Source organism: Macaca thibetana, chromosome 11 (assembly GCF_024542745.1).
Source record: "Macaca thibetana thibetana isolate TM-01 chromosome 11, ASM2454274v1, whole genome shotgun sequence".
NCBI classification, from domain to species: domain Eukaryota; kingdom Metazoa; phylum Chordata; class Mammalia; order Primates; family Cercopithecidae; genus Macaca; species Macaca thibetana.
The window spans coordinates 6,221,752-6,362,561 of record NC_065588.1 but is presented as its reverse complement, the minus strand read 5'-3'; the positions used below and the strand labels follow the sequence as shown (position 1 = coordinate 6,362,561).

At 48.9% G+C, this 140,810-nt stretch overlaps 2 protein-coding genes across 4 annotated transcripts in view; one reads left to right on the top strand and one right to left on the bottom strand.

Moving 5' to 3' along the window:
- Positions 1–26,975: 26,975 nt before the first annotated feature.
- Positions 26,976–65,279, bottom strand: CD9 (CD9 molecule). 2 transcript variants are annotated; one of them, XM_050747514.1, is made up of 8 exons: positions 65,169–65,279; positions 39,713–39,821; positions 33,768–33,865; positions 33,003–33,077; positions 30,820–30,918; positions 30,581–30,670; positions 29,553–29,636; positions 26,976–27,471 (listed from the first exon to the last, which is right to left on the bottom strand). In XM_050747514.1, the coding sequence occupies exons 3-8, from the start codon at positions 33,831–33,833 to the stop codon at positions 27,406–27,408; spliced, it is 480 nt and encodes a 159-aa protein (XP_050603471.1). In that variant the 5' UTR covers positions 33,834–33,865; positions 39,713–39,821; positions 65,169–65,279; the 3' UTR covers positions 26,976–27,405. The 2 variants fall into 2 exon arrangements, with proteins under 2 accessions (XP_050603471.1, XP_050603470.1); XM_050747513.1 differs by lacking the exon at positions 65,169–65,279 and adding an exon at positions 64,678–64,940.
- Positions 65,280–125,606: 60,327 nt separating this feature from the next.
- VWF (von Willebrand factor) overlaps positions 125,607–140,810 on the top strand; it is a 186,831-nt gene continuing 171,627 nt past the window's right edge. The window contains exons 1-2 of one of the 2 annotated variants that reach the window (XM_050747383.1): positions 125,607–126,213; positions 139,344–139,398. In XM_050747383.1, the coding sequence (XP_050603340.1) occupies positions 126,181–126,213; positions 139,344–139,398 (88 nt within the window). In that variant the 5' untranslated portion in view covers positions 125,607–126,180. Of the gene's footprint in view, positions 126,214–137,853; positions 138,109–139,343; positions 139,399–140,810 lie in introns of those variants that run through there. The other variant, XM_050747385.1, reaches the window with a different exon arrangement.

Sequence of the window (140,810 nt, the reverse complement as noted above, 5' to 3'; positions counted from 1 at the left end):
TCACCCAGGCTGGAGTGGTGCAATGGCGTGATCTAGTCTCACTTCAACCTCTGTCTCCTGGGTTCAAGCGATTTTCCTGCCTCAGCATTCTGAGTAGCTGGGACTACAGGTGCCTGCCACCACACCCGGCTAATTTTTGTATTTTTTTTTTTTAGTGGAGACAGGTTTTCACCATGTTGGCCAGGCTGGTCTCAAACTCCTGACTTCAAGTGATCTGCCCGCCTCAGCCTCCCAAAGTGCTGGGATTACAGGCGTGAGGTACTGCACCCAGACTTAAATCTTATCATCCAAAATCACCTTCAGGGAAACATCCAGAATGTCAAAGTAAATATCTGGTTACTGTGGCCCAGGCAAGTTGACACATAAAAGTAATCATCATGGGGGCTTTCTGTTTAATCCCTAAGACCGGGAGTAGGTGCCAGATTCCCGTTTCCGATGAGGAAACTGAGGCTCCAAGGAGTGGAGAGGTATCTCAGGGCACGGAGCTGCGGTGGCATGCCGTCAGAAGGCAGGGCATGAGAGTGCTGTCTGCGTGTCACCTGGGTGACCAGAGAAGAGGTGTGTGAGGTCACTGACCACTGGCAGGTGTACGTATGACTGTGTATGGAAAGGGAATGATGGGCTGGGGTGTCCCCACCCTTCAAGATCTGAACAAGAGTGCTCAAATCTTCATCTCCCACATAGCAAGTCTAATGTCTTCCTAAGGTGCCTACATTGTCTGGGATATGCTGGAATGCATCTTCTTGGTCATTCTGGCCCCTGAGTTCCTGCCTCTGCCCAGAGAGCCATCTTAGCCCATTTGTCCACCCAGCAAACTTCTTCCTTTATTTCAAAATCCGCCCACTCCCCCCACCAATCACGTTGCACCTGTGTTTGTGGCAAGCTTTGCTGATGGTCTGGAGAGATGGAGGGAAATTACAGAGCAGCAATGACAGCTGCAAATGGGATAGTAGACAACGTGCTCTTATAAAACCAGCCTCTCTTGGCCATTTCTACAGCTCTGGTGCCCTGTTACTTGGTGCTCCACCCCTTTCTTCTTCCTTTCTCTGCCCTCTCTTATTGCTCCCCTCTTCCTCTCAGAAATGCAATCAAATTCCTCCCATTTTATTTTGCAGTGAAGTTCTACCTTCTCTCATCCCAAGTCCTTATCTTGGCTCCAGGCTCCCGCTGGGTGTCCTGGGGGTGGACAGATGTTTTATGAGAGTTCTTTACACCAAGAGGCGGGCCTCCTCCTCCCCAGGTGCCCTTTCTTTTTTTTTTTTTTTTTTTTTTTGAGACGGAGTCTCGCTCTGTCGCCCAGGCTGGAGTGCAGTGGCCGGATTTCAGCTCACTGCAAGCTCCGCCTCCCGGGTTCACGCCATTCTCCTGCCTCAGCCTCCGGAGTAGCTGGGACTACAGGTGCGCGCCACCTCGCCCGGCTAGTTTTTTGTATTTTTTAGTAGAGACAGGGTTTCACCGGGTTAGCCAGGATGGTCTCGATTTCCTGACCTTGTGATCCGCCCGTCTCGGCCTCCCAAAGTGCTGGGATTACAGGCTTGAGCCACCGCGCCCGGCCTCCCAGGTGCCCTTTTGAGGGTGGAGTCTGGTTCCTTCTCCCACAGGAGTGGGAATGGGGCAGTGTCTGAAGCCAACTGCAGCATCGCCCTTCCCAGGACTGACCAGGTGAGGCCATCTCCATCTGTCTGGCCCGAGGCAGGTGCCTGTGTTGTGGGGACAGATCTCCAGTCACCTCAATGGCAGACTCCAGGCTCTGATGCCAAATAGCCCTGCGATTCATCCTGCTCTGTGACTTGTCCACAGGGAGCAGTGCCCTGGCCAGAGGCAGGAGGGTCTGGTCTGGAAATTGTACTTGACGCTGGTGTGTGTCAGTCTCTGAGCTCAGGTGCACTCAGACACCCATCCTGGAGTCCACGGCGTGGCCCTCCACTCGGGATGCTTTGGGTTCTTGGGTTCTCAGCCCCTCCTATGCCTCTTAGGTATCTGTTCTCTCTTCCCTCTAAGGGCCATTCAAGGCTGGAAATCAGGTGCCCTGGAGTTTGGATTTCCAGGTTCCAGAAACCTTTGGGCTCCCGAGAGTTTCATGGTATGAGAGGCTGGTCCTGTGGGCTTTGAAGGCAAACAGACAGGGTTTAAATCCTGACTCCACTCATTACTGTGGGATTTGGGTAAGTTACTTAACCTCTCTGAGACTTAGTTTCTTCATTTGTGAAAATGGAGATCATAACACCGTCCTCATGAGGGCTGCTGAGGGACAAACACTGAAGCACTTTGCATAACTCTACCTGTTGGGGTCAGAGTGCGGGGAGCAGAGGGGCCGGCCCTGCCCTCCATAACCTTTGGCCTCCAAGGGAAGTGGGGCCTCCCCTGGTGCCCCCACCGTTCTCAGCCTGGCCTCCACAAGGGCTTGAAAGCCCCTCTGGATGCCACTGGGAGATGTGACCTGTGGCTTTAGCCAAGATCACTAATGGAGGCAGTGGGGACTGTATCATCGCGTAAATAGTTGTAGGCTGACAACCTGAGTCTCAGGTCCAGAAAGCCTATTCATGGAAGTGGAGCTGCTCCAGTTCCCTGAATGATATCATTAAAAGACTCAGGCTGGGTATGGGCAGGTGCCCCCTCTGTTGCTCTCTGCCTCTCTCCACTCTCCCTGTGAGCTGGCAAGCTGCACCCAGTGGTGGGAACGTTTGTTTGGGTAAATGCTTCAGGTCTTTCAGCCAGAGAGTTTGGATAAAAGAGGGAGGAAGGGAAAAAAACCCAGCTCAGTGCATTCATTCCATAATCTGTAACGAGCGTCCTCCATGTGCTAGGTAGTGGCAGTTTTGGACTTGGGTCCCTGTCCCCACTTCCCCACTCCAGCAAGCTCTCCCACCGTCCACTCCGTGTGTGGACCTGACCCCCATGGAGCTCTGAGATTCACACCCAAGCCTCTGTTCCAGGAGACAGCTCACTTCTGCTGGCTGGTGTAGGACCACACAGGATAGAGTTGCCAGATGGGGTTGATGTGCTGGCTGTGTGAGACTCAAATTGTTTATATAGATGGGGCGCAGAAAAGCAACAGGCATAGATTTCTCACAGCCCTGGAGATTGGAAGTCTGAGATCAGGGCACCAGCATGGCTGGTTCCAGTGAGAGCTGTCTTCCAGGTCGCACACAGCAGACTCTCATGTGTCCTCACATGGCAGAAAGAGGGTGAGAGAGCTCTCTGGGGTCCCTTTTGTAAAGGCGCCAGTCCCATTCATGAAAGCTTCACCCTCGTGACCTAATTACTTCCCAAAGGCCCCACCTCCTAATACAATCACACTGGGGGCGAAGACTCCAAAATATGAATTTTGGGGGAATACAAACATTTGGTCCATTGCAATTATCAAGCCATTTGGTAGAGGAGGCTCATTTGGATACAGTAATCGGCTCTTTTGTATGTGGCTAGTAGAAGTGTAAATAGGTACAATCATTTTGGAAAAGAACTGGCATTTTTTAGATGACATTACAAGATGTCATACAACCCAGTGATCCCTCTCCTAGGTATCTACCTAACAGAAATGCTTGCAGGCGGCACCAGGAGACATGTATGACAATGTTCTTAACAGTGTGGTTTATTATTGCAAAGAGCTGGACAGCTTGAGAGCTCATTGACAGAACAGTGGTTATATTTTCTTCACACAGTGAAATATTACACAGCATTGAACATAAATGAATCTCAGAGTCATGCTTGTAAAAATAGAAGTCAGGCTGGGCACAGTGGCTTATGCCTGTAATCCCAGCACTTTAGGAGGCCAAGGCAGGCAGATCATGAGGTCAGGGGTTCAGGACCAGCCTGGCCAACATTGTGAAACCCCATCTCTACAAAAATACAAAAATTAGCCGGGCGTAGTGGCATGTGCCTGTAGTCCCAGCTACTCGGGAGACTGAGGCAGGAGAATTGCTTGAACCCGGGATGTGGAGGTTGCAGTGAGCTGAGATCATGCCACTGCACTCCAGCCTGGGCGATAAGAGTGAAAGTTTATCTCAAAAAAAAAAAAAAAGATTAAGATTAATCTCCATCCTCACTGAACTTGACCCCACCCATAGCATTTGACCTGGGTCCTCACTCCCGCGTTTGAGAAACCCTTTCTTGCGTCTCTGGAGCTTTCATTCCTAATTCTCTGCTCACCCCAACGACTACTCTCTACTGGTCTCCTTTGACCTCGTTCTCCTGTTTCACGTGTTCACTAGGTCTTTCATCCAGTCTCATGGCTTTACTATCAAGCATATGCTAGTATCTTCCATTTTATAGCTCCTTCACTGAAGCCTCTGCCTGAACTTCATATATTGAACTTCCGATTCCATATTTCTCTACTTGGATAGCTAACTTGATATGGCTGAAATTCAACTTCTGATTCCCTCACCCCCAAACTTCCTCTTGAAGTCTCCCCGTATCTGAAAAAGGCAACTCCCTACTTTCTGCTGCTCAGGCCCAAAACCTTGAAGTAATCCTTAAGTCTGTCCCATCAGTAAGTCCCACTGGCTTCATCTTCAAAATTTCATCCAGATCGTACCACTTCCTCCTCCTTCTCCCCTGCTAGCTTGGTCCAAGCCACTATCATATCATCTCTCATCCAGATTAATCCAACAGTATCTTAACTGGTATCCTCCTCTATGACCCTACAATGCATTCTCCAGACAGAGAGCTTTTTAAGACATAAACCAGATCAAGACACGGCCGTGCAGTGAATGACTGCCACCTCGTTCAGAGCAAAACCTGAAGTTTCTTGGAATGGCCTATGAGACCATCTTGTCTGTTGCTTCCCTTCTGCTCTCCTCTCGATTATTCTCTGTCATATATATACACACACACACACACACACACATATACACATACACACATATATACACATATACATATGTCTGTGTGCTGTGTGTATGTCTATATATATATATATATATTTTTTTTTTTTTTTTTTTTTTCTGAGATAGCATCTCACTCTGTCACCCAGGCTAGAGTGCAGTGGCATGATCATGGCTCACTGTAGCCTCGTCTTCCTGGGCTCAAGCAGTCCTCCCACTTTAGTGTCCTGAGTACCTGGGACTACAGGTGAGAACCACCACATCCAAGTAATTTTAAATTTTTTGTAGAGACGGGGATCTCACTATGTTGCCCAGGATGGTCTTGAACTCCTGGCCTCAAGTCATCCTCCTGCTTCAGCCTCCCAAAATGCTGGGAATACAGATATGAGCAGTGTGTCTGGCCTACTCTTCCTCCTGCTCACTCTGTTTCAGCCTATTTGGTCTCTGTGCTGTGCCTGGGACCTGCAGGCACCCTCCAGCCTCAGGGTTTTACATTGGCTGTTATGAGCACACCTCATTTTATTGCGTTTTGCTTTTTTGTACTTTGCAGATACTGCTTTTTTTTTTTTTTTTTTTTTTTTTTTCCTGAGATGGAGTCTCGCTCTGTCGCCCAGACTAGAGTGCAGTGGTGTGATCTTGGTTCACTGCAAGCTCCGCCTCCCAGGTCCACGCCATTCTCCTGCCTCAGCCTCCTGAGTAGCTGGGACTACAGGCGCCCGCCACCTCGCCCGGCTAGTTTTTTGTATTTTTAGTAGAGACAGGGTTTCACTGTGTTAGCCAGGATGGTCTCGATCTCCTGACCTCGTGATCCGCCCGTCTCGGCCTCCCAAAGTGCTGGGATTACAGGCTTGAGCCACCGCGCCCGGCCTTCTTTTCTTTTTCTTTCTTTCTTCTTTTTTTTTTTTTTTTTACAAATTGAAGGTTTGTGACAATCTTGTGTCTAGCAAGTCTACTGGCACAATTTTTCCAACAGCCTGTGCTCACTTCATGTCTCTGTCACATTTTGGTAATTCTTGCCGTATTTCAGGCTTTTTCGTTATTAATATATCTGTGACGGTGGCCCGTGACCGGTGATCTTTGATGTGACTAATGGTTTTAGGGCACCACGAATGGTGCCCAGATAAGATGGTGAACTTAATACATGTGCGTGTTCTGACTGCCCCACTGACCTGGCCCTCCATTTCCTGTCTCTCTTCCTCTCCTCTGGCCTCCCTATCCCCTGAAACACAACAACATTGAAATGAGCCCATTAATAACCCTACAGTGGCCTCTAAGTGTTCAAGTGAAAGGAAGAGTCACACGTTTCACACTTTAAATCAAAAGCTAGAAATGATTAAGCTTAGCAAAGAAGGCTGAAAGCTAGACCTCTGTGCCAAAAAGCCAATTAGTGTATTAAAAATAAAAGTTCTTGAGGGAAATTAAAATGTGCTACTCCAGTAAATACACAGATGATAAGGAAGCAACACAGCCTGTTGCTGATAAGGAGAAAGTTTGAGTGGTCTGGATAGAAGATCAAATCAGCTACATTTCCTTAAACCAAAGCCTAATCCCTAACAAGGCTCCAACTCTCTTCAATTCAATTCAGTGAGGCTGAGTGAGGTAAGGAAACTGCAGAAAAGTTGGCAGCTAGCGGAGGTTGGTTCATGATGTTTAAGGAAATAAGCCATCTCCGTAACCTAAAAATACAATGTAAAGTAGCAAGTACTGATGTAGAAGCTGCAAGTTATCCAGAAGATCTTGCTAAGATAACTGATGAGGTGGCAACACTAAACAACAGGTTTTAAATGTAAACAAAACAGGCATCTACTGGGAGAAGATGCCATCTAGGACTTTTGTGGCTGGAGAGAGGTCAACACCTGGCTTCAAAACTTCAAAGGAAAGGATGACTCTCTTGTTAAGGGCTAAGGCAGCTGAAACCAGGCCGGGCGCGGTGGCTCACACCTGTAATCCCAGCACTTTGGGAGGCTGAGACAGGCGGATCATGAGGTCAGGAGATCGAGACCATCCTGGCTAACATGGTGAAACCCCATCTCTACTAAAAAAAAAATACAAAAAACTAGCCGGGCGAGGTGGCGGACGCCTGTAGTCCCAGCTACTCGGGAGGCTGAGGCAGGAGAATGGCGTAAACCTGGGAGGCGGAGCTTGCCGCTGCACTCCAGCCTGGGTGACAGAGCGAGACTCCGTCTCAAAAAAAAAAAAAAAAAAAAGTTGAAACCAATGCTCATTGACAATTCCTAAAACTGCAGGGCCCTTAAGAATTGTGCTAACTCATGGCCGGGCGCGGTGGCTCAAGCCTGTAATCCCAGCACTTTAGGATGGCTGAGACGGGCGGATTCACGAGGTCAGGAGATCTAGACCATCCTGGCTAACACGTCTGTGAAACCCCGTCTTAGAAAAAAAAAAAATACAAAAAAACTAGCGGGCGAGGTGGCGGGCGCCTGTAGTCCCAGCCCTTGGGAGGCTGAGGCAGGAGAATGGCGTAAAGGGGAGGCTGCTTGCAGTGAGCTGAGACGGCCACTGCACTCCAGCTTGGGTGACAGAGGAGATTTCCGTCTCAAAAAAAAAAAAAAAAAAAAATAAAAAAGAATTGTGCTAACTCTACTCTGCTGTGCACTATAAATGGAACAATGAATCCTGGATAACAGCATGTCTGTTAACCATTCTAATATGGTTTACTGAACATTTTAAGCCGTATGCTGAGACCTACTGCTTAGAAAAAAATATTTATTTCAAAATATTACTGCTCAGGGACAGGCACTTGGTCACCCAAGAGATGTGATGAAAACATATAAGGAGATTAATGCTATTTCCATGCCTGCTAACACATTGATTCTGCAGCCCATGGATCAAGGAGTAATTTGGACTTTCAAGTCTTATTATTTAAGAAATACATCGGCCGGGCGCGGTGGCTCAAGCCTGTAATCCCAGCACTTTGGGAGGCCGAGACGGGCGGATCACGAGGTCAGGAGATCAAGACCATCCTGGCTAACATGGTGAAACCCCGTCTCTACTAAAAAATACAAAAATCTAGCCAGGCGAGGTGGCGGGCGCCTGTAGTCCCAGCTACACGGGAGGCTGAGGCAGGAGAATGGTGTAAACCCGGGAGGCAGAGCTTGCAGTGAGCCGAGATCCGGCCACTGCACTCCAGCCTGGGCGACAGAGCGAGACTCTGTCTCACAAAAAAAAAAAAAAAAAAAAAAAAAAAAAAAAAAAAAAAAAAAGGAATACATCTTACAAAGCTATAGCTGCCATAGATAGTGATTTCTGTGATGAATCTGGGCAAAGTAAACTGAAAACCTTCTGGAAAGGATTCACCATCCTAGATGCCATTAAGGACATTCATGATTCATGGGGGGAGGCCAAAATAGCAACACTAATAGGAGTTTGGAAGAAGTTGACTCCAACCCTCATAGATGTCTTCGAGAGGTTCAAGACTTCAGTGGAGGAAGTACCTGCAGATGTGTTGGAAATAGCAAGAGAACTAGAATTAGAAGTGAAGCCTGAATATGTGACTGAACTGCTGCAATGTCATGAGAAGACTTTAATGTTAATATTAAACCATTCAAAGTAAGGCAGAACACAATTACTTTTGCACTAACCTAATAGATGAGGAGTTACTTCTTACGGATGAGCAAAGAAAGTGGTTTCTTCGGCCGGGTGCGGTGGTCAAGCCTGTAATCCCAGCACTTTGGGAGGCCGAGACAGGCGGATCACGAGGTCAGGAGATCGAGACCATCCTGGCTAACACGGTGAAACCCCGTCTCTACTAAAAAATACAAAAAACTAGCCGGGCGAGGTGGCGGGCGCCTGTAGTCCCAGCTACTCGGGAGGCTGAGGCAGGAGAATGGCGGGAACCCGGGAGGCGGAGCTTGTAGTGAGCTGAGATCCGGCCACTGCACTCCAGCCTGGGCGGCAGAGCGAGACTCTGTCTCAAAAAAAAAAAAAAAAAAAAAAAGAAAGTGGTTTCTTGAGATGGAATCTACTTCTGGTGAAGATGCTATGAACATTGTTAAAATGACAACAAAGATTTACACATATTACACAAACTTCGTTGATAAAACAGTGGCAGGGTTTGAAAGGACTCCAATTTTGAAAGAAGTTCTACTATGGGTAAAATGCTATCAAACACTATCGCAGGCTACAGAGAAATATTTTACGAAAGGAAGAGTCAATCAGTGCAGAAAACTTCATGTTGCCTTATTTGAAGAAATTGCCACAGCCACCCCAAACTTCAGCAACCATCATTCCGGTCAGTCAGCAGCCATCCATTAAGACAGAAAGATATGACTTGCTGAGGGCTCAGATGATTGTTAGCATAATTTTTTTTTTAGCAATAAAGCGTTTTTAAATTAAGGTATGCACATATTTTTTAGACATAATGCTATTGCACATTTAATAGACTACAGTGTAGTATAAACATAACTTTCTTTTTTTTTTTTTTTTTTTTTTTTTTTTTTGTGACGGAGTCTCGCTCTGTCGCCCAGGCTGGAGTGCAGTGGCCGGATTTCTGCTCACTGCAAGCGCCACCTCCCGGGTTCCCACCATTCTCCTGCCTCAGCCTCCGGAGTAGCTGGGACTACAGGCGCCCGCCACCACGCCCGGCTAGTTTTTTGTATTTCTTAGTAGAGACGGGGTTTCACCGTGTTAGCCAGGATGGTCTGGATCTCCTGACCTCGTGATCCACCCGTCTCGGCCTCCCAAAGTGCTGGGATTACAGGCTTGAGCCACCGTGCCCGGCCAAACATAACTTTCATATGCACTGGGAAACCAAAAATTTGTGTGACTCGCTTTATTGCAATATTTGTTTTAATGCAGTGATCTGGAACCGAACCTGCAGTGTTCTCTGAGGTATGTCTGTACAGTGAAATAGTTTAAACGTTCTTGTTTATTTTTCTTTTTTTCTTCTTTTTTTTGAGACAGAGTTTTGCTCTTGTTGAACAGGCTGGGTGCAATGGCGCGATCTTGGCTCACCACAACCTCCACCTCCTGGGTTTAAGTGATTCTCCTGCCTCAGCCTCCTGAGTAGCTGGGATTACAGGCATGCGCCACCACGCCTGGCTAATTTTGTGTTTTTAGTAGAGACAGAGTTTCTCCATGTTGGTCAGGCTGGTCTCAAACTCCCAACCTCAGGTGATCCTCCCGCCTCAGCCTCCCAAAGTGCTGGGATTACAGGCGTGAGCCACTGCGCCTGATCCTTGTTTATTTTCTTAATGTCTGTTTCCTCCCAATAAAAACACATTCACAGGCCAGTCTTTTGTTCACTCCTATATCTTCAGTACCTTAGAACAGTGCTTGCCACAGAGTGGGCCCTCAGTAACTATTTTTTATGTTTGTTTTTTTGAGACAGAGTTTCGCTCTGTTACCCAGCCCGGAGTGCAATAGCGTGATCTCCACTCACTGCAACCTCCACCTCCCGGGTTCAAGCGATTCTCCTGCCCCAGCCTCCCTGGTAGCTGAGATTATAGGCGCCCACCACGACACCCAGCTAATTTTTTTGCATTTTTAGCAGAGACGGGGTTTCGCTATGTTTTCCAGGCTGGTCTTGAACTCCTGACCTCAGGTGATCCGCCCACCTTGGTCTCCCAAAGTGCTGGGATTACAGGCATGAGCCACCACACCCGGCCAGTAACTATTTATTAAACAAATCAAGTAATGGATTTTTATTATTATTATTTATTTATTTTTTTGAGATGAAGTCTCGCTCTTGTCCCCCAGGCTGGAGTGCGATGGCGCAATCTTGGCTCACTGCAACCTCCGCCTCCCGGGTTCAAGCGGTTCTCCTGCCCCAGCCTCCTGAATAGCTGGGATTATAGGCACCTGCCACCAAGCTCGGCTAATTTTTGTATTTTTAGTAGAGACAGGGTTTCACCATGTTGACCAGGCTGGTCTCGAACTCCTGATCTCAGGTGATCCACCCGCCTTGGCCTCCCAAAGTGCTAGGATTATAGACGTGAGCCACCGCGCCCAGCCGAAGTAATAGATTATTATGCCATATGTAATCTAAATCAGATAAAGGGGAAGTGATATGAGGAGGATGTGAGACAAGGAGAAGGTGGTAAGGTCAGTGGATCAGAGGTTTTGGGTAGGGCTGGAGTGAGTCTGAATGATAGAAAGGGATTGGAGACTATGATGCTTGGGTTGACCTAATGGAGGGTGTCTTTGTTCTACTTTATTAGCTACTTCATCTCAGCCTTCATTGCTGGTTTCTCCTCAACATTTAAAAATATTTAAAAAGTTTAAATTTAGAGATGGGGTCTCAAACTCAAGGGTTTAAGTGGCCCTCCTGCCTCAGCCTCCTGAGGGTCTGGGACTACAAGTGCACCCTTGTAGTGTACACCACTGCACCTGGCTCCCCTCAACATCTTGATCTCTAAAACTAGAGTGAAGTAATTAAAAAAAAAAAAAAGTCTGGGGCAGTGTTTTTCAAATTGAGATACACAGCCCATTAGTGGATCATAAAATTAAGTTAGTGGGTTGCAACCAGCATCTATAAAAATGAAATAGAATAGAATAGAATAGAAAAGAGCAGAGCACACTGCATGCAGCAAGGATATGTATCATATCATAGAACTTTCATTTCAGTTTTATATGTGTAGATGTGGGTGTTTTTTTGTTTTTGTTTGTTTGTTTCTTTTGAAATGGAATCTTGATCGTCGTTCAGGCTGGAGTGCAGTGGCGCGATCTCGGCTCACTGCAACCTCCGCCTCCCAGGTTCAAGCGATCCTCCTGCCTCAGCCTCCCGAGTAGCTGCGACTACAGGCGCCCGCCACCACACCCGGCTAATTTTTTGTATTTTTAGTAGAGACGGGATTTCACTGTGTTAGCCAGGATGGTCTCGATCTCCTGACCTCATGATCTGCCCGCCTCAGCCTCCTAAAGTGCTGGGATTACAGGCGTGAGCCACTGTGCCCGGCCAGATGTGGGTATTTCTATATGGTGCCAGTGTGTACTGAGTCACACATATGGTTGGGTCACGGACAATATAGTTTGAAAGCCCCTGGCCACCAGAGTGAGTTAAGAGGTCAAAAAACCAAGAGGCCAGGGTATTGGAAAGATTTTATCGTAAATTCTGAAATGACCAAGACTTTCTAGGCGTAGTGCTCAAATACAGAAATTTTACCGGGGTTGAAAATCTTCAATAAATGTCCCAGTGAGTCTGTAGATGGTTGCAACGGCCGGTACTTACTCCCTTTTCCAAGATCTCTAATTCTAACCCTTTCCTGCCTGTTCCTGGACTTCAGCCTGCTGCCGGCTCTTTCCTCACTAGCACACCCCAAACTGCCATAGTAGCCTGAGCAACCTGCCTCCAACACTCTAGGTCTAGCCCCAGTGCCGAGTTTCCTCATTCATACCTCCTGCTGTCTCCAAGGGAACCTCGTGATCACAGCAGCATAATGACCAGGTCGGTCATCATTTACCGGGCCCCTCCATATGCTCTGGTAGGAATTGCCCCTTATTTTAATTTATTTATTTTTTTGAGATAGAGTTTCGCTCTTGTCACCCAAGCTAGAGTGCAATGGCACAATCTTGGCTCGCTGCAACCTCTGCCTCACAGGTTCAAGTGATTCTCCTGCCTCAGCCTCCCAAGTAGCTGGGATTACAGGTGCCTACCACCATGCCTGGCTAATTTTGTATTTTTAATAGAGTCGAGGTTTCACAATGGGATCAGGCTGGTCTCAAACTCCTGACCTCAAGTGATCCACCTGCCTTGGCCTCCCAGTGCTAGGATTACAGGCGTGAGCCACTGCCCTTCATTTTATAGAGGAGAGCCAGGATTTTAGAGGTTAAGTGACTTGTCCAAGGTCACTCAGTAAGTGGCAGAGCCAGGGTTTGAGCTCAAGTCTGTCTCCCTCCCTATAAGGCCTTTGCAATGCATGCCACAGCCTCCCTCACCAGCTATCTGAGTCACTCTTGACCATTCTCACAGCATGAAATTCAGATTTCATGCTTCAATAACAGCTACGAATCACTCCATTTCATGAATAGTGGGGTCTCTCACGGAGTTGAAAACGTTAAAATTATTATTTTTTTCTTCCCCCAAGACGGAGTCTTGCTCTGACACCCAGGCTGGAGTGTAGTGGAGCGATCTCGGCTCACTGCAACCTCCACCTCCTGGGTTCAAGCAATTCTCCTGCCTCAGCCTCTCGAATTAGCGGGGATTATGCCCGGCTAATTTTTGTATTTTCATAGTAGAGACGGGGTTTCACCATGTTGGCCAGGCTGGTCACGATCTGCCTGCCTCGGCCTCCCAAAGTGTTGGGATTACAGGCATGAGCCACTGTGCCCAGCCTGAAAACGTTAAAACTCTTGAATGGCTACTGTCCACACTGCATGTCAACCCTGCCCCCAGAGCTGTGCTGGGGACATAGAGAGAAAGTGAAGACCTAAAGACCCAGCTCCTGGCCTCAGGAGATTACAGCCAGAGGACTGGAGACCTTAGAGATCAGATAGGTTATCTGCATTTCACAAATGCCAACACTGAGTCCTGCGTCACAATGCAGGAAAGAGCAGACGTCTTGGAGCACGAAGTAAGAATCAGCTCGTTGCAATTATTTATTGACTCCTGGGTCATTCCCCATCATTTCTTGAAGGTTTTAGTGCCTGGTAAAATACCGCTCACTTTCCAACCCTCCCCCTATAAAATCTTCAAAATACAAATCTCCTGGAGGCCCAGCAGTCTATACCTTTCACAGGTTGAGATGATAAAAGGACAATGTGGGGCCGGGCGCAGTGGCTCAAGCCTGTAATCCCAGCACTTTGGAAGGCCGAGACGGGCGGATCACGAGGTCAGGAGATCGAGACCATCCTGGCTAACACGGTGAAACCCCATCTCTACTAAAAAAAAATACAAAAAACTAGCCGGGCGTCGTGGCGGGCGCCTGTAGTCCCAGCTACTCGGGAGGCTGAGGCAGGAGAATGGCGTAAACCTGGGAGGCGGAGCTTGCAGTGAGCTGAGATCCGGCCACTGCACCCCAGCCTGGGCGGCAGAGCAAGACTCCGTCTCAAAAAAAAAAAAAAAAAGGACAATGTGGGAGACAGATGAGTCTGGTTCACAGTGTTAGGGCCACTAAGTTGCTATGTCCCACTCGACTCCGGGTGTCTGGAGGCCACGTGCTCCAGGTGAGGCAGGACCCTCCCAACCCTGGGCGTGGGGGAACGAGTGCTGCTTCGCCTGACCTGCTGTGGTAATTCCTTCCACACTACTTGTCTTGGTTTAACAATGGGCATGTGATCATATCTGGCCAATGGGAGGTAAGGAGATGTCTTCTGCGGGAATTCTGGGGATGTTTTTCATATTCTTTTCTTTTTTTTGAGAGAGCGTCTCACTCTGCTGCCCGGGCTGGAGTGCAGTGGTATGATCTTAACTCACTGCAACCTCTGCCTCCCAGGTTCAAGCCATTCTCCTGCCTCAGCCTCCCAAATAGCTGGGATTATAGGCATGTGCCACCATGCCTGGCTAATTTTTGTATTTTTAGTAGAGACAGGGTTTCACCATGTTGGCCAGGCTGGTCTTGAACACCTGACCTCAGGTGATCTGCCTCAGCCTCCCAAAGTGCTGGAATTACAGGTGTGAACCACCGCGCCTGGCTCATGTTCTTAAAAAAGAGACACACTGAAGGAACATTTTCTCTTCCAGCCTTAGACATAGATACCGTGATGACATGAAGCCTTGAGTTGTGGTAGCCACCTTGTGTCTTTGAAGGGATAAACACAAGGGCAAAGGCCAATGTGCTAAGGATGATTAACCATGGAACTTCCCCTCCTCTGACCTTCCTGCATGTGATAGAAGTTCCTTATTGCTTAAAAATGTTTGGGCTGGGTGCAGTGGCTCATGCCAGTAATCCCAGCACTTTGGAAGGCCAAGGTGGGTGGATCACTTGAGCCCAAGAGTTCAAGATGAGCCTGGGCAACACGGTGAAACTCCACCTCTACAAAAAAATACCCACACACAAGAAAACTACCCGGACGTGGTGGCACACGCCTGTAGTCCCAACTACTCAGGAGGGTGAAGTGGGAGGATCACTTGAGCCTGGGAGGAGGAGGCTGCAGTGAGCTGTGATTTTGCCACTGCACTCCAGCCTGGGTGACAGAGCCAGACCCTGTCTCAAAAAAAAAGAAGTCTGACTTTGGGCTTCTGATGCTTGTAATCCAAAGCATCCTCATGTAACGTGCAGCATCAGATGGCCATAGAAGGCCAAGCAAAGTAGCAATGGGTTGCAATGAGGGGTGCAATGCCAGCTGCTGGAGCAGATAAGCCCAGGAGTCCTAGTGTTTAATACAAGATATCCTGGCTGGGCACAGTGGCTCATGCCTGTAGTCACAGCACTTTGGGTGGGCAGATCACGAGGTCAGGAGATTGAGACCATTCTGGCTAACACAGTGAAACCTCATCTCTATTAAAAATACAAAAAATCAGCTGGGCGTGGTGGCGGGCGCCTGTAGTACCAGCTACTCAGGAGACTGAGGCAGGAGAATTGCTTGAACCCAGGAGGCGGAGGTTGCAGTGAGCAGAGATCGCACCACTGTACTCCAGCCTGGGTGACAGGGCGAGACCTCATCTCAAAAAAAAAAGAGCTGATTCAAAGGAAATCCACTTGGGGTAGGGTCTGCATTTGGTGTGAAGGGGTCTATAAATTTGGGTAGAAAGAGACCCAAATACAGGGGCCTTGGGTGTCTGAGTCAATCTACCCTTGTCACGTGTTCCCCAGAGTTAACTTGGAACCATTGTGCAAGACGGGCTCTATCTAGGTCACCACCTGTAAAGCATTAGGGATGAGGATAAATACCACGATGTTCAATGGCATGGGTAAAAGAAGACCTTCTGTTTATTTCTGAGGAGGTGGAGTAAGAGGAGGGAAAATTTACAGGTCCAGCAAGGGTCAGCAAGACAGTTGGCATGTTCCAGAGAAGGGACCCTGGCATTTATTTGCAGGGCGAATATGCAAGTAGCCTTATTAAGGGAAGGGCCCACAGACTGCTTGGGGCCAGGCAGTCTGGATTTGAGTGCTAACTGGTGACAGCTGCCAGCACAAGCCCAGGCGCTGGAGACTCCAGGACCAGGAAATGCTGCAGTTCCCTGTTAAGCTACCCGTTGTGGGAAGCTGAGCTTGGGGTGGCTCCTCCCACTCCCGGAGAAGGGGAATCCCGGATCCCAATGAGCTCTTTGTGCCTGCAACCCAGAGTGAGCTCCCAGAATCACTTTCGGACAACCGGGCTCCCGGCACACTGGAACCTGAGGATTTTGTAATCTTTTGGTGAGGTGGAGTTCAACACACTTACGTTTCAGTCAGTAGGATTCCATAGGAAAAATGCCATGTATTGTGTGTTTCCTATGTGCCAAGCACGCTGTATTTGCACCCAGTAGGTGGAACAAGCAGGGTTGGTGGGTTGCAATCTTGAAGCACCTTTCTTTTGTCTCTCGTTATTCCTAAATTGTGGTCAATGGGGGTAGTTGTTCCCTGGCTCAAGACAGACGCGTGACCAGTCCCAGACTTTCCTGATCCCTTTTAGGGTGAAGTCCCACAGTGACTTCAAACTGCAAAACACAGTCTTAATTCTAGAATGATGATGCTCGATTGTAGGTAACTGTCAAAGATTCCGATTATATTCAAGTTATGACAACTTTCCCTCTGCTGGGAGGAGCCAGGCTGTGGGGAAGAGGGGGTGGCCAGCTTTTCCTTTCTTGCTTGCTCACCTCGGGAAAGTTTTTTTTTTTTTTTTTTGAGACGGAGTCTCACTCTGTCGCCCAGGCTGGAGAGCAGTGGCCGGATCTCAGCTCACTGCAAGCTCCGCCTCCCGGGTTCACGCCATTCTCCTGCCTCAGCCTCCGGAGTGGCTGGGACCACAGGCGCCCACTACGTCGCCCGGCTAGTTTTTTGTATTTTTTAGTAGAGACGGGGTTTCACCGGGTTAGCCAGGATGGTCTCGATCTCCTGACCTCATGATCCGCCCGTCTCGGCCTTCCAAAGTGCTGGGATTACAGGCTTGAGCCACTGCGCCCGGCCTGGGAAAATTTTTTAAGAGTCGACTCTCCACAGCCCCCAGAGTCACCAGCAACAGCTGGGACATAACCCCTCCTCCGGTCTGAGCCCCAACTCTGCAGAGCCCCTCCTCTGGGCTTCTAGGATCAGAAAATCCCATCTCTTCCTTCTGTCCCGCTGCCCTAGGGCTGGCAGCTGTCTTCCCTGGCTATGAGTTCTGCCTTACTTCTTCGTTTTCTTAGTGATTTTTTCAATACTGGCTTAACCAGTTTCCTACATTAAATTCTCTCTGATGAAATACCTGTTTTGGATTCTGTTTTCTTGGCTTACACTGTGTTTATACACTGGTTATTCAACAATTTCCAGCCTACTACAATTGAAAGGAGATATAAATTATACTAGATATAATAGCTAACTCTTATTGTAGAGAAAATGATGAAACATTTGCTTGTGTCAACCAGAGCTGAAAGCATACTTCTTCTCTTGGGAGAGAGATCTGAAATAACTGAAGTGCTGTTACCTTCTTTCTCTGTACTTGCTTTAAACCCAGAGAGTGGTCAAGATGTCATTCATGACCAAATGACTATTACACCTTCCAACACTTTGGTATCTGCAGGAGGATCTGGGAACATGGGAGGTGATGGGGGGCTCCATGCTGGTCCAGAAGGAAACGAAGCGGGGGAGATGAAGGGCAGCATGATATAAAATGGTGGTGGCCACTGAATTTGGGTCTCGGTTTTTCTAGGTCTGGCTGGGGCAGGGTGCATGGCAGAAGAGTTAGAAGTTCCCTTGAGTCTCTTTCAACATCAGGGCATTGTGATGGAGAAGTATCCATGCCAATGAGGGCTCCTGGAGAAGCTAGAGATAAGGTGTTGCTGATTCCAGCACCAATGGGGACTAGAACTCCTATGTGCTTTCCATCTCCAAGAGCTTAGAGAAATGTGGGTCTCCAAGCAAATACTCAGGAAACCAGCACTCTTGTTTCCAAGAGATTCAGGGGATTCCTAACTTTAATTTGCTGAATACCATCTTTGCATTTAATCTTCATTCTCCTGCTCATTTGCTTCATCACTGATAACTCTTTTAAGAAAAGATTAAGAAAAGTGGATCAGGGTCGGGTGCAGTGGCTTATGTCTGTAATCCCAGCACTTTGGGCTGAGGTGGGTGGATCACTTGAGGTCAGGAGTTCGAGACCAGCCTGGCCAAATTGGCAAAACCCTGTCTCTACCAAAAATACAAAAAATTAGCTGGGTGTGGTGGCGCACACCTCTAATCTCAGCTATGCAGGAGACTGAGGCAGGAGAATTGCTTGAACCCGGGAGGCAGAGGTTGGGGTGAGCCAAGATTGTGCCACTGTGCTCCAGGGTGATAGAACGAGACTCTGTCTCAAAAAAAAAAAAAAAAAAAAAAAAAAAGTTGGGATTACAGATGTGAGCCGCTGCGCCTGACTCTAATGCTTCTTAACCTTAACTGACTTTCTTTTATGTGCTCCGCATTTTTGGTCAGAAGCTTCAGAAATGTCATCAGTTTTAGTGCAGTCTTAAACAAAGCTGTGACTTTATCATAAACCTTAATCAAAGTTGTATCATCTCGGCCGGGCACGGTGGCTCACGCCTGTAATCCCTGCACTTTGGGAGGCCGAGACGGGCGGATCACGAGGTCAGGAGATCGAGACCATCCTGGCTAACATGGCGAAACCCTGTCTCTACTAAAAATACAAAAAATTAGCCGGGCGTAGTGGCACATGCCTGTAATCCCAACTACTTGGGAGGCTGAGGCAGGAGAATCCCTTGAACCCGGGAGGTGGAGGTTGCAGTGAGCCAAGATTGTGCCATTGCACTCCAGCCTAGAGGACAGAGCAAGACTCCGTCTCAAAAAAAAAAAAAAAAAAAAAAAAAAAAAAAAAAAAGGCCAGTGCAGTGGCTCATGCCTGTAATCCTAGCACTATGGGAGGCTGAGGCAGGAGAATCATTTGAACCCAGGAGGCGGAGGTTGCAGTGAGCTGAGATCACGCCACTGCACTCCAGCCTGGGCGACAGAGCAAGACTCCGTTTCGGGCGTGGGGGGAAGCTAATCCTGCCTGCATTTCCACAGTGGAAGCAGATGGTTTGGGGAAATCTAATTTAAAAGGAAAGAAATCAAATTAGCTCTCCAGGGGTCTGATGGCCAAGGCTTGAGCGAAGACAATTACATTAGATGCTCTGGCCTCACCAAGGCAGCCCGAAGACTGAAGGTGGGTAGGGTGGAAGCCGCCCCGGGCCCCCTTATCCTTGGGTGGGTTCAAATCATGGCTGAATGGGACAGGAGAGAGCTCAGATTGGTGGAATGAAGTCCTTCGACTCTAATGATGCCTGGCTTGGGACCCGTGAACCTGCAGCTGATTCTGCCACTTGACTTTCTACGGGTCTGGCTCACAGACCCTCTTCATAACCTCTGTTTCTCAAAGAGCCTCACACACAGTCTTACCTCTTTTGGAGTGTGGTCAATTTAAGGAGAATGATTAAGAAAAACACCTCTCATCAGGTGCTGTTTGACAAGAATGTTAGGACTATTTACTCTGAGACACCAAAGCCCCTTAGGGTATAGAAACTACCGTGTGGGGGCCGGCGCAGTGGCTCACGCCTGTAATCCCAGCACTTTGGGAGGCTGAGGCGGGCAGGTCATCTGAGGTCAGGAGTTCAAGACCAGCCTCACCAACATGGAGAAACCCCGTCTCTACCAAAAATACTGTCAGGCCTCTGAGTCCAAGCCAAGCCGTCACATCCCCTGTGACTTGCAGGTATACGCCCAGATGGCCTGAAGTAACTGAAGAATCACAAAAGAAGTGCAAATGCCCTGCCCCGCCTTAACTGATAACATTCCATTACAAAAGAAGTGAAAATGGCCGGTCCTTGCCTTAAGCGATGACATTATCTTGTGAAATTCTTTTTCCTGGCTCATCCTGGCTCAAAAAGCTCCCCCACTGAGCACCTTGTGACCCCACCCCCCGCTCCTGCCCGCCAGAGAACAACCCCCCTTTGACTGTAATTTTCCTTTACCTACCCAAATCCTATAAAACGGCCCCACCCTTATCTCCCTTCGCTGACTCCTTTTTCGGACTCAGCCCACCTGCACGCAGGTGAAATAAACAGCCATGTTGCTCACACAAAGCCTGTTTGGTGGTCTCTTCACACAGATGCGCATGACAAATACAAAATTAGCTGGGCGTGGTGACAGGTGCCTATAATCCCAGCTACTCCAGAGGCTGAGGCAGGAGAATTGCTTGAACCCAGGAAGCGGAGGTTGCAGTGAGCCGAGGTCATGCCATTGCACTCCAGCCTGGGCAACAAGAGCGAAACTCTGTCTCAAAAAACACACACACACACACACACACACACACTGTTTCATGCCATTGCACTCCAGCCTGGGCAACAAGAGCGAAACTCTGTCTCAAAACACACACACACACACACACACACACACACACACACACACACTTCATGCCATTGCACTCCAGCCTGGGCAACAAGAGCGAAACTCTGTCTCAAAAACACACACACACACACACACACACACACTGTTTCATGCCATTGCACTCCAGCCTGGGCAACAAGAGCGAAACTCTGTCTCAAAACACACACACACACACACACACACACACACACACACACACACACACACACACACACTACCTTGTGAGGTCAGTGAGGATAGCCGTCCCAGGCAGTCCTTGAGCCAGTCAGCTTGAACCAGAAAGGTGTCCCAGGGCATTCCTTCTGCCTACATTTTTGTGCTTGGAAGGTCATGGAGCATCAAGAACATCAATGCCGTTCCCTGGCCACAGGCAATTCGACCAGGGATTGGTAGTGTTCCGGCAAGGGGTGCCAACAAGGCTGCGTCTTACTGGAAGGGAACAAACTACCTGCTTAGATCCTTCCTGCTAAAGGAGCTTGCCTGTGAGATGCAGAGAGAAGCAGAGGTGCTGGGGCAGATGCCAGATGCAGGTCTGCTATGAGCTACTGTCTCAGGCCTCTGCAGAGTCCAGCTTAGAAAATGCAGAAGTGGTAGCATGGCTGTTGAGATGATGAATATCCTTCCAGCAACCTCATTTAAGGGTTTAAATGCTCTCTTCCTTGTATCTTAAAGAGCCCAACCATGGTGCAAAAAAAAAAAAAAAAAAAAAAAAAGCAATTTCAGAGATAAAATATTATTTTGAAATATTTTGGGGTTGCCCATAAAAATGTTCACTCTTCCTATTACTTAACTTTTACTAGCAGCGCCCACCCCATAAATGGATACAGAGGAGGAGAGAGCTGCTTCCCTGGGGATTTGCTTGCAGACCCACATTTTTATAAGCTCCTAGAGATGGAGGGCATCAAGTTCCAGTGGATGCAGGACATCTCTGTAGCTTCTCCTGGAGCCCCCTCTTATGTCCTGGGGCTCTCCACTCATGGGGAGCCCTTTTTCTGCTGGACAGCCCTGGTTTAAAGGGGATTCCTTTATGTTCAGCCAAAATCTTACCCGAGAGTTTCTGCCCATCAGTTGAAACTATGGGACAACATACGTTCTGGTTCATCTTATGGCCCTTAAGATATTTGAAAACAAAGACGGTTGTGTTGTTGGATGATCCCTCCCCCAGGCTACAATCCCCTGGTGCTTCACTGTCCTCTTGAGTGACAAGGTTTTTAGGCAGGCCCCCACCCCCCCCAAAAAAGTTCTGTCCTCTCCAGGTCTCTGTAGATGGTCACCTTTCTTCTTGAGGAATGGCCCCAGAATATAGCACCATATTCCTCTAGGGCCTGTCACATCTGTGGCTCAATTGTCTCCACCTGGACACCTCTCTGGATGCATCCTCTCTTCACAGTTTTGGCTTCTATTAAGTTTGTGGTAAGCTCAATTTCCACATCTTTTTTCAAATGAATTTTTTTCTTCATCCTGCGTTTATGTAATGGGTTCTTCTACTCAAAAGATGTTCCAGGATGTTCCTGTCAAGTTTCCTCCTATGATATTAATCCTGGAAGGCAGCCCTGTGTGAAATATGCAATGAAACTGAGAGAGAGTCCTGGATTCAAGCCTGTATCCAGCCTATTACCTATATGATATTGGGGCAAATATTTAACTTCTCTCAACCGTGTGTTTTCTCCAAATGTAAAATGGAATACAATATCTTTAACTCACTTGTCATTTTCCAAACTTCACGATAGACTGAAAAGAAACCTAAATGCTCATATTTTCTGTCTCCCTTAGAGCTATGAGTAGCCACGTGACAGATTTCTAGTCAGTGATGTACAAATGTGAGTTGACTTCCAGTTTGCCAGGGGAAGCTTTTGCATTTTAGATAGAAGAGATCACTGTGGCTAGCAGTTGTTTTTCCCCTACCTCTAGCTGTGAATGTAGAAATGGCTGGAGCTGCAGCAGCTACCTTATGACGGTGGGGTACAAGCCAAGAGAATCACAGAGATGCCATCTTCCACAGAGCGGAGCTGCTAAATCAACACTTCTAATTCCCTCCAGACTTAACATATGAGAAAAACCCTGTTATCTAACCAGTCAAATATATGCTTGCCCAGCTAACTTAAAGTGCTGTGGTAAGGACCAAGGGCTGCTAAACATATTGTATGGATGGCTTGATTTTGTTTACTTATTCCTGTTGAGATATATCCTTTGGGTGTCATATTCTATTATTCCAGTCTCGGAGATCTCTTTGAACTATACTTCTGTTACTCAAATTACTGGGTATTTCTCAGAGCCTTGTGAAATATACATATAACAATACAGTATTTAGTAAAAGTCTTTTATTTTTTCTTTTCGAGACTGAGTCTGTCTGTCACCAGGCTAAAGTGCCGTGGTGTGATCTCGGCTCACTGCAACCTCCACCTCCCTGGTTTTAAGCAATTCTCCTGCCTCAGCCTCCTGAGTAGCTGGGATTACGGACACGCGCCACCACGCTCAGCTAATTTTTGTATTTTTAGCAGAGATGGGGTTTCACCATGTTGGCCAGGATGATCTCCATCTCCTGACTTCATGATCCACCCACCTCAGCCTCCCAAAGTGTTGGGATTACAGGTGTGAGCCTGTTTTTTTTTTTTTCTTTTTTTCTTTTCTTTTTTTTTTTTTTTTGAGATGGAGTCTCACTCTGTTGCCCATGCTGGAGTGCAGTGGTGGTGCGATCTTGGCCCCCTGCAACCTTCACCTCCCGGGTACAAGCGATTCTCCTGCTTCAGCCTCCCGAGTAGCTGGGATTACAGGTGCCCGCCACCATGCCTGGCTAATTTTTTGTACTTTTAGTAGAGATGGTGCTTCACTATGTTGGCCAGGCTGGTCTTGAACTCCTGACCTCAAGTGATCCACCCACCTCAGCCTCGCAAAGTGCTGAGATTACAGGTGTGATCCTGCACCTGGCTGTATTTAGTAGTATTCCAAGTTATCATTTAAAACGTTGACCAGGAAGGAACATGGCAGGGCTGCACAGGTAGAGACCTCTCCCCCTTGTATGATTGTGTTCACCGAACCATGGATATGCCTAATTGTGCTGGAATTCCACCTACACTGCTCCATCTTGTGCCCAAGAAGCTTATGAGATATCCTGGTCTACCTGTCAGTGAAAAGATTCCCTGTACACCTGGAGGACTCTAGGAAATGACAGCATCATGGAATGAGCCCTGGATCCATGTGGAGTCTTGGTCCCACCCTTGGCCACTCAACTCCATCCAGAGGACATAGGTTTGGAGAGTAGGGCCTTGGGAGGACAGGGGGTTTATGGATATTAAAGCACTTTCAGTCCTTGAGGACATGGGTAATGTCCTTTTACTAAATCCAGCTGCTTTGATTCAAATTTGTTGCCCCTGGGCTGCTTTTTACAGTTGAGCCAAGAGGCCAACACCTCCATACAACTGCTTCTCTTATGCTCAAGGAGATTCTTTCTGGACCCAAAGCAGTTGTTACCTTTGGCAGTGTCTGTTGCCTTTTTGTGACCTAAACTTCCAAAAGGCCTTTGTTCCAAGGCCCTTCAGGAGCCGAGAGCAGCAGGCCGTCCTGGTTTTCCCTTAACTGCAGAGCTACACCTGGCCCTGTCCGCCAAGAGTCAGGGGAGGCTCGTTTAGGCCTGATTGAGGGTGTGGACAGCCCGCTCCTTTTGGGATGTCTGCCAGCTTGCAATGATCCCTTGTCTTCTGGCGCCAGGCCCGGTAATAGGTCACAGAGGGAGTCTTTACTCCACACACCCCTCCCTGCCCGCTGCTAGCTGAAGGGACAGAGGTATACATTTGACTCAAACTGGGTCAAATTTTTCTCTCCTAAAACTTCAAGTGGGGCTAATGGAGGTTGTCTCTGTGTAAGCTGGGGAGCTGGGGGGGCAGCCCTTTCCCAACCCCATGAGGACTGAGTAGCAAAGTTGGTCTCCTCGGAGAACAAAATGTAGCAGCACAGAAATGGAGAGCTGTAGGAGTTCCTAGTCCATGTTTCCAGAATCTTCCTAAGGCTCAACCGCGCCCGGCTGGTGTTCCGGAATTTAACGAGCCGAGGTCTATTCCATACTAACCCACCCTTCAGCAAAGCAGCAGCGTGGAAAGTGCGTGTAGCCTCTGAGACCTGCTTTCTCTAGAAGAAGCTGGCGACTACACGCAGGGCTGATGTTAGAACTCCTCAGGGGTCTCCTCCACTCCTACATAAAATGAATGGCTGGCCAGGCGTGATGGCTCATGCCTGTAATCCCAGCACTTTGGGAGGCTGAGGCGGGTGGATCATGAGGTCAGGAGTTCGAGACCAGCCTGGCCAACATGGCAAAACCCGTCTCTACTAAAAATAGGAAAGTTAGCTGGGCGTAGTGGTGAGTGCCTGTAGTCCCGGCTACTCGGGAAGCTGAGGCATGAGAATGGCTTGAACCTGGGAGGCAGAGGTTGCAGTGACCCGAGATCGTGCCACTGCACTCCAGCCTCGGCAACAAAGCAAGACTACATCTCCCAAAAATAATAAAATAAAATAAAACGAATGGTTGACCTGTTATTTCCACAACCGGAACAGTAGTCAGCCCTCAGATTAACAAGGGTCCTAGGGCCACAGAGCAGCAAGGACACTCAACAATGCCAACCCAGTTATTTTTGTGTGTGTAGTAAAATATATGTAATAATCAATTTACCACTTTGACCCTTTTTTTGTTCCTTTTTTGAGACAGTGTTTCGCTCTGTTGCTTCAGCTGGAGTGCAGTGGTGAGATCATGGTTCACTGCAGGCTTGACCTCCCAGGCTCAGGTGATCTGCCCAACTCAGCATCCCAAGTAGCTGGGACCACAGGTGTGCACCACCATGCCCAGCCAGTTGTTTTTGTTTTGTTTTGTTTTGTTTTTTAAAGAGATCGGGTCTTACTATTTTGCCCAGGTTGGTCTTGAACTGGGCTCAAATAATCCTCCCACCTAAACCTCCCAAAGTGCTGGGATTACAGGTGTGAGCCGCCGTGCTCAGCCCATATTAACAATTTTTAAGCATACAATGTAGTGGCACTAAGTATATTCACAAAGTTTTGCAACAATCACCACCATCTATTTCTAGAACTTCTTCATTATCCCAAACAGAAACTCTGTACTCATTATACCATAACTCCCTATTTTCCCTTCTCTCTAGCCTCTGGTTACTTTTAATCTATTTTCTTTATAAATTTACCAATTCTAGGTACCTCCTATCAAGGGAATTGTAGAATATTTGTTCTTTTGTGTCTAGCTTATTTCAATGAGCATAGCGCACTCAAGGTTCATCCGTGTTGCAGCATTTAAGGTGGAATTCTATTCTATCATATGGCTATGCCATGTATCGTTTGTCCATTTATCTGTTGATGGACATTTGAGTTGGCACCTTTTGGCTATTGTGCATAACACTGCTATCAACTTTGGTGTTCTGATGTTTGAATGTAATGGCATTCAGGGACATTTTGATCCATCTTTCCTGTTTTTCTTTTTGTAGTGTTAAGGAGGAACCCAAATGGAATTAAGGAATGGAAAATAAAAATTGGTTTCTTATGCCTCTGCACTTCACCTTTCTCCTGTTCATTCCACTCTGCCATTATTGCCTGCTTGCCTCCGAATGGCCCACGACAGTGCAGTCTGAGCACGGACCACACCTCCCATGCAGCGGTGGCTTTGTGATCTGTCCACCTGGGTAAGCTGAACCACACTTCCCAGAATTCTCTTCCTGTGTGTTTCCGGTTAAGAGTAGAGCACAGAGGAGAAACTTGTGGAAGGTTTGAAGGTGGGAAGTGAAGCAGCGGTCATTTCACAGCTCATACGAATTGTGACTTCTCTGCTGGCTCACCTCAGCAGAGGCAGGTACTAACACAGGGCCGGGTGCGGTGGCTCATACCTGTAATCCCAGCACTTTGAGAGGCCAAGGCGGGTGGATAGCTTGAGACCAGCAGTTCAAGACCAGGCTGGGCAACATGGCAAAACCCTTCTCTACAAAAAATACAAACATTAACCGGGTGTGATGGCTCATGCCTGTAGTCCCAGCTACTTGGGAGGCTACAGGGAGCTGAGATTGGGCCATGACATTCCAGCCTGGGCAACAGAGCGAGACCCTGTCTCAAAAAAAAAAAGAACTGACACAGACGGATGTGTCTGCCTTCAAGGGCTCCCGCTCGGGCCTGTCCTCCCTTACGTTACGTCCGTCTGTCCTTCCCAGTTGTCTGCAGAGCCTGCTTAAGCAGCCCCAGTGCCAGTGACTGTGTAAGGTCAAATTCCCACAACAAATCTCTTCAAACAAGTACCTCTTAGTGGTTCTGCTTCTCTGATGAAACCCTGATGGGGACACACTCATTTATGCATTCAACCAACAAATATTCACTGATAAAAAAATACTGAGCACTACTATGCACCAGAAACTGGGGGCTAGGCAGTGAATAAAACAAAGTTCTGCCACCATGGTGTGACGTGTACTGTCATGTCCCCAAGATATACGTGTCACACTGCTGAATGAGCGTCTGGGCACCAGCTGCTGGTGCTGACTCCTCTGTTAACACCTGTGTGACTCTGGATCAGAATCCCTTAATCTTTCCACATCTAGATGTCTTCATTAGTAAACAAACTGGGGTGAGCAACTTCCCAAACTACTTCTCATATAAATGCAGGTAGAGTTAATAGCAGTTGAAAGACATTTGCAAACCAAATAGCTCTCAAAATAATTAAAGGAAACCAAAACCAGTCCAGGACATTGTCATAATTTTTTATTATGTATCAAATTGTCTTCAATATAAGTTACAACTTGATTAAAGTCGATAGACATTTGTATCTATTTAAAGACAAAAAAATTCTTTATGTACAATATCTTGTCTAGAGTCTAGCAAATATAGTACCTTTCATTGCAGGATTTCTGCTTAATATAACAAGCAAAAACAAACAACTGAAAAAATATAAACCAAAGCAAACCAAACCCCCCGCTCAACTACAAATGTCATTATTGAATGAAGCATTAAAAGACAAACATAAAATAACTTTAGCTTTTATCTAGAAGTGCAGAATGAATACTAAAATTAGTGGCAAAAAAAAAACAAAATCAAAAACAAAAACCAAACAACAAACAAACAAATCCCAACAATCTTCATGGGTAAACTTTCCTGCTCAGGGATGTAAGCTGACTCTAGACCATCTCGCGGTTCCTGCGGATAGCACAGCACAGGATCATACTGAAGATCATGCCAAATATCTGGGAGATAGGAAGAAACATGAGGATCAGGGTGGTTTGATGTGAAGGCAGGCTGAGGGAAAGGGAGAGACACGGGTCACCCAGTCCAAGACAAATGACAAGGAGAATGGCATCCAGGAGGCCAAACGAGTCAGAAGGTACCGAAGCAGGAGAGATGCAGGCCAGATAACGAGAAGGACGCGGGACGTGAGGAATCTGGGGGGTTGGCAGTCAGGTGCACAAGCAGCTTCCTTGGGAACTTTCAGGGTGGGACAAGGAAGCTGAGAGCCAAATTAAATGCTCAAATTCCAGGTTTTCCTACAGTTCATACAGGTTAGTATTTTTGCGCTTGTCTTTGTGTGTATTTAATATTCTTTTTTTTTTTTGAGACGGAGTCTTGTTCTGTTGCTTAGGCTAGAATGCAGTGATGCGATCTGCCTGCCTCGGCTTCCCAAAGTGTTAATATTTTATTTTATTATTATTATTATTATTTTATTTATTTATTTTTTTGAGATGGAGTCTCGCTCTGTCGCCCAGGCTGGAGTGCAGTGGTGCAATCTCCACTCACTGCAAGCTCCGCCTCCCGGGTTCACGCCATTCTCCTGCCTCAGCCTCCCGTGTAGCTGGGACTGCAGGCGCCCACCACCGCGCCCGGCTAATTTTTGTATTTTTAGTAGAGACGGGGTTTCACCGTGTTATCCAGGATGGTCTCGATCTCCTGACCTCGTGATCCGCCCGTCTCGGCCTCCCAAAGTGCTGGGATTACAGGCGTGAGCCACTGCGCCCGGCCTTATTTTTATTTTTTATTTTTGAGACGGAGTCTCGCTTTGTCCCCCAGGCTGGAGTGCAGTGGCGCGATCTCGGCTCACTGCAAGCTCGCCCTCCCGGGTTTACGCCATTCTCCTGCCTCAGCCTACCGAGTAGCTGGGACTACAGGCGCCTGCCATCACGCCCAGCTAATTTTTTGTATTTTTAGTAGAGACAGGGTTTCACCATGTTAGCCAGGATGGTCTCAATCTCCTGACCTTGTGATCTGCCCGCCTGGGCCTCCCAAAGTGCTGGGATTACAGGCATGAGCCACCGCGTCCGGCCTAATATTCTATTTTAAAAGGTATTGTGATATCTTGGCTGGGTACAGTGGCTCACGCCTGTAATCCCAGCACTTTGGGAGGCCAAGGTGGGCAGATTACCTGAAATCAGGAGGTCAAGACCAGCCTGACCAACATGGTGAAACCCCATCTTTACTAAAAATAATTAGCTGGGTGTGGTCGCACAGGTCTGTAGTCCCAGGTACTCAGGAGGCTGAGGCTGGGGCTGGATAATTGCTTGAACCTGGGAGGTGGAGGATGCAGTGAGTCGAGATCGCACCATTGCATTCCAGCCGGGGTGACAAGAGTGAAACTTCGTCTCAAAAAAAGAAAAAAAGAAAAGAAAGAAAGTATTATTGTATCTTTTGCTGCAAGGTACTTCATGCCTTTCTTAGATGCCGGAGAAAGGAGGCGATTCTCTCTTTGCGGGCAGTCTGGCAAGGGGGCAGAAGCGGGCGGGGGTGGGGGAAGACTCAGGGAGCCAAGGCCATCCCAGCGAGGACCATGTTCCGTCTGGGGCTTTCCCTCACGGGGAGAGAGGACATGACCCCAAGGAACCTGGTTGGCCGTTGTTGGTTTCTAGGGGCTGATTAGCAGGAGACCTCCTTCTGGCTGCCCATTTTCAGAGGCTCTTCAGGAAATAATTCCCATGCCGGTAGCCTCTAGTGAACTCCTTTCTTAGGGAGAAGAACAGCAGGTGCGTGAGGAGACATGCTCTGAGGACTAGCAGCGCCAGCACTGCTGCCCATGTGCCCTGAACCTTAATGGCTAAGAGAGTCGACTCTGAAGAAACCCAGGGGAAACCTCAGATACTCCACTCAGGAGGTGAGAGGCTTTGATCAGAACGGCAGCCTCTCTGTCTCTCCATTCCCTAGTGGTAAAATGGAAATACTAAGGGCACGAGGACAAAGTGAGCTGACAAATGCACAGACTGCGGCAGTATCTGGGCAGAGCATGGGCTGAATCAGTGTGAATTCCTCAGTCCCCCTCCTGGGACGACGTCCCGCCACTCACCATGACCACGGCAATGCCGATGCCCACTGCGCCGATGATGTGGAATTTATTGTCGAAGACCTCTTTGATGGCATCAGGACAGGACTTGGGGAGACAAACCAAGACCTGGGTCACACACAATCCTTGCTCCCGGGGCACCTCCTTCCTCCCATGGCACCCGTCTCACCCGGGAGAACTGGTGGGCAGAGGGTGGGCTGGGGACAGGGGTGTTCAGGGATAAGAGAAGTTCTGGCTGGTGGATGGAAAGGGGAGCAAAGGGATGGCTATGCTAATGGATGCTAAACATTTGGGCAGGACATCAGGGAAGGAGGAGGGAGGGACAGGCCCTGCTTGGGGGCCTATTTCTGATACGGTTGTAAGGTCACTTTTTACTACTCTGGAGCTGGACATTAACTCCAGCTTACAGACAGGAGGCACTGACAAAGTCAGAGCGGGAGTCCAAGACTCAGAAGCACGCCTGCCCTCGACAGCTTCCAGGCTGGCAGCAGTGGGCGGTGCCAGAGCACTTGTCGTTCCCCTGGTCTGGCCTTTGTTTTATTTTATTTTTTATTTTTTATTTTTTTTTTTTGAGACGGAGTCTCGCTCTGTAGCCCAGGCTGGAGTGCAGTGGCCGGATCTCAGCTCACTGCAAGCTCCGCCTCCCGGGTTCACGCCATTCTCCGGCCTCAGCCTCCCGAGTAGCTGGGACTATAGGCGCCCGCCACCTTGCCCAGCTAGTTTTTGTATTTCTTAGTAGAGACGGGGTTTCACCGTGTTAGCCAGGATGGTCTCGATCTCCTGACCTCGTGATCCGCCCATCTCGGCCTCCCAAAGTGCTGGGATTACAGGCTTGAGCCACCGCCTTTTGTTTTATTGCCCTTCAGTAAACAGAGGGCCCAAAGTAGGGGAGAAAGAGATGGGTGCCCTGGGACCCTTTCACAGGCAGACCGGGTCTTTCTGAAGCAGCACTTGGCTGCTGTCACTTTTATGCTTGCAGGGTTTGCCCACAGTAATGGTGCAGGGGCACCAGGATCTTGCTCTGAGTTTACCTTTATGGTCAAGGTTTCGAGGACATCCTTCTTGGGGCAGATGTCTGAGATAAACTGTTCCACGCCCCCAGCCAAACCACAGCAGTCCAACTACAGCGAGAAGGCAGGGATGGGGATGAGAGAAACACATTTTAAAAAGATGATTAGAATGTTTGCACTGGTCTGGTACAGTCAGCACCGCTGTGTGCAGACACGGTCCGGAGTGAGCGCAGGAGGGTGTCTCTGCCAAGGCCACATACCGCATAGTGGATGGCTTTCAGCGTTTCCCGCTGGGGCTCATCCTTGGTTTTCAGCTTGTTGTAGGTGTCCTTGTAAAACTCCTGAACTTCCTTAATCACCTACGATGGGCAGACAAGAGAGGGGCAGAGGCAGCATTTTCACACCTTTCTCCACGAACAAATGTTACGTGTTCCATCTTGTTCTCTCTCTTTAAGCTCTCAGCCACGTGCTTGGACATCACTGGGCAGATGGCAGCTGCTAGCACTGCCTTCTCTCGGGGCCTTTGGGCACTTCCCATCTCCTCCCACGTCCTCCAGAAACCCGCTCTGGCTGTTTCTCCCTGTGTCTTATACTTTGGTCAGTTCTTCAGCTCTGCTTTGCTCCTAAATTGAATCTCTATGCTCTAAAGGATAATAATATTTTAAAAACTACTACTCCTGACTTGACTATTTCCTCAGGCTTCCATCTTCTTTTTCTCTTCACTTAGGTATGAGTTTTGGCAAATTACTAAACCTCTCTGTACGGAGTTTCCACATTTGTCTCTATAGCTCATAAGTTATTGTGAGAATTTAAATGAGATATTGCACGTTAAGCCCTTTGCCACTATGTCCAGTACAGAGTAAATCTGGAGGACGTGTCAGCTATTGTATTATAATATAGGGGATATATTATTATGTGCCTGCATCTGGTACATCCCAATTTGATGCGTATCTGTCCCTTTGATGCTCACCCACATCCAGTTAACAGACCAACAGCCAGCATTTTTCCTTCAGCATCTTTCTGACATTTTTCACAATGATTCATTCCTATTTCTATGGCTGTAGCTGTTATTGCTTGGATACTTTTTTTTTTTTTGAGACGGAGTCTCGCTCTGTTGCCCAGGCTGGAGTGCAGTAGCCGGATCTCAGCTCACTGCAAGCTCCACCTCCCGGGTCTACGCCATTCTCCTGCCTCAGCCTCCTGAGTAGCTGGGACTACAGGTGCCCGCCACCTCACCCGGCTAGTTTTTTGTATTTTTTTAGTAGAGACGGGGTTTCACCGTGTTCGCCAGGATGGTCTCGATCTCCTGACTTCGTGATCCGCCCGTCTCGGCCTCCCAAAGTGCTGGGATTACAGGCTTGAGCCACCGCGCCTGGCCTACTTTTATTTTTTAATAAAAATATTAAAAAGTATTAAATACTTTTTTAATAAAAATATTTTTTAATAAAAATATTAAAAAATATTAATAAAAATACTAGACCCTTGGCTGGTCTAAAAGTAGTGAGTTATCTCAATGGATTGCTCACGTCAGTTACAGATGGAAGTCCTTGTTCTATTTTTCCCTGCTTCCCACTACCGTACTTGACTAGTCTCAAGAACAAAACAAAACAATAGGGTTCCTGCCTCCAGCATCTCTCTTCCTTCCCCCTTCCTGCTGAACATGACAAGGTAGCCCTTCCAAAAACACTACTCTGATATGGCCCATCCTGGTCCAAAAGTCTGCAGGGCTCCCCACGTAAGCCCAAGCCCAGCCATGCTCAACCTCTTTGACTGGAAGTCCCCTGCCTCCACTAACTTTCCTCCTGAACACATCTCTCATTCAAGGTTTCACGGCTCCCTTGTCTATGAAGTCAAAAGAGATTCCCTTCCCCACCCCACCTTTTCAAATCCCATAGTACTTTGGATATAAATCACCTCTATGACCCTTGTCGATTTCATGTCTTTTTCCCATACTAGATGGCCAAGTGTCCGGAAGTGGGGCCCATAGTTCAAACATCTGTGGACCTTGCACAGGCTTGGGGGCAGCACTTGGCTCATGGGGGCAGCACTTGAACGTGTTATTTATAGATCAGAGGAGGAGGCAAGGGTGTCCAGCCCACAGAAAGCCTGTATTTTCTGAGTAATCTTTCTAAAAGTTGGGGGAGAGGGCTGCTGAGGTGTGAGACGGACAGACACACACACACGCACAGGCCCAACGGGTAGTTCCTGAACATCTACTATAAGCCAACACCATGACTGACACAATCTCGCACAGGACAGTAAGCGTGCTGACATTCCCTGCCCTGAGGAGGGCATGTTCGCTGGCACACAGGCACGCGATGAGATAAGGGGCCTGGTCAACAGCTGAAAGCGGAACAAAGTGCCCAGCCAGGACTTGCCCCCTGCTTCACTGTCCCCCATCCCCCAACTCCCAAACCCAAGAGATCTCATGGGAAAAACCTACCTCATCCTTGTGGGAATATCCCCAGATGGCCGCAGCTATTTCAATGGCGAATATCACCAGGAGGAAGCCAAAGAACTGGAAGGCAGCGAGGGGACGGGGTGAGAACAGTCCCAGCCAACCAGCCAGGAAAATCAAAGGGTATTTTGGGACAAGGAAGGACAACTCCCTGGGGAACAGGCATCTGGTGGCACAAATGAATAGCCTAGAAGGGGCAGGGAAGAAGTTCACAGAACAGGCAGTTAACCAAGCCCAGGACAGAGGCCACAGTGAGGCAAGGTGCCCGGACATGAGGAAAGAGCTGAGCACAGCCGAGCCCAGAACTAGCATTTACAAGGCGTTAGTTAAGAGTCAGTGAGCAGGAAACTACCATTGCTCACAAAAGACGCAGAGATTTGGGGAAGTAAAGGGAGTGAATCCACTCCATGGAGTTTGGAAAAGATCAAAACAGATTTTGAAACAAGAAGAACAAGAAGAAGAAGGCAAAGGTACCTGTGGATTCAGGGAAAAAAAGCAAACGTGGTCCTCGAGAAAAAGGGGAAACAAAGTCCTTTTAGTTGCCTAGGGGAAGCGATAAGACAGGCTCCAGAAAGGAAGAGGGGCTATGCTTCACACTGGGGAGGGGCCCAGGCTGAGGACAGCTCATGCCCTTTGGGTACCTTCTCGACCCCATCCCCCTCCATCTGTTCTGTGGGTCTGGGTCTGGGCCTGCTGAGGTTTTGGCGGTGGGAGTCAGGGTGGCCGCGGGGATGCGGAGGGGAGACTCACCAGTCCCAGCATGCACTGGGACTCCTGCACAGCCCCACAGCAGCCCAGGAAGCCCACCAGCATCATGAGGGCGCCGGCTCCGATCAGAATGTAGACTCCTACGGGAGGACAGAGGAAGCACACACGTGTGGAGACATCAGTTCAGAGGCTCAGGCATCTTCGGCAATTTGTTTCCCTCTGCCTAACTCCTGCCTCCCCGACTCCTTATTCCCCTCCTCTCAGGGAAGAAGTTCCCTTTCCTTAAAATACAGCCTCCTCTTCCACCACTGCCCCTAGGTCTCCTTCCCACCAGCCTCTCTTCCACGACTCTACTTCATCAAGCCTATGCGCCTACCTTACCCTCAGCCCTTCTGGAAGGTGCCCATTAGCCCTCAATCCAGGACAGAGAATATCCATGGGCATCCCCACATTGGGAATGCAAGCTGCTGCAGTCTCTCAGCTCTTTCCAGCAAGATGAGTCCACTCAAGCTCGTTAGCATACACCCTCCACACTTTGGCTAACTTCTGGGACCCTGCCTTACAGAGGATGCTGTCAGAGCAGATTTCCAGCAGGAAGGGGCCGTGCACACCTAGGCACCCCCCTACCCTACCCAGGGGTGGGGGGAACCAACTCTGCCTGTTCCCAGAAGGCGGGCCTCCCTGCCCTGTTGCTGGGTGGTGGTGAGGCACACACAGTTAGGAACGCCCCAAGGCACCTCTTGGCAAAGGTCCAATACCTGACTCTAGTGCAAAGGACACAGATCTGGGTGTCAGAAGACCCTTCTTTGGCCCTAACAGTGATGCTGATTGCTGTGTGACCTGGGGTAAGACATTTTCCCTCTCTGGGCCTCAATTTCCTTACGAGTAAAATTAAAGAGGTATGTTGCTGGAAATTTCAAAAGATCTCTATAGCATGCTAACGGGATCTTAACAGTCGCAACTCAGTTATTCCAGGTTCAGGGTGAAGAGGCTCCTCCTTGCTAAGGAGAGGATGAGTGACACCATCCCTAAGCCCTTGATTTGAGTGGCTGATGGGAAGGAGGTGAGAGAAGGGCAGCGACTTCTATAACTTTTGCCCAAACCCAGAACAATGCAAACCCCTGGGACAGAAATACAGTGGAGCAGCACTGGCCCCATTCGCTCCACAGCCCACCAAACGCATGAATGCCCAGAGGGGCTACCCCGCAGTTCTATTCTTGGGAAGCCACAGCTGTCCTGCAGGGACTACTCCCTTAATCAGCAGCCCAGCCCTACACGGGCCCCCTGGGAAAACCAGCAGAGAAGCCTCTGCCGCCCTGTCTTGCAGGCATGTTCTGTTTAGCCTTGGGAGAGGCTACTGTCACGTGTCGAGAGCACCAGCTCTGTGACTCTGGGGAAGCCACTTCACCTCTCTGTGCAATAGTTTTTTAGTCTGTAAAACAGGAGTAGCAATAATGCCCACTTCCAGGATTGCCGTGAGGATTAAGTGATATAATCCACATGTGCACAACGAATGCTAGCTGTTGTTAATTATACCATGAGTAACAGTCGTTCATAACCACCGTGGCGAATGTGAACCTGCTGCTGTCTCCCTGCGGTCCTGTCATTGGGACCAGAGACATCCTTGAAGTAGGGGCTGAAAACGCACGCGCGAGAGAAAGTCTGTGATGTTTCCCCACGATGCACAGCAGGACACTCGATGAGACCCCTCGGCAGGTGACACACTGACTTCACTGTCCCACATCTGCACCCGAGCAGGGCTGAGGCTTTGCAGGCAACAAACCACGTAGTCTGCCCACAGCTGAGGCTCACGGGCAGCACAGAGCAGAATGCACACAGAGAGCGTTTGTTCCTCCCCCTTCTCCCCCACATCCGTCGTGAGGTCAAGTCACGTGGGGTCACTGGTTACTGGCAAACCCCACGGTGCAAGAATATGGGTATTGTTCTTGTGCATGCCTGGCCCAGACTGGGCACGGGGACAAATGTAGCTTGTCCTCAAGTCAGGTCGCATCTTCCTGGGCAGTCAAACGCTGTGAGGCCACAGGCTGGGCTTGGGGAGGCCGTGCAGCCCCACGCATGGGGCACTGGGTAAGAGGGCAGCCTCCTTTGGTTCTCTCACATGGGGACAGAGAAAAGGCCCCAGTTTCTCCCCATCTCATGGGGGCAAGTCAAGGAAGGATGAGGTCACTCCTTTGAGCTCCATAGCAGGGGCTGAATAAACAGGAGGTATTAAGAGATCAAAAGGATTTACAAGCACATGAAATACAGTAGAGTGGGAACCAGCAGGCAGACATGTTTTCTCTAAGTCCAGATCCCAGTGCATGAACCTGGTGGTCCTGGCAGAGGCCAAGGGAGTTGGATTAGCTGCAATGAGCTACTAAAGGGAAAAGTATTTCCCACGCAAAGAGAGAGACCATTCTCCTAATGCGGCTTGTGGTTAATATTAAATATTCATGCTAGTGCTCAGCAGAGGAAGATTTTAAGATCAAGGGTTTTGTGGGCTTTAAATCTTGCGTGGATGGCCACAGATCTGCAGTGCCTAGCTTTAGCCCTCTCTAGTCAGGGGAAAAGGGAAGCGATTCCCTGGCAGCTGTGTTTGGGGACTCAGCAGCAGCCAGCAAGCTCTAGGGCAGCTCATCTGGAAGCAGGCCCCATGGAAGTCACGGAACCACTGCAGGGCTTGGGCTGCTTTTTCACAAGGGCTGTTAAGTGCTTCCCTTTGGAAAGGCTACTCATCGCTTACACCCCAAGCTTGTGAGCCAGGGCCGCTGATGACAAATGACAAAGTGCTCCTCCTTATACAACAAGTGAATGTCAGCTTGCTGTCTGACTCATGGAAAAACTTATCCATCACAGAGCCTTCTCTAGGGTTACGGTATGAATTTGCTTAAGGGTTGTTTATTCCGCTTTTTTCAGGCTGACATTACAGGCCTAGGGGAAAAAAAAAAAAAAGGCTGGTGTAGCAGCAGTAGCATAAGCCAGGGTGTCCTTTACACAAGAAATGGAACAGTGTTTTTCACTGTTCATCAGGGCTTCTCAGCTTAGGCCAGGGAGAGGACACAGCAGGCGCCAGTCCCCACACCAGCTCTGTCTTGCAAACAGCATTCACCACGCCCATTTGTGTGAAGGAGAACAAAATCCGGTAGGGCGTCTGGCCTGGAATAAAAGTTTATTATATCCAAATAACTCCATCAGGTGTTCAAAGAAACCCCACCTCTGCCCCCACTGGTTCCGTCTTTGTTCCCCACCCTCCCGAGTTCACAGGAATAAGTGCCACAATGGAATTCCATTTGCCACACACTATACTTCTTTGCCTCAGAGGGGAGTGGGTGTGTAAGCCGTGCTGGTTTCAGGAGGGAGAAAAATGAAGCCCAGAGCAACAAAATAAACTGCCCCAGGTCACAAGCCAGGATGGGGACACCAGCTCACTGAGGCCAAGTGTCGCTCACTGAGGCCAAGTGTCGCATGTCCTGAAAATCACCAGGCACCTCGTGATGGATAGGGGGCTGGCTGAGGAAGTGGGGGGCATTCGCGGCCTCTGGCTGGAGCCCTCCTAGAAGCCCTCATTCAGCAGCCATGGTTCTGGAGGGACACCAGGGAGCTGGGAAAGGCTGCTGGCCTAGGACCAAGAAAACGAAGTTCCCCAACATGCTTGCAGCCTGGGATTAGGGATCTTGCTGACGGGCTGCATCTCCAGGCCTGGACTGGAGAGAAGGCCCATATAAGGCCGTCAGCCGTTCTGGACTCACCACGGACTGTCTGCATGTTGGGAAGATTTTCACTTGCTTTTCTGCCTGGTGATATACTTTTTCTCTACTTGGTAAGCAGTGGCCCCACTGGAGAAAAGACACCCCTGGGCTGTTCGGGTTTCCTGAAAAGTCAGCCGCACGGTCAGGCTGGCCTGTGGGTTGCTCTGCAGATAGCTGGTGGCCCAGTGCAAGGGGTGGTCACCCCATGACTCTCCCTTGGAAAAGCAGCCAGGGTGTGGCTGGCACTCCAAGCTCATCTGCTAGGAGAAGGACTCTTCCTCCCAGTTCCATCCTCTTACCCATGAGATTCTTACCTCCCACATCTGAAAATATAAAGAATCAGCCATAGACGCTTTGGGTAACAGAAAAGAAAAAGTGGTTTGTTAGAAGCAGCCAGGACAAGGGAGGGCCGAGTCTCTCTTTGGAGACACAGGCACCGGCCACAGGGCTTTTGCTTAGGAAAGCGGGCCTGACTGTGCCTGCTCCTGCCGGCAGACCTGCTCCCCCAACGCAGGGCTCTCTTCTGGAACACGGTGGAACATGGTGTGGAGCGTGGAGAGTCTTCCCCAGCTCCCGCACCCGGCTCCTCCCTCCCGCTCTGCATTCTAAGCCTGTCGCAGACTCGCAAAAAATGTTCTGTTGCTAAAACAAGTCAGGGCGCTATAGAAACCTTTTCCCTAAAACCTCTGTGTGTATGTGTAGTTTCTTTTTAAACATACGTTGTGCTTTCTCTCACTTTCTTTCCGACAATAGAGAGACACACCCCAAAAAACTCCAGCTAACAATAAAAGGCAGTAAACCCAGCAAAACTATCCACAGGGCTCAAATGTTATGCAACCAATGAGCTGTTTTTAAAGACTCTCCCTACCCGGTTCAAGAGGTGGGAAAGGGAAGGTCTACACGGCTGGCCAGCCTGGCTTCTCCCCGAGGGACTGGGAGATAACTGTTTTCTCCCTCCTTTGTAAAAATAACTTTTTTGGTGGGTAGGAAGGAAGTGACCAAACTTACACTTTGAGCCTGACAACATGTCAGTGTCATCCTAAAAATAGGAGGTTTCCTTTGTTTCTCACAAATGAAAAGTTTCCTACCTCCAAGCCAGGCAGAATACAGCCACAGAGTCTGAATTCATGCAGACGCAGGCAACTGCGCTTGGCAAGCACCAGGATCCCCCTCCTCTGAAGGGAGCTGTGACGTGGTGATACAGCAACGAGAGGGACGGAATGGTGCTAGCAAGGCTGCCTGAGTGTAGGAAAAAAACCCTGCCAAGTCTGTTCATGTTCAGAGGATCCCAGGCAGGTTTAAACTGGAAGCCTTTCTCCCAAAGCAAAAGTCGTTTCAGAAACAAACAAATAAAACTAAACACCACAGCATTTACCCCAGTACCAGGGGGTCCAAAGGGCTGGGCAGAGTCCATTCTAGTCCCTCCTGTTGTTGCTGTGTTTTCCAGGAGGCTGATGTTTTTCTGAGTCTCAGAGTCCCTATCTGAACAGTGAAGAGGAAACCCATCTATATCTTCCTCCAGCACTGCAGATCCCCAGGACAAGGAATTGGATTAAGGAAATTATGCAGGATAAGAAGACATAATTAGGATAGAGCATCAGAGATGAGAACGGAGGTTTGTAAACCCTCAAGAATGGGTTCAACTGGCCGGGAGTGGTGGTGCACGCCTGTAATCCCAGCACTTTGGGAGGCCAAGGTGGGTGGATCACGAGGTCAGGAGTTCGAGACCAGCCTGACCAACATGGTGAAACCCTGTCTCTACTAAAAATACAAATAAAAATACAAAATTAGCCAGGTGTGGTGGCATGCACCTGTAATCCCAGCTACCCAGGAGGCTGAGGCAGGAGAATCGCTGGAACCTGGGATGCAGAGGCTGCAGTGAGCTGAGATCATGCCACTGCACTCCAGCCTGGGTGACACAGCAAGACTCTATCTCAAAAAAAGAAAAAAAGAAAAAAAAAGAATGGGTGCAACTTTGGCAGACGCAATATCACATCAGAAAACCATCAACATGCCCAAGTTGGCCATCAGGAAAAGAAACCACATCAGTTAAATGCAAATTCACAGGCACAATGACACACACAAAAACTGCACAACTTGAAAGGGACACGACTGGCCAGTGTGGCCAGAGCAAAAGTCCTTCCCAAGCCCAAGTCCCTGGGTCAACTGGGGCCTCCAAGTTGGAGGAACTCCGTTGGCGCCAGAGTCTGAATTCACCGAGCCTTCCCCGTCCCTCACCTGTGTAGAAGCTGGAATTATTATTATTAGTTTCTTGCTCGAAGATGCTCTTGGTCTGAGAGTCGAATCGCAGCCATAGTCCAATGGCAAGGACAGCAATCCCGGCAAGCTGCAAGACACACAGGACGCCAGCATTAATTCTGGCTGCCGGCAAAACGCAGTCCCCGCGCGCTGAAGGGTGAGACTTGCAAGGACTCTGTGACCCTCTGCCCCTCATAGACGCCTGGTAGCTGCAGATGCCATTACGGGGTGTGTTTGATTAATTCAGGTACTAAAAATACCAGCAAGGGAGGAATAAACAGTCACCTACCTGCCGCCCATTGGCCGCAGGGGTATTTTATAGGCAACAGAACACTATACAGCAGTGAAAACGAATAACTCCAGCTACACACAACACTGTGAGTGCATCTCACAATGCTAAACCAAAGAAGCCAGAGCCACAGGAACACACACAATACGATTCCATGTAGTGAAAAACCGCTATGCTGTTTAGGGATGCACGCAGAGCGAGATGCTTACATGTGGCTATAAATGATAAAGGAAAAGCATTGTCGTCAGGCGAGCGGTGATGTTTAGGTGGAGGAGGAAATTACGCTCAGGGAGGTGCCACGTGGCCGGGGGTGTCCTATTCTAACGGTTGACTTGGGTAATGGTTACGCAGTTACAGACACACATGCACCAGGGACGGCAGCTGCAACGTCCCTGGAGACCTGCTGCTCAGTAAATGACATGTCAGGGCCTCCCCTCGCTGGCACTGCTGAACTAGATGCTGGGCAGGAGGCCTCCTGCCAAGTCCACTCAGCGCCAGCTGAGCTCCCTCGTCGTCGCCCGTACCAGGGCTTGCCGGGGGAGTGACTCACAGGCCTCCAGTGTGCTAGCCGGCTGGACGTAGGAGTGGGTGGGCTCAGGTTTCGCTGGCCCACTCTCCTCCACAGAGGCACTCTTAGGCCAGAGCCTGCTCATCAGGGACCTTGGTTCTCAGCTATAGGAGCTGGTGATAGCCCACGGTGTGGATAGGCCTCTCTTTCCTTCCTTCTTTTCTCCTCTCCTTTCCCTCACGATATGGCAGTGAGTGCGGGCGTGCTGGGTAGACAGCGGAGGTGGAAACACTGGGAAGGGCCACCCAGACCTCCGCCTGCAGCAGTCACAACCTCACCTACCCCCAGGCACATAAGCAGATTTGCTTCTGCCAGGGAGGTGTGCTTCCACCACGAGGGGCTGCAGAGTCTGGCTTCATATTCTATTGCTTCCGTGTTCCCATCTGTAAAGCAGGGACTGTAAGATGCGGCCCTTCCCTGCCTTTTAAGTATGGCTAAAGAATAAAGGAGTTAATATCAGAAGTGCATCTGAAGAGGAAGGTACCAAATGGGCTCCGGGAGAACAACCTCACTTTACCAGCGCGAAGCCCCACCAGCCCTGCACTCCCCAGCCTGTGGACTGTCGCTCAGCATCTTCTCAGCCTCTCAGCCCCACCTTAGGGCAGGCAGCTCCAAACACTGGTAAGGACCGTACAACGCCACGTGCCCCGCGGCTGGACAAGGCAGAGGATAAAAACGCACACAGGCACAGGAACTTTAGTGTTAAAATGAACTTGAGAGCTCTGAGTTCACACATGGGTCCGGTTTTCCTTCTTAATAAAAGACAGGCCAGTGAGGGAGGGTCTCCTGGCCTAATCCAAAGGCAGCAAGCAGATCACTGCTTGGCTGGGGAGAAGCGTGAGTCTCCACTGTCCTGGACCAAACAGGGTACTCGCATTCAGACTGTGGGCTCCCCGACCGCCAGGAGCACTGCAGTCAGCTTAGGTGGGGAGGCGGGCCCTGCTGGGAGCATTCTGGGCTAGAAGAGTTATGTGGCTTGAATCTACATACACAAGGGACTACACACACACACACTGGGTGGGTCTTGACTCTGTAGGTGGCAAGTCCTGGCCTGGGTCCCCGAGTCCCTGAGCGTTAAAAGTACAAAGGTGATACCTTCCCTCCTTCCATCCCAACCCCATGGAGGCCCAGTCAGAGCCCTGGGAATGGAAGACCGAGGCTGCTGGCCACCTTCTGGACATGAAAGTGTTAACCTGAAAACTGTAGGCTGGAGCTCAATTTTGGTCCACGGAGCTCAATTTTGGTCCACATTTAGCCACAACCTGTTTCTCATCCTGGTCCTCCCCTCTCGCCCTGGTCTTGTGATGCTCTTGCCGCACAGGGAGATAGTGAGACGGTGCTCATTACTGTCCTTTTTGCTCTAGGCTTGTGCTTATCAAGCAATTATCTCCAAGTCATCTTACCTTCCCTGATGAGTGAAGTTATGACCCCACCCCTTATCTGCTGGGAAAACTCCTAAGTGAGTTGCAGAAAAGAATGAAAACAATCCCAGGCCTGCCAAGGAACTACGCTGTAAGATGAGGTACAGCTACGCTCTGCACAGCAGCCTCTCACGGGCAGGAGCTGCGTCTCTCTGGGAATGTTCCATGCTCGGATGATGACAGGGTACCCCAGTGGAAGCTCCAGGGGTAAGGCCCCTTCCATCTTATAGAAAGCCCCAATGTCAAGGACCCTGAGTCAATAGGTTAAGTTGAGTCATTGACCTGGTCTCTGCACAGGTGGTAAGAAGGATGCTGGGCTGGAGAACTGGAACCAGGAGTGAAAAGGAAGCTCTCAGGTCTTATCTTGGCCAAGGGCCAGGCCAAGCCGGGAGTCGGGAGTCCCCTGCATTCGGACCCTACCTTAAACCTTACATCACGTTGCTTGGTTGTCAAAGCTACAACATTTCACTACAACCAGGAAGGAAGAGCAGCTGGCTCTGGAAAAAGGGGAAAAGCTGTCATAGGTCTCGGTCTCATAGGCTTAACAACTCACAGTAAGAGAGGAGAAAGGTTCAAGTAACCCAGAGAAAAGGGAGGGCCAGGGGCATGACTGCGAGCACTTGGCTCACGAAAATCAGGAGTGAACCCTGCTGCCTTTTCTGATAGAATGACTGAGTTAACTGGCTGGAGGGGATGCTGTGTGAACCATTAGCTGCCCCATTTTCTGTAACGCTGTTGGAGAAATTGCTCCAGTTGGCTGAGTCACAATGGCTTGGGGTCACAGGGTCACAAAACTTGTATAATCAGTGCCACCCAATAATGGCTTTCACGGTTGTCAGGCAGCGCTAAGGCGCTCTAAAGTACTTTCCAGGAGACCTCACTTTCTGGTGTGGCATAGAGGGGCTCCCCTCCCCCCATCTGGCTTTCACCCCAGCTGCTTTAGTTTTTGAGACAGGGTCTTGCTCTGTCACCCAGGCTGGAGTATAGTGGTGCAATCATAACTCACTGTAGCCTTGGACTCCTGGGCTCAAGCCATCCTCCCACCTCAGCCTCCTGAGTAGCTGGGATTACAGGTGCATGCCCCTAATCCTGGCTAATATTTTAAACCTATTTTTTTTTTTTTTGTAGAGCCAGGGGTCTCACTATGTTTCTCAGGCTGGTCTCAAATTCCTGGCCTCAAGCAATCCTCCTGCCTCAGCCTCCCAAAGCACTGGGATTACAGGTGTGAGCCACTGCGCCTAGCTTCAGCTACTTTAATAACCGGAGAAACTAAATGGGAGGGGCCAGCGGCAAGAAACAAAGACAGCTTTAACCCTTAAAAGACGGCGCCAAGTCAATTATTCAGGGACTCCATAAATGAGAATATAGGGGTCCGGGAGGCCAAGGGGTCGACGGCTTCCTCCCAGGTTAATTAACAGACGTGTGGCGGCATGCTGACCACGCAATCTCCTCGATGGCTGCCCCACTCCAGCCCACCATCGCGGGAGCACAGCAGGTTTGACGCGGATGCTCAGAGAGACAGGGCCCTGTTCCCAGGGCTGTGGAGAGAGGATGGCAACCTGCAGTATCCCCCGCTGGTCGGGCGGGGGTGCAGGAAAGAGCCCGGAGCTTCCACTCCCAGCCCGCGGCCCTGCCCATGGTTTCCTCTTTTGTTTCCAAGAAAAGCCAAATGGAAACATTCTGGTTTTGCTGGGAAAAGCTCCTTTGCTATCTGGCCAAAAAACGGTTCCATCCCTTTGAGAGGGCCGAGAGGAAAAGGGTCACTTTTTCCCATTGTTTTACTGGAAATTTCTTCATTTCTTCACTGGTGCTAGGCCCTGAGAACACATGAGCCAAACCTCAACTGAGCCCAGTCTACAAAATACTTGCCCAGTACTTCTCCAAACTGTCAAGGTCATGGAAAACAAGGAACGACAGAAACCGTCACAGCCCAGAGAAGACTGAGGAGGCATGACAACTGTCCTGTGGTGTCCTGGATAGGACCCTGGAATAGAAACAGGACGTTACATGAAAAACTAGTGAAATCCGAGTAAGTCCGGAGCTCAGTTAACAGAGTGCACTAAGGGTGGTTTCCTAGTTGTGACAAATGAAACATGGTAATATGAGACAGTACAATGGGGGACACTGGGGAGGAGGGTGAGCGAATTGGCTGCACTATCTCTGCCACTTTTCTGTAGATCTGAAATTATTCTAAAGCAAAGTGTATAAAACAATAAAGAAGCGGAGGCGTCTTTCTTTCCAAGCTTCCTGTCTCCTTCAAGAACCTGCTCCATTAATTAACTTCTCTCCTGACCGTGCAGGTCTGCCTCTGCCACTTTTTTGAGCTTTGCGAAGACACAGGCAGGTCTCCCTAACCTCAAAATCCAAACAGAACAAAACCAAAAATAGAACCCTCTTTTTCTTCAACCTCGCAGCTCCTTCAGGGTGCTCTCTGCTTTCCTTTCACCCCTGAGCGGGCGGCTTAACTACCTCCGAGTTCTCACTGGCTCATCACCGCCTCTCTCCCAACCCGAAAGAGGCCGCAAGTCTTAAGACTTTTGCTGAATCCTCATGTTTCGGGATCCCGCAGCAGCTGACACCACTGAACCCTGCCTCCTCCTTGTCTGCTCCTTAGATGAACCTCTCCAAGTTTCCTGAGTTAAGCCTCATGCATTGTGCCTCTGCTAGTACAAGTCCCTCCTCCTCCTGGAATGCTATCGTGGTCACCTAAGCCAAGCCTGCTGCTTCCCCACCCATTTTCCCCCACTCCTCCAAGCAAAAGGCAAATGCAATCCCTGAGCAAGCCAAGCACATGGGCAGGCCAGTGTCGCCTCCGTCCTGTCCTCTCCAGCATCCGCGCTTCGCGCACTCTGCTCTTCCTCTATCTGGGGCTTGCCTCCTGTCTCAGCAGAGCACAAGCTCTCTGAGGTCCAGGGGACCTGAGTCATTCTTTTATCTCCTCTGCCCCATACATGCTTTGGACGGATGGTCGTTAGTAAATAATTACTCCATGAATGAATGACTACTTCAGTGAAAAATTATCTGAAACCCACCCAGATCTCCTCTCCTGTATCCTCTTCATTTGGACCAGATTCCTTTCCCACCAGGCCTTTTATCCAGATCCATCTTCTAATGTCTCATAAGAGTCAGAAACCACAAAGAGGCCGGGCACGGTGGCTCACGCCTGTAATCCCAACACTTTGGGAGGCCGAGGCGGGCGGATTGCCTGAGGTCAGGAGATCGAGACCATCTTGGCTAACACGGTGAAACCCCGTCTCTAATAAAAATACAAAAAATTAGCCGGGCGTGGTGGCGGGTGCCTGTAGTCCCAGCTACTTGGAAGACTGAGGCAGGAGAATGGCGTGAACCCGGGAGGCAGAGCTTACAATGAGCCAAGATCACGCCACTGTACTCCAGCCTGGGTGACAGAGTGAGACTCTGTCTCAAAAATAAAATAAAATAAAATAAAAATAAACGAAACCACAAAGAACAATTATTTGCCCAGAGAAAATACTAAGGAAGACCCATGAAGGTTGGTTGGGGAATATTTGGGGAATGACAATGATTTCTCTGTTGGTGAAACATGTCCCAATGTGACTTATGGGCAAATCCTTATACAGACTTTTGAAAACCAAGTTTATAAAAAGCCCATGCAGGCTGGGTGCAGTGGCTCATGCCTGTAATCCCAGCACTTTGGGAGGCCAAGGCGGGCGGATTGCTTGAGGTCAGGAGTTCGAGACCAGCCTGGCCAACATGGTGAAACCCCGTCTCTACTAAAAATACAAAAATTAGCTGTGTGTGACAGTGTGTGCCTGTAATTCCAGCTACTTGGAGGCTGAGGCAGGAGAATCACTTGAACCCAGGAGCCAGAGGTTGCAGTGAGCCGAGATCGAGCCATTGCACTCTGAGCTGGGTGACAGAGCGAGACTCCGTCTCCAAAAACAACAACAACAACAACAAACAACCCATGCATTGCTGTCCTCAGTCTTTATCTGCAATTCTGCCAGCACCCCTATCCCTCAAAGGAGTCCAGTCCAACACTGTCCTGGTCATCCCTTGCCACACCCACTCACCACTGAAAGCACAATTCACCAAAGGCTCCCACGCAAAGATGAGAATTTCAGTGACTCACACTGCAAAATCTTGCTGCAGGGACAGGTTCAGAAATCTTACACCGAAACACACACCTGGAGTCGAAGGAAACATTTCCAATTTCAAAGGAGGATTAAACAAAAAACATCGAAGTGTAATGGAGCTTAGGGGCACCTGGCTGCTCTGGGGACCCTATGCCAAGTGTGCAAAACCAGTTCCAGTTAGAACCTGGGGAGGTTTGTATGTACAGCCTGGCTTCCTGAAGGAAATTCTTGAAGTAAGTGTGCTGAAAAGGGGAAGGTAAGCCAGAGGAAGAGGAAAAGAGCAGTGGGTTGAATGAAGAAGGTGGTTTCAGTGAGGGGGAGGGCGTACTGCATACCACTTCCCCAGGTGGGAGAAGCCAAGTTTGCCTATGGGACAAATCCTACTTGAAAGAAGAATCCTTTGTAGGCAAACAAACTGGGTGCTCTTGGCATGGGCCCCCTTTTCCTCCAGGTCCCCTCTTCTGTAATATGACCTGACTGGCCATACTCTTTGTTTTTTTTTTTGAGACAGGGTCTCACTCTGCCACCCAGGCTGGAGTGCAGTGGTGTGACCATGGCTCACGGTAGCCTCGACCTCTCTAGGCTCAGGTGATCCTCCCACCTCAGCCTCCTGAGTTGCTGGGACTACACGTGTGCACTACCATGCCCGGCTAATTTTTAAAATCATTTCTAGAGATGAAGTTTCCCCATGTTGTCCAGGCTGGTCTCGAACTCCTGGGCTCAGCAGATCCACCCACCTTGGCCTCTCAAAGTGCTGGGATTACAAGCATGAGCCACTGTACCCAGCCCATTTTTTAAAAAGGATACAATATTTGTTACGCTTCCTCTATTCAGCTGTCTTGGAAAGCCCAGAAAATGGGGAGCAGATCATTGTTCACGGTGGTTTCTCGCTGAGGACTGCCTCAGCCTTGAGGTGGCCACATCTACCACTTTGGGAGGGGTTGGAGGTGGGCAGTGGTGAGTGGATGGAGTCCAGGAAGGAGGGATAACTTTCTTCCCAACTTCCCATTGTCCTCCTGGAAAAGCAGTGGCTACTTGGTTACTCTGCTGAGCCCATGGTCAAAATGATACACAATTTTCAGCAAGGGACAGGTGGCTTAATAGAAAGAATAGTGAGCTGTTACCTGCACAGCTGTACCACCTAGGGCCTGGTTCTATATGGGGTGGGCATCAGAATTATCTGGGGAAATACTTTATTTTGAGACAGGTCTCAATCTGTCACCCAGGCTGGAGTACAGTGGCACAATCTCGGCTCACTGCAACCTCTGCTTCCCGGACTCAAGCGATCCTCCTACTTCAGTCTCTCAAACAGCTGGGAACACAGGTGGAAGCCACCATACATGGCTAATTTTTTTTTTTTTCCATACTTTTTTTGTAGAGACAGGGTTTCACCATGTTGCTCAGGTTGGTCTCGAACTCCTGAGCTCAAGCAATCCACCCACCTTGGCCTCCCAAAGCACTGGGATTACAGGTGTGAGCCATGGCGCCCGGCCTACCTGGGGGATTTCTAAACATGCACCTGCCTCAGCAATCCCAGGGGACTTTTTGTGCTCCCCGGGATTCTACTGCACACCTCTGTTGAGAATGACTGGACGGTGACGGATATAAACTTGGGCTCTAATTCTGGCACTGCTACCTAGGAGCGCTCTGACACTACACACTTTCCTCAGCTTCTCTGAACGTTACAGTCTTCATTTGCGAAAAAATACACGATGATACCTGTCCTGCCTTCAACACAGGTTGAGGGCGAGGATTAAATAAAGTGATGCATTTAAAACATTCTGAAAACTGTGAAGTGTTACAGCCAGCTGGATTCCATAGGGGAAAAAAAAAATGACAATAATAATAAACCTTGAGAAAGACGTGAGGTGACAGTGGGGCAATTCATGGGCCTTCTGTGGACGGCTGTTGTGTCCTCCTGTGATCGGAGAAGGCGGCTGGGTGGCAGCGGGGGAATTTAGGACACTGGGGTTCTGTTTTCTGGTTTCTGTGGGAGTCTGTGTGAGCGCTGGGTAGCGGAGGAAAATGGATAAATTTATCCGCTTCACACCCGCAAACTGCCATCCAGAGCTCCACTAAGACTGGATGGGAATGGCCAAAGAAAAGTGGGGAAGGAAGGCTTAAGGGAAACTGTTGGCTCAGATTTTAGGCTTCTGCCCTTCCTCGGATCACAAACTGCTTCCGTGGGCAAATTAACCCTTCTGAAAGGAGTTATTACAGCAGCAGATAACAGAGAGGGAGCGGATTTTCCTGGGTTGGGCAGGAAAGAAAACCTTGGCCTCTTTATTACCCTCCTTCAGTCAGATGCTTGTCAGCCCTGGTTTTTGTTTTTGTAATCTACTCAACTTGGGAGACCATTAGTCATAGTTGTCCATGGCACCCAGGAAGTAAGTAACACACCAAATATTGGGGATGCAAGCTTCCCCCAGTAGCAGTTTTCCAGACCCCAAAATACCAGTCACGCTTTAAGAAAGCCACAGAAGTGGAGATAGCCCTCTGTGTTCGCACAGACTTCAACATTTAAAAACAAGTCAGGCCACCCAGACCTGTGGGCTCTGGGCCTCACCCATCTCCATGGCAACCTTGGCTCACTACTGCATGCCAAGCCTTGGATGGGCTGATTCACTCCTCAGGAAGGCGGGCCAGGCAGTCCCAGCAAGAACAAACAGGATCCCGATGCCCACAACCTCCTCCAACCCTGTGTCCTCCTCCCCCACCTCCAAATGAAGGCTGGGGCTGTTGTCTTTGGAATGGCAAAGCCACTTGGGCAGGACTAGAGGCCTTGGGGTGCTCCCTTATCCAGCCCCACCACACAGTAAACACCAGCAACAAGAAAACCGAACTCCGCTGTAATCAGCAGAAAAAACCGCTGCGACTTGCTCTCCTTAAGCATCACAAGTAAACTACTGTGACAGTTCATGGTGGAATTTCTACATGACAACAGGGCATATTACTAACTTTAGTTTTACTACAGCTAAGTTGAAAAGCCGCAGAGATCACAGCCCTAGAGAACCTGAGTTCCCTTTTGCATGTATGACTGGTTGGTCAGGCACATCCTGGGGGGCCATCTCTCCTCTTTAGACAACTCTGCTCTTGGGACTTCTACCGAGCTCCTGTCTGAAGGCAGTGCTCAAATCTTCAGAAATTCTTATCCTCAAAGGCAACCCAGGAAACTCTTCTCTATGCCAGTCCAGCAGCTCTCAAAGTGACCCCAGACCAGCAGCAGGATGACCCAGGAACCCAGACAGGCAAATTCACAGTTCCCTCCTAGACCCACTCAGTGAAACGGGTGGGACTGGGCCTGCACTCTGTTTTCCAGCACCTCCCCAGGTGACTCTCATCAGGCTCAAGTTTACGAACCACTACTCTAGGCCTTCGTTTACACACCAACAATCAGGAAGGACAGAGAAAAGCTCTCTCTGGGGGTTCTGAACCCAGATAATAGCTTTCTAAATGCCAGTGCCGAAAAGCCTGAGGTGTGGATGGGAGGTGTGAGCTTCCTCTGAGCTGGAGGCACTTCTCGTGTGTAAGGGAGAGCTCACCGCCCAGCCCGACGAGGGAGCAGGACTGGACCCTGCTGCTTTACACTCCCATCTGGAGAGTGGAGGCTCAAATGCTCTAACCAGCACTGTGAAGCCACGGGGAGCGCACCTGGGGTCACCTTGGAACCGCGGCATGGTGACCATTAAGGGTAAGGATACAGGGAGGTGGGAAGGCAGGAAGAGTTAAGAAAGGGGAGATAGTGGCTGGACAGCTCTGTGCTGAAACTACTGGGCCAGGAAGTCATGGTAAAGGGCTCCAGTTGGAACCTGCATTTAGCTCCCAGTTCACCCAGGCCCTGCCTGTGTGAACTCTCCTCTGGTAACAGGCAGGCCCTGATGACTCAGTGGGCCCGTGAGAGGCTCCCACAGCCTGCAGCCGGGCACTCGTGGTAAGATCCTCCCCGCTGAATTCTGCTGAATCCTCCCCGCTGAATCCTCCCTGCTGAATTCTGCTCCCTAGGCCAGCCCACTGTTATGCATGACACTGGACTTCTCCTCAAACCTTCCAGAACTCTAGAAAAACATTTGTTTTCAAAAGAATACACTCAGAGGCTGATGGTCAGGCCTGTAATCCTAGCACTTTGGGAGGCTGAGGGGGGTGGATTGATTGAGCTCAGGAGCTGGAGACCAGCCTGGGCAATACGGTCAAATCCCATTTCTACTAAAAAATACAAAAAATTAGCTGGGCATGGTGGCACACGACTGTAGTTCCAGCTACTTGGGCGGGGGGGGGTGTGGGGGGGGTGGCTGAGGCAGGAAGGAGGATGGCTTAAATCCAGGAGGTCGAGGCTGCAGAGAGCTGAGATGGCACCACTGTACTCCAGCCTGGGTGACAAAGTGAAACCCCCATCCAAAAAAAAAAAAAAAAGAGGCTGATGGTCAAGTCTAGGTTTATCTAGCTTAGGGAAAATAAAGAACACCATAGTAGCAATTTCACAGTAGGAGTTACTATGTACAAGGACCCACGCGCCCGCCACATTACAGGAGGTGGTTTATGTACTGTCTCTCACTGAATCCTCTCATCGCCCTCATTTTATGGATGAATCAGGCTCAGAGATTTTAAGCAACTCACTCAAAAAGACACAGCCAAGAAGAGGCAGAGCTCAAACGGAACCAGCTCCATATACACAACTCAAAGCTATGCTCTTCTCAATGTGCGGTGCTTCCTCACTGGCCGGGGGTGACCGGGAAAGATGCCAATCCCTGAGAAATCTTCTTGGGGGACAAGTGGGAGGCTTGGACATATTGAATTTGGCAAAATGCTCTGACTTAAACCTTAACCTGGTGACAGGGTTTCCCTGCCTGCTGCAGCCTGACAACAAACGCTTTCGATTCAGGGTGTTGACCCTGGCCTAGGGGAGGGCCAAGAGGGAGGGAGGGAAGATGCCGACCAGTAGCTTCTCCCTTGGGTTTGTTCTTGTCTCCCTCCACTGAGGCTGGGAGAGGTGGTGGTCCCTGGGAAGCTGCACCCTCAGGTGCTACCTTCCTTCCACTTCCTATGCCCGGTGTCTACACAAGCAATGGTGACTGTGGCTCTGCATCTCTCTGGGACCTGGTTTCTGGGTGTGGGTGTTCTAGGTGTCCAGAAAACTCTACATGTGAAGAATCAACTTCCTTTTGGGACGCACAAGGAGTGAACTGAAGGAGAAGCATTGAGGCCACCCTTCTTGGTATGGATATGAAGTAGATTTTCCTTCAATTTCCACTGTAAATCAATTTCCAAGTTGAGCTCCACAAAGCGAGTCTCTGCCAATGGGGCATTCTTACAGGCGTTTCCAGCAAAGTGCAAAACGGATTCTCCTTTTTCTCCGTCTTCCCCAAACTGGGGACGTCTCAGAAATGAGTGTTTTATAGACAGATGGAAAGATACGTCCTCCAATTTGTGTTTGAGAGGGAGAAAGACGGGAGGTAGATTTCAGCTTTGAGTCATCTTGTGTGATGTGGTTTCATGAACTGAAGTGAGAAAATATGGATGAATATGAACATTTAGACAACCTCAATCTGTGAAAAATGTTAAGGAGGGGTACCAGTAACAGCAACTACAGCAACAGCAGCAGAAGCTAACACAGGAGCTCTGCCTGTGAGCCAGGCCCATATAACAGCTTTCCATTACATATCCCATTAGTCCCAGTAACAAGCATAAGACGCTGGTTGTATTATTACCTTCATTACACAGATAAGGAAAGTGAGGCTTAAGGAGAGTCACTAATTTGCTGTCTCCCCACGGGAATCGGCGTCTCTATCACGACAACTCCCTGCCTGCTCCTGGCCCACTCCCTGCAACCCCAGCAATGTCCCTGGGTCATAAATGGCCCCTGCTATTATATGTCGCTCTTTTACACCATAAGGGCAGGCTGGGGAGAGGAGTCCACCCACACACTTAAACCCAACATTTCATGACAAGCCAGGTCCCTGGGGAGGCCAACTTCTGCCTTCTGTGGCCATTTAGTGCTCTGGACACTTGGAAGATTACGGTCCCTACCCCACAACCCATACAATTCAACATAAAAAAAGTTGAACTTGTAAGATAAAGCTCAAAAAAGTGCCCATTTCCCTGGATTCCTTGAGCTACCTGCATTGTTGGTGTCCTAAGCGCATGCTTAACCTGCCTACTGACTCTGTGGCCTCCCTTTCCAAGGGTGCTAATGCAGCTGGGGGGGCTCCTGGGTGGAAGGGGGAAGGTGACCCTAGACAGTTACAGCCTGGGGGTGCCACCACCTTGCTATGCCTGGCTCAATTGTGTGTAAATGTTCGAGCCTGGCCTCACGCTGGTACGGGGCATTACTTTACAGGAGAACATTCCCTATGGGAGCAACAGTAATGCAATGCATGAGAGTTTCCCCAGGGAGGAGGCTAGAATTACACTATAAGGCCCTGTTGCTCCTTCTGATTCTTAGTGGGCTGCTTTAGAGCCTGAAAGCTAGTTAGTATCATCCCTGTGAAAGATGAAGAAACAGACTCCGAGAGGTAAAGCGACTTGCCCATGGTCACAGAGCAGGCATGAGTGACCCAGCTGTCAGCACTCTTGCTCTGTCCCGTGCACAGCACATGCCATGCAGAGATCAGTTACCTGCTGGCCTGTCTCCTCCCTGATAGAAGGGAGACAGCTTGGTCCCCTCTCCAGGGTGTGGCAGAGGATGAGGAACTCCGTAAGCTTTTTCTCAGCATACCTTTCTGGAAATTAGGCAGCTACCTGGTCTGAACAAGTTCAAGAGTTAAGAAATCTTCCCTCCTTTCAAGGACAAAGTCAGCATCATTTAGAAATCTGGAGCCCTTCCTCTGCCCTGGAGAGGAGAAAAGCTTCAGCGAAGTGTGCTGGCGTTAGGATGTTGGGGCTGATTGGGAGGGAGGCCCCGGCCCAAGGTAACCTCTTTCTAAACAAGAAATCCCATTTCAAGTTTCCATTGCCTGCTTGCCAGACGCGTAGCATACGCTGGCCAGCCCATAAATCCCTTTTCCGCTGAAAGCAGGCATTCTGATCTTAACCAAAATCATCTGATGTGGGAGATTGTTTTGGATGTTTTGCTTTAAATTCCAGAATACCACACATTTGTTTTCCATTGTGTACGCCTCGCCGAGCTGTCTGGCGATGACTGCACACACACTTGCTGACACACTCTAGCCACTTGCAGCAGCTTGCTCTCATTCCATCTGCAGAGTTGGCCACCATGTGCGTGCGTGGCCCTGAGTGGTGGGAGATGCTCCTTCCTTGACAGTTTTCAAGCCATGCCATGTGGTGCCTGGAGTGGCAGGGTGGGTTAAAAGCACTTTCGGCCCCGCTTGGTGGAACGGCCCTCCTTTTCCAACATGGGATCTTCCAAGCCCCAAGCCAGCAAGGGAGGCCAAGATCCCCAAACTCTTGTCTAACTTATCACCTGCCCTACCCCTCTGCTAGGAGCTCCTTCTTCATATGAGGTCATCTAATTACTAGCAGCAAACACTCAAATATTTGCTATCTATGTTCCACACCCCACCCTAAGTACTTCCCTGGAACTATTTAATTTTCACAATAGGCCCGCCAAGTAGGTAATATTATCTTCTATTTTTTAGACGAAAAAAACTGGGGCACAAAAGTTAAGCTCCTCAACTGAGATCACAGGGCAAGTAAGTGGCAGAGTTAGAACTTGAACCCAGAATGTAAGTGGCAGAGTTAGAACTTGAGCCCAGAATGGTCTGACTGCAGAGCCCACATTCTTAATTACTTTGCTAAGCTGTTTGTGTTTTTGATCCATTTCTTCTATTCTGAAGCCAGAATTTTTTCCTTTTGCCCATTCTCCCCCCATTCATATCTAATCCCATTTCAAAGTGGTGTTTTCCATCCTTAAAGGCCCCAAGGGAGTCCATCTGCACAGGAAGGAAGGCAGCTTGCAGATGCCCGCCTCCTCCCCGATAGCAAGGCAGCTGCAGTGGCCACCTGGGCTGGAGGTGCCACCTACACCTGGCCTCACTCGGGGGCGGTGGGGGGAGTGGGCACTCAACGAACAGAGTCTAGAAAAACAGCCGGTGCTTCCTCTTCCTGGCCTTTGGCCTGAGAGCTTCAGCCACACCCTTGGTTCTACTGGTCATATAGTCAGCGTGGACAGAGGCAGCGCTCTGGGAAAGGATTCTCCAGGGCAACTCGCACACCCTCCTCTCCCGCTGGCTGCACTGTTGCAGCTGCCTATTGGCATTGTGTCCATAGACGGGGCCGCAGCCCGTTCAGTGGCCATGGTCCTTCCAAACCCCGTGGAAACAGCCCCAGAGTGGGACCCGGAGCCTCTGCCCTTCCCCAGAACCATCCTCAGCAAAGGGCAGAGGAACAAGATGACATCAGCACAGGCCTCTGTGTTATAGCCCTGAGCACGAGCTCTCAAGACACACCCCAGAGTCCTAAAGGAGAGTGACAGCTTCCCATGACAAAGAAGGCCAAAGTGTCCCTCCTCATCCTGGAAAAGAATCTCATTTCTATTTGAAATGAGCAGTCGCAGCTGGGCGCAGCGGCTCAGGCCTGTAATTCCAGCACTTTGGAAGGCCGAGGTGGGCATATCACCTGAGGTCAGCAGTTTGAGACCAGTCTGGTCAACGTGGCGAAACCCCATCTCTACTAAAAATACAAAAATTAACTAGGCATGGTGGTACATGCCTGTAATCCCAGCTACTCGAGAGATTGAGCCTGGAGAGTCGCTTGAACCCAGGAGGCAGAGGTTGCAGTGAGCTGAGATTGTGCCACTGCACTCCATCCAGCCTGCGCAACAGAACGAGACTCCGTCTCAAAAAAAAAAAAAAAGAAAAGGAAGAAATTAGCAGTCTGGGTCTCTAAAGGGTTGTATGTCTTAGGGAGCCAGGGCTACACTTTGACTAGAGTGGAGGAAAGGAGAGTATGAAGAGATTTTCTCAGGCTTGTAGACAGGAAGCTTTAAAACATCTGAGCTTAACAGTAATAAACTTAAATCCACAGCCCCACATCGCGAGAAAGAAGATGTTTACATTGCACCATGGAGAGCAGGAGGAATATGTCTTAGTGGGAAGGGCCTCCTGTCTCTAGGAATGGGGCTGCTGAGGGAGGTATGGACGACTCCCCACTTGGAAAACATCCAATGGAGTTGGGCATGAATCTGGGGTGTGTATGCACACTAGTGCACCACAACTGCCCACCTAGAAGGGAAGACATGACGTGGATTCAAACACCAGACTTCTATTGACTTGAAAAGCTACGATGAGCCTGGTGCGGTGGCTCACAAAGTCCTGTAATCCCAGCACTTTGGGAGGCAGAGGTGGGTGGATCACCTAAGGTGAGGAGTTCGAGACCAGCCTGGCCAACATGGTAAAACCCTGTCTCTACTAAAAATACAAAAATTAGCCGGGCATAGTGGTTCATGCCTGTAGTCCCAGCTACTCGGGAGGCTGAGGCAGTAGAATCACTTGAACCTGGGAGGCGGAGGTTGCAGTGAGCCAAGATCATGCCACTGCACTCCAGCCTGGGTGACAGAGCGAGACTCTGTCTCAAAACAAACAAACCAACAAACAAACAAATGACAAAAAAAACAAGGATGAGTTCACAAATACTATGATTTTGCTGATCTTTTCATCTAGAGTTTTAATAAATCAGTACACTATATTATTATACTATAGACTCAATCAACTTAGATTTAAAAGAAATTAAACTACGCGCCTGTAATCCCAGCACTTTGGGAGGCCGAGGCGGGCGGATCACCTGAGGTCAGGAGTTCGAGACCAGCCTGATCAACATGGAGAAACCCTGTCTCTACCAAAAATACAAAATTAGCTAGGTGTGGTGGTGGGCACCTGTAATCCCAGCTACTCAGGAGGCTGAGGCAGAAGAATCGCTTGAACCCAGGAGGCGGAGGTTGTGGTGAGCTGAGATGGCGCCATTACACTCCAGCCTGGGTGACAAGAGCGAACTCCATCTCAAAAAACAAAACAGGCTGGGTGCGGTGACTCACGCCTGTAATCCCAGCACTTTGGGAGGCCTAGGCAGGCGGATCATGAGGTCAGGAGATCGAGACCATCCTGGCTAACACGGTGAAACCCCGTCTCTACTAAAAATACAAAAAACTAGCTGGGCGCAGTGGCAGGCGCCTGTAGTCCCAGCTACTCGGGAGGCTGAGGCAGGAGAATGGCATGAACCCGGGAGGCGGAGCTTGCAGTGAGCCGAGATTGCGCCACTGCACTCCAGCCTGCGTGACAGAGAGAGACTCCATCTCAAAAAAAAAAAAAAAACCCCAAAATCCTAGAATAGGTTTTGAATTAATAAATTCATAATTAATAAAACTGCCTTATTATGGTATTTTTAGCCTTGGTCAAGGATCTTCTCCTATGCCCATGTGTTGTGTTGTTTCTGCACTTGGATAATAACACACAGCTCAGACTAGGAGTGTCAGCAAGGGACTGGCACTTGAAGCTGTGAAGCTCGGTTCCGAGGTGGGGGCTTGGCAGGAGCCACCAGCTGCTCACCCTACCCAGCGGTGTTCACTGGAAACTTGGATGTGCATTGGGTAAGCTCTGAAGGGTTTCTTTTCTTTTCTTTCTTCTTTTTTTTTTTGAGATGGAATTTTGCTCTTGTCACCCAGGTTGGAGTGCAGTGGCACAATCTCAACTCACCGCAACCTCCACCTCCTGGGTTCAAGCGATTCTCCTGCCTCAGCCTCCCCAGTAGCTGGGACTATAGGCGCACGCCCCCACACCTGGCTAATTTTGTATTTTTAGTAGAGACAGGGTTTCTCCATGTTGGCCAGGCTGGTGTCAAACTCCAGACCTCAGGTGATCCACCTGCCGCGGCCTCCCAAAGTGGTGGGATTACAGGCGTGAGCCACCGCGCCCGGCCTGAAGGGTTACTTCTCTAACAGAGCTCACAAGAGCCACCATTTCTTCCCGCGGGCACAATGCCTGGCAAAAGGATTGAACAGGAAGGGCCCTGAAGACCCTGGTTTCTGATTTTTCTCCAAGTCAGTAGTCCCCAAACTTCTCTCCACAGGGACCTTCTCTGGAATCACATTAATCCGGGCCCTTTTCCAAGTCAGGCTGCTTTGCCTTTCCCAGTTACTCAACCAGGCTGCTTCTCAACTCCTCGGGAGTCTAGCTCCCCAATTGATCCCTCCTGAGACATGCCTCCTTTCTTAAAGTCCTCAGAAGACAAGCCTTTCCATCTGCACTCGGAGGGAAGGAGAAGAGAGACGGACCGCCACGCTTCCTGAACAAAGACGAAGCACCAAGCTATGGGAAAAGCTAAGCGAAGAGGCCTAACCTGGCTGGAAGATCATAAAGTTGCATTTTTTGTGTGGACTGGAAATACAGAGCACTCATTAAACTAACCGAGAGTGAAAACCACTCCTTGGGCAATGATTAAGCTGAGAGTCAGAGGGATGGGTGGGAGGCCAGTTGTCCCATCTGAGCTGCACTGGATTACCAGGGAATTTAGGGTTTCTCATGCCTTCCACAAAGTCCCCTGTTATGCCCCCATTGCAGCCCCCAGGAAACGGTGAGGCAACCTGCTTCTTATGGCCGAAATACGGGACTCAGGACAGAGCAGGGGTTGTCTGGAAACTGAGGGAGAAAAACCAATACGGAGAGTTTATAGCAAGAGTTCAGGCTGGGCGTGGTGGTTCACATTTATGATCCCAGTGCTTTGGGAGTCCGAGGCTGAAGGGCTGCTTGAGACCAGGAGTTCAAGACCAGCTTGGGCGACAGAGAGAGACCCTCTCTCTACAAAAAAATTAGCCGGGTATAGTGGTGTGTACTGTAGCCCCAGCTACTTGAGAGGCTGAGGCCGGGATTGTGTAAAGCCCAGGAGTTTGAGGCTGCAGTGAGCTATGATGGTGCCACTATACTCTGGCCTGGGCAACAGAGAAAAAGAATTATAAAAAAAAAAAAAGATGTCTGTGGGCCTCCAGAAACAAACATAACATTTTTCTGGAGGCAGGTCGTACAGATTCCAAGGAATTCCCTAAAAAGGAATTTCCCTAAAAAGGTTAAGATGTACTAGTCTAGGATGACAGGATATAGTATTTAAAAACTATCCACAACTAAGTATTTTTGGAGGGGTGGGGGGAAGGAAATTACCAGATAGATATAATTATTATAAAATTATCTCAAAAAAAATTATCTCATCTGGGGACAGGATGTTGCTTTCCACGGCTGCATGCCATCGCTTGATGGAAAATGAGAATGTCCCTGGACCAGCATGACTTTTTCTGTGGAATAAAACAGGCAAGTAATCTGCAGTCAGGCCTTAAAACATAAATTTAAGAAATGTAGACCAGGCACAGTGGCTCATTCCTGTAATCCTAGCATTTTGGGAGGCCAAGGCGGGTGGATCGCTTGAGCCTAGGAGTTTGAGACCAGCCTGGGCAACATAGTGAGATCCTGTGTCTACAAAAAAATTAAAAAGTTAGGTGGGTGTGGTGGCACATTCCTGTAGTCCCAGCTACTCAGGAGCTCAGACGGCTGAGGTGTGAGGATCGCCTGAGCTGGGAGGTTGAGGTTGCAGTGAACCATGACTGTTAACACTGCACTCCAGCCCGGGTGACAGAGTGAGAACTGTCTCCAAAAAAAAAAAAAAGAAAGAAAGAAATGTAGAAAGACCAGCCCCCGATCCCCAGCCCCCTCCCCCCTACTTTTTTCGTCTTCTGAATTTTCTTCCTAGTTGCAAAGGATTTTTCCCGCTCTCTGAGGCCAAGGGTCTGACGAGCTCTCACCCAGATTTTCAGACTCTTAACAACGAAGTTTTGCTCTTCTGTATGTACGGGGTAAAGCCTGTTTCTGCAAGGCTTTGGCTGAAAAGACCTGTGGTAGATGCAAATAAAGTCCCGCTGGCCCCAACCTGGGGGAGGGAGCAACACAGAACATAAACATGCAGCTTCCTCAAACTTCTCCACTCTCCTTTCCCCAGCTCCACACACACAGGTCTGTCTAGAACATGCTGCCAGTAGGACCACAGAAGCTGTGGCTGGGGTGACCTCAGGCCCCCTACCCTCACAGCCAGGCTCACCCAGGTGAGAACCACACCCAGGCAAGAACCATCAATGTTCGTGTTCTTTGTTTGTTTTTTTTTTTTTTTTTTGAGATGGAGTCTCGCTCTGTCGCCCAGGCTGGAGTGCAGTGGCCGGATCTCAGCTCACTGCAAGCTCCGCCTCCTGGGTTCACGCCATTCTCCTGCCTCAGCCTCCCGAGTAGCTGGGACTACAGGCGCCCGCCACCTCGCCCGGCTAGTTTTTTGTATTTTTTTTAGTAGAGACGGGGTTTCACCGTGTTAGCCAGGATGGTCTCGATCTCCTGACCTCGTGATCCGCCCGTCTCGGCCTCCCAAAGTGCTGGGATTACAGGCTTGAGCCACCGCGCCCGGCCAATGTTCGTGTTCTTTAGAAGAAAAGGCGCTTTTGTAAATCCAACGTATTATTAAGTTCCAAACCCAACCCTGCAACCAAGTCCAAAAGCTACGCCTCCTTATAAAATTGAACAGAACGGGAAAACAAAAACAAACAAACAAAAAAAGCAGACAAAACAAACACAGGACCCGTGTGTGTAAGGGGTGAGAAGGCTGATCTGCGAGCCCAGCAGCCGCAGAGAGCTCATCTCGAGTCAGTACTGGCAGGGCCCTGGGGAGCGCCGCTTATCAAAGCACTCCCAAATTCAGGCCGGAGCCAGCAGCTGCTTCCTCCGAACACAATAGAGCAGGGTCTGGAATGGTGCTGTGGGCCACGTTGAAAAGAAAGGGGTAGAAACCGTGAGTGTGAGCATGTGCAGAGGAATCCTTACCACCATCAAAAGATCGGGTCTTTGTTGTTCACACTCATTGTGGGTGCAGGGGAGAGACCATCAAAATTCTGGGCAAAGGATGCAGACACCTGGCCTCAGCTCACCTCTCCCCAAGCCTGCCAGCTTCGCCCCAGTGCAGGCTGTCTGGGCACTGGAGGTGGGAGCCATTTTATGCAACAGTCCCAGCAACTTACTTCTGGGGGAAAAGGCAGAACGTGGGGAGGGGCTTTTGCCGCTGCCACCCAACTTGTCCAAGCCCTGCCCAGATCCAGAATCCTGATCCTGAGGGTTTCTCTGACATGCGATTTTATTTTCAGAAGCGGGGCTCCCCCCGTAGCCAAATGAGCAGTAGCAACCCATGAAATGGAGTCGGGGTTTTGATGTACAGGACAAAAGCTGGCGCTGATACAGGAAGAGGCAGGGAGGCCGGTGTGTGGATGGCGAGGGTCCTCCTGGCCACACTTGCGGTTTAGACTTCCACACTAGAGAACTGCTCCCACCCTCCCCAGGGCCCCAATCCACTCTCCACTAGTGAGTAACAAGAGCTACCATTGGAAGACGCGTCTAGTGCAATCTACTATGCTAAGTGCGCTACACACATTCCCCATTTAACTCTCACAGCAACCCTGTGGGGTGGTCACCAGTCCCGTTTGGTGATGAGACACGTAACCCAGGATTGGTGCTTTGACCACTAGGCTAAGTACTAACGTATATGGGCAATGAACACAGAACTCCCTCAGAGAGAGACCCCAGCCAGGGTGAGGAGAGGGAACTGAGCGGTAACAGGAAAGAGAAGCAACAGCTGGGCTCTTGCTCCAGAGGTAAAGGCCAAGAAAAGCTGAATTTTGAGGACAAGCCTTGGTATCCATCTCCCATTTCCAATTCATGACTTGTATTTTGTTTATTATGTTATTATTTATAGATTTAGGGGACACGAATGTAGTATTGTTATATAGTGGTGAAGTCTGGGCTTTTAGTGTGACCATCACCAACATAGCATGCATTGTACCCAACACTGGTTCCTATTTTGGGTGTGTGGGAAAGTCCTATTGCTGCATGTGGTGTGGGGAGGGGCGCTGGGTTCATAGACTGAGCCTGAAAGGACCTTTTGAGACCATCTGTTCCAAGCCATTGTTTTACAGATGAGGAAACTGAGGCTGAGAGCACAGAAGTGACCAGCCCAAGGTTTCAAAGTGAGTTGAGGACAGAGCTGGACTCACATCCAGGTCTTTGAATTCCCAGTTTAGGTCTCTGTGTTTCACACTAGCCTCCACTAGGTCCAGGGGATACGGTGTCTTGGAAAGAGACCCCCCAGACCCGCACTGCTATTTTCATTAGGGAGTGAGGGGTGAGAGACAGTAAGCAAAGGGGCTGAGGGAGGTGGGGAGGGGACTGGGCTCTCTCAGTACAGCCAAACCTTTCCCTCTTCTGCCCTAAGGAGTTCCTCCCCTCGTCTGACCAGAAAGAGGGCAGACATGCAAGTGTTAGACTGGACTGGCCCTAACCCTGGCTCCCATTTCAGCTGGAGATAAACACTTGCATTGTCTACCGCATGGACATCAGCGAGATGTTTCCCCTCTCAACTGGTTTTTAGGGGGTGGCCGGGCGGGCAGGGAGGTCTGAAGGAAATGTAGAAACCACCAAAATAGAGCCAGGAGGGCTGGTTCTGGAGGCGCTGGAAGAACAAACCGATTTGCTGGTTGGCTGTGGCCACCAGACCTGGGGAGGCCAGGCTGTGCAGAACGGGCCATCAGGCAGTGATCCACGGGGATGAGATCAGGCCAGGGAAGAGGCACAGCCCCCCAAGAACCATCCTACTCCACGGAGGCTGGCCTCTCTCTGGATGCCTGCTGGACACCCCCTGTCCGCATCCTCTTGTGTGAAGCACTGCTGGCCACTGGCCTCACAATTCCTGCTTTCCAAGGCCCACATCAGGTTCCAAATGCCAAGTTTATAAATGTCTGGTCTCAAGAGAGAAACGGATGTGGTGACAACATAATCACCCAAGCAGTTCCCTTGGGTTACAGTTTTCCTTAAGAGAGTTGTGGGAGCTTCATTCCACCCTTCTCCCGTTCCCGCTCAGCAGCCAAACCCAGTTGGGTGAAGTAACCTAGTTCTGAGACCACCCTGCCCCGTCATCTTGGATAAGTCACCTAACCTCCCTGGGAAATAGTTTCCTGATCGTCAGTATAGTGGGGACAATGCGTCCTGCTCTTGGTTACATCATGGGGCTAGAACAAGAAAGGCTCTAAAGACTAAGACTCTGCACAAGTGGACCGACCACAGTCTTCCTTTTCATTACATCATCTCCTAGGGATGAGGGCTTCGTCTCCATAGGGACCCAGATACCAGACAAATGAGCAGTAATTCAGGAAAGCATAGCTACTGCCCACCTTCCTGCTTCTGATGAAGATGGAAGAGGACAGAAGTAAGGGCCCCAGGAGTTGTAATACTGGCTCTGTCTCTGTGATCCTGGGTAAATCACCCCATCTCTCTTCCTCTGCTGCCTCACTATGGATAAGAGGGCTGGAATGTACGATCTTCAAGTCATTCCAAACATTTCCAGTGCGAGTGATTTCTGTTTCAGACTACATAGCTCATCAGCTGCACCTAGGCCGGGGCCAGGGGTAGGGGGCTCTGAATACGAGCGGGGTGGCAGGCTGAGGACAGTACGGACAGATTGCAGGCCAGCAGGCCACAGACAGAGTAGATACTACTGGCCGTGGGAGCCTCGCATCAGCTTCCTGCATATGCCATGGGGCAGATGGGGGTAGGGAGGCACACGGTGGCCGTCTGTGTTTCCCTGCAGTCCCAAACCTGGATGCAGTCTAGGCAGACAGCTGGGGACGAACCAACACAGGCAGGGAGAGACTGTACCTGGGAGGGGAGAGGAAAACTCCCAAAGGTCAAGGGTGGGTGAGGCCAGCTGCCTTCCCACATACTTTTCTGCTGCCAGGGATTGGTGAAAGGAAGAAGCTAAGCGTGGCAGCTGGCTGGTTGCTGGGGTGGGTAGCAACACAGGAGGAGAGGGGTGCCCACGGCCGGCAGGGTCTTCTTAAAGCAAGTCAAGGGTTGGGCAGGAGCACACCTACATGTTGTCCTCACTAGGGCGTGTGTTATGGTGACTGATGCACTAGGGGAGGTCAATCTCTACAAACTGGAAAATCTGTTCGACCACCCCTTCAGCTCTGGGGAGGAGTAAATCTTAGGAGATTTCCCTAAGGAGGCTTGTGGGGACCTCAGTGACCAGGGGAATAAGTACACTGTCTTTTTTTTTCTTTTTGAGACCGGGCTCACTGTGTCACCCAGGCTAAGTACAGTGGTGCAATCATGACTCACTGTAGCCTTGACTTCCCAGGTTCAAGTGATCCTCTCATCTCAGCCTCCTGAGTAGCTGGGACCACAGGTGCATGCCAACACGCCCAGCTGATTGTTTATTTTTTGTAGAGATGGGGTCTAATGCACTATGTTACTCAGGCTGGTCTTGAACCTGGATGAAAGCAATCCTCCTGCCTCAGCCTCCCAAAGTGCTGGGATTACAGGCATGAGCCACTGTGCCTGGCCAAGTGCACTTTTTCTGTTACAAGACTCTGGTGGCATGCACCTGTTTCTACATCCATCTTGAGAGTGGCACACAGACTATCTTCCTGCCTGCAGAGGGGCAAGTATTGTCATGCGTGTGTAGGGAATGTGGCTACAGAAACAAGGACACAAAGGTTTCCTATTCCTTGCTTCTGTCACCTCTCTGTCTTCCCATTTGTAGCGGCTGAGTGGCCTGCAGTGGGTGTCCCTGGAGCTCCTGGCCTCGTTGGCCTCTCCGGATGAACGTCCGCTCTGCGCCCTGCCTGGCCTTGGGTGGGCCGCCTGGGCTGGCGGGGAGGGGAGGGGGCAAGGCCAAGGCTGCCCTGGGCGGGCAGCTGGCTGGCACCTGATCTCTCCCGGAAATGCACACACAGGACTCATCCCACTAGAGGCGCAGATAGGTATCTGCCCTCTCCTCTCCTCTCCCCAGCTCCCAGAGTTCTCTCCAGTGAAGATACTTATCAGCCTTGAAAGAAATCAAGACAAGCTAGTCTTTCAGTAGCTGCCAGGGAGTTTGGCGCTCTCACGGTGGTTCAGAATCAAAGTCTGAGGGAACCGGGACCTGCGAGGTTCCTCCTCAAGGGTGGAGGAGCCCCCGACTCTCAGGGACTGGGTGCCGGGGCCGGACCCGCAGCCAAGGCACCCCTTCCGCTCCTGTGTAAAAGTGAGAGCAGCTCTTGGCTGAGCTCTCGCCGTGCCCGCACCCTCCCTTCCTCGCGCCCCCTACTACCTGGGAGACCCCACCCAGTCACGAGCCGCACTGCTCACCACAGTCCTCCTTGGCCCTGGCCCAAAGAGGGGTGCTCCGCTTCTCCCTGCCTTCCCCTCTGGCACTTGGAGGGGCTTGGGCTGGGAGCAGACACACAGCCCAGCTCAAATCCTAGGCGAGGGAAAGGGCTCAGGACCCGCCCGCACGCCCCATCCCAGGAGGGCCCGGCTCCCCACGCCCGCTGGGCGGTGGTGAGCCCCCACCCGAATGCGCCCGTCGCGGCCGTCCCGCCCGGCTCTGGACCCGGCCTTGGAGCCAGCTGGCAGCCGCAGGGCCCCCTCTCTTCCCGCCCGGTGCCTGCCCGGTGCCAGTGTCCAGGGTCACTGCCAGCACCCGCGGCCAGTGTCCGGGGTCCGCGAACAGGTGGCCCCTGAGTGGAGCGTGCGGCAGTCGCGCTCACTCACCCAGAAGATGAAGTTAAATCCGAACAGCAGGTATTTGATGCACTTGGTGCCTCCTTTGACCGGCATGGTGAGGGCTAACCTAGCCTGGGTCGAACGGGTGCGGGACTGAGGGGCGCGCGCAGCTGGGACAGGCGGGACCCGGGCTGGACACAGATACAGACAGCTGTGGGCTGGTCTCCGGCTGCACTTTTAAAAAGTGCCACTCCTTAGGGCGTGCGACCCGCTGCGGTGCGCATGTGCCGGGAAAAGCCGCCCCCACTCCCCCGCCGGCCACGCCTCCCGCCCCTTCGGCCCCGCCCCGTCGGCCCCGCCCGGGCCGCACCCCGCCCCCTGCCCCCGCCCAGGTCCGGCGTGTCTCGGCCCCAGCTGTCCGTCGGAGCCCGAGCCTCTCCCTGTTTCCCCGCCTAGTCGCCCTAACCCCCACCCGCCACCCCCCCCTCCTTCCAGCCGTCTTGGGGTCTTTCCAGGCAGCCACTCCCTGCCACTTTTACCGCGGACTTCTGTGGAGGCCTCGCCCTTCCGGTTCCCCCGGTTTGGTCTGGGCGCCCGACCCGGCTCTCTACTTTGGGAGACTCTCCCCGGGTCGTCCGGGTTAAAGGCCCCTTGTCCAAGGCCTGGTCCCGGAATGAGGGGCCCTTCTGCTTTGCGAGGATTTAAAGGGAAGCCGCCTGGCTTCATTTCGCCCTCGGCTGCCTCCTTGCAAGCCTTCGCTCGCTGGCCATACTTTTCATTGGGCACAGCATGTGGGGTAGGAGGAATTAGAAGCGCGCAGTCTGGGTGGGATGACAGATGGGAGGCTTTTGGAAGTCATTAGCAAGTACCTATCACCGAATGATAACATAGCTGAGGGCTGGGCAGTCCCCAAGCGCTTCCTGCACTTGAGGTTTAGTTGCCCCAGAGGGAAAAAGGGTTTGTAAACGGCCTCTGTTTTCTCTCTACTCCCCCACCCTCCCTCCTGCGTCTTTGGACGTGTTCGCTGCTGCCTTGGACTGCTCCAGATGCCAAGCTCGGAGCGCTTCTCTTCAGCTCACAAACTTTCTGTAGCTCTCCAGATTCAAGGACCTAAGTCGAAATGCCTCGTCCTGCCTTCCAGGCCCTGTGCAGAGCACTGATCTGACATCTCCCGGACCCAGAGCCCACCTCGCTCTCTGGCCGGCATGCGCGCTGGCTGGCTGGCCCTCCCCACGTCACTTGTAGGAATTCTGCGGGTCTTTAAACACTCCTTTCCTGATTCTCCGGAGTGGACGAGGAGAGTCCCCGTCCTTTGAAGTTCCAGAATCCCTTTGTATTATTTTCAAAATGAAGTTTCCTTTAGCGTCCTTTATTATTGCAAAAGCAAGATACAGTCATTACAGAAACAACCGAAATACCAAGAAGTAAAAGTAACAGAACTCAAAATTCTGCTCATCAGAAACAGCCACTGTTAGCACATTGCTGTTATTTTCCTGTTTATTATCATTAGACTTGTCTCATTGATTAAAAAACATTTTTCAGTATCTCTTAGGGTATTTCATCAGGGGTAGGAGCTGAAAAAAATGGATTAGCCCTTGTTTCTGCTCAGGGTCCAGTGTGGGAGGAGACAGGCAGCCAGACAATGGTTTGAGGGTGACAGGTGCAGTTACAGAGAGAGGCTTGGGGGCTGAGAGGCTAAGCAGAAGCCTCTGACCCAGACTGGGAAGTGATGCTGCAGAACCACAGGGAAAGTTGCTGCCAAGGGAGAATCCTGGGCAAAGGCTGGCACAGGGGCTGTCACGGGAGGTTTGTGGGGAGGTGAGAAAGAGCCTTGTGCTCCTGGACTTTGCACTCTGAGCATTAGGGGCCACCGAAGGGTTCAAGCAGGGGAATGGTTGGATCTGCTGTGTTTTCAGAGGTTCTCTGCTTGTGTTTTAGGTAGGTGGGTGGGGGAAGGCCGGAGGGGCAGGTAGGAAGCCCCTTGAGGATCAGGACCATTATTGGCATCTCAGGTCCTTGGCTCAGTGCTTTAGGGGATTGCATGGAAAATGGAGATGTTGGCCGGGCGTGGTGGCTCACGCCTGTAATCCCAGCGCTTTGGGAGGCCGAGGCGGGCGGATCACAAGATCAGGAGATTGAGACCGTCTTGGCTAACACGGTGAAACCCCCTCTCTACTAAAAATACAAAAAATTAGCCGGGCGCGGTGGCGGGTGCCTATAGTCCCAGCTACCCAGGAGGCTGAGGCAGGAGAATGGAGTGAACCCGTGAGGTAGAGCTTGCAGTGAGCCGAGACTGCGCCACTGCACTCCAGCCTGGGGTACAGAGCGAGACTCCATCACTCTGCCTCAAAAAAAAAAAAAAAAAAAAGAAAAAACAGAAAATGGAGATGTTGTATTTTGGGAGATGCAATTAGGTAATATGAGGGGAGCAGTGGGAGATGAAAGTTGAGCTAAGGACCAGGTGCAAATCTGCTAGGAGGCTGTGGAGTAGTTCAGGTGAGAGAAGTGAATGAAGGCGGGGCAATAGGATAAAGGCTGGAGAGGGCAGGGTAAAACCCCATGAGGTGTCAGGGCGGGAAGGGGAGGGAGAGATCAGAGGCAGAGCAGCAGAAGCTAGTAACAAGTAGGGGCACAGGGCATATCCCCAAGTCAATCTGAGTCCGGGAGGCTTCCCAGAGCAGAGGACATTGCAGCAGCTGACGACTTGGGAAGGTGGAGTCAGTAGTCAAAGTGGAGGAGGGAATTCCGAGCAGAGGGAACTGTATATGCAAAGACACAGAAGCAGGCAGCTGGCTGCACTGGGGACACTACCGATAGTGGTAGATGGGGAGGAAGGAGGACAAGGAAGGAGAGGCAGGGCCTAAACTGCACCTAATGCCAAGAGGACAAGCAGAGGAATTTTGGTGATGCTTGACTTTATGCATCCTAACCCATGTCCAGGACAATTCCAGCACAGGGGAGGCGTGTGAAGCACCCTGGAGGGTGGGAAGGTCAAAAAACAGACAATGTTCCATTCTGCCCTTTTGGGCCTGCGTCCATCTATCTTGGGAGACAGGTCTCAGGAAAAGAAAGGTTTTATCTCATCTCTGCCTTCTTTCAAGTTAACAAGTACTGGTGGGAAGAGTTCAGTAAATATTTAAGTTTATAATAGAAACAACTTATTAGGGTAAACATGAGTGTTGGCAGAGGAAATCCACAGGGAGGCCTTAGAACCTACCTGCCACAGAAATGCTGCCTGTTGCTCCCATTGCTATTATTGTTTACACTGAAGAAAGAATTGGCGTCAGCCTATATAGTTCAGTGCCACATTCATATAATCAAGGCATCCTTTTTATGTGATAAGAGCATTGGACTTGAAGTGAGGGGGTCTGAGTTCTACTCTTGGTTCTGACTCCTTGGTCTCTGTTAGGCAGGCAGCCTCCTCTCTGGGCCTCAGTCTCGTCGCCTGTATAAGAGTAGTGTGAAAGGAAAATAAATATGGGGACCCCAAAATCAATAAGCCAAAGGGAAAAATCAAGCTCGGAACTGCCACAGGCAAACCTGCCTCCCATTCCTAAATAAGATAGCTACAAATATTTTTTAAAAAGCTATGCACTTCTCGCCGGGTGGTTTGGCTCAGGCCTGTAATCCCAGCACTTTGGGAGGCTGAGGCAGGTGGATCATGAGGTCAGGAGATCGAGACCATCCTTGCTAACACGGAGAAACCCCATCTCTACTAAAAATACAAAAAAAATTAGCCAGGTGTGGTGGTGGGCGCCTGTAGTCCCAGCTACTCAGGAGGCTGAGACAGGAGAATGGCATGAACCCAGGGGGCGGAGCTTGTAGTGAGCCGAGATCACTCCACTGCACTCCAGCCTGGGCGACAGAGCCAGACTCTGTCTCAAAAAAAAAAAAAAAAAAAAAAAAAACAACTATGCACTTCTCTCACAATTTGCCCACGAGGAAATTTCTTGTGGACCCTATGATATTTGCCCTAAAACAGTTCTGTTGAATTTCACCGTCACAATGTAAATTGATAGCTTATCTTTACAGGTACAGAACAAAGGACAGAACTCAAAGTCATCCCTCTGCTCACCTGAGACAAATGTGTATCTGATTGCTTCCTCCAATGTAAAAATGCAGATTCACTGTGCTAGACAAGCATAGGTGACGATTTCTCTACCCTCCTCCGCCATGTAAATTGTGCATTCAGTGAGAGGATGCTCAAAGACTCAAAAGAATGCAACCGTTTGTCTCTTACCTACCCACACCTTAAAAAAAAAAAACTTTCACGGCCGGGCGCGGTGGCTCAAGCCTGTAATCCCAGCACTTTGGGAGGCCGAGACGGGCGGATCACGAGGTCAGAAGATCGAGACCATCCTGGTTAACACGGTGAAACCTCGTCTCTACTAAAAAAAATACAAAAAACTAGCCGGGCGAGGTGGCGGGTGCCTGTAGTCCCAGCTACTGGGGAGGCTGAGGCAGGAGAATGGCGTAAACCCGGGAGGCGGAGCTTGCAGTGAGCTGAGATCCGGCCACTGCACTCCAGCCTGGGCGACAGAGCGAGACTCCGTCTCAAAAAAAAAAAAAAAAAAAAAACACAAAACTTTCTTCCTCTTTCCCGGACAGCCGCCTTTTAAATATTGAGGCCCTCAAAATAATCATCTTTACAGAAGGCGCAGACCTGCCTCCTGGGCGCCCGTCTGTAACCCTGGCAAAGTAAACTTTCTAAATTGATTGAGATCTGTCTCAGATACTTTTTGGTTCACAGCATTTTGGATCAGGAGGTGTCTTTCTTTTTTATTTTATTTATTTATTTTTTGAGACGGAGTCTCCCTCTGTCGCCCAGGCTGGAGTGCAGTGGCCGGATCTTGGCTCACTGCAAGCTCCGCCTCCCGGGTTCACGCCATTCTCCTGCCTCAGCCTCCTGAATAGCTGGGACTACAGGCACTCACCACCTCGCCCGGCTAGGTTTTTGTATTTTTTAGTAGAGACGGGGTTTCACCGTGTTAGCCAGGATGGTCTCGATCTCCTGACCTCGTGATCCGCCCGTCTCGGCCTCCCAAAGTGCTGGGATTACAGGCTTGAGCCACCGAGCCAGGCCCAGGAGGTGTCTTTCATTCCTCCTGACATTCTATGGCACAGTAAACCTCTGGGCCACAGTGCATTTGTTACAGGCAGTTAGTCCTACAGGCAACCAGGAAAGGGAGCGATGGAAATATTATGTTTTGCCTTAACTGGAAGAGGAAAATATGGGTAAGCCCCTGAGTCAGAAATCACATGGAAGCAGCCAGGCCTTCCAGGCTTTGTGGTGCTAGAGTGGGAACACTTTTCCTCCCTTCCCTCAAGGCGTCCTGTTTCTGGGAAAGAAACCCCAGCTCAGGCTCAGGGTCCACTTTGGCTCTTGTGCCCCCCCTGGTGGTAAGATTTGAACACGCAGAGGCCTGGTGAGCTAATGAGCCGTCACACCCACGCCCAAGGTCCCTCCAGCTGTGGGCAATGGCTTTGTAAGGCAACAGGCAGGACCCCGCTCTCACAGGCCACCAAGGCCCTTCCAGCCACCACACCAGTGGCCATCTTGATGCACCTCCTTCACTTCTAGAAGCTTCTCTCCTGTTCCTCTTTCTAAGCTCAAATGCACCACCTCATGAAGCCTTTCTGGAGCACTGCAGTCTTTTTCTCCATGGATTAGCTTGTTTGAGTCTCTCATGTGTGACTCTTTGGGCATCATCTTCCTTTATGTGTCCACTTCTTGGTAGTGAGCTCCTCCAGGGTGCACTTGCATTCGATAAATTTCTGTGCTCTCCCTAGCTCCCAGTCCCTTGCTGGCCCACAGCAGGCGCTCTGCAAACATCTGCAGAATGACCGCTGGGCATGGGGCTTTCTCAGGCCCCTGCCCTTCTCTCTCAGCTCTCTCCTGGAGCACTCATCCCCTTTTGTGCCTCCCACCATTTTCTCTGTGTAACTCATCTCTCTGTAAATGCAAGTCCTGATATCCAAGAGCCTGCAGATATTTTTTTTTTTTTTTTTTTTTTTTTTTTGAGACCAAGTCTCGCTCTGTTGCCCAGGATGGAGTGCAGTGGCTCGATCTTGGCTCACTACAACCTCCACCCCCTAGGCTGAAGCGATTCTCTTGCCTCAGCCTCCCAAGCAGCTTGGATTACAGTTGTGTGCCGCTATGCCTGGCTAATTTTTTTTTTTTTTTTTTTTTTTTAGATGGAGTCTCGCTCTGTCACCCAGGCTGGAGTGAAGTGGCATGATCTCGAATCACTGCAACCTCCACCTCCCAGGTTCAAGTGATTCTTCTGCCTCAGCCTCCCGAGTAGCTGGGACTGCAGGCGCACGCCACCATGCCCAGCTAATTTTTGTATTTTTAGTAGAGATGGGGTTTTACCATATGGGCCAGGCTGGTCTTGAACTCCTGACCTCGTGAGCTACCCGCCTCGGCCTCTCAAAGTGCTAGGATTACAGGTGTGAGCCACCACTCCCGGCCTTAATTTTTATATTTTTAGTAGAGATGGGGTTTCATCATGTTGGCCAGGCTGGTCTTGAACTCCTGGCCCCAGGTGATCCGCCCACCTCAGCCTCCTAAAGTGCTGGGATTACAGGCCTGCGCCACCGTGCCTGGCCTGTTTCCACTTTTTTTTTTTTTTTTTTTTTTTTTTTTTTGAGATGGAGTCTAGCTCTGTCGCCGAGGCTGGAGTGCAGTGGCCAGATCTCAGCTCACTGCAAGCTCCGCCTCCCGGGTTTACGCCATTCTCCTGGCTCAGCCTCCCGAGTAGCTGGGACTACAGGCGCCTGCCACCTCGCCCGGCTAGTTTTTTGTATTTTTTTAGTAGAGACGGGGTTTCACTGTGTTAACCAGGATGGTCTCGATCTGCTGACCTTGTGATCCGCCCGTCTCGGCCTCCCAAAGTGCTAGGATTACAGGCTTGAGCCACCGCGCCCGGCCGCCTGTTTCCACTTCTAATGGCCCTCCAAATAGGCCCACATTCCAATCCCCAAAACTGTGAATGTGTCACTTTCCATGGCATAGCCCGGACCATCCCAGTGGGCCCAATGGAATCCAAAAAGTTCCTATAAGAGACAGGTGGAAGTGTCAGAGCCAGAGAAGGAGATGTGACGACAGAAGCAGAGGTCGCAGTGATGCACAGCTGTGTGTTGTGGAACAAGGACAGCTTCTAGAAGCTGGAGAAGGCAAAGAAACGAATTCTCCCCTGTAGCCACCAGAAGGATCCAACACAGCCCTGCCCACCCATTTTGAATTTCAGACCTCTAGAATTGTGAAACAGTAAATATGTGTTACTTTAAGCTACTAAAGTTGTGGTTGTTACAGAAGCAATACGAAATAAATATAGTAATCTCAATGTAAATAAACATCAAGATCAGAATTCATAATCTCCGAGGGCTTCCTAGGCTCGCTGATGACTTTCTCCTCAGCCCTCCCTGTCTCTAATCAGTCAACACCAACACCTCCCATCACCTGGGGCTCCTCCTTCCCCCCAGCCTCACAGCTGCTTAGTGAACGTAGTTCTTGTTTCTTAGCTGTTCCTACGTCATTGCTGGGAGGCACCAGGGCTAAGGCGGGATGTAGGGATCTAGCAGCAGAGCACAGATCAGACTTCAGGTCTTCTGGTTTCAGTCCAGGATTGGATCCCCATCTTTCGTACCCCCTGATGCTCTGCCACCCGCAATGGGGGCTGCATCCTTGAAGCTCATCTGCAGCCCAAACGGCTGTTCTACCCTTGCCCTGCCTTGCTGCCGTTCACCTGCCCAGGATGCACACAACATTGGACCCAGAGAGTCTTGCTGCACGCATCCTTGGGGGTGGGCTGCCCTGCTCTCACCCATCGCTTCTTTTCCTCGCGTTAAGCGCACACACACTCAACCTGGAAACCGCCTGTGTCAAGTGTGGATTTTATGAAGGTTTCACGGATAGGTGGATGAAGGGTTCCCTCTCATATGCCAGAGGGATGTTCTAAGAATCCCATTCTAAGAATCCCTCTGGATAGCTCTTCTCAAACGTCCAATCTGTGGCTGCCACCTCTGTCATCTGCCCCCTAGCCCAGCCTCAGCCAGCCCCCTGCCCTGTGGATGTCCTCTGCACATGTCTGTGTGGAGCAGTTTAGCTCTAAACTTGGCATTTTCAGTTTGTATCCCCACCTCCCCTCGCCCTGCTCAGCAAAACAAATCATGGCTCTCAGGGTCCGTCCTCCTTAGTATATGGGGGTTGGGGGCCCGCACGGAGCAATTCTAAATAAGCAATATTTAGTATCATCCTTTCATCAGACTCCTGAAGCTCAGCTTGACTCTTTCCTGCTCAAAGATCTCCCAACTCCCTTTACCCTGTTCTGCTTCTAAACAATGTTCCCAGCCGGGCACGGTGGCTCAAGCCTGTAATCCCAGCACTTTGGGAGGCCGAGATGGGCGGATCACGAGGTCAGGAGATCGAGACCATCCTGGCTAACATGGTGAAACCCTGTGTCTACTAAAAAATACAAAAAACTAGCCGGGCGAGGTGGCGGGCGCCTGTAGTCCCAGCTACTCCGGAGGCTGAGGCAGGAGAATGGCGTAAACCCGGGAGGCAGAGCTTGCAGTGAACTGAGATCGCGCCACTGCACTCCAGCCTGGGCCACAGAGCGAGACTCCGTCTCAAAAAAAAAAAAAACAAACAAACCAATGTTCCCCTATCACTTCCTTTCTCACAGAGGAGAATGTTTTCTTGGTATGTGCGTTGCTATTTATCTGCCTCCTCCGGCTAGAATGTAAAATCCACATGGCTGTTTTGTTCTCTGTGTGTCCCAAGGGCTTTGAACAGTGCCTGACATACAGTAGGTGCACAATAAATATTTATTGAATGTATGAAAAGACGATGCCTCAATTCTAAGATCATCATACAGGCCCTCTGCTCTCTTGCCTTAACCTCTGATTCCAATTCTGTTCACTCTTTTGGAATACCACATGCGTCCTCAGCTCTATGCCTGGGTCCCCACCTCCTCTTTCCGAAGCCCCAACTCTTGGCACTTCCTCCTTTCCGTCCTGCAAGCAGCCTGCCCATCTCTGAGGCCAGCCCAGCCCCTGCCTTCCCCAGCATCCTCAGTCATCCTAGTCTGCTCTGATCCTCTCTCTCAGGACACTCCTGTAGCAACTTCTTTCTGAATCATCCATTAGACTCTTACAAGATTTGTCCTGGGTGATAATTTCAGGTTTCATGCATCTGTTTAAAAAAGTTGGCCGGGCACGGTGACTCATGTGTGTAATCCCAGCACTTTGGGAGGCGGAGGCAGGCGGATCACTTGAGGTCAGGAGTTTGAGATCAGTCTACCCAACATGGTGAAACCCCGTCTCTAGTAAAAATACAACAGATTGGTCAGGGGCGGTGGCTCATGCCTGTAATCCCAGCACTTTGAGAGTCCGAGGCAGGTGGATCATGAGGTCAAGAGATCGAGACCATCCTGGCCAACATGGTGCAACTCCATCTCTACTAAAAATACAAAAAATTAGCCAGGCATGGTGGCGGGCACCTATAGTCCTAGCCACTTGGGAGGCTGAGACAGGAGAATCACTTGAACCCAGGAGGCGGAGGTTGCATTGAGCTGAGATTGCGCCACTGTACTCCAGCCTGGCGACAGAGTGAGACTCCATCTCAAAAAAAAAAAAAAAAAAAAAAAAAAAAAAAATTTAGCTGGGCATGGTGGCAGGTGCCTGCAATCCCAGCTACTCAGGAGGCTGAGGCAGGAAAATCACTTGAACCCCGGAGGCGGAGGTTGCAGTAAGCTGAGATGGTGCCATTGCACTGCAGCCTGGGTGACAGAGCAAGACTCCCTCCAAATAAATAAATAAATACTCTCCGCTAGATTACCAGCTCCTGTTGTACCCACAGTAGGTACCTTCCAGACACTTAATGTAGTAGGTCTGAAGAACTAACACTTGGATGGTTAGGTAACAAATGCTGTTCTAAATTCTCTATATAAACTCAATCCACAAATGACCCTATGAGGTTGATAGTCTTATCTTATAAATGGGGAAGCCAAGTCACAAGGCGGTTCCTGCTCTTGCTAGGAAGCAGCAGAGCCAGGATGTCAACCCAGGTGGCCTGGCTCCAGAGCCCAGGTGCTAAGCTGCTTTTTCCTGTGGTAGGTAAATGTGGACTGGCACTACACTGCCGTTTTTGCCCTTTGACTGTAGAGGTGGGTGAAGGGGCTGCAGAAGACTCCTCAGCAGTTGTGCCGTCTTGAAGGTGCCTCCCTGCAAGCCACCTCTCTGGGTCTTAGGACTGCTGACAGGTGGGGAGCCTGCAGTTGGGTCCTGCCTTTGCTGGTGCTTGTCGGTTCCTCCGAGGCTCCCTTTTCACAGCTGCAGAGCGAGGATGATTACTGCTCTTTCTCCACTGTGAGGGGCGGGGATGGGCGGGTGTGTGCCCAAGCGGCCTGCCCTGGCTCAGTGATAGGCAATGCCAGCCCATGGGTAGCAGCTGCAGCTTCTCTCCGCTCTGTGGCTGCTGGCTTCTGTTCTGGTTGGTGGTTCTGGGTTCAGGTGGAGGAGCAGGGACTCTGGGGGCTGTGTATTTGTGGTATTTCCTGCGTAAGAGGGTAGAGAAGCTGTAGGCAATTAGCATGGGGCTTGACATTAGAAGTCACAGGTGCAAGCCCTACTGCATACTTACCTGGGAGCAGAGAGGACCCGAGCAACTCTCTTTGCTTTTCTGAGACTCCATTTCCTTATCCGCAAAATGGGCTTAATAGAAACTCCTCCTTTGCTGTTGTAAGAGAGTCGGATGAAATCCTGGATGTGTAAGTGCTTGTAAACTGTGAGGGTGCTTACAAACTTGGTTTTCAATTTTAACCTCCGAGTACAGGGGTAGTGGACTTAGTTGTTGTAAAATGCTAAATAGCCTCAAGGCTTGGAGTCTTGGAGAACGTTGGCAAGATGAGCATTTTCAGCTCTGTCTTCTGAGTGTCTTTGCCCAGCATGCTAGGTCCTTCCACATTTACTGATCACCTGAGTGCCAGGCCGTGGGAGGTGCCCAGGATAAGCCACACTCTAGTTTTGCTCATGAGAAACTCACCTCCTAACTGGGGATATAGGACGCGGTGGACGCCAATCATTAGATGTTAACAGGGTGACGAAGAGTTAGGGGAGTGAGGAGTTGCAGGGGTCCAGATATCTGAGAGCAGGGCTGACCAGGCAGCCACAGCAAGACACAGGTGGGGACAGGGCAGTGCTAGGGGCTGCTGGGCTCAGCTCTGTGCCTGCTTCCCATTTCCACACAGCTTAGCCCGAGCTGGTCCTGAGAAGGTTCTACTCGTATCAAAGGGCAAACGAAGTTGCTGAATGTATCTTGCTGACAGTGTCTTTGTGTCTCATGTAATGTTTGGCTGATGCTCCTGAAACTATAAGCACCTGGAGGCAGGGTCTCTGTCTCTCCCAGCTGTATCTGGGGTGGGTTGGACAAAGGTCCCCCTAGAGGGACAGTGTGTGTGTGCACACGTGTCTGCATGTATGTGTGTGTATAAGAGCTGGGACTTTCGTGTGTAGGTTCAGGTAAACATGGGCAGGTAAAATACAGTGAAGGTAAGAAGCTGTCACTAACGTCTACCTGTGGCCTGTGGGAAGGGTTCAGAGAGGGAGAAGATTGCCATGGAGTCACTGCCTAAAGACAAAGGAAGTCTGAACCTCATTGTGTGGCACAGGCCTTTGTAAACCAGCCTCTGCTGACATTCAGCACCTCACTTCCCACCCTGGCACCTTATATGCTCTAGCTGGTTTTATTTTATTTGTTTATTTTTGAGACAGGGTCTCACTGTGCCACCTAGGCTGGAGTACAGTGGCAAGATTATGGCTCACTGCAGCCTCCATCTCACAGACTCAAACGATACTCCCATTTCAGCCTCCCAAGTATCCGGGACTACAGGTGTATGCCACCACCCCCAGGCAATTTTTGTATATTTTGTAGAGATGAGGTTTTACCGTGTTGCCCAGGCTAGTCTCCAACTCCTGGACTCAAGGGATCTGTCTGCCTTGGCCTCCCAAAGTTTTGGGATTGTAGGTGTGAGTCACTGTGCCTGGCCTGCTCTAGCTGTTAAAAGCTCTACTTCCCTAAATAACTGGAATCCTCTTTCTTTCCCTCCCTCCTTTCCTTCCCTCCCTCCCTCCCTCCCTCCCTCCCTCCCTTCCCCTCCCTCCCTCCCTCCCTCCCTCCCTTCCTCCCTTCCTCCTTTCCTTCCTCCCTTCCTTCCTTCCTTTTCTTCCTTCCTTCCTTTTCTTCCTTCCTTCCTTTTCTTCCTTCCTTCTTTCCCTCCTTCCCTCCCTCCCTCCTTCCTGCCTTCCTGCCTTCCTGCCTTCCTGCCTTCCTGCCTTCCTGCCTTTTTCTTTCTTTCTCTCTTCCTCTTTCTTTCGTCTCCCTCTGTCACCCAGGCTGGAGTGCAGTGGCATGATCTCAGTTCACTGCAATCTCCACCTCTTGCCAATCCTCTTTCTTGATAAACTTTTAATTTTGGAATAATTTTAGTTTTCAAAAAGTTGCAAAGATAGTGCAGCTTCCTTCTAGTGTTAACATCTTATATAATCATGGTATATTTTTCAAAACTGAGAAATTAACATTGGTACAATACTATTAACTAGATTGCAGACTTTATTTAGATTTCATCAGTTTTTCCACTGATGTCCTTTTTCTGTTCCAGAATCCAATCCAAGTTTCCACATTGCATTTTGTTTTTTTTTTTTTTTTTTTTTTTACATGGAGTCTCGCTGTTGCCCAGGCTGGAGGAGTGCACAGTGACATGATCTTGGCTCACTGCAACCTCTGCCTCTCAGGTTCAAGTGATTGTCCTGCCTCAGCCTCCTGAGTAGCTGGGATTACAGGCACCTGCCACCATGCCTAGCTAGTTTTTGTATTTTTAGTAGAGACTGGTTTCATCATGTTGGTCAGGTTAGTCTCGAACTCTCGTCCTCAGGCAATCCTCCCGCCTCAGTCTCCCAAAGTGCTGGGATTACAGGCACCTGCCACCATGGCTAGCTAGTTTTTGTATTTTTAGCAGAGACTGGTTTCATCATGTTGGTCAGGTTGGTCTCCAACTCCCGTCCTCAGGCAATCCTCCCGCCTCAGCCTCCCAAAGTGCTGGGATTACAGGCGTGAGTCAATGTGCCCGGCCTGTTAGTTTGCTTTTTTTTTTTTTTGAGACAGAGTCTTGCTCTGTCGCCCAGGCTGGAGTGCAGTGGCGTGACTTCGGCTCACTGCAAGCTCCGCCTCCCGGGTTCACGCCATTCTTTTGCCTCAGCCTCCCTAGTAGCTGGGACTACAGGCGCCCGCCACCACGCCCGGCTAATTTTTTGTATTTTTAGTAGAGACGGGGTTTCACCGTGTTAGCCAGGGTGGTCTCCATCTCCTGACCTCGTGATCCACCCGCCTTGGCCTCCCAAAGTGCTGGAAGTATAGGCGTGAGCCACCACGCCCGGCCTGTATTTTGCATTTTTAAAAATTCTCTGGACTCACTGGGCTCATTTCCTGTCTCTCTGTTTTTGACCCTGTCATTCTCTTTCTCTACAATAACTTTCCTGTTTCCAGCAAACTCCTATTCATCCTGCAGAACCCCTCTCTTAGATTAGGGATAATGTTGGGAACTTGGTAGGATTGGGGGTTTTGGGATCTGGCTGTTAACAATATTAATTGACATTCCCTTTTCCATACCCAGGATCTCATTTGACGCTGCTTTGGTTTTTACTGTGCCCTTCTTTATGCAAATACAAGCAAACACTGATGGATGTTATTCCCCATTCCACCTCTCCCAGCCGCGGTTACTAGAGGGAGTGTGTTTATAGGTGGCTCTCACAGGACTGTGCAGGTGGCTGGTGGCAGAGCTGGAGTAGGACTTGGGCCTCCTGACTTCCAGTTTAGCCAGCCCCCTCTGTCCTGCACGTTCTGCACATCTCCAGTTTCCCACGTAGTCCAATCTGGGGGCGCTTTGGTTTAACACCTGGGTCTAGGAGTGTGATATGGCTCTGACGGAAGGATGGTAGGTTTCCTGTGGCTCTCCCCACCCTACCCACGTAGAGTGAGTGCAGCACCCTTGACTTTGGGGACTTTCCTCAGGGCTAAGTTGTATCGCTGGCATCCCCGTCACTTCCCCACCCACCTCCAAGCAGGCCAGGAAACCAGAATGTCAGAGCTTAGACTCCCCGAGTGTGTTCACCACATGGGGCTTTGGTGGGGCCTTCTGCCTCCCACCCGCTCCAGCCCGGAGCTCCACTGAAACTTTCCCTCACCCACCACTTTTTGGGCCCCCTTGGGAGCCTTCCTGACATGTCCGTGAAACATTCGATTTTTATTTTCTTTTAAATTTAATTTAAAAATAGATGATTTGTTTACATAACTGAAAAATAAAGATATAAGAGAGGGAAATGTGTTTCTCCTGGAAACTGTGAATCTGTAAGAGAGATTTAGGAGTTCTATCCACCAAGGGCAATGTGTGGGCCTGATTCTTGGATCCTGATGCAGACAGACCAGTTATTAAAAAAAAGGTTTTGTGGGCAATTAGGGAAGTTTAAATATGGACTAAGGGCTAGATGATGTTACGAAAATATTGTTAACTTTCTTATGTGTGATGATGGCATTGTGGTTATGTTTTTGAGAAAATCCTCTCTCTTAGAGACACACACTGCAGTTTTTATGGGTAGAATGATATGATGTCTGGGATTTGCTTTAAATTTTTCAGTCCTTTTCCCCAGAAGTGGAGAGAGAAAATGCAATAAGAATGTAAAACCGTTGATGCTGGGTGATAAGTATATGGGGTTCATTATCCTGTTCTCTCTACTTTTGTGTGTATTTGAGCACTTCCATAATGACAACAAAAATCTCCATCCAGTCTTGTCCCCATCAGTCTAGCTCTTCTCCAATAACCAATGCTGGTTCTTTAATGCATACTTCTTTATGCAAATACAAACAAATAGTAGTGTATATTATTATTCTCCCCACTTAAAAATTTTTTTAACACCAGAAGAAGCACCTTGCTACTGGTTTGCACCTTGCTCTTTTCTCTTCCTTTTTTTTTTTTTTTTTTTTTTTTTTTTATTAGAGACGGGGTTTCACTGCGTTAGCCAGGATAGTCTTGATCTCCTGACCTTGTGATCCGCCTGCCTCAGCCTCCCAAAGTGCTGGGATTACAGGCATGAGCCACCACGCCCAGCTTCTTTTCTCTCCTTTTTATATGTGGTTGGCAGAATAATGGCCCCCACAAAAGTGACCACGCCCTCATCCCTGCAAGGTGTGCATGTTACCTTACTTGGCAAAAAGAACTTTGCAGATGTGATTAAGATTAAGGACTTTGAGATGGGGAGAGTATCCTGAATTATCCAAGTGGGCTCAATCTAATCCTATGGATCCTTGAAGTCGGAGAATCTTTCCTGGCTGTGGTCAGAGGGAGCCGTGACAAAGGGTTACAGAGACATGACAGTGGTAGCTTTGCAGACAGAGGAGGGGCCAGGAGCCAAGGAACGCAGGCAGCCTCTAGAAGCTGGGAAAGGCAAGGAAAGGGATTCTGCCCTGCAGCCTCCAGAGGGGAACCCAGCCCTGCCCACACTGAGATTTTAGCCCAGTGAGACCCACGTGTCAGACTGCTGACCTCCAGAAGTGTAGTGCAATAAATATGTGTGCAACTTGTGATAATATGCTATAGCAACAACAGAAAACAACGGCATGGTATCTCGGAGAGATCTCCCTATCAGTGCAGACATTGCAGCAGCATTAGTTCCTTCTGGTTCTACGCGGGGTCTGGAGTCCAACACATCTGGGCTTGAGTCCAGGCTCTGCCACATACTAGTTGTAGAATTTTGGGCAAGTTACATCACCTCTCTGAGCTGCCTCCTCATCTGTAAAAGGGGAATAAGAAGAGCTCCTGCTTCATAGTGTTGTTCTAGGATTAAATCATACAGTGCATACAAAACACTTAGCCTGGCAATAGGGGATGGTTACGAAAGAACAGCTGGTAATATGATTAACACAATTGTGATGATTACAACAAGCAGTGTACCCTGAGTTCTCCTGGCCTCACTGTCCTCTCTTCTGACTCCTCGCAGACTAAAAACGCAGCACATAAATGAACCCTTGCTTTCTGTGGCACACACCCTCTCTTGTCTTGTGTGCTTGGTTCCGTCTGTGTGCAGCCCTGTCTCCTAGACTGTGGTCAGCAGTGTGAGGGCAGGGACCCTGTTTCCGGTGTCCTGGGGCTGGCCATTAGGATTGCACACCGTCCGAGGGGATGCTCTATTAACAGACAGCTTCTGGGAGTGACTGGACGTCACTGTGCCCTCACTCTTTCCAAAGTTGAGGTTCCTTGCTTCCCACGCTAAAAAAACGTCATGGGCCCAGTGGACCCTGCATCCTCCCACACAGCATAGATTCAGAGTGGTGGGGACCTTCAGAGTCCCTCCCAATGTCCCCAACAGCCAGCTTTTGCATGAGCTTACCCTTGCTGAGACGAGCCACTCCACTGTTGTGCAGTCTGGTTATTGGAAAATTTCCCTCCCTTCCCATAACCCTTGTCCATGCCCTGCCCTCTGAAGCCACATGAGATGAATCTGCCACCCCTTCCTAGTAGCAGCCCTTTCGCCTTCCAGAGGAGACTTGCAGGGACCTGTCCCAGCCCTGCCTCTTCGTGGCTGGGTGGCCCCAGGGCTAAGTGAGTTTTTTTTTGAGACAGAGTTTCACTCTTGTGGACTAGGCTGGAGTGCAGTGGCACAGTCTCGGCTCACTGCAACCTCCGCCTTCCGGTTTCAAGTGATTCTCCTGCCTCAGCCTCCTGAGTAGCTCGGTTTACAGGTGCCCACCACCATGCCTGGCTAATTTTTGTATTTTTAGTAGAGACAGGGTTTCATCATGTCGGCCAGGTTGGTTTCGAACCCCTGACCTCGTGATCTGCCTGCCTTGGCCTCCCAAAGTGCTGGGATTACAAGCGTGAGCCACTGCATCCGGCCTATGAGTCTTTTTTGAACGCTGTTTTCACAATCTGCAAAAAGGGAAGGAAAACGCCTACCTGTCTGGATCACCATGGGAGCCTGGGGAAGGCATCCCGCACTCCTGAATGCCCCACACATGTTGCTTCCCTTCTGTCTGCTCCAGACCACGCCCTCTGGATCCCTTAACTGCTCCTTGCCAGGGAGGTTTGGAGGCTGCCCCACTGCTCTGTGCTGTTTCAGACATGCAGGAGGACCCAGATCCGGCCTCACGTGGTGGGCCGCCCACGGCTGCCTGAAGGCTTTCTTCGGCTGCGGGATGGGATGGCCTTTGACCTCAGTCCTTCCCCGCCCCCCTGGGGCCTCCCACCCAGGCCTGGTCTTCCCTCCTGCTGTCCTGGTTGCACCGTGCCTGGTTCAGCTGAAACCAGAGTCTTCCCACCACACACTACACAAGCCCCACAGTTGCTAGCGCTCTTGCTGGGCACAGAAATCCTGCGTTATTTTTAGTTCTGGACCTGGTCCAGCACACTGCACCCCTCCCTACACAAACATGTCTGGATCTGCACGTTGTTTTCCCTAATCCTCAGAGCTGCGAGAGCGCACTCACTCACAACAACTGCATGAGCCCCGCTCACATGTCTCCCCGTAGCCACCTGGGACCGTGTGCCAGCCTGTACACACATCTCTGCCACAAACAAACGCTCTCCGAAGGGCCTCCCCAACTCCTCCTCCATCCCCTGTGCCCATCCCCAGTCCCTCTAGCAGAGGAACGGTCCCAGGAAAACCAAGCTGCAGGGAAGCCGGCAGAAGGAAGCCATCGTCTGCTGCTCGGCCTGTGAGGCCAGCTGGGGACGAAGTATTTCCGCACCTCACACCACACACCCCGCCAGGCCAGCCTGCCTTCCGAGGCAGAAGCTGTTAACCCCTCTCAATTTAAACTTAAGGTGAACAAGCGAACAAGCGACTCCTCCTGGAAAAAAGAGTCCTCAACCAACACAGACAGAAAACCAGGTTTCTCGATTGAGACCTGCTGCTTCCCCACGCCCTGCACAGCACCTCTGTCTCTCCGGGCCAGCTGGGCTCACCGTCTTCCGCGTGAATTCACTGTCAAGATGGCTCCTTCCTGGGACTGCCCCACCTCTAATCCTGGACTAGACATTCCTTGAGGGCATGGGATGTTTTGCTTTTATTCCCTCTTTTACCCCCAGTTTCTTGGGGGTAAAACCCAAACTCATTAAAGCCTAAAAACCAGTGCTTCTTCATGGCCGGGCACGGTGGCTCACGCCTGTAATCCCAGCACTTTGGGAGGCCAAGGTGGGCGGATCACGAGGTCAGGAGATCGAGACCATCCTGGCTAACACGGTGAACCCCCATCTCTACTAAAAATTCCAAAAATTAGCTGGGCTCACGCAGCCTAGCCCAGCGGGGCCTTCCGTGTCCCCTCCCCTGCTGCCGGGCCTCTTTGGCCTTCATCACCATCTGACTGTGTGCACTTGATTGCTGTGGGCTTTCATCTGCCGCCTTCACTTGAATGTGAGCCTCCTGGGACAGGGGCTGCTCCTTTTGCTGCTGTTGCATCTCCAGGCCTGCAGCCAGGCCTGCCCCGTAGTGGGTGTCAACACTCACTGTGGAACGAGGGATGGAATGAGGGACGTGAGTGATCTGTCTGTGTCGATGGAGGAGTGACTTGCAATAGACGCCTCCCAGCCAAGACAGCTGGGCCCCTGGATAAGTGGCCACGGTCAGGGAAGGGTGGGGCATACATGACTGCCCATCAGCCAGGCAGGACACACTGAGTGGTTCTGGGAAGGCTGGTGTGCGGGGGCTTCCCAGGAGGTTGTGCCAGGCCCAGCCAGAGGTGAGGGTCTCTGGCTCATCGGCCTGAATTCCTGCCCTTCCTCTTCCTGTCCAGTGAGTCAGCTGGGCTGGGGAAGCGCGCCAGGGACGTGGCTCCTGTCAGGAGTACAGAGGAGTTAAGGGTCAACAAAACAAGAACTTGCCCATCGCCCCTCCCATGCTGCCTGTCAGGGTGTCTTTTTCTGTTCCTCCCATCTCTGTCTCGGTCACGGCACACCTGTTGTGTTGTATCCCCCCAGGTTCCTAAGTTGAGGTCCTCATCCCCAGTGCCTCAAAATGTGAACTTAGTTGGTAATACGGTTGCTGCAGAGGGAATTAGTTAAATTAAAATGAGGTTGGACTAGAGGAGGGTGGGCCCCTAGCCCTCTATGATTGAGATCCTTTATAAAATAGTGCCATGTGAACGTGGATGAAAATGGAAGGCATTGTGCTCAGCGAAATAAGCCAGTCATGGCCGGGAGTGGTGGCTCATGTCTGTAATCCCAGCACTTTGGGAGGCTGAGGCGGGAAGATCACGAGGTCAGGAGATCAAGACCATCCTGGCTAACATGGTGAAATCCCGCCTCTACTAAAAATACAAAATATTAGCCAGGTGTGGTGGCAGGTGCCTGTAATCCCAGCTACTCGGGAGGCTGAAGGAGGAGAATCGCTTGAACCTAGGAGGCAGAGGTTGCAGTGAGCCGAGATCGCGCCATTGCACTCCAGCCTGGGTGACAGAGCATCTCAAAACCAAAACAAAACAAAACAAAAAACCAAACAATTACATCAGGACAAACTGTGATTCCCTGGAGGAGCTGCCTAGAAGAGTGAAATTCATAAACAGATGGTAGAATACAGGTGACCGGGGCTGGGGAACAGCGTATGGAGAGTCAGTGTTGAATGGATATGGAGTTTCTGTTTGGGATGATGAGAAAGTTCTGGAGATGGATGGTGGCACAACATTGTGGATGCACTTAATGCCACTGAACTAAATACTTAAAAATGGTAACTTTTAACACCCACGTGAATGCCATGTGTAGAGGGACACATACAAAGGGAAGCTGATTGAAGACATAGGGAGAATGCCATCCACAACCAGGAATGCCAAAGCCTGCAGCAAACCCCCAGAGGCCAGTGGAGAGGCGTGGGACAGACCCCCTCACAGTGCTCAGAAGGAGCCTCTGGCTTCTGGCTTCCAGAGCTGTGAGACAGTACATTTCTGTTGTGTAAGCCCCCTAGTCTGTGGCATTCTGTTACTGCAGCCCCAGAAAATGAATACAATGCTTGTCTGTGGCTCATTGATGCCTCCTCTCCAGGCCTTCTGGTTTCTGGAATGCAGGGAAGAGTAGGGAGGGGCTGGCCTGTGACGCCTCTTCTGCTTTTGGCTTCTTTCCTTCGTTTGTTCTTGGTTGCTCCTTCCCTCCCTGGCCTCCTTTTCCTTCTGTCTTCCCTCCTGCTTCGTCACACTAGTTATTACTTGCTCAGTATGTCTCCCCTGCTGGACTGGAAGTCCAGGAAGCCAGTCCTGGGCCCTTGGGAGCACTCGATAGCTACGGGTAAATGAATGGATGGGGAAGGAAGGAGGAGGGAAGGAGTGGCTGGCCCTGGGGCCTGCTCAGAGACGTTTTGACAAATTGTCTGTTCTTAGAATAGCCAGGGGCAGTTGCAGCCTCTGACCTGTCTCTGACCAGGACGAGCAGTGTGGTCTCTCCTGGGTGAGACGGCTCCCCCTGCAGAAAGGCTGGCAGGGCTGCCTCAGGCAACCCTGGTTCTGTGGGGTCAGGGCAGGCATGCTGGGGGATAAAGCCTTTCCCTCAGGTCCACTGAGTCCAACCTGGTACCTGTCCAGCAATAGAAAGGCCAAGGAGAAAGGCTCCCTTGTTCTATAAGGCAGAGCCTGGAACTGGATGGGGAGAGGAGAGTATGGCGTGAATATGGGGCACACATTCCTCTTTCTCTTTAGTCCTGCCCCATGACGCTTCTCCATTGTGGGAGTGGGGGAAAAAAAGGAATTGGAAACAAAGACACAAAAGTCTTCTCTTTTATTCATTGATTGATTCAATAAATATTTATGGGCTGACTATGTGTCCAGTACCATTGGGCCGAGGATGGAGAGATGAATAGACCCAGTCTCAGACCTCAGGGAACTTGTGGTCCGGGCAGGGAGACAGAGAAGTGAACAGCCTGAGAATAAGACCAAGGCTGCTCCGATGAGGGCTGTGTAGACAGTTGTGGGAACAGAGGAGATACTCTAAGTACAGGACTTGGTGAAGGCTGCATGAAGGAGGTGCCATCAGAAAAAAGCCTTGAAGGATGAATAGGAGTTTGACATGTGAAGAAGGGGAGAGGGTGGAATAGGGAAGGTGTGATACAAGCAGAGGGAATAGGGTCTGGCAAGGTAAGAAGTTGTGAGTGGGCTATGCAGGTCTGGGGTAACTGTCACTTGGGCATGGGGGTGGTGGGAGGCCACTAGCAGGAACCAAGGTCATAGGGAGAGAGTGTGTCGGCTCATGGCTGCCCGGGATGCCACCTGGAGGACTTGGGCTTGCTCCTGAGAGCGTGCGGAGTGAATAGTGGCCTTAAGCGGGTGTGCTGGCTGTTTAGTTTGCCCCTGTCTCCCCTGGCCCATCCATTGTCTATCCTCCTCTGACATCTCTACAGACTGCTCCAGCCAGGCTCCCTTGCGCACTGGTTGGAGGGCCGGAAGAGAAAGAGGCAGGGATGTCTATCTCCCCTGCCTTGTCCCCTTTCTGACAGCAGCTGCTTTCCTCTGTGGCCACAGCTCCTGGCGGGCTCCCCGTCCCCTGGCTCTAGGTCGCATTGACTCCGGTGATAGATACCAGGCAGGCCTAGGTGGTAAAGGTTTCAGCTGTGGCTGGTCCTTGGGTGCTTCACCACTTCTACCCCCAACACTGGAAATCATCCCTGATTTAAGCTCTCTTTAGAAAACCCCTTTGGGTGTTTCATTTCTCTCTGGAATCCTGCTTGATGCAGTAGGAGTATGGCTTAGTCAGCATTTGGTGGGGAAAAATATTCCCGGTGATGGTGGAGACTGAGTTGGGGAGAGATGGAGGCGTCAATGCTAGCAAAGACACTGTTAAAAGTGCAGGTCAGGGTCGGGTGTGGTGGCTCACACCTGTAATCCCAGCACTTTGGGAGGCTGAGGCAAGCGAATCATGAGGCCAGGAGTTTAAGACCAGCCTGGCCAAGATAGTGAAACCCCGTCTCTATTAAAAATACAAAAAAAAAAAAAAAAAAAAAAAAAATTAGCTGGATATGGTGGCACGTGCCTGTAATCCCAGCTACTTGGGAGGCTGAGGGAGGAGAATCGCTTGAACCCGGGAGGTAGAGGTTGCAGTGGGCCAAGATTGCGCCACCGCACTCCAGCTTGGGCAACAGAGTGAGACTTCGTCTGAAAAAAAAACAAAAAACAAAAAACATGCAGGTCAGGGCTGGTGGGCCAGCATCGAGGCAGCGGCAGTCAGGCTGGAGAGCAGTGTCAGAGCTGGGAGGAGTTCTGAATTAGAGCTGTAGAGCTTTGGTGATTCATTGGGTAGATGGGGCAGTGAGCGGTAGGAGAAGATGAATCCCTTCAATTGTAGAAGACAGATGGTATTGGTCCACAACTGCTACATAACTAACCATACAATCTGATATTTCCAATTCAAACTCAAGACTATGAAGTTCTTACTTAACCTCTTCTATCTCACACCTGTGTCCCCTTTGTCTCATGTCAAGAATTTCAACCTTAAGTACACTAAGGATGATAGAACATATATAGGCATTTGCTTTATCCCACAGTACATACTCAGCAGTTCCAGAATGACAATACCAGCATTATCTTCAATGATCTGATCATTGAAAACACTTAAAAGTTTCCCCATGTCAGGCCGGGGCGCGGTGGCTCAAGCCTGTAATCCCAGCACTTTGGGAGGCCGAGACGGGCGGATCACGAGGTCAGGAGATCGAGACCATCCTGGCTAACACGGTGAAACCCCGTCTCTACTAAAAATACAAGAAAATTAGCCGGGCGAGGTGGCGGGCGCCTGTAGTCCCAGCTACTCGGGAGGCTGAGGCAGGAGAATGGCGTGAACCCGGGGAGGCGGAGCTTGCAGTGAGCCGAGATCGCGCCACTGCACTCCAGCCTGGGGCACAGAGCAAGACTCCGTCTCAAAAAAAAAAAAAAAAAAAAAAAAAAAAAAAAAAAAAAAAGTTTCCCCATGTCTTCTCTTCTTTGAGATAGACTGCACTGGGGATGTAGAGTTGAATTTTGTACTTTCAAGTCACTTGGAGTACTGCTTCTCTAGTCACCAAGAAAATTACAGTTAAGTTTGTTTTATTTTATTTTTAATTTCAGAGCTTGCTTTTTATTTTATTTTATTTTATATTTTGTATTATTTTATTTTTATTTTTTATTTTTTTTGTGAGATGGAGTCTCGCTCTGTCACCCAGGCTGGAGTGCAGTGGCCGGATCTCAGCTCACTGCAAGCTCCGCCTCCCGGGTTCACGCCATTCTCTTGCCTCAGCCTCCTGAGTAGCTGGGACTACAGGCGCCTGCCACCACGCCCGGCTAATTTTTTTTGTATTTTTAGTAGAGACGGGGTTTCACCATGTTAGCCAGGATGGTCTCGATCTCCTGACTTCGTGATCCGCCCGCCTCGTCCTCCCAAAGTGCTGGGATTACAGGCATGAGCCACCATGCCCAGCCTTTTTATTTTATTTTATTTTATTTTTAATTTTTTTTTTTTTAGACAAGGTCTTGCTCTATTGCTCAGGCTGCAGTAGAATGGCATGAACAGGACTAACTGCAGCCTCGAGCTCCTGGGCTCAAGCGATCGTCCTACCTCAGCCTCCTGTGTAGCTGGTACCACAGGTGAGCACCACCGCACCTGGCTAATCTTTAAAATTTTTGTAGAGATGGGGTCTCAGTATGTTGTTCAGGCTTGTCTTGAACTCCTGGGCTCAATCTTCCCACCCTGGCCTCCCAAAGTGCTGGGATTACAAGTGTGAGCCCCTGCACTTGGCCCCAAGCTTATTTCTTAACAAAAACTTGTAAGATATTTAATGATTCCAGAGTGAAATCTATAAAATAAAGTATTAATGCATTTATTAAAATATTAGCTTCTATCTTGGTATCTCTTCTACCTTAGTTCCTCCATCTCCTTCAATTTAGTTTATGGTTTATTATTTTATTATCTGTTTTATGAAATGTAAGATATCTGTATCTTTTTTTTGTGAGAGTCTCGCTCTGTTGCCCAAGCTGGAGTGCAGTGGCGCGACCTCGGCTCACTGCAAGCTCCACCTCCCGAGTTGACGCCATTCTCCTGCCTCAGCCTCCCGAGTAGCCGGGGCTATAGGTGCCCGCCACCACGCCCGGCTAATTTTTTGTATTTTTAATAGAGACAGGGTTTCACCTTGTTAGCCAGGATGGTCTCGATCTCCTGACCTCGTGATCTGCCCGCCTCAGCCTCCCAAAGTGCTGGGATTACAGATGTAAGCCACCGCACCTGGCCAGTATCTATATTTTTTTTACCCCTCTTTTCGTGGATAAGTGGAAACATTTTGCACACATTTTTCTCCATCTTGCTCTTTTCACCTAGGAATGAAGACAGCCCTCATTTCTCTATTTCTTTATTCAGTTGCGTGGTATTCTACTGCTTACTTGATTTAACAGTTCCTTACCAATAGATATTTGGGTTATTTCCTGTCTTTTGCTATTACAAACCTGTGCCTATGTTTTTCTGTTTTTTAATACACAGTATCTGTGGGATAAATGCCCAGATAAATTCTGAATCAATGGTTAAATGCATATATAATTTTGCTACATATTGCCAAATTTCTTTAATGGTTATACCATTTTGTATTTCCTCCAGCAACATATGAAAGGGCTAATCTCCCTGTAGCCAAAAGAGTATATTGTCAAACTTTTGGATTTTTGACAATCTAAAAGTTATCTTAGTGTACTTGTTTTTTTTTTTTTTTTTTTTTTTTTTTTTTTTTTTTTGAGATAGAATCTCACGTCTTGCACTGTCACCCAGGCTGGAGTGCAGTGGCAGGATCTCAGCTCACTGCACCCTCCGCCTCCCAGGTTCATGCCATTCTCCTGCCTCAGCCTCCTGAGTAGCTGAGATTACAGGCGCCTGCCACCATGCCTGGCTGATTTTTTTTTGTAGTTTTAGTAGAAACGGGGTTTCACCATGTTGGTCAGGCTGGTCTCGAGTTCCTGACCTTGTGATCCGCCTGCCTTGGCCTCCCAAGGTCTGGGATTACAGGTGTGAGCCACTGTGCCTGGCCATTTTAGTGTAATTTCAATTTTTCGTTTCTTCTATTATGAGCAAGATTGAACATTTTTTTCATAAAATTGAGAACAATTTTTCATTTTGCTAGCCCATTTTTTTCTATAGGGTTATTGGTTCTTTTCTTTTCTTTTTCTTTTGAGACAGAGTCTCACTCTGTCACCCAGGCTGGAGTGCAGTGGTGCAATCTCAGCTCACTGCAACCTCCGCCTCCCGGGTTCAAGCGATTCTCCTGCTTCAGCCTCCTGAGTAGCTGGGATTACAGGCGCACACCACCACGTTGGCTAATTTTTGTATTTTTAGTAGGGACGGAGTTTCCCCATGTTGGTCAGGCTCGTCTCAAACTCCTGACCTCAAGTGATCTGCCTGCCTCAACCTTCCAAAGTGCTGGTATTACAGGAGTGAGCCACTGTGCATGGCCTCTTTATTTTTAAAAGTCCTTTAATATTTGTGACAATGACCTATTCTCTATGAAATTGGTTGCAACTGTTTTCTCCATTATTTTCTTTTTCTACTTTGTGTATGGTATCTTTGCCTATATTACATATATATATGTAATTAAATTTATTTATGTTTTCTCGCAGTGAAATTTACCTATCCTTTCTTTTTGTTGTTGGTTTTTAAACCTTGAACAACATGGATTGAATACCCATCCTTTCTTCTAATACTTTTATCATTTCGTTTTTTAATATTTAGATTAACGATCCATTTGGATCATTATTGGTATATGGTGTGAGGAACGGATCAAATTTTACATTTTTTCCATATGGCTATCCAAGCATCTGGCTCTTGTAGTTGCCTTCTGAGGTTGTGGTGTATATACTAATAGTGTTAAATGATCCAATGAGAGTGGGTTCAGGGAATCACAGACAAAGCCATTGAATCCACATAAGGGAGATTACAGTGTTTAATTCATTTTTACATATTTTATTACCTTTTCTTGCAGGTAGCCTACTTAGTTTTTATTCATTTTGCTGGTAAATCGATTGGTAAATGAAAACAGATTTATTAACCAACTACTATGCACTGTTGCAGTGGATGGCTACACGTGTGCATAGTTGGGCCATTTAGCATCTGTTCACCCTCTGTGTAAAAGAGTACCCAAATTTCCCTTAATAACATATCTGGTCCCACCCTCCACCCTTGTGGTTTGGGGGGATTGATCTAGCTCTGTGAGTTGGCCTCAATGGCCAAAGCCATATTCTGCCTTCAAAATAACAGTGAGGGGTTCCTGGAGGGGCTTGGGCTTCTACTGGAACCCAGGAGACTGGAGCTGAGCTTCTGAGAGGGAGTCAGGGCTCTTCCCCATGGACTTGAACCCAGAAGCATTGAAACCAGAACCACTATCTCCATTCTGTCATCACCTGTGGGCTGAGAAGATACCAGCTCCAGGAGACCATGAAAGCTGAGTGGAGAACGGGAGAGAAATCAGATCTTTGCCGTGTATGAACCCCAGACAGGATGCGCAGATGGTGGTCCCGCCTGATGCTGGGCTTCTCAACTAAAAACCTAATATTTGGTTTCTATTTTTTTGTACTTGCAGCTGAGAGGGCCCTAAATGAAACAATAGTCATCATTAGGTTTTCCTGATGTCCTAGTGTTTTAGGGACGATGCCTCAGGTAGAAAGCATAGTGGGATGCCAGCAGAATATCATTTCTCCCACGTAGGCTAGCTCCTTCCATGGGGGTCCTCATGTTGAAACAGCATCAATAACACTGCCCATCATTTTGAAGAAAAAGTGAGAGAAAGTGTATTAGTCTGTTCTCACTGCTATAAAGACACACCTGAGACTGGGTAATTTACGAAGAAAACGAGTTTAAATGAGTCACAGCTCTGCATGGTTGGGGAGACCCTCAGGAAACTTACAACCATGGTGGAAGGTGAAGGGAAAGCAAGCACCTTCTTCACAAGGAGGCAGGAAAGAGAGTGCAAGGGAGGAATTGCAGAACACTTTAAACCATCAGATCTTGTGAGAACTCCTTCACTGTCACAAGAACAACACGTAGGAAACCGCCCCCATAATCCAATCACCTCCCACCAGGTCCCTCCCTCAGCACGTGGGGATTACAATTCAAGATGAGATTTGAGTGGGGCCACAGAGCCAAACTGTATCAGAAGTAAAGGTGAACTGTAAAGAGATCTTCAAATTTTAGTGACTGTCATTATATGATAGGCTCCTTCAGGGCAGGGACGGTGGGCTTTTGTGTGTGTGTACCCCGGAGGTGGCTAAAGTGTCTCACACAAAGTAGGTGCAGTGCTTCAGTTTGAATCAAATTGAATGCTTCTCAGGCGGGGCGCGGTGGCTCAAGCCTGTAATCCCAGCACTTTGGGAGGCCGAGGCGGGCGGATCACGAGGTCAGAAGATCGAGACCATCCTGGCTAACACGGTGAAACCCCGTCTCTACTAAAAAATACAAAAAACTAGCCGGGCGAGGTGGCGGGCGCCTGTAGTCCCAGCTACTCGGGAGGCTGAGGCAGGAGAATGGCGGGACCCCGGGAGGCGGAGCTTGCAGTGAGCTGAGATCCGGCCACAGCACTCCAGCCTGGGCGACAGCGCGAGACTCTGTCTCAAAAAAAAAAAAAAAAAAAAAAAAAAAAAAAAAAAAAAAAAAAAAAAATTGAATGCTTCTCATGCTTATTCTTTCCATAGATAGCTAAGGAAAACAGAGTCACAGAGAGACGAGAGATCAAGCCACTGGCCAGGAGCACACTCAGGGATTCTGTCCCCCGCCTCAGGCTGAGTCCCACAGTCAAACTCTGTCCCTCTGCGAGGCTGAAAGTCACTGGAGGAGGAGGCTCCTCCAAGGACCAGCTTTGTCACTCACCTGCTGGGTGACTTTGAGCAAATCCCTTCCTCCCTCTGGGCCTCAGGCGTCAGTTCCTTGTCATTCACACAGGGTTAATCCTCACTTTATAAGTACCCGTGGGTTCTATATATACAGTCATTTGAAGAGCACAAAATGCCTTGCAAGTGTGTTTGCTGCATCACACGAGTAGAGGCCAAGCTGCAGGCTGCCTTGCAGGCCTGCTTAGAAACTCCTCTGGGTAACCAGGGGCGGTGTTTCAGGGCGTACCAAGTACCTGCATCCACATGATTCACTTTGATTTTCCCAGGCCGTGAGATACTTCAGACAGACACAATTTCTCCCGGCGACAGGGGAGGAAGCCAAGGCCTTGAGGTGAGTGACTTGCTTAAGGCCATCCGGCTAATTAGAGACAGAGGCAGACCTCACACCCATGTTTTATGACTTCCAGTTCAGGCCCATCACAGACCTCCATCCACCTGCAGGAAAGCAGGCGGCCCTCAGGGACTTGCTCATGGAGAATGCTCCATACATGCCGAGGGGATGGGCTCCGAGGAAGCCAGATTGTCCCAGGGCAGCGCCGGCCTGGCCACTCTGGATGGCCGTGCTGTGGCCCAGCTGGTGGGGGCACTGGAGGCCCATGTTACCCTGCACTCTCTTTGTGGGGCGGTGTGTCCAGCATTCCTGGCGAAGGTCAAGATGCCTCAGCAGGGTTGGGTGAGCAGCTCTCTGGGGCGGTGAGGGGAGGCAGACAGGCACGCCGTCTGTTTTGCTGGGCCGTGAGTGGCTTTTCCGGGCATTGTGCTCACCAGTGTGCCCCGGTCATGAACGCAGAGACCAGGATGTCTTCGTAGGAATCACAGCAACACCCTGTACTTCCTCAGCATTCCAAGGAGGCCCCAGGCATGGCACTTACAGGAGGTCTCCCAGACGCCGCCTTCTTCCTCCTCCTCCTCAACTCCATCGTCCCCAGGAGGAGGCGGCCGTCTTCATGGTGTGATGTGTGGGACCCGGAGGGTGTCCGGCCAACAGAGCTCTCCCAGTCCTCCTTCCACAGGTTCTCATCTCTGGGACACGTGTTCTTAACCCCTATTTTCTGATTTGGACACTGTACTAGGAGCTTTAATTACGTTCTTGATAGTTCTGTGACATAAATGCTATTATTATCACCCCCCCTCCACATTAATATAAAGGAGACAGAAGCTTAGAGGGGTCTATGTCAGCAGTGAGTGGCAGAGCCAGGACTCGAACCTCATGGGCCAGAGGCTGGCGTCTGTGCTCTTCACTGCGCCGCTGTGCTGCCCTCTTATGTAAACCTGGTGCGTTGTGCTTTGGAGACGGGTAGGGATGGAACACAGCCATTCATTCAAGAGTCTTTTCTAAAATAATAACTTTCTTATTTCATAACAATTTTAGATTTATAGAATTATAGTGCAGAGAATTCCTGTATACTCTGTGCCCAGTGTTCCCTATTATTAATTTTTTTTTGTTTTCCCTTTTTTTTTTTTTTTTTTTTTTTGAGATGGAGTCTCACTCTGTCACCCAGGCTGGAGTGCAATGGCTCAATCTCCACTCACTGCAACCTCCGCCTCTTGGGTTCAAGCGATTCTCTCGCCTCAACCTCCCGAGTACTGGGATTATAGGCACCTGCCATCATGCCCAGCTAATTTTTATATTTTTAGTAGAGATGGGATTTCACCATGTTGGCCCAGGCTGGTCTTGAACTCCTGACTTCAGGTGATCCACCCACCTCGGCCTCCAAAAGTGCTGGGATTACAGGCATGAGCCACTGCGCCCAGCTCTGTTTTTCTATTTCTTTTTCATCTCTTCTTACCATTCCTAATGTCCCCTGTTATTAACATCTTACATTAGTGTGGTACATATGTCACTGTTAATGAACTATTATTAACTAAAGTGCACACTTTATTCATTTATTCAGCTTTTTTTTTTTTTTTTTTTTTTTAATTACCTATTGTCCCATTCTGTCCCAGGATCCCATCAGGATTCTCTATTACATTTAGCCATCATGTCTCCATAGGCTCTTCTTGGCTGTGACGGTTTCACAGAATTCCCTTGTTTTTGGTGATCTGGACTATTTTGAGGGGTGCTGGTCAGGATTTTGCAGAATGTCCTTTGATTGGGATGTGTCTCATGTTTTCCTCTTGAGTAGACTGGGGTTATGGGTTTTGGGGAGGGAGACCACAGAGGTAAGTGCCATTCTCATCACATGATATCAAGGGCACTATCAATGTGACTTATGACTGTTGGTGTTCACCTTGGTCACCCGTTTCTTTAGTGTAAAGTTACTCTTGTCTTTGCTTCCTTTCCATGATGTTCTCAAGAATCATTTTTTGAGCACCAAAAGAAGAAACTGGTGGCTGGGCGCAGTGGCTCACGCCTGTAATTCCAGCACTTTGGAAGGCCGAGGTGGGCAGATCACCTGAGATCAGGCATTCGAGACCAGCCTGGCCAACATGGTGAAACCCCATCTCTACTAAAAATACAAAAATTAGCTGGGCATGGTGGTGCATGCCTGAAATCCCAGCTACTCAGGAGGTTGAGGAGGGAGAATCACTTGAACCCGGGGGGCGAAGGTTGCAGTGAGCCGAGATTGCACCACTGCATTCCAGCCTGGGCAACAGTGAGACTCCATCTCAAAAAGAAAAAAAAAAAAGAAAAAAAAAAAGAGGAAACTGGCAACTCTCCTAAGAAGGAGGAAGAAGGGAGAAAGGACAGGGCAGGGTGCTAACAAGTGTCCTGGAACAGAAAAAAGAAATTGCACCTGAGTAGGAGGAGAAGCTGGTGGCCTTTGAAGTGCCCATGTGAGAAAAGAGCCAGTTCCAGGATTCTGGTGAGAGCAGCCAGCTCAGTGTGGCTCAGCAGGGAGGGGACAGCCATCTAGGAATCCCTGCGGAGCACCGCAGAGAAAATGAGACCTGGGTCTCATTTTAAGGGACTTCATCTCCCTGAAAAGCAATGCTGCATCAGACACAGAGACGCCCCGACAGAACGGAAAACAATATGCACTGTTCAACATGAAACTCCCATCCATCTCACGGCTGCATGACTTTGCCTAAGAGTTCAGGATAAAGTAATGTTTGCAATACATCCTGAAACGATTTTTGTGGGTTAGCATCACTAGATTGCATTATGCTTTGGGGTTAAAAGGGTTAACTTTGCCATGTAGCTATTTCAAATAGACCACAGCTCTTTTTTTTTTTTTTGATACTCACCACTATAGTAACGAGGATCAAATAGACCACAAGTTCTGCAAACCTGTTTAGATGTTTCTTCATTTCATAAAGTATAGGTACCAAGAATCGCAGTACCTCCTCCTCTCCCCCTAGACTTTCTCTTGTTATTCTGGGATTGAAGGGGCCTCATGTCCCCTCGAGGGATCCTACTCCTATCAAGCAGGCTGGCAAGGGGGAGACTGGAGGCCTGAGAAGCTGCAACACAGCTAAACTGCACTCCCCAGCTAAGCCATGTGCTTGCATCTGTCCGTCTGCTCCAGAGTGTGAGCCAAACATCTGAGACTGTGAGAATTCGGAGAGCTGACCGCAGACGTTGGTTCCAATGTTGGAAGGAACCTGGGAAAATCAAGGGATGCTTTGGTCCTATTATTGTGCTTGAAAAGCAATTAGAGGTGAATATCTGTGAATATTTGGGGGTTTAGAATGTATCTGTTTAAATGAAATGCCCCTGGGATATGAAATAACTTTAGCTCTTGGCATCTAAGACAACAGAGGCAGCTGGATGCGGTGACTCACACCTGTAATCCCAGCACTTTGGGAGGCCGAGGCGGGTGGATCACCTGAGATGAGGAGTTTGAGACCAGCCTGACCAACATGGTGAAACCCCATCTCTACTAAATACAAAAAATTAGCCGGACTATTCACAATAGCAAAGACTTGGAATCAACCCAAATGTCCATCAGTGATAGATTGGATTAAGAAAATGTGGCACATATACACCATGGAATACTATCCAGCCTTAAAAAAGGATGAGTTTGTGTCCTTTGTAGGGACATAGATGCAGCTGGAAACCATCATTCTTAGCAAACTATCACAAGAACAGAAAACCAAACACCGCATGTTCTCACTCATAGGTGGGAACTGAACAATGAGATCACTTGGACTCAGGAAGGGGAACATCACACACCGGGGCCTATCATGGGGAGGGGGGAGGGGGGAGGGATTGCATTGGGAGTTATACCTGATGTAAATGACGAGTTGATGGGTGCTGACGAGTTGATGGGTGCAGCACACCAACATGGCACAAGTATACATATGTAACAAACCTGCACGTTATGCACATGTACCCTAGAACTTAAAGTATAATAATAATAAATAAATTTTAAAAAAAAATTAGCCGGGCCTAGTGGCGCATGCCTGTAATTCCAGCTACTTGGGAGGCTGAGGCAGGACCATTGCTTGAACCCGGGAGGCAGAGGTTACAGTGAGCCAAGATTGCACCATTGCACTACAGCCTGGGCAACAAGAGTAAAACTCCATCCTCCTCTGCGCCCCCCAAAAAAAGACAACAGAGACGTTCGATCAATTGGCTGGTGTGAGCAAAGTCCCGTGAGAATGGGACCCACGACAGAAGTCTAGGGAAGTGTGTGTGTGGGTGAGGTAGACACAGATAGGGGCTATGGACGGAAGGGCTCCAGGACCTGCTTGCTGGCTGTCATGAGTCTTTGGACTATTTATAGCTGGTGACCTCAGATGAGTCACCCCCATGATTCAGTTTCCCCATTTCTCTGAGATATGGAGACAGCAGTTGGTCAGGAAGGGACCCTTTCCCTCCTCTCCACCTCTCCACCGCCACCACTGCTGCCACCAGCCCCCACGCTCTGCCCACACAGTAGCCCAGGATGCCCAGGGCTAAAGGCTTGACATAGACGACACCTAATGTAATCTCACAGCCCTGGGACACAGCTGTTGTTATTGCCTCCACTTTGCAGAAGGGAAAAGTGAGCCTTACAGAGGTTAAATAACGTGCCTGATGTCATACGTGGGGGATGGGTGGATGTGGGCCAGTGTTCTGGGTGGATGGGTGGATGTTGGCCAGGGCTTCCACTGCTAAATCCATCTGGGTCAGGGGCTGGCACCGTTTTCTGCAACAGGTTAATATTTTAGGCTTTGTGGGGCATATGATCTCTCCTCCTCTCACCCTAGACTTTCTCTTGTTATCCAACACTTTAAAAATGTAAAACCCATTCTTAGCTAGTGAGCTCTACGTAGGAGACTGCTGGCTGGATTTGGCCTGAAGGCCAGAGTTTAGTCACCCCTGATAACAGGAAAGCAAAAAAATGCAAATTGCTGTGGGCTGGCATGTCTCCTCAGATTTCAGAGGCCCTCTAAAACTCACGCAAAGAATCTTGGGCCCTGGAGGGTGGCAGGGCTACCTGTGCGGCCCAGGTGGATGTTAGTTTTACTGAGGACCTACTGGGGTGTGGGCACCACAGTGTCTCTCCCATGGCCACTGTTCCTACGGGCAGTTACTGCCCCTCACACTTGTCCCTCTGTGTCCTGCCCTCTGTGGGGGCTCACTGGGGGCCCGGCTTCTCCACCCTGTCACCATCCTGGCCTCGCTTTCCTTTCTCCTGGGACTTCGGTTCTTGGTCAAGTCAGGCAGGTCAGGCCCAGCTGTGGCCCCTGGCTGAGCTGCAGAGGAAGCTGAGAGGACCTGCTGTCAGCTCCTTTTGGGCAGGCGGCCTCAGTGGCCAGCGTGGGGTGGGAGATGCTGAGGCAGAAATGGAGGAGAAGAGGTGGGAGCTGTGCAGCCGGAGGGAGGAGTTCTGTGGCCTGGGCAGGAAGCTGGGACACCTCTTTGTTTCTAAGCCTCCCCAAACTTAAGGAGGTTTGGAAAAGGAGTAAACACAGGGATTCTGCTTGTGTGTGGGGCCTGCCTGTGCGTGTGTGTCACGTACAACCCATGCCTGTGTTCCTGTGGAGAGGGAGCATGGAAGGCACAGGGGCCCGGGTTCTAGGCAATGCACAAAATAGTTAAACCAGGTCTGAAACTGGGATCAAATCCCAACACCACCACTGACCAACCATGGGAACCAGGTCCAGGTCTTTAACCTCTCGGACACTCACTTTCCTCATCTGTAAAATGGAAATAGCAATATCTCAGCAGATTGTTGTAAAGCTTACAAAGTAACACTATTTATCAAATGCAGGGCAGGCACTGTTCTAGGGGCTTTCTATATTCAGTTGATTCTCATCACTCATACATTCTGTACTTAAAAATTTGTCTACTCTGGCTAGGCGCAGTGGCTCATGCCTGTAATCCCAGCACTTTGGGAGGCTGAGGCAGGTGGATCATGAGATCAGGAGATTGAGACCATTCTGGCTAACATGGTGAAACCCCGTCTCTACTAAAAATACAAAAAAATTAGCTGGGCGTGGTGGCAGGTGCCTGTAGTCGCAGCTACCCGGGAGGCTGAGGCAGGAGAATGGCGTGAACCCAGGAGGTGGAGCTTGCAGTGAGCCTAGATTGCACCACTGCACTCCAGCCTGGGCAACTGAGCAAGACTCCATCTCAAAAAAATAATAATAATAAAAATAAAAATTTGTCTACTCCATACAATTTACTTGTATTGCCAAAAATCAATACTCACCGTGCTTGCATGGCCATCCGTGAACACAGAGCAGAGAACAATTTGAGTGGCAGGATGTGCACATTCCCAGCAGAGGATGAATAAGGTGACAGTCTGCCTTCTTGTGTCAGCTCGTATGGCAAGCAAGTGTCCTTTTCAAGGTCTACGTGGTACCATGTGTTTTGCCTTTTTCTGCTGCATGTTGGTGATTTTGCTGTTTAAAATGGTCCCGGCATCATGCCGAAGTGCTGTCCAGAGTACCTAAGTGAGAGAAAGCTGTGATGTGCCATATGCAGAAAATGCGTCTGGTAGTTAAGCTTTGTCCAGGCATGAGCTGTAGTGCTGTTGGCCATGAGTTCAATGTGAATTATTCAGCAATATATATTAAATAAGGTGTCGTTAAACAGAAACACACAGAAGAAAAAGTTATGCATTGATTCGTTGATGAAAATGTGACCACAGGCTCACAGGAACCTCACCTTGTATCTCTCCTAGGAGCATTGGTTTGGTATTCACTAATTCAGTGTTTGCAGTGACTGCATAAAACATAGCCACTATGAATAATGAGAATTGACTGTATTGGCCGGGTGCAGTAACTCACACCTGTAATCCCAGCACTTTGGGAGGCTAAGGTAAGCAGATCACCTGAGGTCAGGAGTTTTGAGACCAGCCTGGACAACACGGTAAAGCCCTGTCTCCACTAAAAATACAAACATTAGCTGGATGTGGTAGTGGGCGCCTGTAATCCCAGCTACTTGGGAGGTTGCAGTGAGCTGAGATCACACCACTGCCCTCCAGCCTGGGCAACAAGAGCAAAACTCCGTCTCCCCCCCAAAAAAAGAAGAAAAGAAAAAAAAAAGTACTGTATTAACTCATCTTTTGAAAATTTTATTGATTGATTGCTTGATTTTTATTTTTTATTGTTTTGAGACAGAGTCTCACTCTGTCGCTAGGCTGCAGTGCAGTGGTGTGATCTGGACCTGCAACCTCTGCCTCCTGGGTTCAAGCGATTCTCCTGCCTCAGCCTCCCAAGTAGCTGGGACTACAGGCGCCTGCCACCACGCCCGGCTCATTTTTTTGTATTTTTAGTAGAGACGGGATTTCAGCATGTTGACCAGGAGGGTCTTGAACTCCAGACCTCATGATCCACCTGCCTCAGCCTCCCAAAGTGCTGGGATTACAGGCATGAGCCACTGCACCCGGCCAATTTATTTATTTATTTACTTTGAGATAGTCTCGCTATGTCGCCCAGGCTCGAGTGCAGTGGCATGATATCACCTCTCTGCAACCTCCACCTCTTGGGTTTAAGTGATTCTCCTGCCTCAGCCTCCAGAGTAGCTGGGACTACAGGAGCATACCATTATGCCTGGGTAATTTTTTGTATTTTAGTAGAGACAGGGTTTCACTGTGTTAGCCAGGATGGTCTTGACCACCTGACCTCGTGATCCGCCTGCCTCAGCCTCCCAAAGAAAATTTTATTTTATTTTTAATTAATTATTTTGGGTGGAAACAAGGTCTTGACATGTTGCCAGACTGATCTTGAACTGGGCTCAAGCGGTCCTCCCATCTCGGCCTACCAAAGTGCTGGGATTACAGGCATGAGCCACCATACTCGGCCGTATTAACTATTCACCACAACAACCATACTGGGTGGGTGTTCTGCTGTCACTATTGTCTAGATTTTACTGAGGCACCGAGGCACAGAGAAGCTGCCTAATTTGTCTGAGGCCATATGGATGGCAGAGCTGGGATCAATGCCAGGCCATGGGGCCTCCAGGGTCCCCTAGCTATTCCTGAATTAGATAGGGCAACGTGCAGAAAGCCGTAGGGCAGCCCCCTCTGTGTCATGCACATTCATCAAGGCTCTGCCACTCGGGGGCCCCATGGCCGTGGGATTAGACAGTTTCTGAAGTCCCTTCCACTTGGATATTCTAAGGCCCTGCAATTTCTGCCCACACTCCCAAGCTGCTCTGCACGTAGGAGTGCGCTGTGTCTGCAGGCCCGCAGCGGGGAGCTGCAGCTACAGGCCTGGAAATTGGGATGGATGAGCTGTGAGTATGGCAGGGAGGCTGTTGGGGTGGATGATGCCGAGGGCTCAGGAGGACCTTGGATGTCACCTGTCTTGGTTGTGCTGGCGTGCTTCGAGCTGGGGGTAGCTGGAAGGGGAAGGATGGCTTCTTCTTTTTTGTACATGTGGAACTGAAGCTCAGAGAGGTTTCTCAACACAACAGGACACAATGGGACCGACCAGGAACAGATTCACCAGGGATGATATTAAAAATATTAAACAGGCCGGGTGCGGTGGCTCACACCTGTAATCCCAGCACTTTGGGAGGCTGAGGCGGGAGGATCACGAGGTCAGGAGATCGAGACCATCCTGGCTAACACAGTGAAACCCCGTCTGTACTAAAATTACAAAAAATTAGCCAGGCGTGGTGGTGCGTGCCTGTAGTCCCAGCTACTGGGGAGGCTGAGGCAGGAGAATGGCATGAACCCGGGAGGCGGAGCTTGCAGTGAGCTGAGATGGCGCCACTGCACTCAGCCTGGATGACTGAGCGAGACTCCGTCACAAACAAACAAAAAATTAAACAGTGGTGTGGCACAGACACAAGCTGATCACCACAGATGCAGTTTTGGACATGGAGGCTGTCTGCATGCGGGGGATGTTGGCTGCGTCAGGCCTGGTCCCAAGCCTAGTCCTGGCTGCTCTGGCCTGTCCCTTTTCCTCCATACCACGCTGATTTGCAGGGCTGGAGCAGATTTTTCTGTGTCTATGAGAGTAAGGGGATTGTACTCTATCACGCCACACCCATCTTTAGCTGCTCTTTCCCGAAAGCTTCTGGTGGCGGTGGTATAAGTGGTAGGGGTCCACTCACCCTCACATCACAATAACCCCATTCTCCCTGCTAGTGAGGAGTGAGAGCAAATATTCTGGAGTGACAGTCTGAGTTCAAATCCCAGCATTCATCAGCCTGTGGCCCTGTGCTAATCGCCTCACCCCGCTAAACCCTGCTTTTCTTATGGGTAAAATTGGATTAAACTACCTACCTCAGGGAATACTGTGAAGACCAGGTACAATTATGTGGGTGACCAAGCTTTATATGCTGAAAAAGTCTGTGCGTAAAATGAAGGGGATTAACCCATTTATGCCGGAGGCTGCAGTTTTTTTGAATTGCAGACATGAAAAATCAGACCTTGGTGATAACCTTGAGCAGTGGGATATAAATAACTCCCACATGCTTAGCGTTCCAATAATGGAACACTAGGCATAAAATTAAGCTGGGCTGTGTCCTGAGAGGCTCACACAGGGAGTAGGAACCTAACACTAAGGGCAGATGGAACTGCATTGGGTATCCCTGTGCCAGAGCAGCTAGTGGTCTCCCTGATTGTCCCTTTTTTTTTCCGGACAGGTTTTCACTCTGTCATTCAGGCTGGATGAAATGGGGAGGGGCAAGGCGGGAACATCAGCTAGGGCCCTGGGGGCCAGCAGTGGTGTGATCTCGGCTCACTGCAGCCTCGACCTTCCAGGCTCCAAGTGATCCTCTCACCTCAGCCTCTGTAGTAGCTGGGACTATGGGCACATGCTACCACACCCAGCTATTTCATTTTTTATTTTTTGTAGTGACAGGGTTTGACTATGTTGCCCAGGCTGGTTTTGAGGTCCTGGGCTCCAGTGATCCTCTCACCTTAGCTTCCCAAAGTCCTGGGATTACAGGTGTGAGCCACCATGCCTGGCCCCAAATTCGCCTTTCCTTCTACCATAGTCATTGATTTAGTTGAAGACATGACTCCCCAGAATAAAATCTCTATTTCCCAGGCTGCTTTACACCCAGGGTGGCCACAGGGACAAGTTCTGGCCAATAGGATGTGAGCAGAAGGGGTGGGGACAACTTCTGGGCATGTCCTTAAAGAGCAGGGGCCTTCCTCCTCCATTCCCCGGACCCACAGCTCTGTCCCTGCACCTTCCCACCCCACCTTCCTCCTTCTGGCCATCCAGAGGGCAGATGTGGTGATGGGCTGTCTGAGCCCATGAGATGCGGCCAGCCTCCCAGGGTGGAATGGAACAGCTGGGGCTGGCTCTCTGCCTTGTGAGCTGCTGAGCAGCCCTGGACTACTTATTTCAGAGAATTCCATGAGGGAGAAATGCGTCCTAGCTCATGTCCTCCTCGGTGTTTGGGGCCTGTTGCAGCAGTCAAGTTTATAGCCTGACCATGTGATAGTGAACCCCACTGTGACCTATGCTACTTCTCAACCAGCGAGTTACTAATGTGCTGCTTTTGTTCAAGGATGGGAGTTGAAGCTGGGAAGTGTGGAGGGGAGGTGGGTGCAAGAATACCCTCGAGAAGGCCCAGGAAGGCATCACCCGTCGGATTAGCCCCACAGACTTCGTGGGGAGGCAGGACTTTAGGAATTTTCACAGTGTAGATATTCCTTCTTCCCCTACTGGTTCCCCCGCATCTCTTTTTTGTCCTTGCTCCCCTCCTCTCTCCCTGATCATTGTCCCGGCTCAGCACACACTCCACATCCTTGAGAATATGGTGAGGAAGAACGAGACCCATTTTTGCCTTGCAGGCCAGTTATGATACAGACTCAGGCCTCTCAGGTCCCAAACCTGGGGCCATCCTACACCCTTCTCTCTCTCCCACCCCACGAAGACTTCGTCAGCACATCCTGCCAGAGCTATTTCAAAATATGACCGGATCACCCCTTTCCACCCCTCGTCTCCTGCTCTAAGCCCCCATCATCTCCTGCCTGAACTTTTCTTTAGCCCGCTTATGGCTCTCCATGCTTCCACCCTCATCCCCACCCCACCAACGCAGTCTGTTCTCAACAGAGCACCCAGAACGATTTCCTTAAAACGTAAATCAGACCGTGTCACTTCTCTGCACGACTTTCCAGCACGACTCTCAGAAGACACTCCAAATTCCTTTCATGGCCCCCACGACCCTAGCTGATGCTCCCACCTTGCTCCTCCCCATTTCATTTGGGCGTGCCTAGAGCACAGCAGGCATGCTCCTGCCTCAGGGCACTGGCATGCAGCCCTCTTTGCCTAGACTCTCCATGGCTTCCGTCATATCAGGTCTCTTCTCAAGTGGCACCTGTTGCAGAGGCCCTCCGGGGCTACTCTGCATAAATACCACCCACTCTTGTCACTTGCTGTCCCCCTTACATTACTTTATTCTCTTCCTAGCCCTTATCACCATCTGATTTATTTTTGCTTTCTTGTTTTTTGGCTTTCTCCCTCCACTGAGTGTAAGCTCTTTGTGTGTCTCGTCTGGCAATCTGTGCCTTCATTTTGGACAGCAGTGCCGGCAAGCATGCAGCCGGGGCTCAGTAGACGCTTGCAGGATGCTGAGTGGCGTGTGCTGGATGTGCTGTTGTGCAGAGCCCAGAAGCCGAGATGCCCCTGCCTGGCGTTCAGAGGAGGGATGGCTGGACCTGATACTCAGAGGGTGACTGGGTGGGAGTCCTTGGCCTCGGTCTGCTCGGATGGCCACCGGGCCAGTCAGGCCGTTGCTCTGACCTCAGTTCTGGAGAGTTCGGATTGGTGGCAAGGGAACGGGCAGGAGCTGAGGAATGGATGGTTGCATTAATCATGGAACTTTGCCCAGAGGGGTCAGAGGAGTAAGGCAGGGGTTAGAGAGAGAGAGCGAGCATGAGACAGGAGGTTCAGGTGGCAGGGGAGGGGCTGGGGGTGAGGAAAGGGATGGGGGTGTGGGTTCTGGCTCAGCCTTTTCCAGACTTTGTGGCCGCTGCTGCAGTCCCAGAGTCTACTGGGGCCCCGCTGTCTGCTTCCTGGCCTGGCTGCTTATTTGGCCAGTAGTTTGGGCAGCCGTGGGCTTCTCTTGCTGACCTCCAGAGGAGGAGTTAAGTACTTGCTGGCTCTCAGGTACAGGAACTAAAAGCGTACAGGAAATGTTGAGGTGCCAGTCAGCAAGAGGGCCAGTCCTCGGCTTCCCCTGCCAGGGGCCCCTAGGAACAGATACCCACCCCCACTCTTTCTCATCTCCAGCTCTTGTGGGAGTGAAGTGCGCTTCCCGTGCTGTCCAGCGGAAACTTTACTTGGTTCTCTTCACAGCCAGGGTTCATTCATTCTCTTCATTGACAAATACTTGTTAAGTACTCCATGCCACCAACGAGCTAGGGATATGGACAACCTTGGTGTAGAAAAATTCACCTTTAATGTTCGTAGCCTCCCCGGTCTGCACCCATTCCTCCTCTCACTCAGAGAAGCTTTCCCCACATCGGGAGAGAGGCTGGTTAATGGATACAAAGTTACAGCTAGATAAGCTGAGCGGAATAAGCTTTAGCGTCCTGGGCCGCTGTAGGGTGAAAGTAGTTAACACTAATTTTAAGTATATTTTCAAAAAGCTGCAAGATAGGATTTTAAGTGTTCCCAGCACAAAGGAGTGATGGGTGCTCAAGATGTTAGATACGCTAATTACCCTGATTTGATCATTATACATCATATGCATGTATCAAAATATCACTTTGAATCCTGTAAAAATGAACAATTATTGTCAACAAAAAATAAAAGGGAAAAAACACCAAATATCTTTCCCCACAGCAATTTTGTGTCCCAGGATGGTGCTGCGTGCCTGGGAGCAGTGATGTGCTGATAAATGTTTCACAAGTGGCTCTTTGGAAGAAAAGTGATGATCTGCAGTGTTTGCCAGTTTCCATGGTGTAACTACTCACAGAATGTCAGATTTCATGCTACCCACGTGATGTTACTCAATGGAAAACTGGGAAGACTTCACAGTAACACAGCATCATGTGTCATTTCCACCACACGGATACAGACATTGGTATGTATAACCTCAAGGGTATAGATACTAGTAAAATGTTAAATAGGAAGTATGAGTTTTGAGTCATTATCTCTGTCTTAAATGTAACTTATTTTATTATGATTATATATACTTTAGTATTTAATAATGAATGCATTTAACAACAGACCCACAAAATTCCTGAAAATGTAAAAATTAGCTCTGCAAACCAGGATGAGATGGCTCTAGCACGTCACTGCCTGTGAGCTTGCTGGAAATGCAGATTCTTAGGCCCCACCAGCTCTACTGAATCAGGATCTGAATTTTAACATTTTTTAACAATACCCTCAGGTAATCCATATACATTATACATTTAAAAAGCGTGCCCTAGGGGAAATAACTTTATTATTTCATTGATATCTTTTTTTTTTTGAGAAGGAGTCTTGCTTTGTCGCCCAGGCTGGAGTGCTGTGGCCGGATCTCAGCTCACTGCAAGCTCCGCCTCCCGGGTTTACGTCATTCTCCTGCCTCAGCCTCCTGAGTAGCTAGGACTACAGGCACCCACCACCTCACCCGGCTAGTTTTTTGTATTTTTTTTTTTTTAAATAGAGACGGGGTTTCACTGTGTTAGCCAGGATGGTCTCGATCTCCTGACCTCGTGATCCGCCCATCTCGGCCTCCAAAGTGCTGGGATTACAGGCTTGAGCCACTGCGCCCGGCCTGATATCTTTTTTAGAACTTTTCCGCAACAGAGATGTGTGTATTTTAACAAATTTTGTTTTTAACAAAAATAAGGTCACGCTGTAAATGTTTTGCAAGGTTTTGTTTGGTTTTTTTTTTTTTTTTTTTGAGGCGGAGTCTTCACTCTGTCGCCCAGGCTGGAGTGCAGTGGCACCATCTCGGCTCACTGCAAGCTCCGCCTCCCAGGTTCGTGCCATTCTCCTGCCTCAGCCTCCCGAGTAGCTGGGACTACAGGCGCCCGCCACCGCGCCCGGCTAATTTTTTGTATTTTAGTAGAGACGGGGTTTCACTGTGTTAGCCAGGATGGTCTCGATCTCCTGACCTCGTGATCCGCCTGCCTCGGCCTCCCAAAGTGCAGGGATTACAGGCGTGAGCCACCGCGCCCGGCCTTGTTTGGTTTTTAACTTAGTAACATGTCTGATATCCTTCCATGTCAGTCTACAGAGATCTCATTATTTTTAATGTCTCTGTAGTATTTTAGGACATGAGTAAATCATGATTTAAAAAAAAACCATCTCTTGCTGGGCGCAGTGGCTCATGCTTGTAATCCAGCATTTTGGGAGCTTGAGGTGGGCAGATCACTGGAGGCAAGGAGTTCTAGACCAGGCTGCGTGGCATATCAAAACCCCATCTCTACAAAAAATACCAAAAAATAGCTGGGTGTGGTGGCTCGTACCTGTAGTCTCAGCTGCTTGGGAGGCACAGGTGGGAGGATCGCTTGAGTCTGAGGAGGTCTAGTCTGCTGTGAGCCGTGATACTGCCACTGCACTCCAGCCTGGGTGACAGAGTGAGACCCTGTCCCCTCCCCCTTCAAAAAACCCTCTCTGAATGAACACATATTGTTTTCCCCTTTTGCTTCAAGGAACTTTATACTTAAAAAGAAAGTTTCCTTCACTTTCTTTCAATTTCCTTAACAAAATATACCTAAAAAAACTTCTGAAAGCTAATTTATACCAATGGGTTAGTGGCTGGTAATAATAGTTTTACAGTGTTTTCCTTCTTCCCCAGATTTAAACAGTTTATATTTTATCAATATTTATTGAGATATTTTATGCATTATGTTCTGAATAAGCTGCTAGGGAATTTAAAGAAGTTAGACAGGCCGGGCGTTGTGGCTCACGCTTGTAATCCCAGCACTTTGGGAGGCTGAGGCGAGTGGATCACCTGAGGTCAGGAGTTCAAGACCAGCCTGGCCAACATGGCAAAACCCCAGTCTCTACTAAAAATACAAAAAAATTAGCCAGGTGTGGTGGTGGGCGCCTGTAATCCCAGCTACTCGGGATGCTGAGGCAGGAGAATCGCTTGAACCTGGGAGGCAGAGGTTGCAGTGAGCAGATATTGGGCCACCGCACTCCAGCTGGAAGACAGAGCGAGACTCCATCTCAAAAAAAAAAAAAAAAAAAAAAAAAGAAGTTAGACGCGGGCCTGACTTTCACATACAGCCCTCCAAAGGGAATGTAATAATCATAAAATGAGGCAGGACATAATAGATACAGAACTGTTACCAGCAGCTTTAGTGCCATGAGAACATCAGAGAAGGGATGGGAGAAAAACCTTAACTAAGATACTGGGTGCTACCTGTGACATTAGAGACATTGCTGGATAAATGGGGAGGTGTCTGTCCTGTCCTCAAACCACAACAGGCAGCCTTAGGCTAAGGGCTGGTGGAGGGATTACAGGCGCGCGCCCACCATGCCCAGCTAATTTTTGTATTTTTAGGAGAGATGGCGTTTCACCAGGTTAGCCAGGATGGTCTCCATATCCTGACCTCATGATCCACCCGCCTCGGCCTCCCAAAGTGTTGGAATTCCAGGCGTGAGCCACCGCACCCGGCCCCCACCCTTTTTTCCTCCAGTCCTAACCTCTGGTTCCTTTATCTCCAGGAACCCTGATCCCCAAAGATGATAGCAGTTCTACTTGGTTCCTGTCTGAGCCGGGTCTGGATCTGGGAGGTGCTGGCGGGTCCCTGTGCTTCCGCTATGGTGGAAATCTGATTGTGATCAGCATTGGGCCACATGCCAGAGGCCGCGGCAGTTCTGCGCCTGGCCTGGCCGGCCTCGGTGCTACCCGACACCCCTCACGTCTTCCCTTCTGGTTCCTTGCACGTCGCTGGTCAGTCCGTGAACCCTGACTCTCCAGCAGTGAGCTGGGTAGCCCTGGGAAGCCTCTGCCCTTCTCTACTTCCCAGGGTACAGAGTGAGATTCCACCTGTGGCTTGATTCTCCTTCACATCTTGCCCACCCAGGCTTCTGGCCGAACCTAGCAGCTCAAGTCGAATTCAGCTGGAAATTGGCTGCTGAAGGAGCTTTCATTCTCTATAACTGAGGACTTACTGTTCCTAACTGTTGCTAAGTGGGGGCTGTTTTCTTTGAGGGAGTTTTTTTCTTCTTTAACAATTTTATATATAAAATAACAAATGCAAAGTATGTATTATGAGACATGCTAACAAAATGAGCATCTGTGAACACACTATCCCATCTAAGAATTAGAACATTATCAACAGGGTTGTAGATGCCTATCTGTTCTTTCCTGTTCTGTATGCCTGTCTCCCCTGAAGAGATAGCTGTTATCCTGAGTTTTTGTGTTTGTTATTTCCTCGCTTTAAAAAAGTAGCTTCATCGGCTGGGCGTGATCCCAGCACTTTGGGAGGTCGAGGCAGGTGGATCGCCCGAGGTCAGGAGTTCGAGACCAGCCTGACCAACATGGCGAAACCCCATCTCTACTAAAAATACAAAATTAGCTGGGTGTGGTGGCACGTGCCTGTAATCCCAGTTACTCAGGAGGCTGAGACGGGAGAATCACCTGAACCCAGGAGGCGGAGGTTGCAGTGAGCCGAGATCACGCCATTGTACTGTAGCCTGGGTGACAAGAGTGAAACTCTGTCTCAAAAAAAAAAAAAAAGCTTCATCACATATGTTTATATCTACAAACTTTACTTGCTTACTTTTGCTTGTTTTTGAGCTTTGTAAAAATGGTGTCATATTGCATATAGTTTTTTTTTGGTTGTGATAAACGGTAATGCTGTGAGTATTCTTGCATAAATCTCTGTATGCAAGAGTTCCATGCACCAGCGTCTCTTCTAGAGAAGTGCAGTCGATGAGTTCTAGGGCATGTAAATGCTCAAGTTCACAGATTGTTTTACCAATTTCCAATCCCACCAGCAGTATATGTAACAGTTCCCCCACAATGCATAACTGATTATTCCAGCATCGTTTATTGAACAGCCCAACTTTTCCCAATTGATCTACAGTGTCACCTCTGTTATCTAAAACATTTCTGTATATCTGTGGGTCTGCTTTTGGCTTTTAACCTAATTCATTGATCAAGTTGTCTATACTTGCACTAATATTCAGTCTAAAATGCTATGGATTTATAACAAGTCCTGATGTAGTTAGGTAAGTCCTGCCTGGCTAATTTTTTTGTATTTTTAGTAGAGACAGGGTTTCACCGTGTTAGCCAGGATGGTCTTGATTTCCTGCCCTCATGATCCACGCACCTCGACCTCCCAAAGTGCTGGGATTACAGGTGTGAGCTGCCGTGCCCGGCCCTAGTTCTGATCTTTATGATTTTCATTTATTTTTCTTCTCTTGTTTCATTGCCCAGAATTTCTAATGTAACTTGAATGGAAGTGGCAAGAGTCAGCATCTTTTTCTTGTTTTTTATTTTTAAGGGAACTGATCTTCTATTTCTTACATTTCCTTGTTAGAATGATGAATCACACATGTTTTGTTACTTAGGTTAAATTATTATTTTTTTAATTCCTAGTTTACTATGTTTTTATGATGAATAAGTAAATCTGGCAAATGCTTTTTCTGTAGCTATGGAGATGCCTATATTTTTACCCCTTAATTTGTGAATGTAGTATATGATAATGATACAATTTTAAATGTGAAAACCACCCTAAATTTCTGGAATAAATAAAACTTGCTCATAACGCACTGTCTTTTTTAATAAAACGGTTGGATTCACTTGCTAGTATTTTGTTTAGGAGTTTTGCACCTATGTTCTTCAGTAAGTTTTGCCAGGGATTTTCTTTTTCTTATACTGCTCATGTCTGGTTTCAGAGTCAAAATTGTATTGGATACATCATCTGAATTAGAGCTACTTTTCTTTGTGGCAGAGTCCATTGATGGTTTTCTAGTGGTTATTCTGGCCTTCTAACTTTTAACAACAAAACCCCAATTTTTAGCTGGATACAAAACTGAAGATTATATTTCCCAGCCTCCCTCATAGGTAGATATGGCCATGTGATTAAGTTTTGACCAGTATCCCTTCATCAGCACCATCATCAGTCAATTCTTTGTAGTTTTGAGTCCTGAGATTCATGATTCCAGCTTTGAGAAATAGGTCTTTGAGGACATTTGTTTCTAATAGTGATTAATTTCATTAAATCTAAAAACAGAGGCAGGGTGGGGTGACGCACTCCTGTAATCCCAGCACTTTGGAAGGCCGAGGAGGGCGGATCACGAGGTCGGGAATTGGAGACCAGCCTGGCCAACATTGTGAAACCCCATTTTTATTAAAGAAAAAAAAATTGGCTGAACCTGGTGGCGGGTGCCTGTAATCCCAGCTACTCGGGAGGCTGAGGCAGGAGAATTGCTTGAACCCTGGGAGGTGAAGTTTGCAGTGAGCTGAGATTGCACCATTGCACTCCAGCCTGGGGCATGGTGCGAGACTCTGTCTCAAACAAACAAACAAACTAAAAGCATGATCTAGTATCTAGATTTCTTGATTTTTTAATACATCAGGGTAAAATAGGAGAAATACCTTCATTGTTTCTTGACCTATATTTGAAGCTTCTGTAGATACCTTCATGTGGTAGGAAGTCTAGCAGTTCTCAAGACCCTACACCAGCCATTATGTGCATGAAAGAAGATCAACTGTGAAAGATTTTTGGCTTTTAAAAATGTATTTAGGCTGGGTGTGGTGGCTCACGCCTGTAATCCCAGCACTTTGGGAGGCCAAGGCAGGTGGATCATGAGGTCAGGAGATCAAGACCATCCTGGCCAACATGGTGAAACCCCGTCTCTACTAAAAATACAAAAAATTAGCTGGGTGTGGTGGCGGGCGCCTGTAGTCCCAGCTACTGGGGAGGCTGAGGCAGGAGAATGGTGTGAACCCGGGAGGCGGAGCTTGCAGTGAGCCGAGATCACGCCACTGCACTCCAGCCTGGGCAGCAGAGCGAGACTCTGTCTAAAAAAAAAAAAATGTATTTAAAGGCTTCTTCAATTATCAGAAAGCTTGCACCTATGTGTATGAACCAATATGACCTTCATATTAAACTGATAATATTCTGCATTTTGTATGCATTATTGCAGAATAGACTGAATTTTACATTTTTCATGACGATTTCTTTGATCCATGAATTGGAAATGTATTTAAAAGTTTCTAGCCATATGGGAATAAAACGTTAATTATATTTTGTTATTTGCTTTTAATTAAATGTATTATGCAGGGAAACACATTGATACTGATTCTTTGAAATCTGTTGAGAATTGCTTTGTGGGTTAGTACTTAGTTTTTTTCTTTTCTTTTTTTTTTTTTTAGATGGAGTCTCTCTCTGTCGCCCAGGCTGGAGTCCAGTGATGCAATCTCCGCTCACTGCAAACTCCACCTCCCAGGTTCACGTCATTCTCCTGCCTCAGCCTCCTGAGTAGCTGGGACTACAGGCTCCCGCCACCACATCCGGCTAATTTTTTTTGTATTTTTAGTAGAGACGGGGTTTCACTGTGTTAGCCAGGATGATCTCGATCTCCTGACCTTGTGATCCGCCCGCCTCAGCCTCCCAAAGTGCTGGGATTAAAGGCAGGAACCGCCGTGCCCGGCCTGGTCATTTTTTTATATATGTTCCAAATGTGTCATCCCTAATTGTTGGGTAGAGAATTCTATGTATGCCTAATAAATCAAGCTGATTAATTGTATTGTTCAAATTTTCTGTCTTTTCTAATTTTTTGTCTCTTCGATCTAACAGTAATGGAGAGAGGTATGTTGACATGGCAAATTTGTCAACTTCTCCCTGAGTTATTTTAATTTTTATAATTTATATATTTAAACCTATTTTATTAATAAGCTTATTTTTTAGTTTTATAATCATCATATCTTCTTCTTTTTTTTTTTACACGGAGTCTGGCTCTGTCGCTCAGGCTGGAGTGCAGTGGCGCGATCTCGGCTCACTGCAAACTCTGCCTCCCAGGTTCATGCCATTCTCCTGCCTCAGCCTCCTGAGTAGCTGGGACTACAGGCACCCGCCACCACACCCGGCTAACTTTTGGTATTTTTAGTAGAGACGGGGTTTCACTGTGTTAGTCAGGATGATCTCGATCTCCTGACCTCGTGATCCACCTGCCTTGGCCTCCCAAAGTGCTGGGAGTACAGGTGTGAGCCACTGCACCTGGCCCCATATCTTCTTATTTTATTAGGTTTATAATAATGTTAGTAGATTGTAGTTTTTGTCATTATTTCATGTCATCCTCTAGCCATAATAATGCTTTATTTCCCCAAAGTCTATTTTGTCTCATATTAGTAACAACTACTCCAGCTTTGCTTCAAACACTTTCATGTCCTTATATTTTAGGTATGTCTTTTATAAACGTCATGGAATTATGTAGTATCCACCTTTGAAGATAGCCCTCCAGTGAATCTTATTTCACCAGTCCCACCCTTTTGTAGTCTGACGTTGAGTAGGGCTGACTTGTATAACCAATAGGATATTGTGGAAATAACAGACTCCTGAGACCAGATCATAAAAAACCTTGTATCTTTCATTTTTCTCTCTCTTGGACTCTTGCTCTGGCAGAATCTGGTCACCATGTCATGGGGATATTCAAGCAGCCCCATGGAGAAGTCAATGCAGCCGGGAACTGAGGCCTCCTGCCAGCTACAGCACCAGCTGGGCAGCACCGTGCATGAGCCGTCTTGGAAGTGGATCTTCCAGCCCCAGTCATGCTGGTGCCTTTGGCTGACTGGGCTTCAGCCAACCTCTGAGGGATCCTGAAGCAGAACCACTGAGGAAGCCTACCAAGTGCAGAGGAACATTCTTCAGCTTCTACAAAGAATCCGGCCTCTCATTTTTCTTGAAACTCACAGCTATCTTGGTGTGTCTTATTTTTTTTCCCTCTTGATAGAGAAGTGCTACAAAGAAATGTTTCTGTACTTTAATAAAAAGACGAAGTAAGTAAAACGATAAATGACAGCTGGTTTGGACCTCATGTTGGAGATGTGATAGGGTGTAGAAGAGACTGGAAACTGGAGAGAACATGCCCATCCCAAGAGAGAAGACCCGCATTTCTAGCAACTTCCAGTCTTCCAAGTGAAGCTGGAAATCGGCATTTACAAACACAGATAAGAATTACACACACACACACACACACACACACCCTGGCTACTTTGGGTAAAAGAATGCCAGAGAGGGTTAGTCACTTTCTCAAGATGGAGGGAGAAGTAGGTAGAGCCTCAGACCTCCAGGACTCTGAGACTTTTTTTTTCTTTTCTCTTTCTTTTTTTTTTTTTTTTTTTGAGACGGAGTCTTGCTCTGTTGCCCAGGCTGGAGTGCAGTGGCGCAATCTCCACTCACTGCAACCTCCGCCTCCTGGGTTCAAGCAGTTCTTCTGCCTCAGCCTCCTGAGTAGTTGGGATTACAGATGCCAGTCACCACACCCAGCTAATTTTTGTATTTTTAGTAGAGACGAGGTTTTACCACGTTGGCCGGGCTGGTCTCAGACTTCTGACCTCAGGTGATCTGCCTGCCTCAGCCTCCCAAAATGCTGAGATTATAGGCATGAGCCACTGTGCCCAGCCCAAGACTTCTGTCATTTCTGAGATTCTGCGATAAAATATATATGCTATTAGTTCAAATCAAGGGTGTGATTATATCTCACTGTTTGCTTGCTACAGGGCAGTATCTTAAACATCTGTGGCTTTCTTTGAGCAAGAGAAAATGACTTGCTCTTGCGTGGTGAATGACTTGAAGGTGGCAGCTTGCTCAAGGCCCACAGTGGAGGATGCATTACGTTTTCTGTGCAAATTATAGCAGGTAATTCAGTTTCACAGAGAGAAGCCAAAAACTTAGGACAACAGAAAAATTTGTCCTGTAGTATTTGAGGAAGATGAATAAGGTAAGTATATTTTCCCTAAATCGACTCACCATATGTAGTATGAGAGAGTCCATTTTAAATAGTTAATGATATTTATGTTTCAGGAAGGCACAGAGATAAGGAGAAAGTTCTCATGGCTTGTGAATGTGTGAGTAAAAGCCTTCTGTGAGAGGATGTGTCCTGGTTCACAGAGACATTTCTGTGTCTCAAAGTAGAAGTCCGGAACTGCGGACTAATGAAATTAAAGTCAGGGATGGCTTGGTCCAGCTCACATCATCCCAAGGCCTTTCCCCACCAATGAAGTCTGAACTAAAAGGATTCTGCTTGTATCTCAGAGTAAATCAGGAAGAGACTCTGGGGTCCTTCAGTTTTGCCAAGACGCAAATTGGGAGAATCCTAGAAGAGGTATCCTCCCTAAAGTCCTTTCCAGCTGTGAGACCTGATGCCTCCACTTTGGGATTTGGGAGCTGAGCCATAGGGAAGACTGGACTGGATCAGGAAAAGGCAGTGGGAGCAGAGAGCCCTGGGCCAGGAGTTGGAGGGCAAGGAGTGAGCAGAGGCTATTCCACTCCCTCGCTGTGTGTCCCCTGGCAAGTCACTTTGTTGCAGGACCCCACCACTCACCCAAAGCTGTTGGCTCAGGGTTTCTGCACTATAGTCCCTTCTGTGTTCGCCAGAAATATGTTACAGGGCAGGAGTCCCGATCCAGACCCCAAGAGAGGGTTCTTGGATCTTGAGCAAGGAAGAATTCAGGGTGAGTCTGCAGTGCAAAGGAAAAGCAAGTTTATTAAGAAAGTAAAGTGGTGAAAGAACAGCTACTCCATAGACACAGTAGGACGTTCCCGAAAGTAAGAGGAGGAGTGCGTCCGCCCTAGGTACAATGCCTGTATGTATGGGGAGATGTGCTCTGCTACGAAGTTTGTGATAAAGGACTACTTTTCTTATTTACTATATTTTGCAAGAATTGATATTATTATCTTTAAAGCAAAATGAGGAATACCTTTGTTCAGCTGGGCGCAGTGGCTCACACCTGTAATCCCAGCACTCTGGGATGCCGAGGCGGGTAGATCACGAGGTCAGGAGTTGAAGACCAGCCTGGTCAATATGGTGAAACACCGTCTCCACTAAAAATACAAAAATTAGCCAGGTGTGGTGGTGGATGCCTGTAATCCCAGCTACTTGGGAGGCTGAGGCAGGTGATTGCTTGAACCCAGGAGGCGGAGGTTGCAGTGAGCCGAGATTGTGCCACTGCACTCCAACCTGGGCGACAGAGTAAGACTCCATCTCAAAAAAAAATAAATAAAATAAAATAAAAAAAGGAATACCTTTGTTCTCCAGATACCAGGCTATCTGGACACTCCCAAGTCTGGCTCTGTTTAGTAAACACGACTAATTTGTTCCCTTACATGTAAACATGTAGAGGCTAATGATGCCTAACTTTCTGAGAATGCAGCCCAGCAAGTCTCAGCCTCATTTTCCTGGCCCTCACTCAAAGTGGAGTCACTCTGGTTCCAACGCCTCTGACAACTTTACTGAGCATTTGCTTCTTCACGTGTAAATTGGGAGCAACACTGCCTGCTCTTGCTAACTCATGTTGGTGGCGTAAGGCTCTAATGAGGTCTGGGAAACTGCCCTGAAAACCGAAAAGCACCGCAGAAAGGAGGAATGTTTCATCTGACCCCTTCCTACCTCTCCAGCCCTGTCGTCCACCGTGCTTCCCCTGTTCTGTGTTGCAGCCACACAGACTTTCAGTGTCTTGGTAGGTAGTTTCCTCCTGCAGCTGGGCCTTTGCATGTGCTATTCCCATGGCCTGAAGTGTGCCCACCATCCTTTGCCTGGCTTTACTCCTACTCATCACATAGAACTCAGTTCAGTTGTACCTGTTCAGGGAGGACTTCTCTGCCCACGCCCCCCCGCCCCCTCAGTTTGGGTGGGAATACTCTATTACCTGTGTGCCTCCCTGGCACCGTGTGTCTTACTCTCATCACTGTTTGTAGTTACAATTTGTTTGGATTAATGTCGGTCCTGTCAACAGATCATAAGCTCCATGAGGGCAGAGAATGGCGTCTTTTTTCACTCACCTTCGTATCCCAAGAGCCTAGCCCAGATACCAAATAAGTACTAGCGATCGTAGAGTAGGTCCAGGAATCTAGGGAGCAGGGATTCTGATTTTAGGTTTCTGGATTAGGGTGCTGGGAATGAGACACCCAGTAAGAGAAGTCTCTCTGAATTAGTCTGGTGTTCGCACCTTTTTTTCCCCTCCCTTTAGGTAAAGCTGTGCTACACTATGTAATGTCATGCTGATGTCTGTATGTCCGTATGTGTGTATGTATTTGAGACGGAGTCTCCTTCTGTTGCCCAGGCTGGAATGCAGTGGTGTGACCTCACCTCACTGCAACCTATGCCTCCTGGGTTCAAGTGATTCTCCTGCCTCAGCCTCCTGAGTAGCTGGGATTACAGGCATCACCACCACGCCTGGCTAATTTTGTATTTTTAGTAGAGATGGAGTTTCTCTATGTTGGTCAGGGTGGTCTCGAACTCCCGACCTCAGGTGATCCGCCTGCCTCAGCCTCCCAAAGTGTTGGGATTACAGGCCTGAGCCACTGCACCTGGCCGGAAGAATACTTTAATTGGGTGCTGCAGCTGAGGAGTGGAGTTGGGAGCTTAGTCTCAAACCCATATCCCTGACCTACAAAAAGTAGAGGTTTATGTACCAGGGAAGAAATGTAACAATGTGAATGAAAACAGGAACTAGGCAGGGGCAAGGAAACAATCATGATGAAGGAAGGGTCCAGGCATTTCCTTGTCTGGATGTGGTGATCTGGTGAGTTTCAGTTCTTTGATACCTTTTTTTGAGAGGCCGGAAGGTCTTTTCCTGAGGAAGGAACTCAGATAAAACAAATTAAGTTTTTCAAGCTTTAAGACTAGAAAAAAGGCTGAGCGCGGTGGCTCACACCTGTAATCCCAGCACTTTGGGAGGCCAAGGCGGGCGGATCACGAGGTCAGGAGATTGAGACTGTCAGGCCTCTGAGCCCAAGCCAAGCCATCACATCCCCCTGTGACTTGCACTTATACGCCCAGATGGCCTGAAGTAACTGAAGAATCACAAAAGAAGTGCAAATGTCCTGCCCCGCCTTAACCAATGACATTCCACCACAAAAGAAATGAAAATGGCCGGTCCTTGCCTTAAGCGATGATATTATCTTGTGAAATTCCTTTTCCTGGCTCATCCTGGCTCTAAAAGCTCCCCCACTGAGCACCTTGTGACCCCCCCACTCCTGCCCGCCAGAGAACAACCCCCCTTTGACTGTAATTTTCCTTTACCTACCCAAATCCTATAAAACGGCCCCACCCTTATCTCCCTTCGCTGACTCTCTTTTCGGACTCAGCCTGCCTGCACCCGGGTGATTAAAAAGCTTTATTGCTCACACAAAGCCTGTTTGGTGGTCTCTTCACAAGAACGCGCATGACACACGCCACAATGTCTGGCTATTTTTTTTTTTTTTTTTGTATTTTTAGTAGAGATGGGGTTTTACCATGTTGGCCAGGCTGGTCTCGAACTCCTGACCTCAGTGATCTGCCCACTTCGGCCTCCCAAAGTACTGGGATTACAGGTGTGAGCCACCACGCCAGCCCATTTGTTTACTTTTTGAGACAGGGTCTCACTCTGTTGCCCAGGCTGGAATGCAGTGGTGCTGAGGTGGGAGGTGGGACTTTACTCTGGACCAGATTGAAGATTGGCTGAAACAGGGAAGAGGTAGGGAAAATACCTCTCCATGACATGCCCACCAGTTGACCAGGCACGGTGGCTCACGCCTGTAATCCCAGCACTTTGGGAGGTCGAGGTGGGCGGATCACTTGAGGTCAGAAGTTCGAGACCTGCCTGGCCAACATGGTGAAACCCCGTCTCTACTAAAATACAAAAATTAGTAGGGCGTGGTGGTGGGCGCCTGTAATCCCAGCTACTCAGGAGCCTGAGGCAGGAGAATCACTTGAACCTGGGAGAGGGGGGTAGCAGTGAGCTGAAATTGCACCATTGCACTCTAGCCTGTGTGACAGAGCGAGACTCCGGCTCCAGGGAAAAAAAAAAGACATGCCTACGAGTTCCATGCCAGTTGACCATTGCCATGGCAACACCCAGAAATTACCGCCCCTTTCCATGGCAACGACCTGAAAGTTACCACCATTTTTCTATAAATTTCTGAATAACCCATACCTTAATTTGCAAGTAACTCAAAGTGGGTATATGTATGACTGTCAACCTGCCCCTCAGCTGGTGCTCTCAACACATTGCCTAGGGATTAGCCCTGCTCTGCGGGAGCAGTCATGAAGTTGTCACACTGCTGCCTCCATAAAGCTGTTTTCTTCTACCACCAGCTGGCTCTTGAATTCTTTCCTGAGCAAAGCCAAGAATCTTCCAGGGCTAAGTCCCAATTTGGGAGCTTACCTGCCCTGCATCAGTGCAATCATAGCTCACTGCAGCCTTGAACTTCGGGGCTCAAGCGATCCTCCTGCCTCAGCCTCCTGAGTAGCTAAGATGACAGATGTGTGCCACCACACCTGGCTAATTTTTTCTTTCTTTTTTTTTTTTTTTAGACATGAAGTCTGATTTTGTTGCCTAGGCTGATAATTGTTTTTAAAATTTCTATCTTTACTGATTTTTATCTGCCTGACCTATGGATAATTGAGAAAGTGTTTTTGAAGTCAATTGTCAATTTATGTATTTCGAAGCTATTTTGCAAGATGCATACAAATTTGAGTTGCTGTAACTTTCTGTCTCTCAAATTAGAACCCCAGGTCTTGAGACAATGATTCTGGGGTCAGGAATCCTGCTGTGCTACTGGGGCCAGGAACGCCACCAGATGTAATGGTCCGAGTCCTCTGTAGCTCGATAGCAGCAATAATGTGGTGACAGCGTTTCTGAGAACCTGGGAACATGAGTCTGAAGTTGCACCATTCTTCTGACATTGTAGTGTGGGTAGGTCCTCTCTATTCTGATGATTGTGAAGGAAGTGAGCATGCTATTCTTGCACAAGATGTTTGTCTTTAGAAGAGAGGAAGCAGAGGAGGACAGCTTCTCCACTGGAGGCTAGAACTCTATGTGAGCTGGTTGTCTGGCCTGAGAAATACTGCTGCGTTTATTTATTTGGCGCATACTGCCAAGGAAGTTCTCTTTCCTGCAGAATCTACATAACAGAGATGCTAAAATACACAAAGAAAAGGCAAAGACGAGGCCTCCTAGAAAACCTTTCCTCCCCTGAGGTTCTTTTGCTTTGGTGCTAGTTACCTGGAGAACTTACTCCTCAGACAGGCAGAGGTCAACTTACCCATCCCCCTGCCTCTGAGCAGCCCTGCCCCATGCACCCCCGGAGGTCACACACCCTTCCCGTTTGTGCTTAGTGCTGTTTACATCAGCCCAAGTTCTAATGGCCCTCATACTGTGGCCCTCAGGGATCCTTCTTCCCTGAGCCTCACAGCACTAATTGTCCTCTCAATTATTTGGCAAAGTTGCCTTGGGACACCCTCCACAAGGGCAGGGGAGCTGGTTGTGTGGCATGATATCTCTGCCTATATTAGTTTTCTATTGCTGCAGTGACAGATGACCCCAAGTCCAGTGGCCTAAAACAACACAAATTTATCTTACAATATGTAATTGTAAGAAGCTCGAATTGGGTCAAAATCAAGGTGTGGGAAGAGTTGGATTCCTTCTGTGGGTTTTATGGGAGAACCTGTTATTCGCCTCTATCCACTTCCAGGGGCACACATTCCTTGCCTCGTGGCCCTGTGTTGCATGACCTTTGCTCGCATCATCACATCTCCTTCCCTGATGCTGACCCTGCTGCTCCTCTTATAAAGATTCTTGTGATTATGTCGGGTCCACCAGGATACTCTGGGATAAGCCAGGATAATCTCCCTATCTCAAGACCCTTAACTTGGTCACACCTGCAAAGCCCCTTTTGCCATGTAAGGTAGCATTCAGAGGTTTGAGATGGGATGTAGATATCTTTGGCCGTTATTTTGCTACCATAATGTGTCATGTGGTTGGCTGTATCTGCTATTCTCTTGTCAAGCCCATGGTGTCCTCCAGGCCCTTGTCGTCCCTCTCCGGGAAGGCTCCGTCAACCACTGACGGATCTCCCTTTCTCCATCTGACCTCTCGCAACACATGCCACTGCTGCCAGAGGGCCTCATCTGGTGTCACAGGGTGAACACAAACCCCTACACTGGTTCAAGGTCCCTGAGGACTTGCCTCTTATTCCTGTCTCTGGTCTCTTCTGTGAGTCTCCTTTATAGGCTGTAACAACTGGCTTATTCACCTACTTACTGATTGAACGTGTCCGGAGCTTGCCGGCTTCTAAGCTTTTACTTACTTCCTTGCAGCTGATGTGCCCTTTGCCTTTATTTCCGCCTGGCAAAATCCTACTCAGCAAATGGGTAGTGAAACTATTGCAACCATTGTAAACCATTGCAATTTTTCAGGGGGGCTGTTTGGCCTTATTGTCAAAGGCCTTACTTAACCTGTGGATGGTGGCTGACCCAGTGCTCTACATACAGGATTTCATTCTGTGGGAGTAATGCTGAGGGTTGTGCATGGATATAGCTTCAGAGATGTTCACTGCAGCATTGTTAATTAAAAAAAAAAGTAGCACTAACCTAAATCAATATTCTATAATATGGAACTATTTACATAAATTGTAGAATATCAGCAAGTGAACTTTTATACAGTGAACAAAAGCAACAAAATACAAAAGTATCAAAGAATTGAAAGGTATTTATGATATATTCAAAACAGAAAAGATTACAAAACCCTTTATACAGGAAAATTTTATTTAAAAACTATAGGCTGGGAGTGGTGGCTCACGCCTGTAATCCCAGCACTTTGGCAGGCTGAGGCGGGTAGATCATGAGGTCAGGAGATCGAGACCATCCTGGCTAACATGGTGAAACCCTGTCTCTACTAAAAATGCAAAAAATTAGCTGAGTGTGGTGGTGGGCACCTGTAGTCCCAGCCACTTGGGAGGCTGAGGCAGAATGGCATGAACCCATGAGGTGGAGCTTGCAGTGAGCCAAGATCACGCCACTGCACTCCAGCCTGGGCAACAGAGTGAAACTCTATCTCAAAAAAAAAAAAAAAAAAAAAAAAAAAAATTAGCCGGGTATGGTGGCGCGTGCCTGTAATCCCAGCTACTTGGGAGGCTGAGGCAGGAGACTCTCTTGAACCCAGGAGGTGGAGGTTGCAGTGAGCTGAGATGGCGCCACTGCACTGCAGCCTGGGCAACAGAGCAAGACTCTGCCTCAAAAAAAAAAATAAAAATTATATTGCAAATATGTGTTTTAATCACATATTTTAAATTTTTACCTTTTTTTAATTGATTGATTTTGGGAGAGGTCTTCCTGTCACCCAGGCTGGGGATGGAGTTCAGTGGTGGGATCACGGCTCACTGCAACCTCAACCTCTCAGTTTCAAGCGATCCTCCCAGCTCAACCTCTTGAGTACCTGGGACTAAAGGGATGCACCACCATGCCTGGTGTATTTTTAATTTTTTTGTAGAGATGGGGGTCTTGCTACATTGCCCAGGTTGGTCACAAACTTCTGGGTTCAAGCGATCTTCCTGCCTTGGCCTCCCAATGTGCTGGGATTACAGGCATGAGCCACTGCACCTGGTGGCATATACATTTCTTACAAATGAAAAGTAATATGCTCAACTTTTTTTTTTTTAAAGACGAATTTTTGCTCATATCGCCCAGACTGGAGTGTGATGGCACGATATCGGCTCACTGCAACCTCTGCCTCCTGGATTCAAGCATTTCTCCTGCCTCAGCCTCCTGAGTAGCCAGGATTACAGGTGTGTGCCACCATGCCCAGCTAATTTTTGTATTTTTAGTAGAGATGGGGTTTCACCATGTTGGCCAGGCTGGTCTCGAACTCCTGACCTAAGGTGATCCACCCGCCTCGGCCTCCCAAAGTGCTCGGATTACAGGCGTGAGCCACCGCACCTGGCCTCGACTATTGATGGTGTTTTTTTTTTTTATTTTTTGTAAAGTGGGCTTTTGAGTGATTTTTATTTGTCCATATTTTCTGTTTTTTTGTAATGATCACGTCACGTTTATAATAATAAAAAAGTAATTAAGATTATTAAAAAAACTCTGCCCACCCTACTCAGGCCAAACCCCTTCCTGAAGCCTTCAGTGTTGATCATCCTGGATGAACTGAGTTCTCTCTCCTCTGACCCCCTAGCGTTGTGTGTACAGCTCTTGCTCAATGTACCCTCTATTTTTATTTCATAGACTGCTACAGGGAGACTTCTAGGTATAGAGCTCTACCTCTGTGGTGTAAGGGCCCAGGGCACCTTTTTGCCCTTGGGGTGCTCCCTGGAGTGGGAATGCCCCCTCCGGTACACCACCTCCTGCTGTAGGAAGCTCCAGTGCAAGGCGGGGGGGTGTGGCTTAGTGAGGACCTGCGGGGTTCCAGCTTGGAGCCAGGTGCACGGATTGGGAGGGTTCCTTCTGCTAAGGGTCCTGCCTCAGGCCTGGAGGTGGGTGTGGTCTGGGAAGGCAGTGTGCTTTCCAAATTCCATTCCTATTTTCATTGAACTAGTAATCTGATGGGAAGATAAGGCAGTAACACATGCCACATTTGTAAAAAATACAAACATTTTCCAAAGATATCTTGTGAGTCCCTGCCAAATGAATGGCATGACTTAAGAGGAGGGAAGAAGTCACCATGGGTCACAGAAGAGTTGAAGTGCTCCAGGCACTTGGGAGCATCAGGCCAGTGCTCTCAGGCCCCCAGACTGCATGAAAATGTAGCTCAGATACGCTCACGGAGCTTAGGGCTGTTGGCTAATGGCTACAGCTTTAATTTCAAATAGTAACCTTTTAGTCATTAAAAAACCTTATTTGTATAATTTCAGGAAAACTAGCACACTCCATGAAAATACCGTCAGAAAAACTTCCTTGGATGATTTTCATATTTATTAATTAATCAGTTGCATAATATATAAAATATTGATTACAATTACTAGGCTTAAACTGTCAAATGTAAAATTTGATGGCTTGGCCTCTGACTTCCAGTTTTCCGGAGAAAACAGTACTTGCGATGACTGCGATTCTCGGCGTGCTGAGTGGTGGAAGGGGTTGGAGAGTCGGTCACTCTGCAGCCTGTGCCCGCGGCCTCTGTGCCTCCCTGCAGCGGCCGTGCACTCCTCTGCCACCGTGGGTTTATGCAGCTTTCTTCCTAGGAGATCAGGAGTCCTTGGGGGCAGGATTCCAACCGCATTCATCTCTGTTCCCCTGTATTCAGAGAAAGTAATCTTAACATTCCAGCCAAGTGTGTTACACTCTGATAAAATAGACACTTGAGTGCTATTTAGAAATAGTGCCAGAGTGTCATACGAGTTACGGGCGCAGAATACTACATGGCAATGGGACCCCAGTCTGGTGTCCCTGCCACCTTGCAGAGCCATGCTGTGACTTTCACTGTGCAATTTCCCCAACCACAGTGACGAGAGCTGTCTTTTGTGCTGACGATTTGGAGAGCAGGCAACAACTTCCTCGGGTACTCAGCAATTTTTTAAAATCAGCAGTTTCAGTTCTGTAACTACATTTTAATATTATATGCTAATTAACCCACATCATTGTTCTATTAGCCGGGAGTTCAACAAACATTTATGGAGGACTTACCATGTGCTATGCTCCAGACAGAGCACTTTGGAAGATACAGAGATGAGTAAGGCAAGGTCTTGTTCTAGGGAGAGCTCAGACTGGAGGAGAAAGACAAACAGAAAAATGCATGAAAAGGCCGGGAGCGGTGGCTCACGCCCGTAATCCCAGCACTTTGGGAGGCCGAGGCGGGCAGATCATGAGGTCAGAAGATCGAGACCATCCTGGCTAACACGGTGAAACTCCATCTCTACTAAAAATACAAAAACAAAAAATTAGCTGGGCGTGGTGGCAGGCGCCTGTAGTCCCAGCTACTCGGGAGGCTGAGGTGAGAGAATGGCGTGAACCCAGGAGGTAGAGCTTGCAGTGAGCCAAGATTGGGCCACTTCACTCTAGCCTGGGCGACAGAGCAAGACTTCGTCTCAAAAATTAAAAAAAAAAAAAAAGAAAAAAGAAAAATGCACGAAAAGATGAGAGGGCCACAGAGACACCCAGAAGTGATTTAAAGGCAAGAAAAGGCGGGGTGGTGAAGGGAGGAAGGAAAGAAGAAAAGGCTTAGGAAGAGTTACAGGTATAGTGGAGAAAACACAGACTTTGCAATCAGGTAGATTCAGATGCTGGCTGCCTTTGGTAGCAGTGTGATCCTAGGCAAGGCCCTTACCCTGTCTGAGCCTCAGTATCCTCCGATGGGCGCCGCCCCCTGCTCCGTGGCGCCTGGTCCCATCGACAGCCCAAGGGCTGAGAAGTGCAGGGGCTGCTCCGGACTGGCTGGCAGCTCCACCTGCAGCCCCAGGGCGGGATCCACTAGGTGAAGCCAGCTGGGCTTCTGAATCTAGTGGGGACTTGGAGAACATTTAGGTCTAGCTAAGGGATTGTAATCAGCACCCTGTGTCTAGCTCAGTGTTTGTAAATACACCAATCAGTACTCTGTATCTAGCTAACCTAGTGAGGACCCGGAGAACTTTTCTGTCTAGCGCTCTGTGTCTAGCTAAAGGATTGTAAACGCACCAATTAGCACTCTGTGTCTAGCTCAGGGATTGTAAACGCACCAATCAGCACTCTGTCAAAATGGGCCAATCAGCTCTCTGTAAAGTAGACCAATCAGCTCTCTGTGAAACGGACCAATCAGCAGGATGTGGGTGGAGCCAGATAAGGGAATAAAAGCAGGCTGCCGGCGGCGGCAACTTGAGGTAACCTGTTCTGGTCCTTTTTTTTTTTTTTTTTTTTGGTCAACGCGGAGGGTTTGTTATTTTTGCTCTTTTCTGGTTTTTTTTTTTTTTTTTTTTTCTTCTTCTCCTTTGATGCTCACTGTTTGGATCTACGCTGCCTTTTTGAGCTATAACACTTACTGCGTATAGGTCTGCTGCTTTACTCCTGAAACCAGCGAGACCACGAACCCACAGGGAAGAACAAACAACTCCAGACATAGCTGATTTTGAGAGCTGTGAAACTCACCGTGAAAGTCTGCAGCTTCACTCCTGTCGGCGAGACCATGAACCCACCAGAATAAGCTCCAGACCCATCTGAACGCCTGAAGGAACAAACTCTGGACTGCTTTTAAGAACTGTAACACCGCGAGGGTCTGCAGCTTCATTTTTGAAGTCGGGCAGACCAAGAACCCACCAATTTTGGAGACATGCTGATTGATGGGAGGTTGGAGAAGAAAAACGGCTCATTGAAAGGGAAGGAGACAGGCTGCTGGGGCTCCTCCTTGCCCTGGGGCCTTCCTTCTGTGGTGTCCCCGCACCTGGGCTTCTCCTGTCTGGCCTCTGGTGCCTTGGTGCTCATGATGGAGCTGAAGCAGAGCTTGCATGCCATGCCAGAGGAAAGTCGCTGCGCTGCTGGTGAGTAGAGGAGTCACAATGGGGTTGGGAAGAAGGAAGCAGCAAGTGGGATGGGGTGGATATTTCAGGCCCTTGACTGTTTCCCGAGCACCCGCTAAACCCCTGGGTTCTTTTGTTAACCTATGAATATGTAGTTAAGGATGGCAAGATCATCCAAGATCATTAGATCCTTAGGCCAGGCACGGTGGCTCACGCCTGTAATCCAAGCACTTTGGGAGGCCGAGGTGGGCGGACCACTTGAGGTCAGGAGTTCAAGACCAGCTTGGTCAACGTGGTTAAAACCCAGTCTTTATTAAAAAGTACAAAAATTAGCTGGGTGTGGTGGCACATGCCTGTAATCCTAGCTACCTGGGAGGCTGAGGCAGGAGAATCACTTGAACCCAGGAGGTGATTTGCACTGAGCAGAGATAGTGCAATAGCACTCCAGGCTGGATGGAGCGAGAGGCCATCTCAAAAAAAAAAAAAAAACAGAAGGTGGTAATTTTTAATTAAAGTGGGCTAGGCGTGGTGGCTCACACCTGTAGTGATTTTTAATTAAAGTGGGCCGGGCGTGGTGGCTCACATGTGTAGTGATTTTTAAAGTGGGCCAGGCATGGTGGCTCACACTTGTAGTGATTTTTGATTAAAGTGGGCTGGGCGTGGTGGCTCACACGTGTAGTGATTTTTAATTAAAGTGGGCCGGGCGTAGTGGCTCTCATGTGTAGTGATTTTTAATTAAAGTGGGCCGGGCGTGGTGGCTCACACCTGTAGTGATTTTTGATTAAAGTGAGCCGGGCGTGGTGGCTCACACGTGTAGTGATTTTTAATTAAAGTGGGCCGGGCGTGGTGGCTCACACGTGTAGTGATTTTTAAAGTGGGCCGGGCGTGGTGGCTCACACCTGTAGTGATTTTTGATTAAAGTGAGCCGGGCGTGGTGGCTCACACGTGTAGTGATTTTTAATTAAAGTGGGCCGGGCGTGGTGGCTCACACGTGTAGTGATTTTTAAAGTGGGCCGGGCGTGGTGGCTCACACCTGTAGTGATTTTTGATTAAAGTGGGCCGGGCGTGGTGGCTCACACGTGTAGTGATTTTTAATTAAAGTGGGCCGGGCATGGTGGCTCTCACGTGTAGTGACTTTTAATTAAAGTGGGCCGGGCGTGGTGGCTCTCACGTGTAGTGATTTTTAATTAAAGTGGGCCGGGCATGGTGGCTCTCACGTGTAGTGATTTTTAAAGTGGGCCGGGCGTGGTGGCTCACACGTGTAGTGATTTTTAAAGTGGGCCGGGCGTGGTGGCTCACACGTGTAGTGATTTTTAATTAAAGTGGGCCGGGCGTGGTGGCTCACACCTGTAATCCCAGCACTTTCGGAGGCTGAGGCAGGTGGATCACTTGAGGTCAGGAGTTTGAGACCAGCCTGGTTAACGTGGTGAAACCCCATCTCTACTAAAAATACGGAATTTTAGTTGAGTTTGGTGGTGGGCGCCTGTAATCTCAGCTACTCAGGAGGCTGAGACAGAATCGCTTGAACTCTTGAGGCGAAGGTTACAATGAGCCAAGATGGTGCCATTGCTCTCCAGCCTGGGTGACAGCGAGACTTCATTTCCAAAAAAGCAAAGTGATAGACATTTCTTGCAAATGCAAGTTTGTGGATTGACATTCATATTCTCTACAATTGATTTGAAAATAAATGTTTAAAACTCTTGTAATGTGTAATATCTTTGAAGACTATTTAAGAAACTGGTAAGAATATTGCTGCTGAGAAGGGAACCAGGTGGCTAGAAGGGTAACTGTTCCAGTGTGTCAAGAGCTGTTCCAGTGTTAGTGTGAGTTCCCCAGTTCAGGGCAAACTGGGAGGATTGGTCATTCATCAGGAGGAAGGGAGAGTTGACTTCACTGTGTATGTTTCGTATACTCTGTGTTTTCCACTTTTACCTTGCCACCTGCGTTACCTCATCCCCTAGAAAAAGAGTGAGGCCGGACAGGTGGCTCACGCCTATAATTCCAGCACTTAGGCGGCCGAGGCGGGTGGATCACGATGTATGAGATTGAGACCATCCTGGCTAACATGGTGAAACCCGGTCTCTACTAAAACAAAAAATTAGGCATGGTGACAGGCGCCTGTAGTCCCAGCTACTCGGGAGGCTGAGGCTGGAGAATGGTGTGAACCTGGGAGGCGGAGCTTGCAGTGAGGCGAGATCTCGCCACTGCACTCCAGCCTGGTGACAGAGTAAGACTCCATCTCAAAAAAAACGAGATGATTCCCCAAACGCCTGTACATCAGAAAGAACCAAAAAAGCCCTCATCAATAAATATTAAAGGTAACTGAGGAACTGAAAAAAATTCACATATTAATGTGAGAAAAATAACATTTTAAGTTTTTATAGATCAATATAGATAAGCATCTCAGTTAAAAATGAGCTAAAGACAAAGAAATTCACAAAAGAAATACACATGGGCAATGTTAGAAAATGTTCTTCCAGTAACGTAAGGAATGAGTATTAATATAATAGTTTTTGCCACTTACATTACCAAATCTGTAATAAAAAATAATAATGCTATGGAAGGGTAAATTGGTACAGTTCTTGGGAGGGTGTATAAAAGGCTTAACAATTTTTGTACCCTTTGGGCCATTTGTTTTACTTCTAGGAATTTGTTTCAAGGAAATGGGCAGTGTGTGTGAAGATTTACGTACATGGATGTTGGTCACCCTATTTGTAAGGCAAAGCCAACATTTTCACATCATTTGGCTTCAGAGCTTATCTTTTAAGTGAAACTTTCAACCGCAGAGAAAACTAGAGAGAATAATACAAAAACACCCATGTTCTAGCCAGCTTGCTGCATCTTAACACTTTGCATATTTACTTTATATTTTTGAAATAATTAAAATATTTAGAGAGGTATGGCCCCCTGGGTCCGACTCTCTGGGTTCCATTTTCTCCTTCCCCAGAGATAACTAGTCTCCTGAACAGAGATAACTAGTCTCCTGAACAGAGATAACTAGTCTCCTGAACAGAGATAACTAGTCTCCTGAACAGAGATAACTAGTCTCCTGAATTGAGAGGTTTATCACTCCACGTGCATGTTTCTTTCACTATAAAACGTATTTTTTGAGACAGTCTCAATCTGTCGCCCAGACTGTTGTGCAGTGGCATGATTACGGCTCAATGCAGCCTCGAACTGCCAGGCTCAAGCGATCCTCTTACCTTAGCCTCCGGAGTAGCTGGGACTAGAGACGTGCGCCACCACACCCGGCTAGTTTTTTGTTTTTTTTCATAAAGATGGAGTCTCCATATGTTACCCAGGTTGGTCTTGAACTCTTGGCTTCAAGCAATCCTCTTGCCTTGGCCTCCAAAAGTGCTGGGATTACAGGTGTGAGTCACCATTCTTGGCCGATTAAACATCTTTGTAAGCAATAATACATAGTTTTATTTTACGTGGTCTTTACTTTTCCATAAATGGTACATATCCCCTGATGCTTGCTTTTGTTTTTTGCTCACCATTATTTTGGGGGTTTTTCCATGTTGATACATGTATACTAGGTTTATTTTTAATTGCTATTTGTTATTTCACCGGATGAACGTACCACAATTTATTCATTAATTCTTCTGTTGAAGTATATTTAGCCTGGTTGTTTACACATCTTTGACTGCAGACACTGCTACAGTAAACATCCTGTGCATACTGGTTGGTGCACATGCATGAAAGTTTCTCTAGGGGATGTGCCTAGGAGTGCAGTTGCAGGGCTATGGGGAGGAGCATCTTTAAATTTTATAGATATTTCCACAATTTTTCCAAAGTGCTTTACCTCTTGTTCTCAGCAACATGTAGGAATTTCAGGAGCCCCTCATCCTTGCCATTCTGAAAAGTGGATAACTATTTGTGGTTTTTAGATTTCCCTGATGACCAGTGGAGTTGAATGGGTTTTGGTGTTGTGTGTGTTTTTTTTTTGTGAGATGGAGTTTTGCTCTTGTTCCCAGGCTGGAGTGCAATGGTACAATGTTGGCTCACTGCAACCTCCACCTCCTGGGTTCAAGTGGTTCTCCTGCCTCAGTCTCCCGAGTAGCTGGGACCACAGGTGTGCCACCACTCCTGGTTAATTTTTATATGTTTAGTAGGGATTTCACCGTGTTGGTCAGGCTGGTCTCGAACTCCTGACCTCGGGTGATCCCACCACTTCAGCCTTCCAAAGTGCTGGGATTACAGGTTTGAGTCAGCACACCCAACATGGTTTTGGTATGTTTTCTGGCCAACTGCGTTTCCTCCTTTTCTGTGGATTGACTTTCCATATCACACTATTGCCCCTGGGTGGTTTGCCTGTTTCTTTTTCTATTTGTGTCTTTTTTTTTTTTTTTTTTTTTTTTTTTGAGATGAAGTCTTGCTCTGTCGCCCAGGCTGGAGTACAGTGATGTGATCTGGGCTCACTGCAAGCTCTGCCTCCCAGGTTCATGCCATTCTTCTGCCTCAGCCTCCCGAATAGCTGGGACTACACCACCACACCTGGCTAATTTTTTTTTTTTTGTATTTTTAGTAGGGAGGGGTTTCACCATGTTAGTCAGAATGGTATCTCTTCATTGGGTTTTCTTTTATGTCTTGAGACAAGATTTATGATTTTCTCCATAATGTTATTGGACAGTTTTTTTTTTTTTTTTTTTTTTTTTTGAGTCTTGCTCTGTTGCCCAGGCATGATCTCGGCTCACTGCAACCTCTGCTGCTCTGGTTCAAACGATTCTCCTGCCTCAGCCTCCCCAGTAGATGGGATTACAGCCATGCGCCACCACATCTGGCTAATTTTTTGTATTTTCAGTAGAGACAGGGTTTCACCATGTTGGCCAGGCTGGTCCCAAACTCCCGAACTCAAGTGATCCAACTACCTTGGCCTCCCAAAGTGCTGGGATTATAAGTGAGCCACCACGCCTAGCCTATTCTTAGGTATCTGCAGTAATTGCTACTTTACTAATAGGGTCACTTCAAAGATTATATTTTATAATTATATAAGAACATAATTTTTTGAGGGGGACGGAGTCTTGCTCTGTCACCCAGGCTGGAGTGCAGTGGCGCGATCTCGGCTCACTGTAACCACCACCTTCCAGGTTCAAGTGATTCTATCACCTCAGCCTCCCAAGTAGCTGGGATTATAGGTGCTTGCCACCATGCCTGGCTGATTGTTGTATTTTTAGTAGAGACGGGGTTTCGCCATGTTGGCCAGGTTGATCTCAAACTCCTGACCTCGGGTGATCCGCCTGCCTCGGCCTCCCAAAGTGTTGGGATTACAGGCGTGAGCCACCACATCCGGCCAGGAACATAATAAATTTTAAAAAGGAATCTTGTAGCAAACTTCTGAACTCTGATTTTTCTAATTTTTCTGTGTAGACATTCATATCTTCAAATAATAACTATTTTGCTTTTTCCTAAGCTACATGCCTCATATTTCCACCTCTTCTCTTACTGTGCTGGCCGGGGCATCTGATCCAATATTGACTGGCAGTGATGACATTGAACATGCTTGTCGGTCGGGCGTGGTGGCTCACGCCTGTAATCTCAACACTGGGAGGCTGAGGCGGGCAGGTCACGAGGTCAGGAGATGGAGACCATCCTGGCTAACACGGTGAAACCGTGGTGAAAATCAAATCTTGTCACAAGACATAAAAGAAAACCCAATGAAAAGACACCATTCTGGCTAACACCATTGTACTCCAGCCTGGTGACACAGCGAGACTGTCTCAAAAAAAAAATGCTTGCATGTTCAAGTAACTTTTCTTCGTCAGCCTCCCTGGAAGCTGGGACTACAGGCGTGCGCCGCCATGCCCAGCTAATTTTTGTACTTTTAATAGAGATGGGGTTTCACCATGTTGGCCAGGATGGTCTAAATCTCTTGACCTCATGATCCACAGGCCTCAGCCTCCCAGAGTTCTGGGATTATAGGCGTGAGCCACCATGCCTAGCCTTGTTCTGGGTTTTGAAGGGAAAGTGGCTTCCGTTTTACCTTTAAGGATGAAATATGCTCTGTGTCTCAGGCCAAGGACCTTCCCTTTTATAGGTTACTTAAGTGTTTTGTTTACTTGTTTTCCATAAATGGGTGGTGTTGACTTTTACAAAACTGAAAGCTTTCCTGCTTTATAATTTTTCAAAAGTAAATTTTAAGCTTATATCATTAAGTATACAAAAATCTATACATTGTTTTCCTGGTGCATTGATCTTTATATCACCTTTTTCTATTTGGTGCTAATGATGACTTTGATCTTAAGGTCCATTGTGTGTGGTAGTGCTATAAAACGTTTTTCCTTGGTCATCACTTACGTTTCCTTACCTTATGGTCTTTTGTGTCTATATTTTAGGTCTGTCTCTTGAACATTGCTGGATTGCGTGCCTTTTTAACAAATCCAATTTGATAATGTCTCTTTTTATTATTATTGATCTGTTTGAATTTTTTGTGCTGTTGTATTTTATACCATTTGTCTTGCTTTCTCCATTTTTCTCCTAGATCAATCTAGTTTTTAAAAATTTGTTGGTTTTTTTCTGATAGGTTTGGAAGGACATATTCAATTCTATTTTTTAGTAGCTTCCTGTAAAATTTTACTATGCAGTGTAGACTTTACAAAGTCTAAAGTGATCACGACCTCTTTCTTCCTTCTGAGCAATACAAGGACCTTAATACGCTTTTACTCCTGTCTTACATGTTGTTGCTATCTGGTATTTTGGTTGTATCTAATTTTTAAAAACTCTTCAACTTACTATTACCGTTATTGTTTTATATAATCACTGCCTGCTCATATTTACCCCCATATTTACTATTTTATTTACCTTTTCTTTTGGCATCTTGTTTCTAGGCTGAATTTTCTTCCTGGCAGAGTGAGGTGCCTCACACCTGTAATCCTGAGAGGCCGAGGCAGAAAGATTGTTTGAGCCCAGGAGCTCTAGGAGTTCGAGACCAGCCTTGGTAACATGGCAGAACCCTGTCTCTACCAAAAAATACAAAAATTAGCCAGGTATGGTGGTGCATGCCCATAGTCCAGCTACTAGGGAGGCTGAGGTGGGAGGATAGCTTGAGCCCAGGTTGAGGCTGCAGTGAGATGTGACTGTCACTGCACTCCACCCTGGGTGACAGAGACCCTGTCTCAAAAACAAAAAATGTTTCTCCCTGAAGTACTTTCTTTAGTAGTTTTTTCAGAAAGGACTGTTAGTGTTAAACCCACTCTTTTTCTGGAAAAAAAAGTCTATGTTCCCTCAACTCTGAATAATTCATAGGTAGACCAGATGTTACAGTCCCCCTCCCACGGCCCTCTGACCCCAACTCTTCCAGTTTCTTCTAGACTACCAGTGTCTGCCCCTTTGTGCCTGAGGGCCAGAAGTGTTGAGGGCTGAATGCCTCCTGAAGCAGCCCTGGCAATAACTTGACAGGAAGGAATAAGTGTAGAAACTCCCGTTCCCTGACCCAAGACTGAGAAGATTCGGAGGCGTGGACCTTACATTTTCCCAGACTTTCCTCCACAAGGAAGCTTCCTTGTCCACTTGGTGACTGGCGTAATAAACATCTTTTATTGGCTGCTTTTCCTGCCCCATGTCACATTCCCACTTCCCTGCTGATGCTTCCTGCCCTCCCAATTCAATTATCTACACTAAAATACTCAGGGTCTGCTTCTGGGACTTCAAACTAAGACACTGCATATAGAATTATCCACGAATGCACTTTTTTCTCAGCACTTCTTTTTATCTTCCAATTCTGTCATGTTTCTTAATTCCTCTTTTTTTTTTTTCTTTTTTTTTTGGAGATGGAGTCTCACTCTGTCACCCAGGCTGGAGCGCAGTGGTGTGATCTTGGCTCACTGCAACCTCTGCCTCCTGGGTTCAGGCAATTCTCCTGCCTCAGCCTCTTGAATAGCTGGAATTACAGGCATGTACTACCACACCAGGCTAATAGTTGTATTTTTAGTAGAGATGGGATTTCTACATGTTGGCCAGGCTGGTCTCGAACTCCTGACCTCAAGTAATCTGCTGGCCTCAGCTTCCCAAAGTGCTGGGATTACAGGCATGAGCCACCGTGCCTGGCTGCTCCTCCATTTTTTTGTTGCCATATTTCAATAATTCCTTTAGAACCACTTCCCAGCTTTTTTTTTTTTTCTCCAAAAATATCCGGTGTATTTGAGTTTTCAGTTACTATATAAAGTTTTTTTTTTTTTTTTTTTCTTTTTTGGGACAGGATCTCACTCTATTGGCTAGGCTGGAGTGCGTGATTATGGCTCACTGCAGCCTCGACCTCCTGGGCTCAAGGGGTCCTCCCTCCTACCTCAGCCTCCTGAGTAGCTGGGACCCCAGGCATGCACCACCAGGCCCAGCTAATTTTTTATTTTTATTTTTTGTAGAGATGGGGGGTCTCGCTGTGTTGCGTAGGCTAGTGTCAAATTCCTGAGCACAGACAATCCTCTTGCCTCCGCCTCCCAAAGTGTTGGGATTATAGGTGTGAGCCTCCACGTCTGGGCTTAAAGTTCTTTTTCAAGTTTTCCTTCTGTTCTTTTTTTTTTTTTTTTTTCTTTTTTTGACAGAGTGGCTTGGTCACCAGGCTGGAGTGCAGGGGTGCGATCTTGGCTCACTGCAACCTCTGTCTCCCGAGTTGAAGAGATTCTCCTGCCTTAGCCTCCGGAGTAGCTGGGACTACAGGTGCCCGCCACCATGCCCAGCTAATTTTTGTGTTTTTAGTAGAGATGGGGTTTCACCATGTTGGCCAGGATGGTCTTGATCTATTGACCTCATGATCCGCCTGCTGTGAGCCACTGTACCCTGCCTTAAAAAAAGTTTATTCTGCTGGGCGCGGTGGCTCAAGCCTGTAATCCCAGCACTTTGGGAGGCCGAGACGGGTGGATCACGAGGTCAGGAGATCGAGACCATCCTGGCTAACACCGTGAAACCCCGTCTCTACTAAAAATACAAAAAACTAGCCGGGCGCGGTGGCGGGCGCCTGTAGTCCCAGCTACTCCGGAGGCTAAGGCAGGAGAATGGCATAAACCCGGGAGGCGGAGCTTGCAGTGAGCTGAGATCTGGCCACTGTACTCCAGCCCGGGCTACAGAGCAAGACTCCGTCTCAAAAACAAAACAAAAAACAAAAAAAAATTTATTCTTTGTAAAGACAGGGTCTTCCTGTGTTGCCCAGGCTGGTCTTGAACTCCTGGTCTCAAGCGATTATCCCATCTCAGCCTCCCAAAGTGCCGGAATTAGAGACATGAACCACCATGCCTAGCCTCTATTATAATTTTAAACACTTAGGTTTTTCTTTTTATCTTTCTCTGATTTTATTATCTGAAATTCTTAGGGATCTAATTCTTGCTCATGGTAGATTGTTTTCTCAAGTGTTGAAAAATTTGTGATTTTGAATTCATCCTGAAGAGAGCTTTATTTGCATGAGTGTAAAGGATGAAAATTCTAGGCCGGGCGCGGTGGCTCATGCCTGTAATCGCAGCACTTTGGGAGGCTGAGGCAGGCGGATGATGAGATCAGGAGTTTGAGACCAGCCTGACCAACATAGTGGAACCCTTTCTCTACTAAAAATACAAAAAATTAGCTGGGTGTGGTGGTGGGTGCCTGTAATCCTAGCTACTTGGGAGGCTGAGGCAGGAGAATAGCTTGAAGCTGGGAGGTGGAGGTTGCAGTGAGCCATGATTGCGCCACTGCACTCCAGCCTGGTGGACAGTGTAAGACTCCATCTCAAAAAAAAAAAAAAAATTCTAAAGACTTAATTTCCCCTCCCCAACTCAAACAGGTGGAGACAGGCAAACTTCCTTATCTGCTATGTTGGGGAATGGATTTTTTTCCTGGTCCACCGTTTGGAAGATGTTTCCCTTCCAAGTTTCAGCTTTATGCAGGGATCTCCGTTCTAGCTCTCCCTCTGGGTCAGGCCCGGAGCTGAACTGCCCATTCTTGCAATGTGCAGCCTCCAGTCTGGAGGGTTCCCACACTGGCCTACGCTAGGCCACCCATGGGCCTACCTTGCCTCATGCTTATTTAGGCTCCTCTTCCTCATTGACCCTTGAAGATATTCCTTACTTTCCTCCCAGATCAACTGTGCATTTAAAAAATATTTGTTGTATTTAGCACAGCAGTGTAAAGGTATGTTGTAATGAGAGGGTTTTCAGATTATTTAGTTTTTTTTAAAAAGCTAGAAGTGGAAATCCCGATGGCCTTTTTTTTCCTCCGTGAGACGGAGTCTCACTCTGTCACCCAGGCTGGAGTGCAGTGGTGAGATCTCAGCTGACTGCAAGCTCTGCCTTCCGGGTTCACACCATTCTCCTGCCTCAGCCTCCCGAGTAGCTGGGACTACAGGTTCCCACGACCACGCCCGGCTAATTTTTTGTATTTTTAGTAGAGACCGGGTTTCACCGTGTTAGCCAGGATGGTCTCGATCTCCTGACCTCGTGATCGCCTGCCTTGGCCTCCCAAAGTGCTGGGATTATAGGTGTGAGCCACCATGCCTGCCCCCCCAATGGCCTTTTCTACTGTCTCATGCTGATTCTGCCTCTTGTGCCATTTTTCTTCCTTGGGAGTGTGCATCTTTCTCTTCTGGGGCGGTAAAGGGAGTGGTGGAGTGCGAGGTATGTGGGAAGGGAGGAGGTTGGAACCTAGTGGTTTCTCAGTCTTAGGGCAGGGGGTATCATGGAGAAGCAGTGAGGAGGTCTTCCATACCCAGACATGCCTCAGGGTGCTTGTCTCAGTGCCTGGAATCCCAGCATGAGAGTCACCTTCCCCCCACCCCTGCCCATTTCATCAGTTACTTATTTTAGTAGGAATTACTTTAGCAGATGTTGAGAATTAGGCTTTTGGGAATGGGAGGCGGGGAAGAGTGTGTGTGTGTGTGTGTGTGTGTGTGTGTGTGTGTGTGGCTTTTGGGAATGGGAGGCGGGGAAGTGTGTGTGTGTGTGTGTGTGTGTGTGTGTGTGTGTGTGTGTGTGTGTGTGTGTGTGTGTGTGTGTGTGTATAAGGGCAGGGTACCAGAAGTGGCTGGAAGCGTCCTTGAGAATTAGAATTAGAAAGTAGAAACAGTAAAAGTGTTAGACTCAAACCAAGGGTACCAGAAGTGGCTGGAAGCGTCCTTGAGAATTAGAATTAGAAAGTAGAAACAGTAAAAGTGTTAGACTCAAACCATCGCTCCCCACCTTAATTTTACAAAGGCCTAGGCTTGTGGCCAAGACCTTCATCTTTAACCGGTCCATTCAACCCTGGCCAGGACCCAAGTGGACTGTTTTTGTCAGGGCCAGGACTGGATCCTTCATACCTGGGGTGCATAGGAAGTGTTAGTGCTCCCCTTCCTCCAAACACAGCAGCAAAGTTGGCTCAGGTTGAGGTGTTTTTCCCAACTTCCCTGGAGCCCAGCCCTGGAAGCTGGATCAGGAAGCTGTGTTGTTCTAGTGTGACTCTCCCCAGCCTGTATCAGCCTGCCCTGAAGCAACCAGTATTCCTGGTTAATCCCGCCCAGGTGGGGCACTCTAGGAAGACCAGGGATCAAGTGTGGGGGTGTAGGGGTGGGGGGGTGTTTGGGGAGGGCAAGGCAGTTCATTAAGGCAGCTGCCAGGAGGTCTCCTTCCAAACTCTACAAAGCTTTATCAGCTTGGAGGTACTTCTAATACCATTTCCTTTCATTGTTCCCTTTTGGTAATTAAAAGGAGGCCAGTCCCCAGTTGTGGCAGCTCACAGCTATTGTGGTGGGAAAGGAGGGTGGTTGGTGGATGTCACAGCTTGGGCTTTATCTACCCCAGCAGTGGGAACTCCACAGCCCCCGGGCTACTTAACAGCAAGACAGTCCGGAGCTGTAGCAGACCTGATTGAGCCTTTGCAGCAGCTAGGAGCATGGCCTAGGGTGGGAGGCACCATTGTCCAGCGGCTGTTTCCCAGGGACCTTGGAGATACCCGCAGCCCTCATTGCAGGGGAAGGTATGGCCTTTGGAAGGAGAGCTGGCTCAGTTGTGGGAGGAAGATGCAGGACTGACTGATCCCTGCTCCTGGGGAGCTGGGGTTCTCTGTCCCTGGACTGGAAGGGCTTTGTTTGGAGGGGCAATTCAGTTCAGCCAGGGGTGATCCTAATACTCCCTCCTCCACTTGCCTCTGAGGGTCCTAGGCCTGCTTTTTCTTCATGCAGTGGGTTTTACTGTTTCATAGTACTTCACTCAAGTGAGTTGGAATGAGCTTTGTCCTCACCTGTGATAACTTTCTGGGAGCAGCTGAATGTACCTGAGTGTTAGGACTGGGAGGGGACACTTGCTTGAAGACCAAGACCTGGCCGTAACTGACATCTCAGTGTTCCTTCCACAGATATATCACATATTGGCTTTATTTCACCTTTGGCTGGATGGGACCTTAGGTAGGAAAGGAGTCGCCACCGGTGAATCTCAGGCGACAGATTCTGCATTTCATTTAACCACCTTTCCCAGAGGAGAGGGCTACAGCAGGGGCTCTAAGGGACTTGGGGTATGCTGTGCCAGCCAGGGTTACTTGTCCCTCTCTTGGGGGTCACACAGTAGGGAAGTCTACATGCATCCAGGGCTGCTGGACTCCTGTCCATTTTTTCAGACGACCTCAGCAAACATTTGCTGGGCGTCTCCTGGGTGCTAAGCATCTTGCCAGGTGCTGGGGTTGGAGACAAGGGAGACAGCCCTTGCTCTTGTGAAGGCCCTCGTGGTACAGACTCGGGGGCCAACAAGCAAACCATCAAGTTAGCAGTTCCTGAGCATTCTGTGTCTGGGCTGCTGTGGTGGGCACAGAAGTGTAGGATGGTTCCTACTCGCCAGTTTGGATGCAGAGGCAGGAAGGAATGAGGTGTGTGTCAGCTCCCAGCTGCTTCAGGAGGCAGGGACATGAGAGAGGCCCGGCTGGCCTGGAGGGAAGGCAGGGTTTGCCTCCTGTCTTGGGCCTGGGACTGCTGTCTGTGGAAAGGTGCCCACAAGTCCCAGCTCACAGCGATTGTCACCCTTGGGCCTGGCACTGGCCAGGGGTTTCTGGGGGTGGGTGGGCCAGAAGGCCATGTTCAAAGGGGAAAAGGGGTCATGAGGATCCAGCTTCTCTCCTGCTTCAAAGAAACGTTTTTGCTACTGCATGCCCCGACAGTCACCACACCAGCAGCCACCTACCTGGGCAGCAATGACCAGCTCACATCTCTTTCTTCTCTGCAGATGATTCCTGCCAGATTGGCCGGGGTGCTGCTTGCTCTGGCCCTCGTCTTGCCAGGTAGGTACCAAAGGGCCTCCATTTCTCATTCCTGCCCCAGGGCCATCTGGAGTGACCCCTTTCTGGGAGTCAGCAGGTGTGTCTGGAGCTCCCCTGTGTGCCTAGCCCCAACTTAGGCTCCCGCTGGTTGCTTCCTGTGAAGGTTCCGCAGAGTTCCTACCCTTGACTTGTATTGCAGAGACCAGGTACCTGCAAATGCCATCTCCTATTAAGATGCGTAAAGGTGGCACAGAACTGCCTTATGAGGCCACAGCATGAGGAAGAAGAAATCCAAGACTTGGATGGATTATTAGTTTTAGATGAGATTGTGGAGGTCACCTAGTTGAACCTCCCATGGTACAAATGAAGAGACTGAGGGTCAGAGAGGAAAAATGACTGCCCCAAAGTCGAGCCAAAATCAGAGGTCAGTCTTCGTGGGTCCCAGGCCAACACCCTTTCCACTGCACTGCATCATACTGCTGCCCTTCCCTTGCTAAGATTCTGAGCCTGTAAATGGTGGGAGGGGACTTTTGACCTTGGGTACTTACCACTTAGGTCTCTCCGGTCAGCAGCATCCAGTTGCTGCCTGCGGGTGAGTCTGGGGGAAAAAAAATATACATTTGTCACACTCTCTGCATCTTCAGGTGGGTCTTTTGCCAGGAACCTAGAACGCTTAGAGATTTACTGCTGTATTTCCCCACCTGCCGACACACAGGTGCACACACACAACCATGGTCAGTGAAGGAGTTAGCATGTGACGCTGGAGGAACTGACACTTCAGAGTGTGTGTCAGGCACACCGTCTGATCTGTTTAAAATTTAACCTGCTCAAGATATACTAGACTTATATACAAAGATGCTCATTGCAATCTATAACATATGGAAACATGCTAGAAACCTAACAATAGAGGGCTATGCTATAGACATTGAGATGCAAAATATGATGCAGCCACTAAAAACCGCATATTGGAAGTACATACAATAGCGCGATGAATGATTTACAATCTATTGAGAAATAAACAGGTTATAGGTAGTTTGTACAAGGTGGTCACCAATTTATGAAAAACCCACAGCTGTATGTATGCTATAAAATGGAAAGATGAACATTGAAATAATTCTAATCACTAAATATTGGGTTACAGATGGTTTTAACTTCTTTGTGTTTTCTTTTCTTTCCTCGTTTTTGAGACAGAGTCTCACTCTCGCCCAGGTTGGAGTGCAGTGGTGCGATCTTGGCTCAGTGCAACCTCTGCCTCCCGGGCTCAAGTAATTTTCCTGCCTCAGCCTCACGAGTAGCTGGGATTACAGGTGCCCACCACCGCACCCGGCTAGTTTTTGTATTTTTAGTAGAGACAGGGTTTCACTATGTTGGGCAGGCTGGTCTTGAACTCCTGACCTCAGGTGATCCGCCCGCCTCGGCCTCCCAAAGTGCTG

Bases quoted from the DNA above. Each gene is read 5' to 3' on its own strand.
- CD9 (XM_050747513.1), bottom strand. From the start codon at position 64,743: ATGCCGGTCAAAGGAGGCACCAAGTGCATCAAATACCTGCTGTTCGGA. The intron at 29,637-30,580 runs GTAAACTCAGAG...TGTCTCCCCAAG, and splicing joins TCGAAACCTTGACCATAAAG to TCCTGTCCTGATGCCATCAA. The intron at 27,472-29,552 runs GTGAGTGGCGGG...CCTATCTCCCAG, and splicing joins TCGGCATTGCCGTGGTCATG to ATATTTGGCATGATCTTCAG.